Here is a 144179-nt window from a genome sequence, read left to right as displayed (position 1 = left end):
ATTTGGAACTATGCCCAAAGGGCTATAAAACTATGCATACCCTTTGATCCATCAATACCACTGATAGGTGTATATCCCAAAGACATCCGAGAAAAAGGGAAAAGGACCTATTTGTACAAAAATATTTATAGCAGCTTTTTTGTGGTAGCTAAGAACTGAAAATCAAAGGGATGCCCATCAATTAGTGAAATGGATAAACAAACTGTGGTATGTGATTGTAATGGAATACTATTGCGCTATATATAAGAAATGACGAGCAGAATGATTTCAGTAAAGCCTGGAAAGACTTACATGACCTAATGCATAACAAAGGGAACAGAACCAGGATGTTGTACACAATAACAACAATATTGTTCAATGAAGAACTGTGAATGATTAACATGTGGTTCTTTACTCTGGGGAGGTGAATGGACTGGTACAAGGGCATTCAAAAAATCTGGATCTGGGAATATATGGCTTTCATTATCCCCAAAACCCCGTCAATCCTGTGCCCTCCTCTGAGAGGGACCTTGGTTACCATTATTCTGGTACTGCCTTTCTGTATTCCTCTGAAAAGATCTATTTCTATTTTGATTTAGCCTGTAATTAGAATTAGAATTTCTTCTCCAAGTCCTACATTCTCTCAATTCATGCCCCTCCTTATGACAGTAACAACACACCTGTGTCCTTGTTCTGGTGTTCACATGGCTGACAGGAACAACACACCTTACTGCCCTTATTCTGGTGTTCACGTGGCTGACTAGGAATCACCGGTTCCAGAATGCTCTGTTTGGGGTGATCTGGACCTGTCTCACATGAGTCAAAGACATAATTTGCAAGTTCCTTAAGTCTATCAGCTGTTAAGCTCCTCCAATCTGGACATTGGGTCAGAAAATATTTGTGTACTTCTGGCAGTGAATTACAAATAAACATGTTGAGAATAATATAAGAAACTTTTGAATCAATTGGATCTAATCTGGTGTATTGCCTGGCGGTCTCACAAAGCCTATCATAAAATCTGCTTGGTCTTTCATTAGCCTCCTGAAATGTGCTCATAAATTTCATCCAGTTTTCGGGTTTTCTAGAGCATAATTCCATTCCCTTCAGAAGTGTTTCCCTAGCATCTTTTAATCTTTGGAAATCCCTGTCATTATTATAATTCCACTCTGGATCCTTTAGAGGCCATTCCTCATCGACCTTACCCTTCGCAACAAGGGCATTTCCTGCTGAGATGATATCTGTAATCTCAGTTGGGGACAGTAAAGTTTCCATAAGGCAAGTAACATCAGCCCAAGTGGGTTGATATATATTAAATATAGTCCTTAACTGTGAAACTACACCATTTGGATGTTTCTCAAAACTAGGGAAGATTGTTTTCCATGAGCTCAAGTCAGTTGCTGTAAAGGGGTGATATTTTCTAACCTGAAGTGACACTCCCTTTTTATTAAGTTCTATATCTTCCTGCAAGGGAAGTAGTTTCAGCTGATTTGATTCTAAAGACTGGCCAATATCTGTTTCTGTAACTAGGTTACCTCCAGTAGGGGGAGCTATCTTAGCGTCTCCCTCGCCACATGGTGAGGCTGGGTTACCTTCAGCAGAAGGAGCCATCTTAGTGTCTCCCTCGCCACATGGTCTACCTTTAATCTCTTTCCACATTACAACCATGATAATACCCATTATGAGAGTTATAGTCATGTGAACTATCGTGAGTATGGTATTACAAATTATTTCAACTGCAGGCATAAAATTCCTACTAATATTAAACACATTTTCAGTGGAGACAGTTACACTCATACCATTATACCAAAAAGATTTTGCTGTGTGAGTGAGGAGGAGACTGATAACACAATGAAGGAATACCGAGTAAACTAGATGTCTAAGTTTGGACAGTATGGTACCCCAACACACTCCAATGCAAAAAAATGAAAAAACCAAAGGGAAAATGACATATTCAATCATATTTTAAACTGAACTGGCTTTTTCCTTTAAAACAAGGCTTTTAGAGGCTTAAAGTCTTTAAGGGAGATTAGACAAAGGGAAAGTCCAAGGGGGGGGGTATTTGGAAAATCCACCGAATTAGCTGGCTTGTGGCCAAACTAGGGAGGGTGGGAGGGTCCTTAAGGTCCCTTCAGGGTCGCCAAACTGTGAGATTTAAAATTGGATATTAGATCATAAATCTCCCCTCTTTAACCTTTCCCTTAATTTATCTCCCAGACTAGTAAATGGAAGAAGCTTCTGGTTTTCTAGTTAGAGCTTTTATTATATGGTAGTCACAAGGTGATGTTGATTAGAAGGATAGGAAAGTAGAAACACAATACAAATCATCTTAAGTCTAAGCTTAGTCTATATTCCGTATAAAACTCACCAAAAGAGAAGGCCACCTTTTGGGAGAGAGAGACCGTGTCAAGCGAGTGCTGCTGCTAACTGCGAGCCGGGCCCAGTCGAACTCTCATCAGCCTCAGCCTGTGCAGCGCAGTCAGGAGACCAGCAGAGCAGGAAAAAAGTCCCACTTCCGTTCTCTCCTTGCCTTTTAAGCTCGCACCTCGGAAGTGGAGTGCTAGCAGGCAGTCTGACGTGCGCAGCAGGCGGACTGGAGTGCATAGCTCATGCCGTTGGTCTCCTCCCCAAAAGGGTGGTCCTTAAAAAAACTGGCGTCTTTCAGTTATCCTAACCGACTGTTAAAAAACTTTCATATTTTTTTTACCACATCAGTAATACAATGATCTGAGACAATCCCAAAGGACTAAAGTTGAAGCATACTATCTGCCTCTAGAGAAAAAACTGATATTGATTGAAGATAGGCTGAAGCATGCTATTTTTCACTTTCTTTCTTTCAATTTTTTAAATTTGTCTTCTTGTACAAAATTACTAATATGGAAATGTTTTACATAATTGCAAAAGTATAACCTATATCTGATTGCTTACTGTCTCAGGGAGGAAGGAGGGGAAAGAAGAAGGGAGTGAGGAATAGAATTTGGAACTCAAAACTTTAAATTAAAAAATTATTTAAAAAATAGTCTCAGGCAAATAGTTTTTAAAAAGCAGAATTGGCCAAATGGTAAAAGAGGTACAAAAGCCCACTGAAGAAAATAATTCCTTAAAAATTAGAATTGGGCAAGTGGAAGCTAATGACTCCGTGAGAAATCAAGAAACAATCAAAGTCAAAAGAATGAAAAAATAAAAGAAAATAGGAAATAGTTCATTGAAAAAACAACTGACCTAAAAATAGATTGAGAAGAGATAATTTAAGAATTACTGAACTGTCTGAAAGTTATGATTTTTAAAAGAGCCTAGACATCATATTTCAAGAAATTATGAAGGAAAATTGTTCCAATATCTTAGATCGACAGGTAAAATAAAAATTGAAAGAATCACCTCTTGAAATTCATCCCAAAATGAAAATTTTCAGGAATATTATATCCCAATTCCAAAACTCCCAGGCCAAGGAAAAAATGTTTCAAGTAGCCAGAAAGAAACATTTCAAAAATTGTGGAGCCAGTGAGAACCATGGAAGATCTAGTAGTTTTCATGTTAAAGAAGCAGAGGCCTTGGAATATGAAATATTGGAATATATGATATCATTCTTGGAAAATTATCCTCCAAATAATTGTTTTTGGTTTTGTTTTTTTTTTCATGGGACAATGAGGATTAAGTGATTTGCCCAAGATCAAACAGCTATTAAGTGTCAAGTGTCTGAGGCCAGATTTGAACTCAGCTCCTCCTGAATCCAGGGCCAGTGCTTTATCCACCACACCACCTAGCTGCCTCACACCCTCCAAATAATTGTCGAAGTATTCTAGAAAGCAAAGAAGCAAGGATTACAACCAAAAACAACCTACACAGAAAAACTGGGTATAATTCTTCAGCTGAAAAAAAAAATTAACATTTAATGAAATAGGAGACTTTCTAGCATTCCTGATGAAAAGACCAAAGATAAATAGTTAATTTGACACTTGAATACAACACATAAGAAAAGCATAAAAATATAAATATGGAAGAGAAATCATAAAAGACTTAATAAGTTGAAATTGTTTACATCCCTATGTGGAAAGATGATGCATGTAAACACTAAGAATTTTGTCAATATTAGGGCAGTTAGAAGGAGTCTACATAGACAGAGGGCACAGGTATAAATCGATCATGTTGGGATGATCTAAAAAAATGGAGAAGTACAAAACAGGGATGCACTGGGAGAAGGGAGAAAAAGAATGGAGGAAATTATCTCACATAAAAGAGGCATGCAAGGAAGAGCTTTTACAATGGAAGGGGAAATGAAAAGAGGAGATGGCAGGCAACATTTGAACCTCACTCTCATCCAAATTTCTTCAAAGAGAGAAGAATTTGTATGTATATATGTGTATGTATGTATATACAAACATAAACACACACAATCAGTTAATTAGATATAAAAATACCTTACCCAACGGGGAAGTAAGAGCAGAAGAAGAGAAGAGAAGAGTAAGGGATCAAAGGAAGGGCAGATTAAGGGAGGCAATGGTCCAAAGCAAAACAGATTTTAAGGAGGATCTGGGTAAAAAGAGAAAGAAGGATAAACAGAAAAATAGGATGGAGGGCAATACATCATTAGCAATCACTACAGTAAATGTGAATGGAATGAACTCACCCATAAAACAAAAGCAGATAGCAGAGTGGATTAAAAAAACCAGAATTCAACAATATATTGTTTATAAGAAACACATTTCAAAGAGAAAGACACACACAAATAAGGGGTTTGAATAGAATCTATTAAGCTTCAGTTGAAATTTTAAAAAAAGTCAGGGGTAACAATCATGAGCTTAAACAAAGCAAAAGGAAAAATAGACCTAATTAAAAGAGATAATCAGATGAGCAGCTAGGCAGCTCAGTGAATAGAGCACCAGGTCTGGAGTCAGGAGGACCTGAATTAAAATCCAGCCTCGGACACTTACTTAGCTGTGTGACCCTGGGCAAGTCACTTAACCCTCATTACCAGAAAGAAAGAAAGGAAGGAAGGAAGGAAGGAAGGAAGGAAGGAAGGAAGGAAGGAAGGAAGGAAGGAAGGAAGGAAGGAAGGAAGGAAGGAAGGAATGATGAAGAAGATAGTTTCAAAAACCTAGGAAGACTTATATGAACTGATACAAAATGAAGTGAGCAGAACCAGAACAACATTGTACATAATAACAACAATATTGTAATAGTGATCAACTACGAAAGTCTTAGTTATTCTAATCAATATATTGATCCAAGACAATTCTGAAGTACTCATGATGAAAAATGCTATCCACCTTCAGAGAGAGAACTGATGAACTCAGAGTGCAAATTGAAATATAATTTTTTTACTTTCATTTTCTTTTCTTTTTTGTAACTTGGCTAATATTTAGTGTGTTTTGCATAATTTCACATGTATAATTAATATTCTATTGCTTGCCTTCTCAATGGATGGGGAGGGATGATGGGGAGGGATGACAGGGAAGGGAGAGCATTTAGAACTCAAATTTTTTTTTTTTGGTGAGGCAATTGGGGTTAAGTGACTTGCCCAGGGTCACACAGCTAGTAAGTGTGTGTTAAGTGTCTGAGGCCGGATTTGAACTCAGGTACTCCTGACTCCAGGGCCGGTGCTCTATCCACTGCGCCACCTAGCTGCTCCAGAACTCAATTTTTTAAAAATGAATGCTAAAATAAATATTTTTAAGTGAGCATCAATTATTATTCTGAAGGAGAAAGGTAACAATAGGTGGTGGACTGTATAGTGCATATATGTGGGGGGGGGGATCATTTTTAGAACCAGGTGCTAGAACCATTTCTTTCTCTCCAGCCCAGTACCACAAACTCGCCTATGTTCCCTAATCAGTTTGCCTTGGAGATTGGCTCTACCCAAAACTACATATGACTATCCAGTGATTCAGGGCAAGTTCTTTACTTTTAATCATCTTGCACAGCATCTTCCTGTGCTTATCATCAGGGTTATTATCCCCATTTCATAGGAAAGGAAACTTAAAGGATGGAAAAAACAATTAGTTGACTGGGTAAAAGCATATCAAACTATTACTAGAAGAGCAAGATCTTCTCTGTTATCTAATGGTACATGTTCAGCATTAACATTTGCTAATCATATGTACTTATATCAACTAGCTAGATCACTCCCCTCTCCCATCTTTACATTTCATTGGCATAGATCTGCACATATTATAAGTCAGTTGATACACTTTAGGGATATTTAGGTTGGAGGTAATTAAGAAAGGAATTATTTTCTATCTTTCTTTAAATGATGATTCAATCAATACTGCCATTGCTTTTGAAAAGGACATGTCAATCTCCTGCCCTTCGACTCCATTCAACAATCCTGGTAACTACTTGGACCAAAACTCCACTTTCCTATGTTTTTTTTCCTATTAAAATGTAAGGTCTCAGAGGGCAGGACTCTGACCATTTTTATATTTGTATTCTCAGCACCTAGAACAGTGCCTACTACAGAGTATAATCATTGATAGTACTATGAATAATGTGTGGGTTCAGGGAGATAGCTTGATTCTCTAACAACCCTGAGAGCCTTTACATATATTTTTTTTTTTTTTAGTGAGGCAATTGGGGTTAAGTGACTTGCCCAGGGTCACACAGCTAGTAAGTGTTAAGTGTCGAGGCCGGATTTGAACTCAGGTACTCCTGACTCCAGGGCTGGTGCTCTATCCACTGCACCATCTAGCTGCCCTGAGAGCCTTTACATATTAAGGAAGGTCAAAACAAAAAGAAAATAAAACAAAAACATATTAAGGAAGGTGACTAAACCCTATAATTCTATAAACCTGTTTAGGTCCCTAAAGGTGGGTCTCACCAGAGGAGTGAGAGTACCATTTTAAGTCTGGAGGACTACATAGGTCAGGGGTTGGCAAACCATGGCCTGCAGACCTGTTTTTTTTAAGACTGCAAACTAAGCATGGCTTTTACATTTTTAAGTGGTTGAAAAAAATCAAAAGAAGAATAGTATTTCATGACATGTGAAAATGAAGTGAAATTGAAACTCCAATGTCCACAAATAAAAAATTTTTGGAACATAGCCACACTCATTTACATGTTGTCTATACTACTTTTGCATAACAACAGCAGAGGCGAGTATGTTTGACATACAGAGACCATTTGTGACAGTCTCCTCACTTGGTGTACTACAAATCACAATGATGCAATTATAATTCATCAGCATTTCAAGGGGCAAATGACAGACAGAGGATAAAGATTTCACTGACTGTGACAGAGAATACAATCTAGAGAAAATGAGAAAGTGGGATCAAATGAAGATATAGGGAGTTAACCTTGACAAAGAGAAGGACAACTTCTTTTTCAGAGACGAAAGGAAAGAATAAAGGAATGGGAGCTGATGTCAAAAGGTCTTGAGATAAAGATAAAGGAGAACAGTGAGATTGTACCAAATGGCATCAATTTTTTTTTTTTGTTGAGACAAGGTCTTCACCTAAGAGACAAGAGGAGGAAGAAGAAATGGTGAAAACTTAAAAGGGAAGAAAAGGTTTGGAATAACTATTGTGGGAAGTGAGGGAATCAACTAAGGAAGAATATAAAGACAGACTTACTGCAGTGAAGACCCAATGGAGTTTGGATAACATGAATCAATAAGGTACCTAGGCAGTGTGGTTGTAAGACTTCCTCCAGTTTTGTTCAGCAGTTTGTGAGTAGCAGTGGAGGAGGTGGGATGGTGGGAAGAATGTAGGACTAAGGTTTGTTGAAAGAGCAGTAATAAGGACAAGGGGGCAGAGGACAAGAAGAGGATAATGGAGAACTAAAATGGCCAACTTTGGGGCAGCTATGTGGCACAGTGCATAGAGCACAGGCCCTGGATTCAGAAGGACCTGAGTTCAAATCCAACCTCAGATACTTGACACTTACTAGCCTGTGTGACCCTGGGCAAGTCACTTAACCCCAATTGCCTCACCAAAAAATAAATAAATAAAATAAAATAAAATGGCCAACTTTGCTCATGACTGAGTCTAGAAAGGGAGAAAGTTTAAGTCAGACCAGGAGTATGGACCTGAGGAAGTAGTAAGGGGTGGATGGAATACAAATATAGTTCACTCAAACTTGGTAAACAGAATTTTTGAACTTACAAAACTGATCAGTTGAGGGCTGATTTGTTTTATAGTATCAAATCATGAAATTTTGAAAATGATGACTGAGATTCATTTTGTGTAAGGTAGTGACATCTACTGACAAAATTAAAATTTACAGCTCAGCTCCATAAGGTATACATTTTGTCGTGTGTGTGTGTGTGTGTGTGTGTGTGTGTGTGTGTGTTAGAAAGAAGGGTGGATTTAGAACCAAATCTTGGCACCAGCACTTACTGTGTAAGTTATATAACCATGGTCAAATCAACTAACCTCTTTGAGTCTCAGTTTCCTCATCTATGAAATGAAGATAATGTTTATATGCCTACTTCACATAGTTGTTTTGAGAAAAGTAAATTCATAAACAAATTCCATTATTATTAAGGCAAAAAATTTCCAAGGAGAAAATCTCCACAGCCTGGAGAATCCACTGGTAGACTGGAGATCCTCAAGTTTTCATTAAAAGGGAAAGAAGTCAAAGAGTTAAAGACTAGAGTTCTATTTAAAATTCACCAGTAATTAGCTCTTCCCTGTGAGTTAAACTTCCTTAGTTTCTTTTATAAAGAAAGGGGGATTGTATCAAATTATCTTTAGGTCCTTCTACCTCTAAAGTATTATGGTTGGGCAGCTAGGTGGAACAGTGGATAAAGCACTGGCCCTGGATTCAGGAGGACCTGAGTTCAAATCTGGCTTCAGATACTTGATACTTACTAGTTATGTGACCCTGGGAAAGTCACTTAACCTTCACTGCCCTGCAAAAAAACCAAAACCAAACCAAAACAAAAAAAGTGTTCTGATAAAGTATTATGGTTGTATCATTTTACAAATATGCTTAGGTCTTTTTTTTCTTCCCATTCCAGACTTGTGATTTGATTGGTGTAAGGCAGAGGTGTCAAAATCATGTCACACTAGCCACATGTGGCCAGTCTGAATTCCAACCCAAACTGAACTAAAATTTTTTAATTATAAAAGTATTTTATTATTTTCTAGTTACATGTAGAGATAGTTTTTAACATTTGTTTTTATAAGATTTCTAATTTCAAATTTTTCTCCCTCCCTCCCCTCCCTCCCCCCCTCCCCAAGACAGCAGGTAATCCAATATAGGTTATATATGTACAATAACATTAAACATATTTCTGCATTAGTCAGATACATTTCTATTTGAGTTTGACACCACTGATGGTGAGAATACTAAAAAAAGGACCCAATCGACAGTCATGTATTAAGCAGCTACTATGCAAGAGGCATGGGAATAAAAAAAAGCCCTGCTCTCAAGGAGCTTACATTCTAGTGGGAGAGACAAGCACATACATAAATATTTACACAGTGAATATAAAGAGAATACAATGTCCTGAGATACAAATTGGTTTGGGAAAAAGGACAGTAAGGAGCAGCTAGGTGGCGCAGTGGATAGAGCACCGGTCCTGGAGTCAGGAGGACCTGAGTTCAAATACGGCCTCAGACACTTGACACTTACTAGCTGTGTGACCCTGGGCAAGTCACTTAACCCCAATTGCCTCTCTTTAAAAAAAAATGACAGTAACAGTTGGAGGGAGTCAGGAAAGGGTTTATGTAAGTGGTGATTGAAAGAAAAGAAGATGGGACAGCTAGGTGGCACAGTGGAAAAAACACAGCCCTGGACTGGATTCAGGTGGACTTGAGTTCAAATCCCACCTCAGACTTGACATTTACTAGCTGTGTGACCCTGGGCAAGTCACTTAACCCTAATTGCCCCACAAAAAAAACAAAAAACCAAACCAAAAACAAACAAAAAAAACTCAGTCCTTTGGCCTAGAAAGCAGCATTCACCATAACATTTGCTCTTTTATTACAACATGACAGTATATGTTGGAAACATTGTGCTAGCATGTGCTATCCTCACCAATACATACACACAATACAATGCAGCATAATGCAGGTGTTTGAACAGCTGTCACATAAAAAAGTCTTACTCTTCTTTAAATCTAAGAGCACTGGTTGGCAAATAGATGGAGTTGGACTTGATGAAAGGAAAAACTTCCCCTAACAATTGGAGCTATTCCAAAAGTGGAATGGGGAGGTAATAAGTTTCCTTTCCTTAAAGTTTATCACATAAAGACTGGCTTCTTCCTATCTTTCCAATCTTCTTGCATTTATTATCCTCTATACTTTCTATGATCCAGCAACACTAACCTGCACTTTCTGCCTTTATACAAACTCTCCCCTGTGCCTGGAATGTTCTCCTCCTTGACCCCTGCCTCTTCATCTCTCTGGCTTCCTTCATGTCTCCACTCAAATCCTTACTTCTTCAGAAGACCTTTCCTGAACTCCAGAACTTCTAGTTTCTTCCCATCTCAAATTACCTTCCATCTAATCTGTATAAATCTTATATGTGCTTGTTTAGATTTTGTCTCTTCCATTAGAATGTAAACTCCTTGAAGGCAAGGACTATCTTTGCCCTTCTTTGTATCCCCAGTGCTTAGTGTCAGGCACATAGTAAGGACATATTAATGATTCTTGAATGGCAGATTTAACTGGATAGCATAGTCTTTGATATCCCTTCTGATTCAGATTCTGTGTGAATACACCAGATGGCGGCAGATTCACACAAAACATGCATCTCGGTGCTCGCTGGTTCATTTTTCTGTTTGAATTTTTAGACTAAGTTTCTCTGCATCTCTCCTGACAATTTGAAGCAGCAAGCTAGCCTGCTGGAGAGACGCAAGAGGTGGTGAGTGCCAAGCAAACCACCATCACCACCTCCACCACCACCCTCCCTCAAACATGGATGGAGAAAACCCAGGACTATAAGCCCAAAAACCCTGGGAACAGTTGCAACCCTTCAGACCATTAGCCCTACACCTAGCCTGAAACCCTGCAGTCATCTTTGAGGGCAAGAGTCATGTAGAGAAGGAACCCACCTTCCTTGCCACAACCAACACCTATTGGCGGATAAGCCCATGAGCCTTGAAAGGAATTTAGGGGACTCTACAAGAAGCTTCCTCTTAAGTTGATATCAAATCATTAATGACCATTCTCTAACAAGTCCAAATCTTTCCAATTACATGATTGTGGAGTCCCCATCTCTCCATCTTTCTGTGAATATCATGAAAGACTGCCTGATGAAATTTAGGTAATCTATATCTACAACATTCTCATGATCTAGTAATGCAATCAAAGAAGGGAATCAGGTTTGTCTAGCATGACTTGCTCTTCTTGAAGTCAAGCTGACTTTTGGTGATCAGCATTTCCATTTCTAGATGTTAATTAATATTTCTCTTCTGATTAAAAGTTTTTAAATTATACCTGGAACTGAAGTGAGTTCAGCTCAGTGACCTATGGTTTGTAGGGTTGTTTTTATTCCCTTTTCTGGGGAAAAAAAACCATAAGGGTTGGTTTCCTCCAGCCTTGATGTGCCTCTCCTCTCCATAATTTTTTGGTAAAAATTATTATTGAACTTGAAAAATATGAATATTTGCATATTAAAAACCCAGAAAGAGTGGCTGGTGTATGAAATTATGCATCACTAGTATACAAAACACAGCATTACCTAGATTGCCCTACTGATCTGTGTGCCCTTCTAACCTTCTAAACTTTCTTCTGTTTATATACAAAAAAAGTTTCATTGACATTTTTCTTTCCCATTTTGGACATCATTGTCTCTATTTCATCATTATGTGCCAAGCATTGGGCTAAACATTAGAGATAATAAGAAAAGCAAAAGATAGTCCTTGCTTTCAAGGAGCTCACAATCTAATGGGGGAGACAATATGGAAAAAGTTACATACAAACAACTTATATACAAGATAAATATGAAGTAATCAACAGAAGGAAGGCACTAGAATTAAGAAGCACTGGTCATTTGTCAATTTATGTTTGTATGAACTTATGCTGAATGAAGTGAGCAGAACCAAGAGAACAGTTTCCATAGTAACAGCAATATTGGAAATATAATCAACTGTGAAAGACTTAGTAATTCTAATCAACACAATGACCAATGACATTTCAAAAGGATTCATGGTGAAGCATGCCATCCAGGAGAACTAGACTCAAAATACAAAATGAAGAATATTTGCTACTATTTCTTTTTCTTGGGTTTGGGTTTTTTTGGGGGGGGTGAGGGTAATGTGGAAATTTTTTTTTGCCTGTATATATGTAATTTTCTTTTTGCATTTTTTAAAATTTTTTTTTTATTTCAGTGAGGCAATTGGGGTTAAGTGACTTGCCCAAGGTCACACAGCTGGTAAATGTTAAGTGTCTGAGGCCGGATTTGAACTCAGGTACTCCTGACTCCAGGGCCAGTGCTCTATCCACTGTGCCACCCAGCCACCCCTCTTTTTGCATTTTTAATGAGTAGGGGAGGAAGAGAATTTGGACCTGAAAATAAAATAGAAGTAAATTTTTTAATTTTTAAAAGAGGGATTCGGAGAGGTTTCCTGTAAAAGGTGGGTTATTACTTGGGATTTGAAGGAAGCTAGGGAAGCCAAGAAGCAAAAATGAGAAGGGAAAGAATTCAAACATAGCCAGAAAAGGTACCTGGAGTCTGGAGGGTGTGAGTAAAATGGTTGGGCCTATGCTTGAGGAAGGGGCAGCTAAGTGGCACGGTAGGTAGAGTGATGGGCCTGGATTCAGAAAGACATCTTCCTGAGGTCATATGTAGCCTCAAACAATTACTAGTTATGTGACCCTGGACAACTCATTTAATCCTATTTGCCTCAGTTCCTCATCTCTAAAATGAGCTGGAGAAGGAAATGGCAAACCACTCCAGTATCCTTGCCAAGAAAACCCCAAATGGAGTCCTGAAGAGTTTGACATGACTAAAAAGCAATTGAACAAAATGCTTTAGAAAAATCACTTTGAGGACTGAATGAAGGATGGACTGGAGTAGGGAAAAACTTGTGGCAGGGACACCAACCAGCAGCATATAACAATAGTCTAGGTAAGAAATGATGCACTAGGATGGTGGTAGTATTAGAGGTGAGACAAGGCTTATTTGAGAGCTATTGCAAAAGTGAAATCAATAAACTTTGGCAACAGAATGGATATGGGGGAGGGAACAGTAGTTAGGTAACACCTACATTCTGTGAGCCTGGGAGAGTGCCAGATTGGTGTTGCCCTTGACAGTTATAGCAAAATTTGGAAGTGAAGGTTTTGGGGAAAAGATAAAGATTGATTTTGATTGTGTTGAACTTAAGATGAACTTAAAATGTCTACTGGACATTCAGTACAAGATGACTGATTAGTACTTGGAGAAGAGAGACTAGATAGAGGTCAGCAAAGATAGCCAGATATGTAAATTTGGAAATCATCAGCTACAGAGAGGTGATAATTTGATTAATGGAAGTAAATGAGGTCACCAAGTGAAGTAGAAAAGAGAGCATACCTATAGATGGATGAAGATCTGGATGAAGATATTCACCTAGATGAAGATCTAGCAAAGGAGTGGTCAGATAGGTTTGAAGGAGAACCATGAAAATGTCCCAACAACCAAGAGAAAAGAGACAACCAAGAAGAGGGGGATCAATAGTGTCAGACTGCAGAGAGATCAAGAAGAATTTGGTCTGAGAAAAGGTCATTGGATATGACAATTAAGAAATCATTGAGGGAGCCAAGATGGCAGAGAGAAGCCAGGAAGTTGCCTGAGCGTTCCCATGTTTCCCTCAAAAACAACATTAAATCAAGCCTCTAAACAGATTCTGGAACTACAGAACCTACAAAAAGAAAGACACAATCCTCCTACTTGAGATAATTTAGAAGACTTAAGGAAAGATCTGTCTCACCTGGGTGAAATGGGAGGGTGGCTCAGAACTGCTCAGTTCAGCTGGAAGCTGAGCTCAGCTAAGTGGGCAGCTTGGCTTGGCACAGGTTGGCTCAGTGGGCAGCTCGACACTGCTGCAACTTGACACAGCTGAGAGTCGGGCAAGTGAGAGCAGTAAGAAGCTTGCAACAGTGAACCCTGTGACCCAGCAACAGACTTCAACTTTATAAGTTTAAAAATAGGCTACAACATGAGCAAGAAACAAAAAAGAACCCTTCCCATTGACAGCTTCTATGGTGAAAGGGAAGACCAAAACTCAAACTCAGATGAGTTGGTCAAAATGCCCACAAGTAAAGACTCAAGTGGGAAGATGATCTTGTCTTCAAACCAAAAATCTTTCTTTGAAGAACTCAAACAGGCTTGTAAAAACCAAATGAGAGAAGTAGAAGAAAAAATGGAAAAAGAAATGAGAGAAATGAGAGTTACACTGCAAAAAGAAGCACAAAAATTGACTGAGGAAAACAATTCCTTAAAAAATACAATTGGCCAAATGAGAGAAAAAAAATGGCTAAATGGGAAAATTGGCCAAATGGGAGAAAAAATTGACCAAATGGAAAAAGAGGTGCAAAAGCTTACTGAGGAAAATAATGCCTTAAAAATTAAAATTGCACAGATGGAAGCTAATGACTCCATGAGACACCAAGAATCTGTCAAGCAGAATCAAAAGACTGAAAAAATAGAAGAAAATGTGAAATACCTCATTGGAAAAACAACTGACCTGGAAAATAGATCCAGGAGAGATGATCTGAGAATTATTGGACTACCTGAATGCCATGATCAAGAAAAGAGTCTAGACACAATATTCCAGGAAATTATCAAGGAGAACTGCCCTGAAATTGTAGAATCAGAGGATAAAATCATCATTGAAAGAATCCACCAATCATCTCCTGAAAGAGACCGCAAAAGGAAAACTTCAAGGAATATTGTAGCCAAACTACAGAATTGTCAGGTGAAGGAGAAAATACTCCAAGCAGCCAGAAAGAAAGCATTTAAATATCATGGAACCACAGTCAGGATTGCACAGGAGTTAGCAGCTTCAACATTAAAGGATCACAGGGCTTGGAATATCATATTCAGGAAAGCAAAGGAGCTTGGATTACAACCCATAATCAACTACCAAGAAAAACTGATCATTCTCTTTCAGAGGAAAATATGGACATTCGATGAAATAGGGGGCTTCCAAGGCTTTCTGAGAAAAAAGACCAGAACTGAACAGAAAATTTGATCTCCAAATACAAGACTCAAGAGAAGGGAAGGTTGTTCAATGATGTTAAACTGCTTGCATCCCTATATGGGAGGATAATACTTTTAATTCTTGGAATCTGTATCTCTGTTAAGGTATTGTTATTAAATTTACTTTGAGGGGGCAGCTAGGTGGTGCAATGGATAAATCACCAACCCTGGATTGAGGACTTGAGTTCAAATACAGCCTCAGACACTTGACACTTACTAGCTGTGTGACCCTGGGTAAGTCACTTAACCCTCATTGCCACCCCCAAAAAATTTGACTTTGATGTGATGATATAAAGAAACTTAAGGGGCAGAATAAAAGAAGACTAGGGGAAGGAGAGGAATGGGGAGGTGGAATGGGAATAATTACTTCATATGAAGAGGCACAAAAAGAACCCATTACAATAGGGGAAAAGAAGGGAGGGGGAGCATTGTTTCAACCTTACTCTCATCAGATTTGCTTCACGAAGGGAATAAAATACACTCCCATTTGTGTAAAGGAACTTAGCTTACTCTTTAAGGAAACAAAAGGGGAAAGGTAAAAGGGTGCTATTGATAGAAGGGAGGGCTGAAGTAGGGTGCAAAAGGGGCAAGTAAAGGAAGGGTGACTGATAAAAGGGAGGGCAGATTGAGGGAGGCAGTAGTCAGAAGCAAAACACTGGTCAGGAGGAATGGGGTGAAAGAAGGGAGGAAAAGTACAAACAAATGAGAAAAGAGGTTAGAGGGAAATAAACAGGTAATAATCTTAACTGTGAATGTGAATGGGATGAACTTTCCCATAAAACAATTATCCAAGATAGTTCCAAAGGACTCTTGATGGAAAATACTCTCCAAATCCAGAAGAAAAAAAAAAACTGTGGAATCTAGATGCAGATTGAACCATACTATTTCTGTTGTTTTTGTTGTTGTTGTTGTTTTTCTTTTTTGAGGTTTTTCCTTTTTGCTCTGATTCTTCTCTCATAGCATGACTAATGCAGAAATTTGTTTAATGTGATTGTACATACATAACCTATATCATATTACTTGCTGTCTTGGGGAGGGGAGGGGAGGGAAGGGAGGGAGAAAAATTTGAAACTAGAAATCTTATAAAAACAAATGTTGAAAACTATCTCTAAATATAACTGGAAAATAACAAAATATTTATATGGAACACATGCACACACAAAAAAATAAGAATGAGTAGATCAAACAACAAATCATAGAAACAATCAATAATTTCATCCAACAGAAAGACAATAATGAGATCACATACCAAAACCTATGGGATGCAGCCAAAGCAGTGCTTAAGGGAAATTTTATATCTCTAAATGCTTACATGAATAAAAAAGAGAAAGAGAAGATCAATGAATTGGACATGAAACTTAAAAAGCTAGAAAAAGAACAAATTAAAAATCTCCAACTAAATACTAAATTAGAAATTCTAAAAATCAAAGGAGAAATTAATAAAATTGAAAGCAAGAAAACTATAGAATTCATCAATAAAACTAAGAGCTGGTTTTATGAAAAAACAATAAAATAGATAAACCTTTGGTTAATTTTATTTTAAAAAAAAAGAAAGAAGAAAACCAAATTACCAGTATCAAAAAATGAAAGGGGGGACAGCTAGGTGGCGCAGGATAAAACACCAGCCCTTGATTCAGGTGGACCTGAGTTCAAGTCCGGCCTCAGACATTTGACAATTACTAACTGTGTGACCCTAACTGTCATTTACCCCCATTGCCCCACAAAAAAAATTAAAGGGGTGATTTCACCACCAATGAAGTGGAAATGAAAGCAATAATTAGGAGCTATTTTGCCCAACTGTTTGCCAATAAATTTGCCAATCCAAATGAAATGGATAAATATTTACAAAAATGCAAATTGCCCAGGTTAACTGAAGAGGAAATAAAATCCTTAAGTAGGCCCATTTTAGAAAAAAGAAATTAAACAAGTCATCAGACTTGTTTGAAAGTCTGAAAGTAAGAAAAAATCTCCAGGGCCAGATGGGTTTACAAGTGAATTCTGCCAAACATTTAAAGAACAATTAATTCCAATACTATACAAACTATTTGGAAAAATAGGTGAAGAAGGAGTTCTACCAAATTTCTTTTATGACAAAAATATGGTGTTGATACCTAAACCAGGCAGAGCCAAAACAGAGAAAGAAAATTACAGACCAATTTCTCTAATGAATATCAATGCAAAAATCTTAAATAAAATATTAGCAAGGAAATTCCAGCAAGTGATCACCAGGATAATACAACTGGTCATAACCAGGTGGGATTTATATGAGGAATGCAAGGCTGGTTCAACATTAGAAAAACTATTAATATAATCAACCACATCAATAACAAAGGAACAATGGAATCTAGGTACATATTGAAACATACTATCTCTATTTTTTTGTTATACTTTTTTGAGGTTTTTTCTTTTTGCTCTGATTCTTCTTGCACAGCATGACTAATGCAGAAACGTGTTTAATGTGATTGTACATATATAACCTATATTGGATTACTTGCTGTCTTGGGGAGGGGGGAGGGAGAGAAGGGAGAAAAAATTGAAACTAGAAATTTTATAAAAACAAATGTTGCAAACTATCTCTACATGTAAATGGAAAAGAATAAAATACTTTTATGGAAAAAAAGAAAAAATAATAACAAAATTCATCTGGAAAAACAAAAAATCAAGAATATCAAGGGAACTAATGAAAAAAAAATGCACAGGAAGGTGGGCTAGCCATACCAAATCTGAAGCTATACTATAAAGTGGCAGTCATCAAAACTATTCGGTACTGGCTAAGAAATAGAGTGGTGGATCAATGGAATAGGTTAGGCACAGGAGACACAAAAGCAAATGACTATAGTAATCTAATGTTTGATAAACCCAAAGACTCCAGCTTCTGGGATAGGAACTCAGTATTTGACCAAAAGTGCTGGGAAAACTGAAAGATAGTATGGCAGAAACTAGGCATAGACCAACATCTTACACCTTATACAAAAATAAGGTCAAAATGGGTTCAAGATTTAGACATAAAGGGTGATACCATAGATAAATTAGGAGAGGAAGGAATAGTTTACATCTCAGATCTATGAAGAGGAAAACAATTTATGTCCACACAAGAGATAGAGAATATTATGAAATGCAAGATGAAAGACTGATTACATTAAATTTAAAAGTTTTTGTACAAACAGAAGCAATGCAGTCAAAATTAGAAGGGAGGCAGAAAACTGGGAAACAATTTTTACAGCCAGCATTTCTGAAAAAGGCCTCATTTCTAAAATATATAGGAAACTAAATTATATTTATAAGAATACAAGTCATTCCCCAGTTGAGAAATGGTCAAAGGATATGAACAGGCAGTTTTCTGATGAAGAAGTCAAAGTTATCATTTGCCATTTGAAAAAATGCTCTAAATCACTATTGATCAGAGAAATGCAAATTAAAATATCTCTGAGGTACCACCTGACACCTATCACATTGGCTAATATGACAAAAAAAAAGGAAAATAATAAATGTTGGAGAAGCTGTGGAAAAATTGGAACACTAATGCATTGTTGGTGGAGCTGTGAATTGATCCAACCATTCTGGAGAGCAGTTTGGAACTATGTCCAAAGGACTATGGGACTGTTAATACACTTTGACCCAGTGGTACCACTGCCAGGTCTGTATCCCAAAGAGACCATAGAAAAGGGAAAAGGATCCACATGTACAAAAATATTTATAGCAGCTCTCTTTGTGGTAGCAAAGAATTGGAAATTGAGGGAATGCCCATCAATAGGGGAATGGCTAAATAAGTTGTGGTATATGAATGTAATGGAATACTATTGTGGTGGAAGAAACAATGAGCAGGAGGAGTTCCAGGAAACCTGGAAGGTCTTACTTGAACTGATGCTGACTGAGAGGAGCAGAGACATGAGAACATTGTACACAGTAACAGCAACATTTTGTGATGAACAATGGGGATAGACTTGGATCTTCTCAGCAATGCAACAATCCAAAACAGTTTCAATGAACTCATGATAGAAAATGTTCTCAACATCCTGAAAAAAGAACTGTGAATTATTAATTCAGATTGAATCATATTGTTTTTACTTTTGGACTGCTTTTTCCCTTCTTTTTTGAGGTTTTTCCCTATATTGGACTGCTTTCCATCTTGGGGAGGAGGGAGGGAAAGGAGGGTGGAAGAAAAAAATTTGGAACTAAAAATCCTGTGAAAACAAATGTTGAAAACTATCCTTATAAGTAACTGGAAAATAATAAAATACTTTTAAAAATTATTGGGGGGCAGCTAGGTGGCACAGTAGACAGAGCACTGGCCCTGGAGTCAGGAGGACCTGAGTTCAAATCTGACCTCAGACACTTGACACTTAACTAGCTGTGTGACCCTGGGCAAGTCACTTAACCCCAATTGCCTCACCAAAAAAGAGAAAGAAAGAAAGAAAAGAAAAGAAAAAGAAAAATAAATCATTGGTAACTTTGGAGAGAATAATTAATTTCAGTTCAATAATGAAGCTAGAAGCCAAGTTGTAGAAAGTTAAGAATGTAGGAGGAAAGGAAGTGGAGGCACCTGCTATAGATGACCTTTTCAAGGAGTTTAGCCACAAAAGGCAAAAAACAATATGGGACAATAGTGGGGATGGAAGGATCAAGGGGAGGGAGGATTTTTTTTTGTTAAGATGAGGGAGATATGAACATGTTTGTAGGCAGTAGGAAAATAGCCAACAGACAGGGAAAGATTGTAGGGAAGTAAGAGAGTGGGTTGATAGGGCAATCTGCTGGAGAAGATGGGATGGGATGATTTGCATAAGTAGAGGGCATTACTTTGGGAAGGAGAAAGGCCATTTCTTCATGTGAGACAGGAGTAAAGGAAAATACAGTAATAGAAAAGGATACAGGAGGGAAAGGAAAAGATTTAGAAAGCAAGTTTGTTGCCTATAGATCAGGCAGTCCAGAAAGCTCAGTGGAAGGGGTGTGGTGGGCACTTTGGGGTGGGTGAATTGAAAGGGACGGAAATATGAAATTGAGTAGAGAGAACTTAGATTTAGATAGATTTTCAAATTCAATAACATCAAAACTCAATAAAGTCAGTTGTGATGTTTAAAATCTAAATTAAAATTGTGGTCGCCTTAAATTAGAAGCTTCAGCACCAGTCTTTGGGCATTAAACATTTATTAAAGCATACAGGTATTCACATGGAATTCAGAAAGTTAAGAAAAGCCTACCTAGCTTAGTGTTCCAGCCTTTATAGGTCTGGAACAGAGGCGGTCCTTACACACTGCTTCAAGCTGATTGGTTGGTGTCATCCAAATCCATTGGCTTTGAAGGTGTTCTCAAGTTGAGTTCACAGTCTAGCTTCTGAAAACAATACCTTCTTAAGGGCTAGCCAGGTGTGATTACAATCCAGTTAACTTGAAGTAGGCTAATCAGCAGTCAATCACTCTCACTTGATTCAATCAGTCTAGATTAATCTCCAGGTGGGTCTTTGAGTATCTGCTAAATCCCATTATTTCATCACACAGTACATTTAAAATTATGATCTAAGAGTGAAGTCTTTTCAGAGCTTTGAGAAGTTCAAATGAGAGAACAAAAACCTAGAGGAGGAATGGTAATATTTTCCTTCCCTAAGTCAGGAAACCAGCCCAGAGACTTAATGGATGGCACTGTCTCCCAACGCTTCAGCAATAAAAGACTGCCAAAATGGGTCCATGATTTAAACATAAAAGGTAATACATAAGCAAATTAAGAGAGCATGGAATCATTTATCTGTCAAATTTATGGGTAGAGGAAGAATTTAGGACCAAAGAAGATATAGAGAGCAAAACAAAATGTAAAATAGATAATTTTGATTATATAAAATTTAAAAGTTTTTGCAAAAACAAAAGTAATGTAACCAAGATTATAAGGGAAGCAGAAAACTGGGAAAGAATTTTTGAAACAAGTATCTCTGATAAAAGCCTCATTTCTCAAGTATATAGAGAACCGAGTTTATAAAAATATAATTCATTATCCAATTGAGAAATGGTGAAAGGATATGGACAGGCAGTTTTCAGACAAAGAAATCAAAGCTATCTATAGCAATATGAAAAAATGCTCTAAAACACTATTAATCCAAGAAAAGCAAATTAAAACAACTCCGAGGGGACAACTAAGTGGTGGAGTGGATAGAGCATTGGGCCTGGATTCAGGAGGACCTGAGTTCAAATCCAGCCTCAGACACTTGATATTTACTAGCTGTGTGACCCTGGGAAAGTCACTTAACCCTCATTGCCCTGCAAAAAACAAAAAACAGAAACAAAAACAAAACCCACTCTGAGGTACCACCTCATACATATCAGAGTGGCAAATATAACAAAAAAGAAAAATTTTGGATGTTGAAGGGGATGTGGGAAAACTGGGGAAAACTGGGGAAAACTAGGAAACTCCACTTTTGGTGGAGTTGTGAAAAAGATCCAACCATTCTGGAGAGCAAATTGGAATTATGCCCAAAGGGCTATAGTACTGTGTATACTCTTTGATCCAGCAATACGACTGCTAGGTTTATATCCCAAAGACATCCCCCAAAAGAGAAAAAGACCTATTTATACAAAAATATTTATAGCAGCTCTTCTTGTGGTGGCTAAGAATTGGATGCTCATCAATTAGGGGGAATGGCTAAACAAGTTGTGGTATATGAGTGTGATGTGCTATAAAAAATGTAAAGCAAAATGATTTCAGTAAAACATGGAAAGACTTACATGACCTGATGTATAGTGAAGTGAACAGAACCGGGAGAACATTGTGCACAGTGACAGCATTAATTGTCCTATGAGCAATTGTGAGTGACTTAACTACTCTCAGCAATACAATGATCCAAGACAATCCCAAAGATCTAATGATGAAACATACTATCCACCTCCAAAGGAAGAACTGATATTGACTGAACACAGACTGAAGCATGTTATTTTTCACTTTCTTTCATTTTTTCTTTTGTTCAAGTTTTCTCTTACATAATGACTAATATGATATCGTTTTACATAACTGAATATGCATAACCCATGTCTGCTTACTGCCTCAAGGAGGAGGAAGGGGAAGGAGAGGAGGGATAAAATTTGGAACTCAAAACTATAAATAAAAATGTTTATTATATTTTAAAAATAGAAGACTGTTAAGATGGAATGATGCTGGGGCGGAGCCAAGATGGCGGAGAGGAAGCAGCAAGCTGCCTGAGATCTCCTTCTGTTCCCTCAAAACGAACATTAAATCAAGCCTCTGGACGGATTCTGAAACTACAGAACCTGCAAAGAGACAGAGAGACACAGTCCTCCAACCAGAGATAATTTAGAAGACTTCAGGAAAAGGTCGGTCTGACTCAGGCAAAAGGGAGGCCCAGCGCAGGGCAGCAACCCAGCGCCGAGGGGGTCGGGGCAAGTCAGCAGGAGCTGCGGGCCACAGCCGAACAACTGAGGCTCCCGGAACCTGGTTCAAAAATCTGGTGGCTAAGAAGGACAGTGGAAAAACCTACCTGCACCGGCCGAGAGGGCCACGAATGGCGGGATCAGACACCGGGGTCTGGCGCCTGGCTGGCCGAGCACAATCAGACAGGAAGTGCAGGGCGGGGCATCTCCACACACCATAAAGGCCTCAGAGTAAAAGCCCGGTCACACAGCACCTATACACCTGCACAAGAAGCCCAAAACAGGGACCCTGGTGCCCCCAGAGCAGACCTCAACTTAAAGAATAAATAAATAGGCTGCAATAATGAGTAAGAAGCAAAAAAGAGCCCTCTCCATTGAGAGCTTCTGTATCAATAGGGAAGAAGCCAACACAAACTCAGATGAGGACAATAGCCTCAAATTGTCTACATCTAAAGCCTCACAAGGGAAGGTGAATTGGTCCCAAGAACAAAAAGCCTTCCTGGAAGAGCTCAAAAAGGATTTTAAAAATCAATTGCAAGAGGTAGAAGAAAAAATGGGGAGAGAAATGAAAGCAAAACAAAAAAACTATGAAAAAAGAATCAGCAGCTTGGAAAAGGAAGCTGAAGAAAACAAAGCCTTAAAAAATTCATTTGGCCAAATGGAAAAAAAGCTGCATAATCTCACTGAAGAAAACAATACCTTAAAAAATTCACTTGGCCAAATGGAAAAAAAGCTGCATAATCTCACTGAAGAAAACAATACCTTAAAAAATTCACTTAGCCAAATGGAAAAAAAGGTGCATAATCTCACTGAAGAAAACAATGCCTTAAAAATTAAAGTGGGACAGTTGGAAGATAAGGAATCCATGAGACACCAAGAATCAGTCAAGCAGAATAAAAAAAATGAAAAAATAGAAGAAAATGTGAAATACCTCATTGGAAAGACAACTGATCTGGAAAACAGATCAAGGAGAGACAATTTGAGAATCATTGGACTGCCTGAAAGCCATGACCAGAAAAAGAATCTAGACACCATATTCCAGGAAATTATTAAGGAGAACTGCCCTGATATCATAGAATCAGAGGATAAAATCATCATTGAAAGAATCCACTGATCACCTCCTGAAAGAGACCCCAAAAGGAAAACTCCAAGGAATATTGTAGCCAAATTCCAGAATTATCAGGTGAAGGAGAAAATACTCCAAGCAGCCAGAAAGAAGCAATTTAAATATCATGGAGCCACAGTCAGGATTGCTCAGGACCTGGCAGCTTCAACATTAAAGGACCGCAAGGCTTGGAATATGATATTCCGGAAAGCAAAGGAGCTTGGATTGCAGCCGAGAATCTATTACCCAGCAAAAATGTGCATTTTCTTTCAGGGGAAAAGATGGACATTTAATGACATTGGGGACTTTCAATCTTTCCTGGTGAAAAGACCAGAACTGAATAGAAAATTTGATCTCAACATACAAGACTCAAGAGAAGTTTAAAAAGGTAAACAGAGGGGAAAAAAAAGTTACCCTATTAGGTTAAACTGTTTATATCTCTACACAGGAAGATAATACTCATAACTCTTAAGAACTGTAAATGTATTTGGGCAGAGAGAAGGACTTTATATAGAGGGTATAAATATAAATTGTCTTTGATGTGATGATACAAAAGAATTAAGGGGATAAAAAGGGAGTCTATGGGGAGGAGAGGAAAGGGGAGGTGGAATGGGATGAATTATATCATATGAAGAGGTGGAAAAAAACTTATTACAATAGAGGGAAAGAAAGGAGGGGGGAACATGGTTTCAACCCTATTCTCATTAGATTTGACTCAAAGAGGGAATAACATATACGTTCATTGGGATAAAGAAACTTAACTCCTTCTTTAGGGAAACAAAAAGGGAAGGGAAAGGGGGGGACTGATAGAAGGGAGGACAAAAGCAAGGGAGAAAAGGGTAAAGAAAAGAGAGGGGGGTGATAAAAAGGGAGGGCAGATTGGGGGAGGCAGGGGTAAGAAGTAAAACGTCAGTGAGGAGGAATAGGGTGAAAGAAGGGGGGGAAAATACAAAGGGGGTAAATAGAATGGAGGGGAATAGACAGTCAGTAATAATAACTGTGAATGTGAATGGGATGAACTCTGCTATAAAACGGAAGCGAATTGCAGAGTGGATTAAAAACCAGAACCCTACAATATGCTGTTTACAAGAAACACATTTGAAGCAGAGAGATACACACAGAGTAAAGGTAAAAGGCTGGAGCAGAATATATTATGCCTCAGCTAAAGTAAAAAAGGCAGGGGTAGCAATCCTTATCTCAGACAAAGTGCAGGCAAAAATAGATCTCATTAAAAGAGATAAGGAAGGAAATTACATCTTACTTAAAGGTACTATAGATAATGAAGTAATATCAATATTAAATATGTATGCGCCAAGTGGTATAGCATCCAAGTTCTTAGAGGAGAAGTTAAATGAGTTACAAGAGGAATTAGACAGTAATACTATACTAGTGGGGGATCTGAATCTCCCCCTCTCAGAGTTAGATAAATCTAGCCAAAAAATAAATAAGAAAGAAGTGAAAGAGGTGAATAGATTACTAGAAAAGTTAGACATGATAGATGTCTGGAGAAAACTGAATGGGGATAGAAAGGAATATACCTTTTTCTCAGCAGTACATGGCACATTTTCAAAAATTGACCATGTATTAGGGCACAAAAACATCATAGTCAAATGTAGAAAGGCAGAAATAGTAAATGTATCCTTCTCAGATCATGATGCAATAAAAATTACATGTAAGAAAGAGCCAGGGAAAAGTAGAATGAAAATAAATTGGAAACTAAATAATTTCATTCTAAAGAATGAATGGGCCAAACAAGAAATCATAGAAACAATCAATAACTTTATCCAAGAGAATGACAATAATGAGACAATATACCAAAATCTATGGGATGCAGCCAAAGCAGTGCTTAGGGGAAAATTTATAGCTCTAAATGCTTACATGAATAAAAAAGAGAAAGAAGAGATTAATGAATTGGGCATGCAACTTAAAAAGTTAGAAAAAGAACAAATTAGAAATCCCCAATTAGACACTAAATTAGAGATCCTGAAAATTAAAGGAGAAATTAATAAGATTGAAAGCAAAAAAACTATAGAATTAATCAATAAAACTAAGAGCTGGTTTTCTGAAAAAACCAATAAAATAGATAAAATATTGGTTAATTTGATTAAAAAAAAGAAAGAAGAAAACCAAATTACCAGTATCAAAAATGAAAAGGGTGATGTTACCACCAATGAAGTGGAAATTAAAGCAATAATTAGGAAATATTTTGCCCAACTGTATGCCAATAAATTTGACAATCTAAATGAAATGGATGAATATTTACAAAGATACAAACTGCCCAGGTTAACTGAAGAGGAAATAAAATCCTTAAATAAACCCATATTAGAAAAAGAAATTGAACAAGCTATTAATGAACTCCCTAAGAAAAAATCCCCAGGGCCAGATGGGTTTACGGGTGAATTTTACCAAACATTTAAAGAACAATTAATTCCAATATTATACAAATTATTTGGAAAAATAGGTGAAGAAGGAGTTCTACAAAATTCGTTTTATGACACAAATATGGTGGTGATACCAAAACCAGGCAAAGCAAAAACAGAGAAAGAAAATTATAGACCAATCTCCCTAATGAATATTGATGCTAAAATCTTAAATAAGATATTAGCAAGGAGATTACAGCAAGTGATCACCAGGATAATACACTATGACCAGGTGGGATTTATACCAGGAATGCAGGGCTGGTTCAACATTAGGAAAACTATTAACATAATCAACCACATCAATAAGAAAACCAACCAAAATCATATGATTATCTCAATAGATGCAGAGAAAGCTTTTGACAAAGTACAGCACCCATTCCTAATAAAAACACTAGAGAGTTTAGGAATAGGGGGAGCTTTCCTTAGAATAATAAACAGTATCTACCTAAAGCCATCAGCAAGTATTATATGCAATGGAGATAAATTAGAGGCCTTCCCAATAAGATCAGGGGTGAAACAGGGATGTCCATTATCACCCCTATTATTTAATATTGTTCTAGAAATGTTAGCTTTAGCAATCAGAGAAGAGAAGGGAATTAAAGGAATTAGAATAGGCAAGGAGGAAACAAAACTATCACTCTTTGCAGATGATATGATGGTATACTTAAGGAATCCTCAAGAATCAAGTCAAAAATTACTTGAAACAATTAACAACTTTAGCAAAGTAGCAGGATATAAAATAAATCCACATAAATCATCAGCATTTCTATACATGACCAACAAAGTCCAGCAGCAAGAGATAGAAAGAGAAATTCCATTTAAAGTAACGGTAGATAATATAAAATACTTGGGAGTCTACTTGCCAAGACAAACCCAGGAACTCTATGAACACAACTACCAAACACTCTTCACACAAATCAAATCAGATCTAAATAATTGGAAAGATATCAATTGCTCATGGATAGGCAGAGCTAATATAGTAAAAATGACAATACTGCCTAAATTAATTTACTTATTCAGTGCCATACCAATCAGACTACCTAAAAATTATTTTATAGAGCTAGAAAAAATAATAACAAAATTCATCTGGAAAAACAAAAAATCAAGAATATCCAGGGAAATAATGAAAAAAAATTCACAGGAAGGTGGGTTAGCGGTACCAAACCTGGAGCTTTACTATAAAGCGGCAGTCATCAAAACTATCTGGTACTGGCTAAAAAATAGAGTGGTAGATCAATGTAATAGGCTAGGCTCAGGAAATGTAGTAGTAAATGACACTAGTAATGTAGTGTTTGATAAACCCAAAGACTCCAGCTTCTGGAATAGGAACTCAGTATTTGACAAAAACTGCTGGGAAAACTGGAAGATAGTATGGCAAAAATTAGGCATAGACCAACATCTTACACCTTATACTAAAATAAGGTCAAAATGGATACATGATTTAGACATAAGAGGTGATACCATAGGTAAATTAGGAGAGAAAGGAATAGTGTACCTATCAGATCTTTGGAAAGGAAAACAGTTTTTGACCAAACAAGAGATAGAATATATTATAAAATGCAAAATGGATGATTTTGATTATATTAAATTAAAAAATTTTTGTACAAACAGAAGCAATGCATCCAAAATTGGAAGGGAGGCAGAAAGCTGGGAAACAATTTTTGAGGCCAGTGCTTCTGATAAAGGCCTCATCTCTAAAATATACAGGGAATTAAATCAAATTTATAAGAATCCAAGTCATTCCCCAATTGAGAAATGGTTAAAGGATATGAACAGGCAGTTTTCTGATGAAGAAACCAAAGCTATCTATTCCCATATGAAAAAATGCTCTAAATCTCTAATGATTAGAGAGATGCAAATTAAAACAACTCTGAGTTACCACCTGACACCTATCAGATTGGCTAAAATGACAAAAAAGGAAGATAATAAATGTTGGAGAGGCTGTGGGAAAATTGGAACACTAATGCATTGTTGGTGGAGCTGTGAGCTGATCCAACCATTCTGGAGAGCAATTTGGAATTATGCCCAAAGGGCAATAAAGCTGTGCATACCCTTTGACCCAGCAATCCCACTTTTAGGTCTTTTGCCCAAAGAAATCATGGAAGGGGGAAAGGGACCCACATGTACAAAAATATTTATAGCTGCTCTTTACGTGGTAGCAAGGAATTGGAAGTTGAGGGGGTGCCCATCAATTGGGGAATGGCTGGACAAGTTGTGGTATATGAATACAATGGAATACTATTGTGCTGTAAGAAATGATGAGCAGGAAGAGTTCAGAGAAACCTGGAGTGTCTTACGTGAGCTGATGATGAGTGAGATGAGCAGAACCAGAAGAACATTGTACACAGTATCATCAACATTGAGTGTTGACCTACTGTGATGGACTATATTCTTCTCACCAATGCAATGGTAGAGAAGAGTTCCAGGGAACTCATGATAGAAGAGGATCTCCAAATCCAAGAAAAAAAAAAGAAAGAAAGAACTGTGGAGTATAGATGCTGATTGAACCATATTATTTCTTTTGTTTTGGGTGCTGTTGGTTTTTTTTTCTTTCTATTTTGAGGTTTTGCATCACTGCTCTGATTCTTTCTCTTGTAACAGGATTAATGCAGAAATAGGATTAATGTTATTATGTGTATATATATTTGTGTGTGTATATATATATATATATATATATATGTATATGTATATGTATAGAGATATATAGATATAACCTATATCAGATTACCTGCTGTCTAGGGGAGGGGGGGAGGGAGGGGTGGGAGGGAGAAAAATCTGAAATTGTAAAGCATGTATAAACAAAAGTTGAGAACTATCTTTACATGTAATGGAAAAAATAAAATACCTCATACATTAAAAAAAAAAAAGATGGAATGATGCTTCTCTTCTTTCTATAGGAACCTGGAGACCAGGCAAGAGAAGTATAGGTACAATGGAAAGTCACTCACCTCTCCACTTCACAATCCCAGCAGAGGCTGGAGATCCGACAGAAAATGGGTGCTGGAAGATAGAAGATGGAACTACAGCTTTCCCTTTGGTCTGAGATTCCAGCCCTGCTTATTCCAACTTCAGTCTTCAGCTTAGGCTGGGGTCTAGAATGGAGACCCTACTAAGTGCCTGAAATCAGACACACTCAGCTAATTTGTATCTGAACTAGTTCCTTACTCAATACACAACCTATGGCCAATGACCACTCCTCACCCCGGAATGCTACCCTTAGGCTCAGGTCCCCTGCTCTTTCTGAACTGAATCTGTGACCCACAACCTGAACAAGGTTGGGGTCTCCTTGGATGGCTGTTGGACTTCTTGCCCTGGTTCACAGCCTTGGTTTTCTTTTAGCTAGAATGCTCTGCAATCCCCTGGCTAGACCCGAACTCCAGTGTCCACAGATCTTCCTGTTTGTTTCCCTATGCTGACCTGGCCTAGAAATATACCTCACTGTGATTTTTCTTTCTTGGATTTCCCAGTCAGGACTTGATCTGGTTCTTTCCTAGATCTTTGTGGAGGAGTTGTGAGCTAGAGCTAAGCTATGCTTCCTGCTACTCTGCCATCTTGGCTCTAACTCCTTAGAATAACCCTTAACCAAATAGAAGACAGAGGATCTGATCATGACTCTAGCCATTAGAGGCTCATCTGAATTTGTGGCCTGGATAAGGCATGGAGAGGGGCATACACTCTGTACCCTCTCCTTGACAGGCAATGGACACATTAGGTAAAGATAATAATAATAATAATAACAACAACAACAACTGCTGGTACTTCAAGTGCTTTAAGATTTTACTAAACTCTTGGGGGTTTTTTGTTTGGGTTATTTTTTGGGGGGGTGCAGGGAAATAGGGGTTAAGTGACTTGCCCAGGGTCACACATCTAGTAAGTGTCTGAGGCCGGATTTGAACTCAGGTATTCCTGAATCCAGGGCCGGTGCTTTATCCAATGCGCCACCTACCTGCCCCCACTAAACTCTTGATATACATTATACCATTGAGCCTCACAACACCACGGAGGGTCATAAATTAATCAACAAGTATTGTATCAGGCAGATCCAAAGACAAAAACAGTCTATGCCGTCAAAGACTTCTTACATTCTATTGAAGGAGACAACATGTACACATATAAATATATACAAAATAGATACAAGTCAATTTTGATGGACAGGGTTGGGAGGAACTAGCAGCTGGTGGGATCAGTAAGATGAGAAGGTGAAGAAGGAATGCTCTGGGCATGGGGAATGGCCAAGAAAAAACCAGAGTCAGGAGATGGAGTAACATATGAGGAACAAACAACATAAGTCCAGAGTAGCTGCTCTGCATATTACATGAAAGTGATTAATGTATAATAAGAAGTAGGCATTTAATATATGATTAACCCCATTGTACAGATGAGGAAACTGAGGCAGAGAAACTAAGGGGTTTAGTCATATAGCTAGTAAATGGAAAGGGGGAGAGAGAATTGTATCATTCAAGTCCATGTCTTTTTGACTCTAGGACCAACAGTCTATTCATTATCCCACACCAGAAGCTCATGGGGCTCCTCCCAAACCTCTGGAATTCTATTTCTATCTTTGCATCTCCTCGGCATCATTAAAGGAGAATGGGTGCAGTCCTTGCTTCTTTGATGGCATTTGATATCTTTTGTTCTTGGAAAGGTTAATGCCTAGGAGGCTTTAGCCCAGAGAGTAGATGCCATAAACATGGATGGCTGGCCATATGGAAACTTTCCAGGGGTTCACTTTGGCCTTTCTTTCCTATGTACAATTCTTAATATTCTGACTGCATTAGCATACAAACTGTAACCAAGGAGACTTGGAAAATCCCCTTCACATTAGCCAACTCTGCTCTGTTGGTTTTACCTGAAATTGACTCTCTTGTTTGGCCATTTTGATCTTTATCTCATTCCAACACATATGAGGCATGACTCTATTTAATAAATAAGAAAAACTATAGTCTGTAGAATGAACATGTTTCATACATATGTATGTTGTATTTTTAAAATATAAAATATATGTTGCATTGTTGTGATTAACAAAATATGCATGCATTTTGAAGTCTTTTTTTCCATAAAATATTTTATTACTTTCCAGTTACATTTAGAGATTGTTTTCAAAATTTGCTTTTATAAGATTTCTAGTTTCAATTTTTTCTCCCTCCCTCCCTCCCCTCCCCCTTCCCCAAGATAGCAAGTAATCTGATATAGGTTATAAATGTTAAACATATTTCTGCATTAGTCATGTTATGAGAGAAGAATCAGAGCAAAAGGAAAAGCCTCAAAAAAGAAAAACAACAACAATAGAAACAGTATGGTTCCATCTGCATCCAGATTCAACAGTTCTTTTTTTCCTGGATTTGAAGAGCATTTTCTATCATGAGTCCTTTGGAAGTATCTTGGACCATTGTTTTGCTGAGAAGAATCAAGTCTATCACAGTTGATCAACACACAATGTTGTTGATACTGTGTACAATGTTCTCCTGGTTCTGCTCATCCAGGTTTCTCTGAAATCTGCCTGCTCATCATTTCTTACACCACAATAGTATTCCATTACATTCATATACCACAACTTGTTCAGCCATTCCCCAATTGATGGGCAACCCCTCAATTTCCAATTCCTTGACACCACAAAAAGAACAGCTATAAATATTTTTGTACATGTGGGTCCTTTTCCCTTTTTTATGATCTTTTTGGGAAAAAGTCCTAATGGTGGTATTGCTGGGTCAAAGGGTATGGAAAGCTTTATAGCCCTTTGGGCATAGTTCCAAACTGCTCTCCAGAATGGTTGGATCAGTTCACAGCTCCACCAACAAATGCATTAGTGTTCCAATTTTTCCACAGCTTCTCCAACATTTGTTATTTTCCTTTTTTGTCATATTAGCCAATGTGATAGGTATCAGGTGGTACCTCAGAGTTGTTTTAATTTGCATCTCTCTAATCAATAGTGATTTAGAGCATTTTTTCATATGGCAATAATTAGCTTTGATTTCTTCATTAGAAAATTGCCTGGGGGCAGCTAGGTGGCGCAGTGGATAAAGCACTCGCCCTGGATTCAGGAGTTCCTGAGTTCAAATCTGGCCTCAGACACTTGACACTTACCAGCTGTGTGACCTTGGGCAAGTCACTTAAGCCCCATTGCCCTGCCAAAAAAAAAAAAAAAAAGAAAGAAAGAAAATTGCCTGTTCATATCCTTTGACCATTTCTCAACTGGGGAATGACTTGAATTCTTATAAATTTGGTTTAGTTCCTGATATATTTTAGAAATGAGGCCTTTATCAGATGTACTGGCTTTAAAAATTGTTTCCCAGTTTTCTGTCTCCCTTTTTTTCTTTTTTTTTTTAGACAAAACTCTTTATTTTACATATCTCTTAGCAGTCCTTCCACAAGCAACAGCCTAGGGGCCTCCACCGGCGGGTTTCACCGCAGCCTCCCGGCCTCTCGTTCGGACTCGAGCAGGGTGAGCACGTCTCCCTCCCGCACGGGGCCTTTCACGTTGCAGATAATGGATCGGCTAGTGTCGTCCATGAACTCCACACGCACCTGGGCGCACTGGCTCTGAGAACCGGTCCAGCCCAGAACTTTGGTGACCCGAGCCAGTCTGATGGGCTGTACATGGCCTGTGTCCATGATGGCGGCAGCAACAGAGGAAGAAGAGAGACAAGAGATCCTGTCTCCCTTCTAATTTTTGAAGTCTTATAAAAGTCATGGTACAAAGCCTGATGGGACAGCTAGGGGGCACAATGGGTAGAGTGTTGGGCCTGGAGTCAGGAAAACCCATCTTCCTAAGTTCAAATCTGGCCTCAGATACATACTAGCAGTATGACCCTGAACAAGTCACTTCACTCTGTTTGCCTCAGTTTCTCCTTGTAAAACGAGCTGAAGGAGAAAATGGCTAACTCTCTAATATCTTTGTTAAGATAATCTCAAATAAGGTCACAAAGAGTCAGACAGGACCTTTTCTGAACAACAAGGACTTAAGATAAAATGTGGTATCCACCTACTGACAGACAGCTAATGGACTCAGGGTGTAATCTAAAGGCTATTTTTTTCTTTAATTTTTTTTCAGATATGGTTAATGCAGGGAATTTATTTTGCTTGACTCTATAAACTGAAAAAAAAGGTTTTATTTTTCTTGACTTCTCAAGGGGAGGGAAAGAAGAAGGTAGGAGGAAGAGAAGTCAGACCTAAAAATAATTGAATTTTAAATAATCAAGTCCCAAAAATAAATAATCAAGTCATGGTAGCTTTTTTGGATCTGCCCTTTGTAACTAAACTCTAAAAAGGCCATACACCACTTTCTCTCCTCTCACTGAACCCCTTACAAATCTGCTTTATCATTCCACAGAAACAGTTCTCTACAAAGCTACTAAGGATTTCTCAGTTGCCAAATCTAATGGCTTTTTCTAAATCCTCATTCTTTCTTACCTCTACAGCCTTTGATGCTGTTGATCACTTTCTACTCCTTGGTACTCTCTTCCCTCTGGGTTTTGAGGACACCACTTTCTCCTGGTTCTCCTCTTCCCCTATCTGACCCTGTCTCTTTGTTGGATCCTCCTCCAGATCATGACTGGTAGTTGTCCCTCAGGGTTCTCTCCTGGGCCCTCTTCTCTTCTCCCTCTGCACTACTTCCCTCAGTAGCTCCCAGGGGTTTCATTGCTATCTTTGTGCTGATTATTCTCAAATCTAACTTTCCTGCCCCAATCTCTCTGCTGACATCTAATCTCCTATCTCCAACTTCCTTTCAGAAACCCCCAACTGGATGCTGAGTAGACATCTTAAACTAAACATGTCTAAAATAGAATTCATTGTTGTTCCCCCCACCCCAAAACCCTTCCTCCCCCCTATCTTCCCTATTACTATAGAGGGCAACACCAGCCTTCTAGTCCCTCAGACTCATAACCTGATTCAATTTATCCGGGATTCCTCACTCTCTGTCATCCCCCATATCTAAGCTGGTGCCAAAGCCTGACAATTTCACCTCTGTGGCATCTCTTGAACATGCCCCCTTCTCTCCTCTGATACTGCCACTCTCTGGTGCAGGCTTTTATCACCTCATGCCTGGACTATTGTAATAGCCTGCTGGTTGGTTGGCCTGACTCGGGTCTCTTCTCAGTTATTTCCATTCTCTATTTAGCCACTAAGGTTACTATCCTAAAACACAGGTCTGATCATGTCACCCCCATACTCAGTAAACTGCAGTGGCTCCCTATTGCCTACATGAGCAAATACAAAATGCTCTGTTTGGCATTCAAAGCCCTTCATAACCAAGCATCCTCTTTACAGTCTTCTTACCCCTTTATCCTTCAAACAGGTGTGCTTCATTCCAAAGACACTGGCCTCTTGGCTATTCTGTAAACAAGAAATGAAATCATTTCTCAGTTCCCATCATTTTCTCTGTCTGGCCCCAGGCTTTGAACATTCTCCCTCCTTTGCTCAAACTGCTGACCTTCCTGGCTTCCTTTAAGTCCCAACTAAAACCCCACCTTCTATAGGAGGCCTTTCCTAAAACCGCTGAATTCTACTGACTTCCCTCTTTTAATTGTTTTCCTATTTATCCTGCATATAGTTTGCTTTTGTTAAATGAATATATGGATCACCGGGATTTGATGGAGATACCTTATTATCCAAAAGTATTTTTTATGAAACCCTGGGTTAATAGGAGCAAAATGTCCTTCAAGTGAACTCCAAACCTGAACCCAGATAGCTAGCAGATAAAAGATTCTACCTAGTGACTTCTTTTCCCTCAGGATAGTAAGTCCCTATCTTATGGTAACATCTGGGCATCCTCATCCTTGCCAAACTCATTTTTGGAATCCTGTAGTCTTATCATGATGCTTCTGTATTTTCTCCATACTTATTATAACTGAAATTGTTAAACTGCTTTTTGCTTCTGGGTTGATTTCTGTATCATACTATTGAAACTGGCAATGCCCTGTAATCAATGGACTAAAATCATATATACCCTTAGAAATGGGGAGTCCCCCAAGCTTTGCTCTTAGGAGGGGAGTCTCCACATGATCATGTTGTGTTATCTTTCTTCTTGGGATAAAATATTAAATTGATATTATGTTTATTTCTGTCTGTCTCTGATCTGTTTTGTAGGAGGACAGATATGGATGGATATCATATTCTCTGATCTAGTTAGTAGGAGATATTATAAGATATAATTTCTCTGATCTGTTTTATTAATTTTGTAGGAGAGATTAAACATTATTTTTCTAATCTGTAGGAGACAGGCAGATGTTAAAACTATATTTTAATATTCAGCACTTTATATATATTTGTTTGCATGATGTGTCCCCATTAAATTGTAAGCTCCTTGAGGGCAGGGTCTTTTGCCTCTTGTATTCCCAGCTCTTCTCAAAGTATCTGTCACATAGTAGGCACATAAGTGTTTATCGATTGATTTTTTTTCTGAAACTAAGTTGTGCTTCTTGATCTATAAACATAAGTAGGAGTTTTAAACACTCAGTCAGCTTCTATACTCTGTGACCTTGGGTTACCTTCTCTTTGCCTTGGTTTTCCTAGGACCTGAGTTTGAATTTTAGGATCTGATACTTAACACCTGCATACCCTTGGGCCACTCACTTAACCCCTCTAGGTTTCAATTTTCTCATCTGTAAAGTGAGGGAGTAGGACTGCATGACCTGTTTAAGTTCTTTTATAGCTAGACATCTATGATTTATAATCCTCTGCTCTTATGAAAATGGGAATAGAGAAATATGTGCCTCTCTATAAACCTACTACTGGTACTCAGAACAGAATTTGAAATATATATGTACATATATATATATACATATATATATATACATACACACACACAAACCCACACACACACATATATATATATATATATATATGCTCACCTCCTTGCAGATGGAAAGGATGTTACTTTTTTTTCTCTCTATCCTTTAGACCTGTAATTTCAGTTTTGAGGAATTCCCAGCATAAGGAATTCCCACCCCCATCTGCCCAACACTGATCAGCATTAAGAAGTGATCTACTAGTACCTAGGGTATTTTAGACAGCCTCTTAGATTATTGGGAAAATGACTGAGCAAGTGGTAATGTGTGAATGTAGTGGAATATTATTCTACCATAGGAGGTAATGGGAGGTAATTTCATAGAATCCTGGGTAGTATGAACTAATACAGATTAAAATGAGCAGAGTCAGAAGAATTTAAACTAGTACAAGGACAACATAAAGAGAAAACAACTTTGAAACTAATGAATACAATCAAAGAACCAAGTCTCCAGGGGACCTGGAAATACTCTGAAGATGTTACCCTCCTTCAGACAGAAGAGATAGACACCAGATGGGAAAAGGAGCATACATTTTTAGACATGGCCAAGGTGTGGATTAATTTTGATTGTTACAACTTTCCACCCTCCCCTCCCCCATTTGTGTTTTTAATTGGGGAGGAAGAAAGGAAGGTTAATGGGAAGTGTAGTTAGTAATAATGTAATAGTAATGTCTTAAAGGGCCATTGTAATATTTCAAATTCACTTAAGGTAAGATCAAATAGCATGAAAAGCCAAACTGTTTTTAAAATGAAAGTATAGAATTATATACTTAAAGCAAATGGTATGAGGTAAAATTCATAATTTCATATTTTTTCATGTTTTTATTTATGTATGGAAATTCTCTTTATGGTTCTTAATGCAACATTAAAATTTTAAAACCCAAACAAGTTATAATTTAGCTTTTTTGGAAGATCTTTATTAATTGGGTACCTACTGCCTTCTAAAGCATCCCATGTTGTCATATTACTATAATGTATGTTATTTTCTTTACAACAATTGATCTGCTCTACCAAATTTGGACCGATTGTTTCTAGCTATGTAATGCTTCTTTGCACCTAATTCTTTTTTTTGCTTTTGCTTTAAATAAAAATGTTTATTTAGGGGCAGCTAGGTGGTGTAGTGGATAGAGCACCGGCCCTGGAGTCAGGAAGACCTGAGTTCAAAGCTGGTCTCAGACACTTGACACTTACTAGCTGTGCGACCCTGGGCAAGTCACTTAACCTCAATTGCCTCACCAAAAAAAAAAAAAAATTGTTTATTTTAAAAAAAGAAAAAAATTGTGATCTATCCAAGGTCTGCATGTATCAGAAGTGTGAGGTCTTCCACTAACTTCAAATTTAGTTCTATCCACTAGGCGACATTGTTTCTTTTTCCATTAATATTAAGTATATAAAACATATTTGCATTATATAAAAAACACTATAAGAAGGTATTCCCTGTGCATTTTTGCTGTCTTTTATTTTGTTAATATGTGAAATATATAAAAATACTCTAAGACATTTGCAGTGGCAAACAAATGGAAATCAAGAGGTTGCCCATCAAGTGAGGAATGGCTGAACATGTTGTGATATTTGATTGTGATGGAATATTATGCTTTAAGAAATGATGAGGGGCCACTAGGTGGTGCAGTGGATAAAGCACTGGCCCTGCATTCAGGAGGACCTGAGTTCAAATCCTGACTCTGGCACTTACTAGCTGTGTGACCCTCAGTAAGTCACTTAACCCTCATTGCCCTGCAAAAATAAAATAAAATAAAATAAAGGGGCCAACTTCCAGAGAGAGAACCAATGACTCCTGACAGCAGACTGAAGTATGCTTTTTTATACTTTCTTTTTCTTGTTTTTTTGTTGTTTTTTTTTTCTTTTGCAACATGGCTAATATGGAAATGTTTTGCATGTTATAATATATTAATATATTATGTATATTATAATATGTAATTGTGTATTATATTCTGTGTTATATATGGTATGATAATGTATAATAGCATGGTATAATTAAGATAAAATGATTTACCTTTTCAAGGTGCAAGGAGAGGCAGAAAATAGGATTTGAATTTGAATTTTGAGCACAAATTTTTTTTAAAAGAATGTTTTCTAAAAATTTTACATTTAATTAGGAAAATTTAACTAACTAAATAGAAATATATTAAAAAGAAAAAATACCATGAAAAGATATTCTCTGTGCATTTTCACTGGCTGAGCCCATGCCTAGAATGCTATCTCTTATCTCTTGTCTCCTGGCTTCCCTACCTTCTTTTAAGTCCCAGATAAAATCCCACCTCCTACAATAAACCTTTCCCAAATCTCCTTAGTACCTTCTCTCTGTTGATTATCTCCAATTTATCCTTTACATATTATGTTTTCACATTTTTTTCATGTTGCTCCCCTAAATAGACTGTAAACTCCATGAGGGCAGGGACTGTCTTGCCTTTCTATCCTCCCCCAATTTTAGAGGAGGAAACTGAAGTTCAGGGTGGCTAGCTTGTGACAAAGCTGAGTTTTGGTCAGAACCTGGGTTTCCTGATTTCCAGCCCTAGGTTCTTTTTAATGAATCACATTGCCTAATAGGAAAGAACACTTGCAATTTAGAAATAATTGAGAGAGGCAGCTAGGTGGTGCAGCGGAAAGAGCACCAGCACTGGAGTCAAGAGGACCTGAGTTCAAATCAGACCTCAGACACTTAGGACTTACTAGCGGTGTGACCCTAGGCAAGTCACTTAACCCCCATTGCCCCACAAAAATAAGCAATTAATTGAATGAATTAATAAATGTATTTATTTTTTAAATAATAAGAATAATTGAGAATATTGAATTATTCAGGATTGCTATTAATCATTTTTATTATGGTTCAGATGGAATGTAAAGGCCAGAACTGGTGCTTAGAAAAAGTTGATTAAGGATTTCAGGGTTCACAAAACACTTTTATCACTGTATTGTCAATTTTTTATTTCAGCTGCTTCAAGCCTTTCTTATCATGGGTGCAAACTTACACTGTTTTTGAAAGTGAATTTTTCAGAGAATATAAGTAATTCTTTTGTTCTCGACTCACCATTTTGCTATGGATGAGCCCTGCATGAACTGTGGGACCAGCTGCAGTAGTCAGTTCCCTTCAGTATCTTCTTTTTTCCCCTAATTGGTACAAAAGAATTAAGTGCTAAAAAATAAAAGGAAAGAAAGAAAGAAAGAAAGGGAGGGAGGGAGGGAGGGAAGGAGGGAGGGAGGGAGGGAGGGAGGGAGGGAGGGAGGGAGGAAGGAAGGAAGGAAGGAAGGAAGGAAGGAAGGAAGGAAGGAAGGAAGGAAGGAAGGAAGGAAGGAAGGAAGGAAGGAAGGAAGGAAGGAAGGAAGGAAGGAAGGAAGGAAGGAAGGAAGGAAGGAAGGAAGGAAGGAAGGAAGGAAGGAAGGAAGGAAAGAACTTCAACAGTTTTTATGATGCTCCCTTCCCTTTTCTGGCCTGAAGGATAGTTTCCCCTTGATTTGGTACAACTAGCTTTACTAACAAGGGAGGCTGCCGGTTTCCTTCCTTGCCCCAATATTGCGGCAAGCCGCTTAGCTAACACTCCCCAATTAAAAATTGGTCCCCATACTATATAAATGTGAACTATTATTGTTGTTGCAATAATCAACCTCATGGGTGTTTTGCAAGGAAATCTGCCTTTAAAGTACTATATAGGGACAGCTAGGTGGCACAGTAGATAAAGCACCGGCCCTGAATTCAGGAGTACCTGAGTCCTCCTGACACTTTAGACACTTGACACTAGCTGTGTGACCCTGGGCAAGTCATTTAACCCTCATTGCCCTATGCAGCAAATAATAATAATAATAATAATAATAATAATAATAATAATAATAATAATAATAATAATAATAAGTACTATATAAATGTAGTTTACTATTAAAAATAAAAAATAAATTTAATAAGATGAGCAGGATGCTATTAGAAAAACCTGGACTTATGTGAGCTGATGCAAAGTGAAATGTACTGTATACAAAATAACAGCCATATTGTAAAATGATCTGCTGCAAATGACTTACAAATAATTTCAGGGTCAAAAAGCTAATAGTTATGGGTATAAGGAAAGGTCCAATATTGGAAGTGGTATTAGTGCTGAGCCTTCAGTAGAGCTAGGTATCCTAAAAGGCAGAGGTGGGGAGGGAAAGCAATGAATGGGAGAAAGCCTATGGAAAGACATGTAGGTAGTGAGAGGTGGAACAGGCAGGTTATACTGGATTGAAAAGTTCATGAGAGGGGCAGCTAGGTGGCACAGTGGATAGAGCACCAGCCCTGGAGTCAGGAGTACCTGAGTTCAAATCTGGCCTCAGACACTTAATACTTACTAGCTGTGTGACCTTGGGCAAGTCACTTAACCCCAATTGCCTCACTAAAACAAAAAAAAAAGTTCATGAGAGAGTGATGGGAAATAAGTCTGAATATATAGGTCAAAGCAAGACTTTGAAGCCTTTAAATGTTGAGAGTAATGTGTATTTCATCCTAGGAGCAACAGACAGGCATTGAAGGTTTATTACTCTTCAGGACATATTTATTCCTGACTCCTGATTTTCTCCATCAGGACACAGTAGCCTCATGTCAATTCACTCTACCCCTGGTCTTCTCAAACTTAATGTACACCTTGTCCCAGTGATTCCTTCCTTTTACTCATTCATTCTTCTGAGAACCTCTATTTTAAGCAAACGCCCAGGACAGCGATGTCTTCATTTCTCTCTGAGCTCCAAGCTTCTTCCACCACCGCCCCTCCCCCAGCAGATACCTTCTCCTGAGAACTGAATGGGAGGTGAGGAAGTGGAGGCATTGAATATAAATGTTTTCTTTTTCCTGGAGTCCATTTATATAAAGATATAAACAGTATCTTGAGGGGATAAAATGAACAAATTTTTAAGACTTGGGGAGATCTGAGAATGTTTGTAGGCAGGAGGGAAGAAACTAGTAAAGAATGAATGTTTTAGTTCTCAGTATATTTTAGAAATGAGGCCTTTATCAGAAGTACTGGCTATAAAAATTGTTTCCCTGGGGGCACCTAGGTGGCATAGTGGATAAAGCACTGGCCCTGAATTCAGGAGGACCTGAGTTCAAATCCAGCCTCAGACACTTGACACTTACTAGCTGTGTGACCCTGGACAAGTCACTTAGCCCTTATTGCCCTGCAAAAACAAAAAATAAATAAATAAATAAAATTAAAATTGTTTCCCAGTTTTCTGTCTTCCTTCTAATTTTGGATTCATTGTTTCTGTTTGTACAAAAACTTTTAAATTTAATCAAAATCATCCATTTTGCATTTTATAATATTCTTTATCTCTTTTTTTCTTTTTTTTAGTGAGGCAATTGGGGTTAAGTGACTTGCCCAGGGTCACATAGCTAGTAAGTGTTAAGTGTCTGAGGCTGGATTTGAACTCAGGTACTCCTGACTCCAGGGCCGGTGATCTATCCACTGCACCACCTAGTTTACCCAATATTCTTTATCTCTTGTTTGGTTATAAAATGTTCTCCTTTCCAAAGATCTGAGAGGTAAACTATTCCCTCTCCTAATTTACCTATGGTATCACCTTTTATGTCTAAATCATGCACCCATTTTGACCTTATTTTAGTATAATGTGTGATGTTGGTCTATGCCTAGTTTCTGCCATATTCTCTTCCAGTTTTCCCAGCAGTTCTTGTCAAATACTGAGTTCCTATCCCAGAAGCTGGAATCTTTGGGTTTATCAAACAGTACATTACTAAAGTCATTTACTACTGTGTCTCCTCTGCCTAACCTATTCCACTGATCCTCCACAATATTTCTTAGCCAGTACCAGATAGTTTTGATGACTGCCGCTTTATAGTAAAGTTTCAGATTTGGTATGGCTAGCCCACCTTCCTGTGCATTTTTTTTTCATTATTTTCCTTGACATTCTTGACCTTTTATAAGAATCCAAGTCATTCCCCAATTGAGAAATGGTCAAAGGCTACGAACAGGCAGTTTTCTGATAAAGAAATCAAAGCTATCTATTGCCATATGAAAAAATGCTCTGAATCACTATTGATTAGAGAGATGCAAATTAAAACAACTCTGAGATACCACCTGATACCTATCACATTGGCTAATATGACAAAAAAGGAAAATAATAAATGTTGGAGAAGCTGTGGAAAAATTGAAACACTAATGCATTTGTTGGTGGAGCTGTGAACTGATCCAACCATTCTGGAGAGCAGTTTGGAACTATGCCCAAAGGGCTATAAAGCTTTCCATACCCTTTGACCCAGCAATACCACTATTAGGACTTTTTCCCAAAAAAGATCATAAAAAAGGGAAAAGGACCCACATGTACAAAAATATTTATAGCTGTTCTTTTTGTGGTGTCAAGGAATTGGAAATTGAGGGGTTGCCCATCAATTGGGGAATGGCTGAACAAGTTGTGGTATATGAATGTAATGGAATACTATTGTGGTGTAAGAAATGATGAGCAGGCAGATTTCAGAGAAACCTGGATGAGCAGAACCAGGAGAACATTGTACACAGTATCAACAACATTGTGTGTTGATCAACTGTGATAGACTTGATTCTTCTCAGCAGTGCAATGGTCCAAGATAGTTCCAAAGGACTCATCATAGAAAATGCTCTCCAAATCCAGAAAAAAAAAAAAAAAGAACTGTTGAATCTGGATGCAGATCAAACCATACTATCTCTATTTTTTTGTTGTTTTTCTTTTCTGAGGTTTTTCCTTTTTGCTCTGATTCTTCTTGCACAGCATGACTAATGCAGAAATATGTTTAATGTGATTGTACATATATAATCTATATAAGATTGCTTACTGTCTTGGGGAGGGGGGAGGAAGGGAGAAAAAATTGAAACTAGAAATCTTATAAAAACAAATGTTGTGGGGGCAGCTAAGTGGCGCAGTTTATAGAGCACCGGCCCTGGATTCAGGAAGACCTGAGTTCAAATCCGACTTCAGACACTTGACACTTACTAGCTGTGTGACCCTGGACAAGTCACTTAACCCTCATTGCCCCACCCCTTCAAAACATGTCTAAAAAAAAAAACATGTTTCAAACTATCTCTATATGTAACTGGAAAATAATAAAATACTTTTACGGGGAAAAAAATTGGAACACTAATGCATTTTTCGTGGAGCTGTGAACTACTCCAATCATTCTGGAGAGCAATTTGGAACTATGCCCAAAGGTCTATGGGACTGTACATACCCTTTGACCCAGTAATACCACTATTAGGCCTTTATCCCAAAAAGATCAGAAAAAAAGGGAAAAGGACCCATATGTACAAAAATATTTATAGCTGCTCTATTTGTGGTGGCAAAGAATTGGAAATTGAGGGGATGCCTATCAATTGGGGAATAGCTGAACAAGTTGTGGTATATGAATGTAATGGAATACTATTGTGCTATAAGAAAGGATGAGCAGGAGGACTTCAGAGAAACCTGGAAGGACTTACATGAACTGATGATGAGTGAGATGAGCAGAACCAGAACATTGTACATAGTAACAGCAACATTGTGTGATGATCAACTGTGATAGACTTAACTTTTCTAAGCAATACAATGGTCCAAGATAATTCCAAAGGACTCATGATGGAAAATGCTCTCCAAATCCAGAAAACAAAAGAACTACGGAATCTGGATACTGATTGAACCATACTGTTTCTACTCTTTTTGTTTTTCTTTTTTTCCTTTTTGAGATTTTTCCCTTTTGCTCTGATTGTTCTTTTACGACATGACTAATGCAGAATTTTTTTTAAATTAAAATAAAAAAATAAATATTACCCAGAGGTGGTCCTAAATTGCAAGAAAGAAAATGAACTGTCATAGAATCTTCAAATAGAAAGGGACTCTAGAGGTCAACTAATCCAATCTCCCTCTCAGTACCTGGATCCCCACAAAACACCACTTGAACATTTCTAGTACTCACTATTTTTTTTTTGGTGGGACAATGATGGTTAAGTGACTTGCCCAGGGTCACACAGCTAGTGTCAAGTATCTAAGGCCAGATTTGAACTCAGGTTCTCCTGAATCCAGGGCCAGTGCTTTATCCACTATGCCACCTAGCTGCCCCCTGGAGTTTACAATCTAATGGAGGAAAAATGAAAACAAATATGTACAAACAAGTTATATACAAGGCAAATTGAAAATAATAAACAGAATGAAGGCACAAGAATTAAGAGGGATAAGGAAAGCTTCCTGTGGAATTTGAGATTTTAGCTGAGACTTGTAGGAATCCAGAGAAGCCAGAAGGAAGAGTATTCCAGAAATGGGGGAAAACAAGTGAAAATGCCCAATATAGAGATGAAGTATTTTATTGGAGCAACAGCAAAGAAGCCAGTGCCATTTAGTGGAAGAATTACTAGGGAGTGGGGGGTGGGGGTGTAAAGTAGAAGAAGACTGGAAAAGTAGGAAGGGGCATAGTAAAGAGCTTTGAACACCCAGACAGAGGGTTTAATATTTGATCCTGGAAGTGATAGGGAAGTACTGGAATTATATTGAGTAGATGGGGAGGAGGGGAGAAGATGGGGGGAGAGGTAACATGGTCAGACTTGAACTTTAGGAAGATCACTCAGTTGAGTGAAGGATAGACTGAAATAGGAGACACTTGTGACAGACAGAACAACAAGCGGACTATTGTGATAGTACAGTCTTGAGGAGAAGAGGGCCTGCAACAAAGTGGTAGCAGTGTCAGAGGAAAGAAGGGGTCATATTTGAGAGATGTCATAAAGATAAAATTGGCATGGGGCAGCTAGGTGGCACAGTGGATAAAGTACTGACCCTGGATTCAGAAGGACCTGAGTTCAAATCCAGCCTCAGAAACTTGACACTTAACTAGCTGTGTGACCTTGGGAAAGTCACAACCCTCATTGCCCTGCCAAAAAAAAAAAAAAAGATAAAGTTGGCAGGCCTCAGCCATGGATTGGATATTAAGGTGAAAGAGAGTGAGGAGTTAAGAAATAAAACCTAAGTTTTGAGCCTAGAGGACTGAGATGTGGATGGTGCCCTCCCTAGTAACAGGAAAATTTGGAAGATGAGAGATTTGGGAGTGGGGGGAGGAAGATAATGAGTTCAGTTTTAGACATGTTCAGTTAACAATGTCTACAGAACATCCAGTTTAAGATGTCCAGTAGGAAGTTGGAGATGCAAGATTGGAAATCAGCAGAGAGATTAGGACCAGGGAAGAGGGAGGGAAGGGAGGGAGGGAGAAAAAACTTGGAACTAAAAATCCTATGGAAAAAAATGTTGAAAACTAGCCTTACGTGTAACTGGAAAATAATAAAATTCTTTTATTTTGAGAGAGAGAGAGAGAGAGACAGAGAGAGACAAAGACATTAGGACTAGAGAAGTAGATTTCAAAATCATGAGCATATAGATGACAATTGAATCCATGGGAGTTGAGATCACCAAGAGAAATAGCATAGAAAGAGAAAAGGAGGACCCAGAACAGAGCCTTATAGGACACCCAAAGTTAGCAGGCACCAGAATAAAGAAAAGGAGGCTGAGAAGGAGCAATCAGATAGATAGGAGGAGAACCAGGAGAAAGTAGTTATGAAAACCCAAAGAGAAGAGAATGATATGTGTAACGATTGGAATGACGCCACCTGCTGGATACTTACTGTAGAAGAGTTCTGCCCATGAAGCGAAGGTCTTTGAGGGCAAGACCAGGAGTCTTTTCTTTGGCGAGGAGGAAGTGACGCAGACTAGTGGGAGGAGGAAGGAAGAGACTGGCGCTCGGTCTGGCTCTCTTTCCTCTGGACTCTGGTGGAGAAGGGAGCTAGAAATGTGCTCTCCCTTTAATAGATAGGAATCTAGGCCTTTCTCTCTCTCTTTACCAAATTCTTATTCTCCTTAATAAATGCTTAAAAGTCTAACTCTTGCTAAACCTTGTAATTGATTGGCGACCACTCATTAGATATTTTAGACAGACTAGCTAGAATTTTAACCCTTAACAGATGGCTGACCACGAAGAGGAAAGCTAACCCTCAGTCTTCTTCTGATCTTCTGGTTGGGTAAGAAATTTCCCCTCCCTCTCCCTTTAACTGCTAAGTACTGGTGTACTGGCTGTGTTTTCCTTTAAATTTTTTCGAATGGACCTTTTAAACTCCCTAATTATCCTATTTTTGATTTTAGTCTGTTTAACCAGACAAATGGGAGATAAGATCATGTTAATGCTTTGTTTTTGTGGATTTTCTATTTTTCTTTTTATTTTTGTTAAAAGAGCCAGCAACTTACTCACACAAGGAAATATCTCTCCCTCTCCCAACCATGCTTTTTCAGAGAAACCTGAAGAGATTCCTGCAGCTTTTCCCAGTTCTAACACTAATTGTTGCTCTAATTTTGCATGCCTGGAGGCAAAGACCCACCCTCTAGAAGCTTTTAATCCCCTAGCACCTGGAGGCAAAGTGGGGGAAGAGGAATCCAGGCCTGAGTTCAAAATCAAGTCTGATTCAAATTGCGCTGGTCCCTCCCCCCCTCTCCAGACTCCACCCTCTACTCCTCCCATGGCCAAGCCCATTGCTTCACGGGCCTGGGAAGTCCAGAGATCTAATGCTCATGCGCAACTTTCTCTAACTACATTTGCAGCTTCAGGCTCAGCCCTTCCCCAGCCTGGCTGTGCTTCTGAGACAACTTTAGAAAACCCTTTAAATTCCAGATATGCTCGATTTGTTCATAATTTTGCTAACCTGCTTTTGTCTTTAATTAGTAATCTTATAAAGCGTTTGTATGGTGAAAAGCCAGACAGACAATATAGAGGGGTTAAAGAAGAAAAACTTAAGCTGAATAAGAATGACAATCAACATAGTTCAAGACTGTGCTTCTTTTGCCATGGAAGGGTATATATTTTACAGAAATGTAGAAGTAAGCAGCAAGGTATTGATATGAGTGTTGGGGATTTTAGATATCGGAATCAAAAGTGTTCTGAATTCATTCAGAGTATTAATATCAGTTCAGAGGTTACATAGGATTTCTATGCTATTATATATACATTTTGAAATTAATGGTATGGGTTTATTTTCATAGAGATTTTCATGCTTTTGAGATTGTGTCTTATACTTAGTTTTTAAAACAAGGAGAATATTTGTAAAAGCTTTTTATAGTCATGTGATCAAGTTTATATTTTATAAGACTCTTATTAATATTAAATTCATATTCATTTAGATTTCCCTAGTTTGAATTTCATTGTCTTTTATTATTCCACATGTATTTTCTTCTATTCATTCATCTATCTAATTTTGAGAGATGGTTTTGATTTCATAATACAATGTTAATTCTAGGAGTATTGTGCTCCCATATTCTGAGTTGTTTGTTTTTGTTATTTTTTTTTTCCTCAACTGATTATTTGATCAAACTCTTTAAAGCATTTCCCTGGCAAATTGGTTGCCATGGCAAGTGTAAATTGATTCTAGAAGTATTATTTTTGATAAGCATATTCCCCCCCCCCAAAAAAAAGAGGGGAACATTTGTAAAAGTTTTCTTTTTTCAAAAAAAAAAAAATTTCTTTGAGATTCTGTTGTGCTTTAATTTGTATTTAAGTATGTTCTGATTTTTCACAAAAGTAATTGTATACTAAGTAAAAAAAAAAAGGGTATTATTTGAAATTGTTGCATAATTATATATTATATTCTGAGTCAAGATGTATTCACATTTTTTGCAATCATTTATTATCCTCAATTTTTAAATCCATATGAGACTTGGATTATGGGAACTTATCATTTAAGACATTAATTGCCTTTATTCTGAGTTATTAGATGCCAGTTGGCCAAGATGCCATCCAATCACAAGAGGAATACATGCAAGAGCAGACACTGAACTGTCACATGAGGGGAGACATGCATGAAGTCAAGGTATGGCCGAGGGAACGGCTTTTGACAAATGTTGAGGTTGGATTCTCTTGGTTTAATATTTTATTTTATTTTTCCCCACAATATTGTACAGATGGCTGGAAGTATTGATCCCACCCATCTCACTTCTACACCTGGCTTCTATGCTCCCTCCTATATGCCTGATGCCATGGACATCTCAATCCCATGCATCTGATTAAGTCTGACTCAGTTTCTTCCAATATGTTCGGTGGCATGGACATATATTCCATCCACCTATTTTAAGCCTGGCATACTGTATGGGCAGTACATATTGCTCAAGTGTGGGAATGCTCATATCCCATCATTTCTCTGTTCTTTTATGGTAACCCCCATAATTATCTCAGGTGTCATGATAAATAACAGTGTTGAATTTGGCCTTGACACCTGTTACCAATTATATTAGATTTTCTAATTTCTCATAATGGCATGAGGATAATTAGGCAGATGATGCAAAAAGTGATGAAACAAAGATAAAAATTATTTTTAAAAATTAATATCGCAGCAATTGTCTTCTCAATTACCCTCCATAAGGGGGGACTATAGTAAGATTATAATTTTAAAGAATGTTTCAATTTTTGTTTTATTATATGTTTCATGTGTAACAACTAAGATTCTGTATTCCCTTAGACATGTTTTTGAGAACTTTCATTGTTTGATTTGATTATTGACAAAGCTGTTTTAAAGTTGTGTTAAGCTCAATTTTGTAGGAAATTTTCCTGGCTGATTACCAGCATCCACACATCAACCCCTGAAAAGACTTCCATTCCACGACTACACCTAGAGGACATCTGAGAAAAGACTTTCAGAGACTTTAAATGAACAGTTTTGATTTGTTGTTTTTATTGTTTTTTCTCTTTCTGTTATAATATACACCATCTGTAACATGTATTCTCTGCAGAGGCCCTCCCTTTGCAAGACTAATGTCAAAGCGTCGGTTCATGAGGACAAAAAAAAAAAATCGCCCCTCTGGACAAAACTTTCCTCTCTTCCTTTTCTATATTGTTTCTATATTGTTGTTCACATATTATTAGTTAGCAATAGTTATTATATTGTTTTTACTGTTCCGTCAAGGAAACATTTTGTTTCTTGAGGAACAACAGGGGGGACTGTAACGATTGGAATGACGCCACCTGCTGGATACTTACTGTAGAAGCGAAGGTCTTTGAGGGCAAGACCAGGAGTCTTTTCTTTGGCGAGGAGGAAGTGACGCAGACTAGTGGGAGGAGGAAGGAAGAGACTGGCGCTCGGTCTGGCTCTCTTTCCTCTGGACTCTGGTGGAGAAGGGAGCTAGAAATGTGCTCTCCCTTTAATAGATAGGAATCTAGGCCTTTCTCTCTCTCTTTACCAAATTCTTATTCTCCTTAATAAATGCTTAAAAGTCTAACTCTTGCTAAACCTTGTAATTGATTGGCGACCACTCATTAGATATTTTAGACAGACTAGCTAGAATTTTAACCCTTAACATATGGATCTGGCCTAACTCAAGTTTTCTCCTAGAAAAGCTAAACTGAAAGAAGGACACACCTAAGAAGTAGGGAGAGATAAATGGGACAAAGATAGCTGCCAAGTCAGGACCACCACCCTTCATTCAAGCCTCTTCCACCTCACCTGGAGATAAACCCATTGGGTGTGGCTGCTACCTGAGCTGCTCCAGGGGACAGAGATACCACCACCCCTGATTCAAGCCTTTCCCATCCCTTTTGCCTGTTCTGAAAATACATGGGCAAAACAGATAGGTTCTAGATTTCATTCCATTCCCTAATATTGAACTCCTGGGGGATCTGTGGGTTCTTTGCCATATGAAATCGACCTACAAGCAGCTGGTGATTTTCCTACAGGAGTGTCTGAAAGTAGTCTGCCTCCATCTCCAAAGGAATAAATTGAATGGGGGCAGGTAGGTGGCACAGTGGATAGAGCACAGGCCCTGGATTCAGGAGGACCTGAGTTCAAATCCGGCCTCAGACACTTGATACTTACTAGCTATGTGACCCTGGGCAAGTCACTTAACCCCAATTGCCTCACCAAAAAAAATTTTAAAAAAAGAAAAGAAAGGAAAAAAAAAGGAATGAATTGAATAGAAGTCACTCTTCAGAGCCCAAAATGTTGGGATTTGGTAGTGTGAAAAAAAAGTCTAGTGTTGGAAATTCTACTGGTGGTTTTCTTGCTGAGTCTGGAGCAAAATGGAATTGAGCAGTAAAAATTCCTCTACCCAGTCCCACCCTCCCCAGACCTTGCTGCTAGGTAGTACAATAGATAGAAAAGCTGACCTAGAGTCAAGAAGACCCATTATCCTAAGTTCAAACCTGGCCTCAGACACTTCTTAGTTGTGTGACCCTGGGAAAGTCATTAAGTCTGTTTGCCTCAGTTCCTCATCTGTAAAATGAGCTGGAGAAGGCAGTGACAAACCATTCCAATATCTTTGCCAAGAAAACCTCAAACTGGTCATGAAGAGCCAGCTGAAATGACTGAACAACAACAATAGGCCTCTCCTCACATATCCTAAAATATACCTAATTAAATGAGGTTTGGTTATCACGGTGGTGCCATTGTCCTAGTTTCTGGTCACAAAGAGTACCTATATGTAAGATTCTCTTCATTGATAACGGTTGACAAGAAAGAAAGAGCCCCAGGTGAATGTAACTATACTGAAAACTAATGGAATTTAAGTCTCTGAGGCCCTGGGATTTCTTTTTCCCCCTAAACATCAACTCTCTTGACAAGACCCTGTGATTTGGTTAATGTTTAAGAGGCCCTGGTGGAATGTAATGAGACCAGTGCAAATAGATCAGTGAGCAGATCATTTCATGGAAGGGAAGGAGTAGAAGGAAAATTTGCAGGTTTCACTTCTGTGTCCTCAAGAAACCTTGTCCAGCCCTAATGTTGGGACTACAGAACTACTATCCAGTCTCTCTCTCTCTCTCTCTCTCTCTCTCTCTCTCTCTCTCTCTCTCTCCATTAACTATAATAATAACCTGAAACCTGGAAGTGGGGAAGGAACCACGGAAGTAGATTGCAGATCTAGAAGTAGAAGTAGATTATGCTTCTATGAATCCTATGGTGGGTAATCCTGCGCTGGTTATGAAACAGCATGTCACAATAGAAGGGATACTGACTGTGGAAGGAGAAGTCTTTGATCTAAATCATACCTCTGCCATTTACTACCTGTGCCAAGTGAAACAACTCATTTGACCTTGCTGGGCTTCAGGTCTTTACTCTATAAAATGAGGAGGCTGGAGAATACCATCTTCCAGCTCTAGCTCCTTGATCCCATTGATGGAGGAGAATTGAATGCACACCAAGGGCATCAATATGCCTCCTGTAGAAATAGGAGTGTACAAAGAGGAAGAGATGGTTTTCCTTCTCTTGGTATGTGGCTAGTTGTGGAGGAACTCTTCAGGCTTCTTAGAAGTGACAGTAACAGGGACATTCCCCATCTAACACCTTCATTTAATTTCTTCCTCCAGCTCTCCATTCATGAGACAGATGACCCCAATGACAAGCGCTTCCTCTTGGTGATGAAAGGAGCCCCTGAGAGGATCCTGGAGAAGTGCAGCACCATCATGATCAATGGCCAGGGACAGCCTCTTGATGAAAGCACAGCAGAGGCCTTCCAAACTGCATACATGGAGCTGGGAGGCTTAGGGGAGAGAGTGCTGGGTGAGTTGGCCTGGGGTGGTGACAGAGAAGGGCCACTAGCCAGTACTACATAAAGGATTTAAGTTGAGAAAATGGATGACAAGTTTATTAAAAACAGTGGAAGGTAATACCAAGGGAAAGAAATGAATAGATGGAGGATATGCTTTGTTCATTTGTTTGTTTGTTTGGTTTTTTGGGGGGGCAATGGGGGTTAAGTGTGACTTGCCCAGGGTCACACAGCTAGTAAGTGTCAAGTGTCTGAGGCTGGATTTGAACTCAGGTATTCCTGAATCCAAGGCTGGTTCTTTATCCACTGCGCCACCCAGCTGCCCCCTTGGAGTATATGTTTTTAAAGGAAAATTGGAATTTGTGTGAGCAAAAGAAAAACATTTTTAATGCTTATTATACACTCATAAATGTGCTTCCAAGATCTATGATTTTATTAATGGTTCCCAATTCTCTAATGCAGAGACCATCAATGAACTCATGGATCCTTCACTGAATGTTCTATGCTCTCTCTCTTTTCTTTTTTTTTTTTGGCAGGGCAATGAGGGTTAAGTGACTTGCCCAGGATCACACAGCTAGTAAGTATCAAGTGTCTGTGGGGCCAAATTTGAACTCAGGTCCTCCTGAATCCAGGGCCAGTGCTCTATCCACTGCGCCACCTAGCTACCCCCCTTCTATGCTTTTTAAAAAAGCTTTTTAAATAATAGCTGGTAACTATTTTCTTAGCATGAGCAATTCCCAGGAGAGAAACATTTTTTATAAAAAATTTTAATACCTTGCAACCCATGGCCCTGCCCTCGAGTTAAAGGATCCAGTCAGAAAAGCTGAGGGTCCTAGGACGTATACCAGGAAGGTTCAATCTTGCAGCATAATGAGATTTCCCAATGATGAACCTGGGTAGGGAAAACATGATAAATAGTTTTGAAGAAACTCAAAAGAATTGTAGACGGTGGGAAAGGAGGAGATTTTTAAACACCAGATCTATTTAACCCAAGGATGACTTTTAGTAGCTTTCCTATGTGAAGTTTCAAGTTCAGGTCTCCGTTTCTTTGTGAGTAAAAGTGAGGAGGTCGGGACTAGTTGTAATGTAAGGTCTCTTTCAGCTTGAAAACCTGATTCTTTGACCTAATTTCCAATTTGATTCCGGAACAGCTTTGACAGTATCTTAGAGCTAGATAGCTACTCCTTGTCATAAGCAGAGGGCTCTATCCTGTCCCTGTCTTCCTCCTGTTCTGATTGATGCCACCCTTTCTTGTTCCCCATGTGTGTCTATTCCAGGTTTCTGTCATCTCTACCTGCCAGAAGATGAGTTTCCAGATACCTATCCCTTTGACATAGAGACCATGAACTTTCCCACCTCTGACCTCTGCTTTGTGGGACTGATATCAATGATTGATCCCCCTCAATCCACTGTCCCTGATGCAGTCATGAAAGGTCACAGTGCTGGCATCAAGGTAGAATTCATTTTTCCTACCTCTTCATAGGTAGTCCTTCATAGGTACAAAAGTTCCTTTAAGGAAGTTCCTTTTTACAATACATTTCTCTCAATCCTGTGTATTTTCCTTTTCCCTTTTACATCTGAGAGGCATCATGAAAGAATGGATTGGGAGCTAGCCTCTCAAAGCCAGAAGGCCCTGGGTTCAAGTCCCTAAGACATGACAGATGTCATTTGGCACAGTGGAGACAGCCCTAGGATGGAATTACTTACATGTATAGAACAAAGTTTCTTAAATTGTGGGTCTCATCCCTCTGTGGGGTTGCTACATATAAGCATCCTAACCAGTATATATAAATGTAAAATAGTCACATCTTTTAGTATTTTCTTTTTTTATGTTTTTTTGTCTTTAGTATTTTCTTAATTCTACTTTTCTTTGTGATCCTTGAAACTAAAATATTATATATATTTTTAAAACCTGGAGCTTTCCCACAAATCCTTTTTCCTGGAAGGGAAGATAGAAATCACACCAAAGAATAAATGTTCCCTCCCATTAAGGAGGGAAAGAATTAAGGGACATTGGGGTAAGCAGATATATAGAAAATATACTAACATTGATCTTTTCCAGGGAGAGTAAAGATATCCAACACAAAGGTCTCCCAGAGGACAATTCTGTTATCAACATTGATTATAGCCAAGAACAGTAATGCTCACTTACCCCTCTGCTTTTGCTGCACCTGCTCATTAGATATATTTCTTCCCAATTCAGGTTATCATGGTGACAGGTGATCATCCAATCACAGCAAAAGCTATTGCCAGAAGTGTGGGCATCATTTCAGCCAATAGCAAAACAGTAGAAGACATAGCAAAACATCTTAACATTCCTGTGCAGCGGTTTTACAAAAGGTAACTGTAAAGGTGGGCCTGCTGGGGCAACTAGGTGGCACAGTGGATAGAGCACCAGCCCTGGAGTCAGGAGTACCTGAGTTCAAATCCGGCCTCAGACACTTAACACGTACTAGCTGTGTGACCCTGGGCAAGTCACTTAACCCCAATTGCCTCACTTTAAAAAAAAAAAAAAAGGTGGGCCTGCTTCTGATGTTTCCAAAGAGCTGCAGTTTGGGGTCTTTGGCCCACAGCCTCTTAGGCTGCTGTTGCTGCTGCTACTGCTGCTGCTGCTGCTGTGTGTGTGTGTGTGTGTGTGTGTGTGTGTGTGTGTGTGTGTGTGTAAAATGCACACATACCCACACAATTGCCTTTCCTCTAAAGAGTTCAAGAAAGCCACGCCAAAAAATGGTAACTTTGATCCACATTAGAACTGAAAAGGTGAGGTCTGGAAGAGATGTTAGGGACATATCTTGTCTAAGTTAACCTGGAGTCCACGAATCTTTATTTTATTTTATTTTTTTTCTGGTGAGGTAATTGGGGTTAAGTGACTTGCCCAGGGTCACACAGCTTAGTAAGTGTCAAATGTCTGAGGCCGGATTTGAACTCAGGTACTCCTGACTCCAGGGCCGGTGCCCTATCTACTGTGCCACCTAGCTGCCCCAGAGTCCATGAATTTTTAAAAACATATTTTTATAGCTAATTTTTAATTATTTCTTTCATCTACTTTATTTTGTTTTATGCATTTAAAACCATTATTCTGAGGAAAAAATTCATGTGCCTTACCTGTATGCCAAAGAGGGCAATGACAAAAAAGAAGTGAAGAATACTTATGTAATCCATGCAGCCACCACCACCCTGATTTTATTGATAAGGAAACTAGAAAGTAACCCCAAGTTCCCATGGGAAGTAATTAGCAGAACCCCATTATTCTGGCTCAGCATCCCCTTTCCACTGTGACCATCTTGCCTGATGCCCAAAGGGAACATCTAGGAAAACAGAAGTTTAAATGAGATCCTTTCTAACCCATTTCCATGTGAATTTGTGGTATACTTTATAAAAATCTAATATTTGTCAAATATTTGTTAAATCACTGTTTATCTGTGTGAAGTCCCCAAACAAAAGTTTTAGAGCCTTCTGCCCCAATTTTGATGACAAAACAGAAATCTCTTCACATAGTTGCCAAATCAATTTCCCAAGGACACCTTAATGACCCATGGCAGTAGCTATATAAAATCTTCAATGGCCTATTGGATAAAATAGAAGGCTCAGTCTAATATTTAAAATCCTGCACAATCTGTCTCCCACTTCTCTTCCCAGACTTACTTTACACTGCACCCATTGGTCCATGGTACACTGCAGTCACCCTAGCCTGTCAGCTGGTCCTGAGCTCATCTCTCTGCCTTTGGATAGGTTGTCTCCCATACCTAAAATGTCCTCCCTTCTCACCTATGCTTCTTAGAATTCCTAACTTTGTTCAAGATTCAGCTCAGGTGCCCACTCTGGGAATCCTTTTCTGGTCTCCCTAGTTGCTTGTGCTCTCTCACATCCCCCTGAAGTGACTGGATTTATTCATGTACATCTTTATTGTCTCCCCTAGTAGAAGGTAAACTCTTTGAGGTCAGGGTCTATTTTGCCTTTGGATGCCCAGTGCCAAGCATTCAGCCTTACATGCAGTAGGCACATAATAAACATATATTTGTTGAATTGAATACAAAACAATACCCATAGAAGGGAGAAGCAAGCAAAATGCTAGATGGTTCAAAAAAGGAAATAGTTGTTACCAGTTGGGAGAAGCAGGGAAGGCTTCATTGAGGAGACAAGGTTTTTCATTGAGGAGTTAGGTTTTTTTGTTTTTTGGTGAGGCAATTGGGGTTAAGTGACTTGCCCAGAGTCACACAGCTAGTAAGTGTCAAGTGTCTGAGGCTGGATTTGAACTCAGGTGCTCCTGAATCCAGGGTCGGTGCTCTATCCACTGCGCCACCTAGCTGCCCCATGAGTTAGGTTTTAAAGGACAAGCAGGAATTCAACAGAGGATGGTGCTGAGGGAGGGCATTCTAGACACAGGGAGCAGCCAGTCATTGCTTCTCACTAACAACCTTTTGGGGGTCCCCTCTCTCTGTAAGAGAGGAGTATTCATTCCACTTATTTCAATCTGAGTCCCCTGCTGACCTGTTTCCCCATCTTGAATGGACAGATGGCAAGGCCTATGACTGAGCTAGGCTTCTCTCTTCTGCAACAGTGTTGGGAACATTAGTGAAGGAGTAAAAGGTTAGTCATCTTCAGAATATTGTTACCTATTGGGCTCCCTTGATCAAGGATCAGCATTAGAGCTGTCTCTTTTCCTTACTGGTTTTGCTTTGGCCCTTCTAGGGAGGCAAAGGCAGCTGTGGTAAATGGAATGGAGCTGAAGGAGATGAACCCAGAGCAGCTGGATGAGCTCCTGATCCACCATACTGAAATTATCTTTGCAAGGACATCTCCCCAGCAGAAGCTGATGATTGTGGAGGGCTGTCAGAGACAGGTGAGTGATTGGGGAGCTCAGTACTCTACCTGATATATACTAGGTGCTTAATAAATGTTGATTGACTGACCAACTGTCAGGCACCCAGGTGAGTCCAAGTCACATACCTTCAGACTGCCATTGAGCTTAAAGGGAAGCTTTATCATAACAGAACACTTTCCCAAAAGACATTTATGGTTTCTTCACAAGGCTGAGTAAAGAAGGCTAAATCTTTCAAGAAAACTTCATTCAATTCTACAAGTATTTATTAAGCATTTACTTTGTTCTAGGCACTGTGCTGGGTATTGGAAATACAGTGACAAAACGACCACTTAAGGAGTTTATATTCTGCTGACATTTAAGCTTTCAGTTAATAAAAAAAATCATTCTCTTTCCCCCAACCCACCCCCACCCCTATTGGAGGGAAAAAGAGAAAAGAAGGGAAAAAAACCTTCAAAACCTTCATAAATTTGTATCATCAAACAAAGCAGATATGCTTCAGTGACCATGTCAAAAAATGTCTCATTCTGGCTCTTGATTCCATCACTTCTCTATCAGGAGGTGGGTAGCATGCTTCATTATCAGTCCACAGAAATAGTGATTGATCATTGTGTTAATGACATGTTCCAATGTTTGTCTTTACAATGTTATTATCATATATATCATAACGATTCTATTTTCTTCACTCTGTATCAGCTCAAATCTATTCCAGGATTCTCTGAAATGGTTCTTTTACTTTTTATTATTTTTCAGTTACATGTAGAGATAGTTTGCAACATTTGTTTTTATAAGATTTCTAGTTTCAATTTTTTCTCCCTTCTCTCCCTCCCCCCTCCCCAAAACAGCAAGCAATCTGATATAGGTTATATATGTACAATCACTTTGGGGGGATTGGGGTTTTGGGGGGCAATTGGGGGTGGGGCAATGAGGGTTAAGTGACTTGCCCAAGGTCACGCAGCTAGTACTTGTCAAGTCTGAGGTCAGATTTAAACTCAGGTCCTCCTGAATCCAGGGCCCGTGTTTTATCCACTGAGCCACCTAGCTGCCCCCCTGTACAATTACATAAAACATATTTCTGCATTAGTCATGCTGTGCAAGAAGAATTAGAGCAAAAAGGAAAAACCTCAAAAAAGAAAAACAAAAAATTGAAATAGTATGGTTCACTCTGGATCTAAATTCCATAGTTCTTTTTTTTTTTTCTGGATGATCATCACACAATGTTGTTGTTATTGTGTACAATGTTCTACCAGTTCTGCTCCTCTTACTCAGCATCAGTTCATGTAAGTCCTTCCAGGTTTCTCTGAAAACTGTCTGGTCGTCATTTATTACAGCATAATAGTATTCCATTACATTTATATACCACAACTTGTTCAGCCGTTTCCCAATTGATAGGCATCCCCTCAATTTCCAACTCCTTGCCAACACAAAAAGAGCAGCTATAAATATTTTTGTACATGTGGGTCCTTTTCCCTTTTTTATGATCTCTTTGGGAAAAAGACCTAGTAGTGGTATTGCTGGGTCAAAGGGTATGTACAGTCTCATAGCCCTTTGGGTATAGTTCCAAACTGCTCTCCAGAATGGTTGGATCAATTCACAGCTTCACCAACAGTGCATTAGTGTTCCAATTTTTCCACAGCTTCTCCAACATTTATTATTTTTCCTTTTTTGTCATATTTACCAATCTGATAGGTGTGAGGTAGTACCTCAGAGTTGTTTTAATTTGCATCTCTCTATTCAATAATGATTTAGAGCATTTTTTTTTTCATTTTGATTTCTTCATCAGAAAACTGCCTGTTCATATCCTTTGACCATTTCTCAATTGGGGAATGACTTGGATTCTTATAAATTTGATTGAGTTCCTGATATATTTTAGAAATGAGGCCTTTGTCAGAAATACTAGTATAAAAATTGTTTCCCAGCTCTCTGCCTCCCTTCTAATTTTGGATGCATTGCTTCTGTTTGGGTTCTTTTATTTCTTATAATACAATAGGGAACCATGATCTTTTTTTCTTAATAATTAATAATAATTTTATTTTTTTCCTGTTACATGGAAAGAATTTTCAACATTAGTTTTTATAAGATTTTGAGTTCCAAATTTTTCTCCCTCCCTCCTTTACCTCCCCTTCCCTAAGATGGCAAGCAATCTGATATAGGTTATATATGTATGATCACATTACACTTACTTCCACATTAGTCATATTGTGAAAGAAGAATCATAACCTCAAGAAGGAAAAAAAAAACAAGGAAAAATAAAAATAGTATGGTTAAATCTGCATTAAGATTCTAAAGTTCAGGGGCAGCTAGATGGCGCAGTGGTTAAAGCACCGGCCCTGGATTCAGGAGTACCTGAGTTCAAATCCGACCTCAGACACTTAACACTAACTAGCTGTGTGACCCTGGGCAAGTCACTTAACCCCCATTGTCCCGCAAAAAAAAAAAAAGAAAAAAAAAAGAAAAGAAAAGAAAAAAAAAGATTCTACAGTTCTTTTTCTGGATGTGGAGAACATTTCCCATCACAAGTCCTTTGGAAATGTTTTAGACCATTGTATAGCTGAGAAAAGCAAAGTCTATTACAACTCATCATCCATCACCCAATGTTACTGTTATGGTATACAATGTTCTCCTGATTCTGCTCACTTCACTTATCATTAGTCCACTTAAATCTTTTCAGATTTTTCTGAAATGTGACTGCTCATCATTTCTTATTCCATTACATTCATATACCACAACTTGTTCAGCCATTCCCCAATTGATGGGCATCCCCTCCATTTCCAGGTCTTTGCCAGCACAAAGAGAGCTGCTAGAAATATTTTTAAACATGTGATGATTTCTTTGGAATACAGACCTAGTACTGATATTACTGGGTCAAAGGGCATTCATAGCCCCATAGCCTTTTGGGTATAGTTCCAAACTGGGGAGCCATGAATTTTACCTTCCATTATCCACCATTACCTTCATATACCATGACCTTGGCTTGAACAATTTTTCTTCCGTTGCAGTTTGAAGAAGATGGCGGCCCATCTGAATTATTGTCTAATTGAGTGAATTAATTTAACTTGACTTAGCTGTGGAAGACAACTGAGGGAAGAATGTGATCCTGTCATCAATATTTTATCAGTAGACCTAGAGATACCTATCTCTGTCCTCTCCCATTTTATTATTCAACTCCATTCATTTAAAAAGGTCTTGCTTGAGGACTTAGTCTTGTTCTTTATGCCACAAGACAATATTACCCTTTTTCACCCCAAAGGGACTCATTCAGAACATGACATCTTCCTAACTTCTGGAGCAGATGGAGGCTCTTATTTTGATCAGTACTCCAAACTTGCCGACTGATTGAAATTTTTGGATATAGAGTTTTGAATCTCAGTGTGTTCTTTCTAGGATGCTGTTGTTGCAATGACAGGGGATGGTGTTAATGATTCCCCAGCCCTGAAGAAGGCTGATATTGGGATTGCTATGGGTTGTGCAGGAACTGATGCAGCAAAAAATGCAGCAGACATAGTCTTACTAGATGACAACTTTGCCTCTATAGTGACAGGTATAGAGGAAGGTAAGTAATGTCCCTTCCATGCAAAGGACATCTTAGACATGCCCTTAGAAAGAGTTGATTTAACCTGGTGGTTTGCTGGTTATTTCTCTGATGAGAACATTCTCCTCACAAGTCGCCTAATCTTTGACAATCTGAAGAAAACCATTGCATTCACCCTGACCAAAAACATTGCAGAGCTTATCCCTTTCCTGATCTTCATTATTGCTGGCATCCCTCTGCCCATTGGTACCATTGCCATCTTGTTCATTGACTTGGGCACTGATATTGTAAATTGGTTTGTGGGGTACCAGGGAATAAAATAAATATAGCATCAGGTGCCATAAACTTTTGGGACCATTCCCCACCCCACCCCCTGCTTCTGGGTTTCCTTTCTTAACAGATTTATATAACTTTGATTTAATAAGGGGTACAGTTTGTGGAGCCCCAGGCCAGTGTGTGCCCGAGGCATAAAAACCTCTAATAACAATTAATTCTTTACAGAATCAATGAGTGAATGAAAACATCAACAAGCATTTGTTCAGTGATTACTATCCACCAGACAGTGTACTAAATCCTGGGTGGAACAAAAAAGATGATGAATGAAAAAGCACTTATTCTAGATATACCGGAGGCTACCCTGACCCCTAGGCTCTTACATTCGAATGGTGAGAGATAATACTCTAAGGAACTCATGATTCCTGACACAGGAAGAACACTTTGGTCCCTTCCTTCTTCTAGGTACTAGGCTACTAAAAGATGGCACACAGCATCCAGGAGCAATGATAGTTGATCTGATCATAATTGTAGAGCTAGAGGCAGGTTTCAGGGAGTAGAAAAGGGTACTGTCATGGAAACCAATTTTGGAAATGGCCACCTCCAAGGTCTGGTCTCTAATGATGAAATATGTTTCTGTCTTCCCAGTGGAGAAGTGATGAAGAATTGGGAGGAGAATGCCAGATGGCCAGTGCATTGTTTTGTTTTTTTTTTCATTTAATTGTTTCTCTTTACAAATGTGGGCTAAAGGAACAAGACACAGTTTCTGGGAAGTGACTTATGAGAAAATAAGAATAAATTTTTTGCCCTGAGCTATGTAAATGAAGACTACATTAAATAGCACCAGATGGGGCTAGGTGGCACAGTGGATAAAGCACTGGCCCTGGATTCAGGAGGACCTGAGTTCAAATCCAGCCTCAGACACTTGACACTTACTAGCTACATGACCCTGGGCAAGTCACTTAGCCCTCATTGCCCTGCAAAAGAGAGAGAGAGAGAGAGAGAGAGAGAGAGAGAGAGAGAGAGAGAGAGAGAGAGAGAGAGAGGAGAGAGATTAAGGTGGGATATGTGGAGTAACTAGTAAAAATGTCCAGAGTTGGGATATGGAGTGTCTTGTATGAGTCTCAGCAAGGAAGTGTGTGTGTTTGTGTGTGTGTGTGTGTGTGTGTGTGTGTGTGTGGTGGGGTGGGTAATGGGGGGAATTATGAAAAGAAAATGCCAAATGGCCAGTGTATTGGTTTTCTCCATTTGACTATTTTCTTGACAAAGGTGAGCTGAAGAAATGGGACACAGTTTCTTGGAAATGACTTATGAGAAAAAAAAGATCCAAACAGGATTTTTATATTTGATCCTGAATATGACAGGGAACCACTGAAGTTTATTGAACACAGTCTGAGTAGGTTTACATGTTCAGATCTGTACTTCAGGAAAATTGCTTTGGCAGCTGAGTGGAGAATGGAATGAAAGAATGAGATTTGTGGCAGAGAGACTCATTAGTAGGCTATTAAAATATCCCAGGCATGAGATGATGAGGGCCTATAACCAGGATAGTGGCAGCATCAAAGCAAAGAGAAAAAGATGTCACAAGGATGAAATCAATAAGTCTTGGCAGCAGATTGGTTTGGGGGGGAGTGGGGGGGAAGCTGGCAGTGAGGAGTCCAGGATGATTTGTATAGCTTGGGAGCCTGAAGAACTAGGAATTTGGTGATGCAATTCCTACAATAGCAGGGAAATGGGGCAGCTAGATGGCACAGTGGATAGAGCACTGGCCCTGGATTCAGGAGGACCTGAGTTCAAATCTGGCTTCAGACACAACACTTACTAGCTGTGTGACCCTGGGCAAGTCACTTAACCCCAATTGGCTCACACCAAAAAAAAAAAAAAACCCAAAACAAACAAACAAAAAAAAACAATAACAGGGAAGCTAGGAGGAGGGGAGGAATAACCAAATAGATTCAAAATATGTTCCTGTTTATATTCCTTCTTCCTTTTTTTTTTTTTTTAGTGAGGAAATTGGGGTTAAGTGACTTGCCCAGGGTCACACAGCTAGTAAGTGTTAAGTGTCTGAGGCCAGATTTGAACTCAGGTACTCCTGACTCCAGGGCCGGTGCTCTATCCACTGTGCCACCTAGCTGCCCTCCTGTTTATATTCTTACAGAAATAAAGTCATCTTGTTAGGGATTGAATCTCAAATTATCATAGCAGTGATCCTTTCCAGTGGATTTGGAAGTGTTCCAGTCTTGAATTTCACCACACTTGGGTGAGTCATATGTCCTACTATGAGAAAGGAAAGCACTGGACTCCATTATATGGAGAGACTAGGCTGGGCTAGGATGAGGATGTCTAGGTCAGAAATGGAGACTAAGAACTGGAGACCCAAGTATTCCCTCCTGGAAAATTGCTCATCTCTGATCAAGAAATTGAGATAAGTGGCAACAGATTCAAATCCACATTCCCTTTGGCAATATTTGAAGAAAAAAGCTCACTTTAGTCCTCATCTTTGAGTATTCCTTGCTTTCTATTGTCCCTTCTGTTAAGGGCTAAAATTCTAGCTAGTCTGTCTAAAATATCTAATGAGTGGTCACCAATAAATTATAAGCTTTAGCAAGAGTTACACTTTTAAGCGTTTATTAAGGAGAATAAGAATTTGATAAAGAGAGAGAGAAAGGCCTAGATTCCTATCTATTAAAGGGAGAGAGCATTTCTAGCTCCCCTCTCCACCAGCGTCCTCAGGAAAGAGAGTCAGACCAAGCGCTACTCTCTTCCTTCTTCCTCCCACTACCCAATGTCACTTCCTGATGCCAAAGAAAAGACTCCTGGTCTTGCCCTCAAAGACCTTCACTTCATGGGTGGAATTCTTCTACAGTAAGTCTCCAGCAGGTGGCGTCATTCCAATCGTTACACTTCAAAGAAAAAAGCCTTCCCTGCTTTGGATTCACTTCAAATTGTTGCAGTTACCAAGAAGGGCAGTGAAGTTAATAACCCCACCACAGTTTACCTGAGAAGCTGGTTCTTGTCTTTTGATACACTCTGACTCTTGGCTTTGGCTCCATTTCATTTCCAGGGTTCAGTATTGGTTTGTGGCAGTACCATATGGCATTGTCATCTGGCTATATGATGAGTTACAAAAACTCCTCATCAGGCACTATCCAGGAAGTAAGTAACCTTAAAGGAGGAGGATTTGGGTCCAGATTTGGGAGACCTTGCTGGGGTTTATTGAGCATTTGCCTTTTTACATCTTCCACAGGATTCATATTTCTTCACTCTCTTTCTCCCCCTACAGGCTGGTGGAATAAGAACATGTATTATTGAAATTATTATTGGTTCCTAAGACTCTTAATTTCTCCCTATTGATGTTTAGCATTCTCTCCTAGGACATCTCCTGTGCATTATGGGCATCATCAAATCCACACACTAGAAAAAATTTGTATGAAAGATTCTCAGTTAATATACTGTAAAAAATAAGGTTTGGAACACCCCACCAGCAGTTGATGGAAATGTGTATCAGTCACAATTTGGCCAGTAGTATTTATGCTTTTTACATGAAGCAAATAGGAGAAAAAGATGGCTGCCCAGATGCTTCTATAAAGGAAAAAAAATCATGCATGTTAAGGAGAAAGCATTGTTTATATTAGTTATAGGAGATAGAAAAGTGGTCTGTCCTTGTTAGTATAGCTAGTTGCACTAAAACAAAGAGAAACGACTCATCTGGCTAGATAAGGGAGGGGAGCATTCTAGAGGCTGTTAAAGTTTAATTTACTTTCAAAACAGTTAAATTTGCACCTATTCCATGAAATCCCTGAAGCAATTTGGATAAGAATATCACAATGCAGGTAATGAATGCTCAGTCCTGAGGAAGATGGAAGAATTTAAAGGATTATCTTTTCAATTTGAACCTTGAAATCTTCAACCTTTCCTAAATTCTGGAGTTGTGAATTAAATTCCATTTGAACTATAATAAGAAAGATAAATACTAATCCTGAATAATCTGCTATTTTCTTAAAGTTTTCACTTCCAAATTTTATCCCTCCTTCATTTCCTCTCCTCTCCCCTCCCCAAGGCGGTAAAGCAATCAGATATACATTAATTTAAAAAAAAATTTCTCCTTCACTCATCACTACCTAAAATGGTAAGGAATTTGATAAGTTTTCTATGTGCAATCATGTAAAACATTCTGTATTCATCATGTTGTAAAAGAAGTGGGCCAAAAGAAAACCACAAAAAAAAACTGAAAATATATGTTTTGATATGCTTTTTTAGCATCAGTTCTTTCTCTGGATGTAGTTAGCATTTTCCATCATAAGTCCTTTGGAGTTGTCTTGGATCATTGTATTGCTTAGAAAAGCTAAGTTGTTCAAAGTTTATCATTGAACAATGTTGCTAAAACTGTGTACAGTGTTCTCCTGGTTCTACTCTGTTCTACTTCATATCAGTGCATGTAAGTCTTTCCAGGTTTTTCTGAAATCTGCCTGCTTTTGATCTTCTTACAGCATAATAGTATTCCATTGCATTCATATACCATGACTTGTGATTTATTCAGCCATTCCCCAATTGATGGGCATCCCTTCAATTTGCAATTCTTTGCCACCACAAAAAGAGCTGCTATAAATATTTCTGTATGTGTAGGTTTTTCTCCCTCCCCCCCCTTTATTAATCTCTTAGGGATAAAGACCTAGTAGTGGTATTACTGGATCAAAAGGTATGCCCAAGAGCTAACTATTCTAAACTATTGTTAAATTGTAGCAATGTAATTCATTAGAAAGTGCCCAAGGCTGGGAATTAGGAATTAAGAAACCCAGGCCAAGTCTGTGCTTTGTCAGATGCCAGAGATCTTTCCTCAAAGATGATTGCAAATGGGCACAGCAACATGAAATTTAGACACTTGCTCCTTGGAAGGGAAGCTATGCCAAATCTGAATAACTTACTAAAAAGCAGACACATTACCTTCCTGACAAAGGTCCATAATAGTCAAAGCTATGATTTTTCCAGTAGTAATGGCTGTGAGAGTTGGTCAGTAAGGAAAGCTGAGCTATGCAGAGTCGATGCTCTTGAATTGTGGTGCTGAAGAAGACTTGGTAAGAACACTGCTGCAATTTTTAAAAAGTTGAGAGTCTGTTGGACACAAGGAGATTAAATCAGTCAATATTTAAAGAAATTAATTCAGATTATTTCCTGGAAGGTCAAATACTGAAGCTGGCCACATAATGAGAAGACAGGGCACATTGAAAAGGGGACAGCAAAGGATGAGATGGATAGAGAGTATCAACAAAACGATGAACATGAGACCCTGGCACTGGCTCTGGATTCAGGAGGACCTAAGTTCAAATCCAGCCTCAGACACTTGATACTTACTAGCTGTGTGACCCTGGGCAAGTCACTTAACCTTCATTGCCCCGACCAAATAATGATGATGATGATGATGATGAACATGAGTTTGGACAGACTTCTAAAGACAGTTAAGGATAGAAGGGACTGCCATGCTATGGTCCATGGGGTCAGTCAGACATGACTGACTGAACAAGAAGAAGAAACTGGAGATCTTAAATAAATCACTTAGCCACTCTGAGCTTCAGTTTTTTCCTTTTGAAAACTAGGAGTAACAGTGGAGGAGATTGAAGAAAAGATGATCTCCATGGTTCTTAAAGTGATATTTATAGGAGGGGGGGGCAGCTAGGTGGCGCAGTGGATAGAGCACCGGCCCTGGAGTGAGGAGTACCTGAATTCAAATCCAGCCTCAGACACTTGACACTTACTAGCTGTGTGACCCTAGGCAAGTCACTCAACCCCAATTGCCTCATTAAAAAAAGAAGTTAGAAGTGATGTTTATAACAATTCAATTCAATAAAAGTGAAGTGCCTAATAAATACAATGACTTGTTAAGTCTTTTTTTTTTAAGTCATGTCCAAATCTCTGACTCAATTCAGTGTTTTATTAGCAAAGCTATTGGAGTGGTTTGTAATTTCCTTCTCCAGCTCATTTTACAGATGAGGATCTCAGATAACCAGGGTTAAGTGACTCACTCAAGGTCACACAGCTAGTGTCTGATGCCAGATTTGAACGCAGGAGGATGAGTCTTTCTGATTCCAGGCTTAGCACTCTAACTACTGTGCCACCTATTTCACAAAGAATCGTGCTAGGGAAGTTAAAGTGACTAGAATAGATGCAAAGTCTAAGTACAGATTAAAAAGTAAAAATTTTATGGGGTATATAGGGAGAAGGGAATATCAGGAGACTGAGAAACTATGATGATAATCATAGCTACTGTTATTCTATAATACTTGCCCTTTCTAATTCATAGGGTTGGAGATGAGGAGAAAATAGAAAAATTCCTTCAAAAGTTAAAAACACTCTAAAATGTATATTATGGCTATTTCTGTTACTCTATATTTTCCTTTCTGACCCTCCTGCTTCAATTTGATTCTTGGTTCCTGATATGGCCCACCACGTTGCCACATCAATTTTTATAAAGTGATTTTTAGTATTCATTGTGGGGATTCTGACAATTTTTGGTCTTTATTAACACCTGAAAAATATTTCTTCAGAAGGAGTTCCCTTTTCTCCCAAGTCTCCATGAATCATACATACTTCCCAGTAGCTGAAATTAACTAAAGACAAAAGGTTTTCACAAAGAAAAACTACCAAACATCTGTTTAAAAAACAATCAATAGAATTTCTTTGGTTTAAAAAAATTTTATTTTGCAGGGCAATGAGGGTTAAGTGACTTGTCCAGGGTCATACAGCTAAGTACCTGGTTTTTTTGGGGGGGTTGGTTTTATTTGTTTTTTAGTGAGGCAATTGGGGTTAAGTGACTTGCCCAGGGTCACACAGCTAGTAAGTGTTAAGTGTCTGAGGTCGGATTTGAACTCAGGTACTCCTGACTCCAGGGCCGGTGCTCTATCCACTGCACCACCTAGCCGCCCCCAGCTAGTACTTGTTAATGTGTCTGAGGCTGGATTTGAACTCAGGTCCTCCTGACTCCAGGGCTGGTACTTTATCTATTGCACCACTTAACTCCCCCAGCCATCACCAGTGGGAGATGGTCTTCCCCCAATAAGGGAACTTTCCACAGTCAGATGATCACCCCCATCAGTCCTCTATAAAAGTGCCTGCCTGTCTCCTGCTCAAGGAGATTGGTATCTCAGAGCCACGCTCTGTGCCATGCCTTTCTCCCCAGAAGGTTTCCCTTCCCCAGCCCCTAAATAAACTATTGTTTTATTCTAATTGGATTTGTGTGCAAGAGGGCGTAATACTTTAAAGAGGAATTCCTAAGGACCTGTACCCCAAACCCCTATACCCTACCTCTACCCCTATCTATCTCAAACTCCTACTCTATTTCCCCCATAACACTTTAATTAACAACAATCCTTTCCAAGTGGCTTGCCAGATGTCATTTCTCAGAGCCAGGACAGATCATTCTAATTGTACATGTGCTGTTGTTGTTGTTCAGTCATTTCAGTCGTGTGGGACTCTTTGTGACCCCATTTAGGTTTTCTTGGCAAAGATAACAAGTGGTTTACCATTTTCTTCTCCAGCTCACTTTTTTTTTGGTGAGGCAATTGGGGTTAAGTGACTTGCCCAGGGTCACACAGCTAGTAAGTGTCAAGTGTCTGAAGCTGGATTTGAATTCAGGTTCTCCTGACTCCAGGGCCAGTGCTCTATCCACTGCAACACTTAGCTGCCTCTTCCAGTTTATTTTACAGATGTCTTCCTGACTGCAGGCCTAGCACTCTATCCACGGTGCCACCTTGTGGCCCAATTATGTATTACCAGTGCATAATGTTTGCTTCTGTTGCTACTGAAGGTAGATAAAGGGCTTATATAGCAAGAGTAACACAAGGGATGTGGTTGGTATAGACTGTCACAAGCCAAGCTTCCAGTAGTGTGCATGGGGGTTCTATATGACTGTCAATCAATCAACAAGCATTTATTTATCACTTACAATGTTTCAGGCATGTCCTAAATGCTGGAGATATAAAAAAAAAGATAAAAACAGTCCTGATCTTCAAGGAGCTGACATTCTAATAGGGAAGACAATATGTTCATGAATAGGTCCATCTGAGAGGACTAACTTACTCAGAGTTAATTAGTGGCTGCAGAACAAACATGGGATAGGAGATAGAAAATTGCCTTGGAATCTGGTGGACCTGGGTCAAAGTCCTGCCTTTGATACATACTTCCAAGTAACTCTAGGAAATTATGTCATTGTTGTTGTCTGTCCTTCATTCTGAAAGAGGACCATGATATTGGGAGGTGATGTCATGACTTGCAGTGAATTGGATTTAAGTGAGGAAGAGCTGTCACCAACCTCACTCTCTCCTCCAGAGCCATCTAGATCTAGGGGGAAAATATATATCAGGACAACTAGAGATGGCCCTAGGAGGTTAAAGAAATTGGGATAAAATTACTTGCTTGGGGTCACACAGCTAGTAAATGTCTGAGGTAAGATTTGAACTTGGGTCCTCCCAACTTCAGGGCCAGTGCTCTAACCACTGCCACATAGCCACCCTTCTAGATTATAAGCTACAGCTGGAGAGCTGGTCTTTACTGATATATTCACAGATTTGAACCAAAAAAAGATGGTGACGGTAGGTGACATTTGGAGGCTTAAGGGGGACAGGAATGGAGTCCTGTTATAGGTACAAGCATACCTACTCTACCTAGAGCAGTACTGTAGAAGCAAAACTCATCCAGAGTGTGAGTCCCTCTGTGGGCCATGAACCTTTCTCTTCCACAGATTTGTTCACATGTTCCTGGACCCAGGTACATATGTGTTCCAGGACAATGGACTCCCTGAAAACGTTCTCATCATGTTGGTGAAAGAGGAAGGTGTGGCCTGTGGTGCATTCCCCATCCAGCCCTCTCCCCATATCAACTAGCCAGAGATGGGATACTTACACATCAACCACTGAACTTAGCTCCTGACTGGGAAAAAATTACAGGTATGTGCGCCCTTGAAGAGGATGGGTCAGGCAGACCACAGCCAAGTTTCTGGTTCTTTGAGACTGGGTTTACCTATCTCCTTCAAACTGAAAGTGCAGTGGCCCTTCATGGGCCCACTACTGGTCAACACAGGGGTTTTAACCTGTTTCTTTTCCAGCCTGGGACGGTTTGCCCTCTGTTATACAGCCTGGTGATCACCTGTCCCCAGGGTCTCAGCCAGACTTAGTGGAGACACCCAACTGGCAATAGCTCTCCTGCAGCTCAGAACTTCCAAACTCAAACAATCCATCAGCCTCAACCTCATCATCAGGGATTACAGATATATACCACCAAGCCTGACTCATAGGCAGTTTGACAGGGGAAGCTTTTCCCATCTAGAACCACCCTCCTATCAATCATCAAGCACTTATTAAAGGCCTACTCTGCTAGGTACTGGGGATACAGAGATCAGAATGTAATAGTCATTGACCTTTGACTTATATTCTATAGGGATGAGAAAAGGACAGCAAAGGGGTGGAGTGATGCATAGCTACAAGTCCAGTCAGCTGGTCTTTATCCCTATCTCTGCTTCAGGTTCTCTGTATTCCCATTCTACCTACAGAGGGAGCCAGAGGATCACAGTTTAGAAATGGAAATGACCTTAGATACCTATGAGGACACACCTGTGAATGAAGATATATTAATGGCTTCTTTTTTTTCTTTTTCTTTAGCACTCTTCTTGAGTGCTTGAGAATTTTAGATGTTTTTGATATATGTTTTTTGTCATCTTCTTTTTGATCCCTATGGTAAAGGGTGCCCCCTTCCTTATTCCAGGAGCTTCCCAGAATGAATTGGATCAGTGTGGTGCATTGAAAAGAGGGATGGGGGACAGCTAGGTGGTACAGTGGATAGAGCACCGGCCCTGGAGTCAGCAGTACCTGAGTTCAAATCCAGCCTCAGACACTTAACACTTACTAGCTGTGTGACCCTGGGCAAGTCACTTAACCCCAATTGCCTCACTAAAGAAAAAAAAGAAAAGAAAAGAGGGATGGATTAGGAGCCAGAAGACTGATTCTAGTTCTATCCCCTCCATTACAAAAACAATGTATTCTCGGTCAATTTACCTACACTCATCAGTCCTCAATTTATTTTTTTTTAAATTTGGGATATAATTCATTCCTATCCACACTGTATTGAATTTTAAAAGCAACATGTCTTCCAGGAACCTTACCAATCACACAGCAATTACAAGTTTGATGTCAGATGTTTCATTAAATATGAACATCTTATACAACCTAACAAGATCAGTTGATTAAGAATCTACAATGCAGTAAGATACACTCATGAAAATTTAGCACTTTGGACCGATGCACGCAGAAGGTGAATATAGGCAAACAAGTTATATACATTTATTAACTATAGTGCCAAGATGCAGTAATATTGCTTTTCTCCATTATAGTAAATAACTTTCAATAACAGTTGTAGATATTCCACACACATCTAAATATGCAAGGGTAATTTTAGCTGATCTGCTGCATACACACTAGTCCAAGTAGTTTGACAATGAACTTTCTGTGACATTCCATAAAAATAAATTGTTAACCCCATGCAAGTAGCAGGAAGCACTAATAGTCCTTTGTTCAAGATATTAAATAAACTGACATTAGTGAAAGCAGCTTTGACCCTTTGCTACATTCTCCTTTACAAAATTACATGCTCAAAGGCAGAGCCAAGTTGGTGGAGGAAAGGCAGTGACTTGCCTGAGCTCTCCCCAAGATCCCTCCAAATACCTTCAAATAATGCAATAAGATAATTCCTAGAGCAGCAGAACCCATAAAAGGATGGGGTGAGATAATTTTCCAGCCAAAGACAACTTAGAAGGTCAGCAGAAAATGTCTGTTGTACCTGGGTGAGGGTGGAGTGCAGCCTAGCACAGGCTATGCCAGCACAAACCCAACCCCAGTGCAGACCCAGCCCCAAGGAACCAGGAGAAGGTCTCAGGACCCTCAGAATCCGTGGCAACTCAGTCTACAGATGGTAAGAGGGTAGAACAGTTGGCCCAAAGGAGATTACAGGGGTCTCTTTGCCAGCACTGAGGCAGGACTCTGTTGTTTTTCCCATACTCAGATCCAGGTCACAGTCTTGGGTGGTGGTCTCAGGTAGGGGAGGAGCACAAGCACACAAGAGCTTGCAGCCATAGTGGAGCAGACTTCATAGCTCCAGGGCAGAAAAGCAGGCCTGTGATTGCTTGCAGACCAGAGCAGAGTCCAGGAGGGTAGTAAACATACCTCTCCTTAAATCATACCACCTTGGAAGAACTAAGAACTTCCAAATTCCTAGAAGTATCTCAGAGAACAGCCACTCAAACGCCCTGAAGCTTGGGACAGTGCACCTTCCACCCTGGAAGCAGTTCCCTACTTCAACAAAGAGTTAAAAGTCAAGAAATAGGCTGGGAAAATGAACAAAGAGAAAAAAATGCTGACCCTAGAAAGTTGCTATGGTGACAAGGAAGATCAAAAAAAAAAACTCTCAGAAGAAGATAACAAAGTCAAAGCTCCTACATCCAAAGATTGCAAGAAAAATATGAATTGGTCTTAGGCCATAGAAGCTCTCAAAAAGGACTTTGAAAATAAAGCAAGAGGGGGCAGCTAGGTGGGTGGCCCTGGATTCAGGAAGACCTGAAATCCGGCCTCAGTCACTTGACACTTACTAGCTGTATGATCTTGAGCAAGTCACTTAACCCTCATTGCCCCAGCAAACAAAAAAATAATATAAAGTAAGAGTGGTAGAGGAAAAAATGGAAAGAGAAATGAGAGTGATGCAAGAAAATCATGAAAAAAAGTCAACAGGGGCAGCTAGGTGGCACAGTGGATAAAGCACTGTGTACATGGGAAGATGATTCTTATAACTCATAAGAACTTTCTCATCATTAGGGCAGGTGGATGGAGTATATTTAGACAGAAGGCACAGGTGTGAATTGAATATGAAGGGATGATATCTTTAAAAAATAAAATTAAGGAGTGAGGGGAATGCACTGGGAGAAAGGGAAAGAGAGGGGGTGGAATGGGGTAAAGTATCTCACATAAAAGAATCAAGAAAAAAGGGGGGGCAGCTAGGTGGCACAGTGGATAAAGCACCAGCCCTGGAGTCAGGAAGACCTGAGTTCAAATCCAGCCTCAGACACTTAACACTTACTAGCTGTGTGACCCTGGGCAAGTCACTTAACCCTCACTGTCCTGCAAAAAAATAAAATAAAATAAAAAAGAAACAAGAAAAAGCTTACACAGTGGAGGGGGAGATGTGGGAGATCCTGGGGAGTGAGTGAACCTTACTCTAATCAGAACTGGCTCAATTGGGTATAGTAATCTATCTTACCCTGCAGGAAAGTAGGAGGAGAAGGGAATAAGGAGGGGGGGGGGGTGATAGAAGGGAAGGTAGATAGGGGGAGGGGGAAGTCAAAAGCAAAACACTTTTGAGGAGGGACAAGGTAAAAGAAGATAGAAAATAGAGTAAATGTTATGGGGAGGGAATAGGATGGCAGGAAATACAGTTAGTAATAGTAACTGAGAAAAAAACTGAAGCAAGTTCATCTGATAAAGGCCTCATTTCTCAAACTGATAGAGAACTGAGTCAAATTTGGTAAAATAAGAGCTATTCCCCAAATGACAGATGATCAAAAGATATGAAGTTTTCAAATGAAATAATCAAAGCTACCTATAGCCATATGAAAAAATGCTCTAACTCACTATTTTTTCTTTTTCTTTTCTTTTCTTTCTTTCTTTCTTTTTCTTTTTTTTTTTTTTGCAGGGCAATAAGGGCTAAGTGACTTGCCCAGGGTCACACAGCTAGTAAGTGTCAAGTGTATGGGGCCAGATTTGAACTCAGATACTCCTGAATCCAGAGCTGGTGCTTTATCCACTGTGCCACCTAGCTGTCCTCTTCTAACTCATTATTGATTGGAGAGATGCAGGTCAAAACAATTCTGGGGTACCTCATACCTATTGGATTGGATAATAAGACAGCAGAGGATAATGGCAAATGTTGTAGGGGATATGGGCAGAGTGAGACATTAAAGCACTATTGGTGAACTTGTAAACTGATTCAAACATTCTGTAGAGCAATTTGGAACCATGGTCAAAGGGCTATAAAACTATGTATACTCTCTGACCTAATAATACTATTACTAGGTCAGTATCCAAAAAAGAGATAAAAAACAAAAAAGTTGCATTAGTAATTGAGGAGATGCCCATCAATTGGGGAATGGCTGAACAATTTGTGGGATGAGATTATGATGGAACACTCTTATGCTGTAAGAAATGATGAGCAGGTTGCTATCAGAAAAACCTGGAAAGACATGAGCTGATGCAAAGTGAAATGTATAGTATACAAAGTAACAGCAATGTTGTAAAATGATCATTGTGAATGACTTAGCTATTTTCAGCAATGCAATGATCCAAGACAACTCTGAAGTACTTATGAAAAATGTAATCCATCTCTAGAGAAAGAACCAATGGTGTCTGAATACAGATTGAAGCATTATTTTTTTAGTTCCTTTTTCTTAAGGTTTTTTTTTTTTCCTTTTTCTTTCACAACCTGACTAATGTGTAAATGTTTTGCATGACTACACATGGATATCTTATATTGAATTGTTTTGAGTTCTTAAGGGGGGTGGGGAGGGAGGGAGGAAGAGAATTTGGAACACAAAGTTTTAAAAATCGACGTTAAAAATAATTTTCAGGGGGCAGCTAGGTGGCACAGTGGATAAAACACCGGCCCTGGATTCAGGAGGACTTGAGTTCAAATCCGGCCTCAGACACTTGACACTTACTAGCTGTGTGACCCTGGGCAAGTCACTTAACCCTCATTGCCCTTAAAAACAACCCAATAATTTTTACATGTAATTTTTTTTTTTTTTGCAGAGCAATAAGGGCTAAGTGACTTGTCCAGGGTCACACAGCTAGTAAGTGTCAAGTGTCTGAGGCCAGATTTGAACTCAGGTCCTCCTGACTCCAGGGCCGGTGTTGTATCCACTGTACCACCTAGCTGCCCCCTACATGTAATTTTTGAGGAAAAAATTCTCAATTCTAAAAAAAAAAAAATGACACGCTTGTAACCTGGTTGGAGGCATTTTTATAATTAAGTATTTTAATGAAACAGTTACTTTTCCACTTGAAACACAGCAAATAAGACTATAGACAACCCAAAAGGTGCAAGGGAGTGCAAAATGAATTTTAATGCTCCAAAGTTCTAGGATGGTGTAGGTTTTTTTTTTCTTTTTCATCTTTAAAATTTTTTTGGTAGGGCAATGAGGGTTAAGTGACTTGCCCAAGGTCACACAGCTAGTAAGTGTCAAGTGTCTGAGGCTGGATTGGAACTCAGGTCCTCCTGAATCCAGGGCCTGTGTTTTATTCACTGCGCCACCTTGCTGCCCCCAACGATGTAGTTTTTAGCTGCATCAGAAGAAACTTATTGTGGTGCACCTGTTTAATGCAAGAGTCACTGTTTTGAGAATCTCTAAATCAGAGCAAATCTATAAGAAATGCCATCCCTCTGTTCTCAGGAACTTTTTGGAAGGCAAACATTTAAAAGAAATCATTCAATTTATCCATAAAATCCATAGGGTTTCTCTGTATGACTATATATAAAACACATAAGTAATATCAAGAAAGTTGGTGGTTTATTTAGTTGGAGTCTATGCATTGATTCCAAAATAAGCTAGAAGGTTTTTTTGCCCCACATTTACCCTGTTTTGTTGCAACCATTGATGGTAAATGGAATTTTTAAAAATAGATGTGACATTTGACACGCCTCCTTAAAGATACACATTTAAAGAGAAACCTCCCTAAAAAAAATTAGCAGTTTCCATGAACAAAGACTGTTTCATTAAACACTTAAAGGTTACCACTGGAATTGAAATTCCCATTTAAAAAAAAAAGTCACTACAGCAATTCAAATGTCCATTTTACTGGCAACTTAGAATGCAAGATGTATTTCTAAACCTAAAACCTAAAAAAACAAGGTATCGTAGATGAAATAGGTTTTTCCCTTCATTTTATTTTATTTACTTTTGATTTTGCAGGGCAATGAGGGTTAAGTGACTTGCCCAGGGTCATACAGCTAGTAACTGTCAAGTGTCTGAGGATTTGAACTTAGGTCCTTCTGAATCCAGGGCTGGTGCTTTATCCACTGCTTCACCTAGCTGCCCCTATTTTATCTATCTATCTATCTATCTATCTATCTATCTATCTATCTATCTATCTATCTTTCTATCTATCTATCACCTATCTATCTATCTATCTATCATCTATCTATCATCTATCTATCTATCTATCTATTTAACTTTTTTGTGGTTTTTATTCTTTCCATTTACACTGTCATAGAATTCATTTTCTTGGCTCTGCTTATTTCACCTTGCATCATTCCATTTTTTTTTCTTTGCAACAAACATTTATTTTATTTTTAAGTTACATGTAAGGGTAGTTTTCAACATTCATTTTCATAAGATTTAGAGTTCCAAATTTTTCTCTCTCCCTCCCTTTCCTGCCCCCTCCACAAGACATCAACCAGGTTATATATGTACAATCCACAAGTGCTCTTTTTATCAGTTCTTTCTCTGCAAGTGGATAGTATGCTTCATCATTAGTCCCTTGGGATTGTCTGAGAGTAGTTAAGTCATTCACAATTGCTCATTGAACAATACTGCTATCACTATGCACAATATCCGCCCAGTTCTTCTCACTTCACTATGCATCAGTTCATATGAGTCTTTCTAGGTTTTTCTGGGATCATCCTGTTTGTTATTTCCTATAGCACAATACCATTCCACTACAATCATATACCACAGCTTCTTCAGTCATTCTTCAGTTGATGGACATTCCCTTGATTCCCAATTCTTAGCTACCACAAAAATTTGCTATAAATATTTTTTGTACAATTTTCCCCCTTTTCTCTTTTTCATGATTACTATCATTAACTCTTTCCCTCCTATTTTAGTATTTTACATGTAAAGATAGTTTTCAACATTCATTTTTGTAAGATTTTGCATTCCAAATTTTTCTCCTTCCCTCCTTTCCCTCCCCTCTCCTGAAGCCAGCAAGCAATCTGGTGTATACTATACATTACAATCACATTAAGCATATTCCCACACTAGTCATGTTGTGCAAGAAGAATCAGAACAAAAGGGAAAAACTACAAGAAAGAAGAAACAAATAACCCCCCCAAAAAAAAACAAAAGTGAAAATGGTATGCTTCAATCTGCATTCAGACTCCATAGTTACTTTTCTGGATGTGGAAAGCATTTTCCATCATGAGTATTTTGGAATTGTCTTGGATCATTGTATTGCTGAGAAAAGCTAAATCCATCATAGTTGATCATTGTACAATGTTGCTGTTATTGTGTACAATGTCTTCCTGGCTCTGCTCATTTCACTCAGCATCAATTCATGTAAGTCTTTCCAGGTTTTTCTGAAATCTGCCTGCTCATCATTTCTTACAGCACAATAGTATGAAATAGAAGCTTTCCAAAGTTGTATTGTACATGCTTTGAGAGTTGAACATGTATTGTGTAACGATTGGAATGATGCCACCTGCTGGAGACTTACTGTAGAAGAGTTCTGCCCATGAAGCGAAGGTCTTTGAGGGCAAGACCAGGAGTCTTTTCTTTGGAAAAGGAAGTGACGCGGGCTAGTGGGAGGAGGAAAGGAAGAGACTGAGGCTCTTTCCTGAGGACGCTGGTGGAGAGGGGAGCTAGAAATGCGCTCTCCCTTTAATAGATAGGAATCTAGGCCTTTTTCTCTCTCTTTACCAAACTCTTATTCTCCTTAATAAATGCTTAAAAGTCTAACTCTTGCTAAAGCTTATAATTTATTGGCGACCACTCATTAGATATTTTAGACAGTTTAGCTAGAATTTTAGCCCTTAACAGATGGCAAGCCAGCCAGGAGGAAAGCTAAACCTCAGTCTTCTGATCTTCTGGTTGGGTAAGAAATTTCCCCTACCCTCTCCCTTTAACTGCTAAGTACTGGCATACTGGCTGTGTTTTCCCTTTAAATTTTTTCAAATGGACCTTTTAAACTCCCTAATTACCCTATTTTTGATTTTAGTCTGTTTAACCAGACAAATGGGAGATAAGATCATGTTAATGCTTTGTTTTTCTGGATTTCTATTTTATTTTTATTAGAAGAGCCAGCAACTTACTCACACAAGGAAATATCTCCCACTCTCCCAACCATGCTTTTTCAGAGAAACCTGAAGAGATTCCTGCAGCTTTTCCCAGTTCTAACACTAATTGTTGCTCTAATTTTGCATGCCTGGAGGCAACAACCCACCCTCTTGAAGCTTTTAATCCCCTAGAGCCTAGAGGCAAAGTGGGGGAAGAGGAATCCAGGCCAGAGTTCAAAATCAAGTCTGATTCAAATTGTGCTGGTCCCTCCCCTCCTCTCCAGACCCCACCCTCTACTCCTCCCATGGCCAAGCCCATTGCTTCCCCTGCCTGGGAAGTCCAGAGATCTAATGCGCATGCTCAACTTTCTCTAACTACATTTGCAGCTTCAGGCTCAGCCCTTCCCCAACCTGGCTGTGCTTCTGAGACAACCTTAGAAAACCCTTTAAATTCCAGATATGCTCGTTTTGTTCATAATTTTGCTAACCTGCTTTTGTCTTTCATTAGTAATCTTATAAAGCATTTGTATGGTGAAAAGACTGACAGACAATATAGAGGGGTTAAAGAAGAAAAATTTAAGCTGAATAAGAATGATAATCATCAACATAGTTCAAGACTCTGCTTCTTTTGCCATGGAAGGGTATATATTGTACAGAAATGTAGAAGTAAGAAGCAAGGTATTGATATGAGTATTGGGGATTTTAGATATCGGAATCAAAAGTGTTCTGAATTCACTCAGAGTAATAGTATCAGTTTAGAAGTTACATAGGATTTCTATGCTATCACATATACATTTTGAAATTAATGGTATGGGTTTATTTTCATAGAGATTTTCATGATTTTGAGATTGTGTTATATACTTAGTTTTTAAAACAAGAAGAATATTTGTAAAAGCTTTTTATAGTCATGTGATCAAGTTTATATTTTATAATACTCTTATTAATATTAAGTTCATATTCATTTAGATTTCCCTAGTTTGAATTTCATTGTCTTTTATTATTCCACGTGTATTTTCTTCTATTCATTCATCTATCTAATTTTGAAACATGGTTTTGATTTCATAATACAATGTTACATTCTAGGAGTATTGTGCTCCCATATTCTGAGTTGTTTGTTTTTGTTATTTTTCTCAACTGATTATTTGATCAAACTCTTTAAAGCATTTCCTTGGCAAATTGGTTGCCATGGCAAGTGTAAATTGATTCTAGAAGTATTATTTTGATAAGCATATTCCAAAAAAAAAAAAAAGAGGGGAACATTTGTAAAAGTTTTCTTTTTCAAAAAAAAAGTTTTCTTTGAGATTCTGTTGTGCTTTAACTTGTATTTAAATATGTTCTGATTTTTCACAAAAGTGATTGTATACTAAGTAAAAAAAAGGGGTATTATTTGAAATTGTTGCATAATTATATATTGTGTTCTGAGTCAAGATGTATTCACATTTTTTGCAATCATTTATTATCCTCAATTTTTAAATCCATATGAGACTTGGATTATGGGAATTTATCATTTAAGACACTAATTGCCTTTATTCTGAGTTATCAGATGCCAGTTGGCCAAGATGCCATCCAATCACAAGAGGAATACATGCAAGAGCAGACACTGAACTGTCACATGAGGGGAGACATGCATGAAGTCAAGGTATGGCTGAGAGAACGGCTTTTGACAAATGTTGAGGTTGGATTCTCTTGGTTTAATATTTTATTCTCTTTTCCCCCACAATATTATACAGATGGCTGGAAGTATTCATCCCACCCATCTCATTCTACACCTGACTTCTGTGCTCCCTCCTATATGCTTGATGCCATGGACATATATTCCATCCACCTATTTTAAGCCTGGCATACTGTATGGGCAGTACATATTGCTCAAGTGTGGGAATGCTCACATCCCATCATTTCTCTGTTCTTTTATGGTAACCCCCATAATTATCTCAGGTGTCATGATAAATATAGTGTTAAATTTGGCCTTGACACCTGTTACCAATTATATTAGATTTTTTAATTTCTCATAATGGCATGAGGATAATTAGGCAGATGATGCAAAAAGTGATGAAACAAAGATAAAAATTATTTTTAATAATTAATATCGCAGCAATTGTCTTCTCAATTACCCTCCATAAGGGGGGACTGTAGTAATATTATAATTTTAAAGAATGTTTCAATTTTTGTTTTATTATATGTTTCATGTGTAACAACTAAGATTCTGAATTCCCTTAGACATGTTTTTGAGAACTTTCATTGTTTGATTTGATTATTGACAAAGCTATTTTAAAGTTGTGTTAAGCTCAATTTTGTAGGAAAATTTTCCTGGCTGATTACCAGCATCCACACATCAACCCTGAAAAGACTTCCATTCCACGACTACACCTAGAGGACATCTGAGAAAAGACTTTCAGAGACTTTAAATAACAGTTTTGTTTTGTTTTTGTTGTTTTTTTTTTCTCTTTTCTCTTTCTGTTATAATATACACCATCTGTAACATGTACTCTCTGCAGAGGTCCTCCCTTTGCAAGACCAATGTCAAAGCGTCGGTTCATGAGGACAAAAAAATCGCCCCTCTGGACAAAACTTTCCTCTTTTCCTTTTCTATATTGTTATTGACATATTGTTAGTTAGCATAGGGTATTATATTCTGTTATTTTTGACTGTTTCATCAAGGAAACGTACCATTTCTTGAGGAAACAAAGCGGGGAACTGTAACGATTGGAATGATGCCACCTGCTGGAGACTTACTGTAGAAGAGTTCTGCCCATGAAGCGAAGGTCTTTGAGGGCAAGACCAGGAGTCTTTTCTTTGGAAAAGGAAGTGACGCGGGCTAGTGGGAGGAGGAAAGGAAGAGACTGAGGCTCTTTCCTGAGGACACTGGTGGAGAGTGGAGCTAGAAATGTGCTCTCCCTTTAATAGATAGGAATCTAGACCTTTTTCTCTCTCTTTACCAAACTCTTATTCTCCTTAATAAATGCTTAAAAGTCTAACTCTTGCTAAAGCTTATTATTTATTGGCGACCACTCATTAGATATTTTAGACAGTTTAGCTAGAATTTTAGCCCTTAACAATTGTTACATATTACATATGCATGTAGTACAAGAGACAACTTACTAAAAACCCCTGAGGTGATAGGTAAGGTAATTCTATTTTGGTGAACTGTAATTAGATGAATTGATCAATTTCAGTTGATAACATCCCTTTTTTCCTGGGTGAGGATTTTTTAAATTCTAGTATAGAAGCTTGGTACTAGGTCTTACATTGAAAATTTCTTTCCAAATGTCTCCCGAGAGGCATATACCATCTACAAGAATCCATCTTCATCCTTCTTACTTTCATATACTTTGGAAACAGGTGATCTGGTACAAGAAATTTGTTTTTATCCAGTACAAGAAGTTGTTTCTTGCCTTTGTATGTTGTTTTTCTTAAAAAGCAATTTTATTTAAAGAGGGTTTTTTTGGTTTTTTTGGTGAGGCAATTGGGGTTAAGTGACTTGCCCAGGGTCACACAGCTAGTAAGTGTCAAGTATCTGAGACCGGATTTGAACTCAGGTCCTCTTGACTCCAGAGCCAGTGCTCTATCCACTCCACCACCTTATTTAAAGTTTTGAGTTCTAAATTTTATCCCTCCTTCCCTCCCTTCCATACCCCCTCCTTGAGGTGGCAAGCAATCAGATATGGGTTATACATGTGCAATTATTTAAGACATTACCACATTATTTATTTTGTATAAGAAAACTTGAAAAAATGAAAGAAAGTGAAAAATAGCATACTTCAGTTTGTGTTCAATCAATATCAGTTCTTTCTTTGGAGGTGGATAGTATGCTTTATCATTACTCCTTTGGGATTGTCTTGGATTATTGTATTACTGAAAAAAGTTGTCATTCAAAATTCTTCATCAAACAATATTGTTATTACTGTACACAAAGTTCTCCTGGTTCTATTCACTTCACTATATATCAGTTCATATAAGTCTCTCCATGTCTTTCTGAAATCATCCTGTTTGTCATTTCTTATAGTAGATAATATTCCATCATAGTGATATATCACAGTTTATTAACCAATCCCCAATTGATTGGTATTCCCTTAATTTCCTATTCTTAGCCACACAAAAAAGAGCTAATACAAAATATATTTGTATAAATAGGTCTTTTTCTCTTTTTGGGGATGTCTTTGGATATAAACCTAGCAGTGGTATTCCTGGATCAAAGGGTATGCAGTTAGTTTTGTAGTCCTTTAGGGCATAGTTTCTAAACTGCTCTCCAGAATGGTTGAAATTAGTTCACCACTCCACCAACAGTGGATTAGTGTCCCAGTTTTCCCACATCCCCTCCAACAGACAACATTTTCCTTTTTTGTTATATTTGCCACTCTTATGGGTATAAGGTGATACCTCAGAGTTGTTTTAATTTGCATTTCTCTGATCAATAGTGATTAGAGCATTTTTTCATATAACTATAGATAACTTTTATTTCTTCATCTGAAAACTACCTGTTCATATCCTTTAACTATTTATCAATTGGGAATGACTTGTATTTTTATAAATTTGACCCAGTTCTCTATATATTTGAGAAATTAGGCCTTTATCAGAGATACTTGTTTCAAAAATTCTTTCTCAGTTTTCAGCTTTCCTTATAATCTTGGTTATACTAGGTTTGTGCAAAAGCTTTTTAATTTTATATAATCAAAAGTATCTATTTTACATTTTATATTTCCCTACATATCTTCTTTTGTTGTAAATTATTTCCTTATCTATAAATCTGAGCAATAAACTATTCCATGCTCTCTTAATTTGCTTGTGGTATCACCCTTTATATGTAAATCATGTACCCATTTTGACCTTATTTTTGTATATGGTGTGAGATATTGGTTTATAGCAAGTTTCTGCCAAAGTTATAAGTTACAAGTTACAAGTATCTTCTTCCCACATAGGGATGTAAATATTTTAACCTTATTGAATAACATGTTTGGTTTTTTTCCCCTGTCTTACCTAAAGATTGAATTTTCCGTTCAGTTCTGGACTTTTCATCAGGAAAGTTTTAAGGTCCTCTATTTTATTGAATAACTATCTTTTTCCCGGAAAGATTATGCTTAATTTTGCTGGGTAGTACATTCTTGGTTGTAATCCAAGTTCCTTTGCCCTCTAGAATATCATAATCAAATCCCTTCAATCCTTTGATGTTGAAGCTGCCAGGTCCTGTGTAATCCTGATTGTTGCTCCTTGATATTTATTTTTGTTTCTGTTTTTGATTTTTGGGTGGGTTTTTCTGGGTGGGGCAATCAGGGTTAAGTGACTTGCCCAGGACCACACAGCTAGTAAATGTCAAGTGTCTGAGGCCAAATTTGAACTCAGGTCCTCCTGAATCCAGGGCCAGTGCTTTATCCACTGTGCCACCTAGCTGCCCACTCCTTGACATTTAAATTGTTTCTTTCAGGCTGTTTGAAGTATTTTCTCCTTTACCTGATAATTCTGGAATTTGTCTACAATATTCCTTGGAGTTTTCCTTTTGGGGTCTCTTTCAGGAGGTGATTGGTAGATTCTTTCAATATATATTTTTTTCCTCTGGTTCTAAGACATTGAGGCAGTTCTCCTTCGTAATGTCATGAAATATGCTGTCAAGGGTCTTTTTTTGATCATGGCTCTCAGGTAGTCCAATAATTCTTAAATTGTCCCTCCTGGATCTATTTTCCTAGTCTGTTGTTTTTCTGAAGAGACATTTTATGTTTTCTTCTACTTTTACATTCTTTTCATTCTGCTTTAGTGCTTCCTGATGTCTCACTGAGCCATTAGCTTCCATCTGCCCATTCTGATTCTTAAGGAATACTTTCTCCAGTCAGCTTTTTGCAACCTCCTTTTCCATTTGTCCAACATTATTTTTTAAGGAGTTATTTTCTTTTACCAAGCTATTGACTCTCTCTTGAATAGCTCTCATTTCTTTTCCCTATTTTTCTTTTGCCTCTCTTATTTGATTTATAAAATCTTTTTTTGAGCTCTTCCAAGGGGACTTTTTGATCTTGAGACCAATTCCTCTTCCTCTTTGAAGCTTTAAATGTAGGCATTTTGACATTGTTGTCGTCTTCTGAGTTTATGTTTTGGTCTTCCCTGTCACCAGAGTAATTTTCTAGGGTAAGGGTTCTTTTCTATTTCTTATTCATATTTTAGCCTATTTTGTGCCTTTTAAAATTGAACTCTGTTCCTGGGGTATAAGGCTCACTGTCTGGAGCTTCTTTTGCTTGGGGCCAGGAGCCCAGTCACTGACTTTCTGTTCTGAGGCTTCAGTAGCTTGCAGCTTGCTCACTGCCCTGGGATGGCCCAGCCTAGCTGAAATGTTGTGTAGTGGATATGCTGGCTGGCAAATTGCCTTCTGCATTAAAGCTGAGGGCCTCACAACTGGCCTTCTCTGCCACTAGCTTGCTGAGCTAGGATCTCAGGTACTCAACTACTGATCTGTACTGTGGCTAAAAGCTTTTTTGCTGGCTTTCCCAGACACCCTCTGCACTGAGCTGTGCTCCCCTTTTACCCAGGTAAGATAGACCTTTCCTAAAGTCCTTCTAGGTTATCTTAAGCCAGAATATCATTTCATTCAATATTTTTGTAGGTTCTGTAGCTCCGGAATCCATTGGAGGTTTAATTTAGTGTTGTTTCCTGAGGGAAATTTGGAGAGCTCAAGTAACTTCCTGGCTTCTCTCTGCCATCTTGACTTGCCCCCAAATAGCCATCCATCTTCTCTTGAAGCTAAAAACCAGAAGCACTGAAAGCAATTACAGAGCCCAAAGAGACTGAAGAGACTCCAGAGAAGGAAGCTCCCCTCTCTCCTTCTCACAAGCTGCCTCCCCTTTACCTATGGATCTCAGTCACACTACTATAAACCTATCTTTGTGTAATTGTTATCTTACATTGCTTAATTTAGTTCTATTATTGAGATTCATATAAACCTTGAATTTAACTCTCTACTTCAAGACAAAGCACACAGATGGATAAAGCACTGGCCCTGGATTTAGGAGGACCTGAATTAAAATCTGACTTCAGACACTTGACACTTACTGTATGACCTTGGGCAAGTCACTTAACCCTCATTACCCCACCCCACCCCCAAAAAGACAAAGCATAGAGATGAATGATTAGTATAGGATGCTGAGTGAATTAAATATCCCATGGAAACAAGAAGAGAGGAGTTTACTATGTAAAGAAATTAAATAAAGCATTTTGCAAGGAAGACTTAAAACCTCCAGGGATTTTCCAAAGAATAATATCAATTTTCTAAAAGAAAAAGATAGCTTCTATTCTGAGATCTCCTGTGCTCTGCATGAGTAGCAGCTTCTCTTTCTCCCCTCTCTCCGTCTCTGTCCCCTCCTCCCCTCCTACTTCTCTGTCTGTCTCTTTCTTTCCTGGGCATCTTCTACTTCCACTGCAACCTTCATCCCCATATTGTCCCATAGGAAACTTGGACTCTGCCCTTGGAATCACCCTGGTTTCTGATATGTGATCTTTTGCCTGTCCTGGATCAAGTTGGCCTTCATCTTACATTCCTCGTCATTCCAGGCTATGCCATTGTACTCCTTGAATTTTTAGCATCTCCTTTTTATTGCTTTCTGCCATTAGAATATAAGTTCCTTGATAGGAAGGCCTGTCATTTACTTTTTATTTGTGCCCTCACATAATGGAGCACTTAATAAATTTGTGCCCTCAAATAATCAGCACTTAATAAAATTTTCAATTTATCCTAAGATTAGTATTCCCTTTAAAAAACCTTTAGTTAGTCATTGTGAAAAGCATTTTCTGTGTCCTATTATCTCTCTTTTTTGTTTGTTTGGGTTTTTTTCCTCCTATTATCTCTTACTGGACTTAGAGTCAGTAAGTCCTGAGTTTGAATCCTACCTTAGACAGTTATAAGCTGTGTGACCCTGGGCAGGTAACTTAATTTCTCAGTTTCCTCATCTCCTCAAATGGAGTTAATAAAAGCACCTCCCTCATATGCTAGTTGTGAGGATCAAATGAGATAATATATGTAAAATACTTTGTAAATCTAAAGGTACAAATACTAACTATAGTTGTTTTCTTTCTTTTTCTTTTTTTTTGGTGAGGCAATTGGGGTTAAGTGACTTGCCTAGGGTCACACAGCTAGTAAGTGTTAAGTGTCTGAGGCCATATTTGAACTCAGGTCCTCCTGACTCCAGGGACAGTGCTCTATCCACTGTGCCACCTAGTTGCCCCTTATAGTTGTTTTCTAATAGCACTGGTTAGGACAAGTAGCAGGACAGGTCATTTTCACAGATGTGTACTTCTCCATAGTGGGCTTCTTTCAGCAAAATGGCCCCATATAGATACCATTAAAAAATTTTGTGTGGGGGGGGGTGGGGGCAATGAGGGTTAAGTGACTTGCCCAGGGTCACACAGGATACCATTCTTAATAAACAAAGTTCTTTTAGTAACAGTGTGTGAAATCATATCCAGGTGAATTCTTTTCACAATTTTCCTTCAGGCTTAGAGAAGCCCTCACTCAGTGGAAAGGTAGAAATGATGTAACCATTGCCTGAGGAGGGAAGTGAGACACAGGTATGGGGAATAATTGTCAAAGGTGGATTGGTGAGGCATTAATATACTTAGTTGAACTCTGAAGGGCAGATGAATCACAAATTGATCCACATGTGGAGGAGAATAAAAATCTTTCTCCATTCTTAGCCCAATTACTCTCTCCCTTAGTGCCAACCCCCCACTTCCCTCTAGTTTGGTGTGTACCTTGTAATCCTCTTTGGGTAATGCAAAATCTATAATACATAATGCATAAAGCATTTAAACTGTTGTCTGTCCTCTCGTTCTAAATCAGTGTTCTAAAAAGTGTGGCTTCCAGGAATACGCTATCCAAGCAGAGACCTCTTTCCCCTCTGCTCTACCTTTGTGAGATGGAGATTCTGAGGGGTAAAGAAGAAAAAAAGAAAACAAATAAGCAATTACAATCCTAAGTGAGAAAAAGAATGAAATCTTAATGTTCCTCTTCTGATTAATTTCTCCTTTAAGTGCTTGGAGTATTTAGAGACTGTACTACACACTTTGAATTGCTCCTTTGTATTGTATTGTATTGTGTATGTCGGTATTGTCTCTCCATTTAGATTGTAAACTCTTTGAAGGCAAGAATTGTGCCTCATATTTCTTCTATAAACCACTCAGAATCAAGAATGGTCCTGGAGAAAAGGAAGGGGGACCAGAATACTTGGCTGAGTGACTGAAAACCTTTCAAGAACAGCTTACACTCTGTTGACCTACGCCAAGTATTGCATGCATGATTAATGTGGTACAATGGGGGGAAATTATGGATTCTGAGACCAAGGACCTATTCAAAATCTAGATCTGTCACTGTCTACCTATATATGACCACAGCAAGTCACTTAGCCTTCCCAGGACATAGTTCTTTAAAAGCTTTAAAATGAAGAACTTAGACTAAAAATTCCCTAAGGTCCTTCCAGTAGCAAAACTACAAGTCTGTGTTTAAGTATTTGCCAACTACATATTCCTGAATATGGCCCCAGGACAAGGCTTGAAGTGACCCCTAGATCACTTCTCCAATAGGCTTCTGTTTAAAGACTTAAACAAGGAATCACTCAAATCATTGAGTCACAAGTTAGGAGATGCATTTATTCCAACAGGTGGCACCATAGAGAGAGCACTGTCCTTGGAGTGAAGAAGACCACAGTACAAATTCTGCCTCAGACACTTACTAGTTGTGTGACCTTGGGCAAATCACTTAACTTCTGTCTATCTCAGTTTCTTCAACTGTAAAATGACAATAGTAATAATGACTATCTCACAGGATTGTGTTAAAGATCAAATGAGATATTTGTCATGTGTTTATCCCATAGTAGGTGCTTAATAAATACTTATTCCCTTCCCTTCTTCAGACAGACATCACAACTCTAGAGCCGTTGCCCAAAATTCCCCCTTGGGAAAGTCCCAAAAGGAAATCCATTCCATAGTTTTACAAGGTAGAGAACACACTGGCCACTTGCTATGTTGCTTGAATTATAGTATCACAAACACTTGGTGTTCATAGGGAAATTTAGATAGTGTATCATCTCCCTTATATGGCTGGGTACTGTGGAATACCCAGCAGGTCAGGTAGGAAGACTTGTAACAACAAAGGAATGTATAGGAGAGAAAGTACTATTTGTTTCCCCTGGGACATCAATACATATACCCCTCTGGGAAACCTGAGATCAGGCACCTAGAAGATGGCACATCAACATTACAGTGATGAATTTGGGTCCCTGGACAAGTTTGGGGCAAAGGTCAACCAAGGGGACCCAAGGGGAGCTGTGGTAGCTGAAGGAAGCTATAAGATAACAGTGGGAACCATTTTGTCCAGTAAAACAACTTTTTTTTTCCCAAAATGAATGACCCTGGGCAAGTCACTTAACCCTCATTGCCCCACTTTAAAAAAAAAAAAAGGAAAAAAAAGAAAAGAAAGTTATCCAATTGGAGAAAGAGGTCCAAAATCTTAAGGAAAAAAAAATAATCCTTTGAAAACTAGAGTTGGGCAAGAGGAATCAAATGACATTATGAGACATCAAGAAATAATAAAGAGGGAAAAATAAAAGAGAATCTGAAGCATCTCATTAGAAAAAGAACTGATCTGGAGAACAGATCAAGGAGAGACAATATAAGAATTGTCAGGCTACATGAAAGTTATTATTTAAAAAAAAGAATCTAGATACAATATCATAAAATATTACTAAGGAAAATTGCCCTGGAATTCTAGAACAAATGGGTAAAGTAGAAATAGAAAAGAAATCTACCATTCACCACATGAAAGAGATCCTAGGAGGAAAACTTGTAGGAATGTCATAGCCAAATTTCAAAACTTCCAGATCAAGGAGAAAATATTGCAAGCAACAAGAAAAAAAAAAAAAACCAACAATTTAAATACTTCAGAAATACAGCCAGGATTTCAGAAGACCTAGAAGCTTCTATTCTAAAAGACCATAGACCTTGGAATATCATATTTCAAAGAGCAAAAGGGGTTGCATCCAAGAATAGTTTACCCAGTAAAGTTAATAATCCTGAATGGGAAAAAATGGACATTTGATGAACTGAAAGACTTTCAGGTATTTGTAACAAAAAGACCAGAACTCAATGGAAAATTCAATATAAAAAATCTAGAAGAAATATAAGGAAATTATAAGGCACTCATTAAGATAAAACTGTTTACACACACACATTTTATAAATATATAAGTAAACAATTTGACCCTACTGTTTACTTGTTTTATATATAATATGTATATAACTGTGTATATATAACTTATATATCTTGTTATATAATATAGAAATATATTAAATATAATATGATTATTTTATATAACTTATTATACATAACTATATATAATATATATAAAAAGGTAAACAGTTTGACTTTAATGACCTTAATAAGTATATATGTATGTATATGTGTGTGTGTGTGTGTGTATATATATACACAATAAGCAAACAATTTGATCTTAATGAATGCTTGATATATGAAAATGTTATCTGTATGTTATATATGCAATAAACATGTGCATGTGTATATAAATGTTATATATATTAAAATGAAAAAATATATGAAAATGCTATCAATATTCTTAAAACTGTCATAATTACTAAGGTATTTTGAAACAAAGGTTGGGACTGAGTTGTATATGATGAGGTGATTCTAAAAAACAAAATTGGATAAGAAATGGTAAAAGGGAGCAATTATATTTTTTAAATGGAGAATGAAAGGAAGATCTAATACAGAAGAAGCAGATGGAGATGGAGGGCTGATAACCCTGAAACCTCACTCTCATCAGGGTTGAAGTGGAAACAATGTGTACATCTGGAGGGGTGTATACATCTTCTGAACATGTAGGGAGGTGAGAAAATTGATGGAGAGGGTGTGGGAAGGACTTTTAGAAGGGTGTATGGACTGGGTTTTGGGAGGGTGGGAGAAAGGATCAGATGACTTTGGGAGGGGTGTATGGATTGAGATTGGGGGTGGGGAGAGGACATGGGGGGACTCTTGAAGGGGTGAGTGAAGAGGGGGTGGGAGGGTGGGAGAAGATAAGGTGACAAGGATAGGGTAAAAAGACTGAGAAAATAGTGAGTAAAGATAAGATGGAGGGAAATTCACAAATAATAATTATAACTCTGTGAAAGGAATGTTTATAGGTGCTCTCTTTGTGGTGGCAAAGAACTGGAAATTACAGGGATCCCCAATAGTTGGGGGATGGCTGAACAAGGTGTGACATGGTTTTGATAGAATACTATTGTGCTAAAAGAAGTGATGAGCCCAATGATCTTAGAAGGGCATGAAAAGACTTGCACAAAATGATGAAGAGTGAAGTAAGCAGAACCAGGAGAACATTATGTACAGTAACAGCAATATTGAGTTTTTTGTTTTTTTAATAAAAGTATTTTATTATTTTCCAGTTACATGTAGTGATAGTTTTCAACATTTGTTTATATAAGATTTCCAATTTCAAATTTTTCTCCCTCCCTCCCCTCTCTCCCCCCTCCCCAAGACAGCAGGTAATCTGATATAGGTTATATATGTGTGTGTGTGTGTGTGTGTGTGTGTATAATAACATTAAACATTTCTGCATTAGTCATGTTATAGGAGAAGAATCAGAGCAAAAAGGAAAAAACTCAAAAAAGAAAAACAGCACCAAAAACAAAAGAAATAGTATGGTTCATTCAGCATCCATATTCCACAGTTCTTTTTTTTCTTCTGGATTTGGAGAGTCTTTTCTATCTTGAGTCCTTTGGAACTTTCTTGTACCGTTGTATTGGTGAGAAGAATCTAGTCTATCACAGTTGATCAACACATAATGTTGATGATACTGTGTATAATGTTCTTCTGGTTCTGCTTGTCTCACTCATAATCAGTTCATGCAAGTCCTTCCAGGTGTAAGGAAGCGAAGGTCTTTGAGGGCAAGACCAGGAGTCTTTTCTTTGGCATCCGGAAGTGGCGCGGGCTAGTGGGAGGAGGAAGGAAGAGACTGGTGCTCGCTCTCACTCTCTGGCCTTTGGACTCTGGTGGAGAGTGGAGCTAGAAATGTGCTCTCCCTTTAATAGATAGGAATCTAGGCCTTTCTCTCTACCAAATTCTTATTCTCCTTAATAAATGCTTAAAAGTCTAACTCTTTTTTTTTTCTTTTTTCTTTTTTTTTTTTTTAGTGAGGCAATTGGGGTTAAGTGACTTGCCCAGGGTCACACAGCTAGTAAGTGTTAAGTGTCTGAGGCCAGATTTGAACTCAGGTACTCCTGACTCCAGGGCCGGTGCTCTATCCACTGCGCCACCTACCTGCCCCTTAAAAGTCTAACTCTTGCTAAAGCTTATAATTTATTGGCGACCACTCATTAGATATTTTAGACAGTTTAGCTAGAATTTTAGCCCTTAACAGATGGCGAGCCAGCCAGGAGGAAAGCTAAACCTCAGTCTTCTGATCTTCTGGTTGGGTAAGAAATTTCCCCTACCCTCTCCCTTTAACTGCTAAGTACTGGCATACTGGCTGTGTTTTCCCTTTAAATTTTTTCAAATGGACCTTTTAAACTCCCTAATTACCCTATTTTTGATTTTAGTCTGTTTAACCAGACAAATGGGAGATAAGATCATGTTAATGCTTTGTTTTTCTGGATTTTCTATTTTTATTTTTATTAGAAGAGCCAGCAACATACTCACACAAGGAAATATCTCCCACTCTCCCAACCATGCTTTTTCAGAGAAACCTGAAGAGATTCCTGCAGCTTTTCCCAGTTCTAACACTAATTGTTGCTCTAATTTTGCATGCCTGGAGGCAACAACCCACCCTCTTGAAGCTTTTAATCCCCTAGAGCCTAGAGGCAAAGTGGGGGAAGAGGAATCCAGGCCAGAGTTCAAAATCAAGTCTGATTCAAATTGTGCTGGTCCCTCCCCTCCTCTCCAGACCCCACCCTCTACTCCTCCCATGGCCAAACCCATTGCTTCCCCAGCCCAGGAAATCCAGAGATCTAATGCACATGCTCAACTTTCTCTAACTACATTTGCAGCTTCAGGCTCAGCCCTTCCCCAGCCTGGCTGTGCTTCTGAGACAACCTTAGAAAGCCCTTTAAATTCCACATATGCCCGTTTTTTTCATAATTTTGCTAACCTGCTTTTGTCTTTAATTAGTAATCTTATAAAGCATTTGTATGGTGAAAAGACTGACAGACAATATAGAGGGGTTAAAGAAGAAAAACTTAAGCTGAATAAGAATGACAATCATAGGGGGCAGCTAGGTGGCGCAGTGGATAAAGCATTGGCCTTGGATTCAGAAGGACCTGAGTTCAAATCCAGCCTCAGACACTTGACACTTAACTAGCTGTGTGACCTTGGGCAAGTCACTTAACCCTCATTGCCCTGCAAAAACAAAAACAAAAAAAAAGAATGACAATTATCAACATAGTTCAAGACTCCGCTTCTTTTGCCATAGAAGGGTATATATTTTACAGAAATGTAGAAGTAAGCAGCAAGGTATTGATATGAGTATTGGGGATTTTAGATATCGGAATCAAAAGTGTTCTGAATTCACTCAGAGTAATAGTATCAGTTCAGAGGTTACATAGGATTTCTATGCTATTACATATACATTTTGAAATTAATGGTATGGGTTTATTTTCATAGAGATTTTCATGCTTTTGAGATTGTGTCTTATACTTAGTTTTTAAAACGAGACTATTTGTAAAAGCTTTTTATAGTTATGTGATCAAGTTTATATTTTATAATACTCTTATTAATATTAAGTTCATATTCATTTAGATTTCCCTAGTTTGAATTTCATTGTCTTTTATAGTTCCATGTGTATTTTTTTCTATTCATTTGTCTATCTAATTTTGAAACATTGCAAGATGGTTTTGATTTCATAATACAATGTTAATTCTAGGAGTATTGTGCTCCCATACTCTGAGTTGTTTGTTTTTGTTTTTGTTTTCTCTCAACTGATTATTTGATCAAACTCTTTAAAGCATTTCCCTGGCAAATTGGTTGCCATGGCAAGTGTAAATTGATTCTAAAATATTATTTTTGATAAGCATATTCCAAAAAAAAAAAAAGAGGGGAACATTTGTAAAAGTTTTCTTTTTTAAAAAAGTTTTCTTTGAGATTCTGTTGTGCTTTAACTTGTATTTAAATATGTTCTGATTTTTCACAAAAGTAATAGTATACTAAGTAAAAAAAGGGGGTATTATTTGAAATTGTTGCATAATTATATATTACATTCTGAGTCAAGATGTATTCACATTTTTTGCAATTATTTATTATCCTCAATTTTTAAATCCATATGAGACTTGGATTATGGGAACTTATCATTTAAGACATTAATTGCCTTTATTCTGAGTTATCAGATGCCAGTTGGCCAAGATGCCATCCAATCACAAAATGAGGAATACATGTAAGAGCAGACACTGAACTGTCACATGAGGGGAGACATGCATGAAGTCAAGGTATGGCCAAGGGAATGGCTTTTGACAAACGTTGAGGTAGGATTCTCTTGATTTAATATTTTCTTTTTCCCTACAATATTGTACAGATGGCTGGAAGTATTCATCCCACCCATCTCATTCTACACCTGGCTTCTATGCCCCCTCCTATATGCCTGATGCCATGGACATCTGAATCCCATGGATCTGATTAAGTCTGACTCAGTTTCCTCCAATATATTCGGTGGCATGGACATCCACCTATTTTAAGCCTGGCATACTGCATGGGCAGTACATATTGCTCAAGTGTGGGAATGCTCATATCCCATCATTTCTCTGTTCTTTTATGGTAACCCCCATAATTATCTCAGGTGTCATGATAAATAATAGTGTTGAATTTGGCCTTGACACCTGTTACCAATTATATTAGATTTTTTAATTTCTCATAATGGCATGAGGATAATTAGGCAGATGATGCAAAAGAGTGATGAAACAAAGATAAAAATTATTTTTAATAATTAATATCGCAGCAATTGTCTTCTCAATTACCCTCCATAAGGGGGGACTATAGTAATATTATAATTTTAAAGAATGTTTCAATTTTTGTTTTATTATATGTTTCATGTGTAACAACCCTTAGACATGTTTTTGAGAACTTTCATTGTTTGATTTGATTATTGACAAAGCTATTTTAAAGTTGTGTTAAGCTCAATTTTGTAGGAAATTTTCCTGGCTGATTACCAGCATCCACACATCAACCCCTGAAAAGACTTCCATTCCACGACTACACCTAGAGGACATCTGAGAAAAGACTTTCAGAGACTTTAAATGAACAGTTTTGTTTTGTTGTTGTTGTTGTTTTTTCTCTTTTCTCTTTCTGTTATAATATACACCATCTGTAACATGTACTCTCTGCAGAGGTCCTCCCTTTGCAAGACTAATGTCAAAGCGTTGGTTCATAAGGACAAAAAAATTGCCCCTCTGGACAAAACTTTCCTCTCTTCCTTTTCTATATTGTTATTAACATATTGTTAGTTAGCATAGGTTATTATATTGTTATTTTTGACTGTTTCATCAAAGAAACATACCATTTCTTGAGGAAACAAAGCGGGGAACTGTAACGATTGGAATGATGCCACCTGCTGGAGACTTACTGTAGAAGAGTTCTGCCCATGAAGCGAAGGTCTTTGAGGGCAAGACCAGGAGTCTTTTCTATGGCATCAGGAAATGACGCGGGCTAGTGGGAGGAGGAAGGAAGAGACTGGCGCTCGCTCTCACTCTCTGGCCTTTGGACTCTGGTGGAGAGTGGAGCTAGAAATGTGCTCTCCCTTTAATAGATAGGAATCTAGGCCTTTCTCTCTCTTTACCAAATTCTTATTCTCCTTAATAAATGCTTAAAAGTCAAACTCTTGCTAAAGCTTATAATTTATTGGCGACCACTCATTAGATATTTTAGACAGTTTAGCTAGAATTTTAGCCCTTAACATAGGTTTCTCTGAACTCCTGCTCCAGCACAATAGAATTCCATTACATTCATATACCACAACTAGTTCAGCCATTCCCAAATGATGAGCAACCCCTCAATTTCCAATTCCTTGTCACCACAAAAAGAGCACCTATAAATATTTTTATACATGTGGGTCCTTTTCCCTTTTTTATGATCTCTTTGGGAAAAAGACCCCAAAGTGGTATTGCTGGGTCAAAGGGTATGCACAGCTTTATAGCCCTTTGGACATAATTCCAAATTGCCCTCCAGAATAGTTGGATCAGTTCACAGCTCCATCAACAATGCCTTAGTGTTCCAATTTTTCCACTGCTTCTCCAACATTTATTATTTTCCTTTTTTGTCATATTAGCCAACCTGATAGGTGTCAGGTGGCACCTCAGAGTTGTTTTAATTTGAATCTCTCTAATCAATAGTGATTTAGAGCATTTTTTCATATGGGAATAGATAGCTTTGATTTCTTCATCAGAAAACTGCCTGTTCATATCCTTTGACCATTTCTCAATTGGGGAATGACTTGGATTCTTGTCTTAAGAACAATTTCGAGCAACTGTCATTTTGTTTGTTTGTTTTTCTTTTTTTGGGCAATGAGGGTTAAGTGACTTGCCCAAGGTCACACAGCTAGTAAGTGTCAAGTGTCTGAAGCTGGATTTGAACTCAGGTACTCCTGAATCCAGGGCCAGTGCTCTATCCACTGCGCCACCTAGCTGCCCCGCAACTGTCATTTTAACTATTATAAACGCACAAATTAAAAATAAAGGCCATAATTAAAAAGACACTATCTGCAGCCAGATAAAAAAAAACTGACAAATAGGAGTACATATAGAATAATTTTACATGTACCTATATAACTTATATATACCTATTTGTGTCTAATGGTAGCCATCTCTGGGGTAGGAGGGGAGAGGGAAGAAAAAAAGAAATTTACATGATAAATTTGTTGTATATTTGGAAGGAAAAGCAAATTGTACATGGTAGATTTGCAGTTTCATGTGTAATCATGTTTCTATTGTACTGTTATAGAAATGCTTATTCCATGAATTGAATTTTTTTTTTTATTTTAAAAAACAAAGTCTGTGTGTTCTCTTTCCATTTACCCTCCTCCTTGTCAGTCCTGCTTTCTTCTGACAACCACAAGAATATCACCTTTATGCTCATGGTAATTGCCTGTCTTCTGACCCAGGGGAAATAGCAGATGCTTCATCATTTGATTAACATCACTTTAGAAGGAAAACATCTTCCTAGCAGGTGGCTCTTAGTTGAATGTGTGTGCACATAAATATCTGAGTATGCATTCCTTTAGCCAACAAACTTTATATTTAAAGTGAAGATACCAACACAACAAAGTATGACTGTGTATGCCAGTAGAGAATTTAATTCCACTTTCTTTGCACCTAGAAGAGCTTACTCTCATGGTAGAAGCAGAGAAGGGGAGAAAGAGAGAGAGAGAGAGAGAGAGAGAGAGAGAGAGAGAGAGAGAGAGAGAGAGAGAGAGAGAGTGATTGTTCATTAAAATATAAGCAAAAGGGGCAGCTAGATGGCGCAGTGGTTAAAGCACTGGCCCTGGATTCAGGAGTACCTGAGTTCAAATCCGGCCTCAGACACTTGACACTTACTAGCTGTGTGACTCTGGGCAAGTCACTTAACCCCCATTGCCTAAAAAAAAAAAATATATATATATATAAAAGCAAAAGAATGCTGTCAATTAGAACTGCCTGTTTCTCCAGGGACTTACTGGCCCTTGAATCTGCAAGTGAATGAAGCAAAAGATAGAGCATCTCACAGAAACCAAGCGCCAACATCATTCCCTTAGGTCTTCTGTTTAAGAAAGCATTGTTGAATGAATGAATGCTTCCAAGTATGTAAGCCAAGTCTTTCCATGTAACTTCCTAGATTTTTTTTTTTTTTGGCGGGGCAATGAGGGTTAAGTGACTTGCCCAGGATCACACAGCTAGTAAGCTTCAAGTGTCTGAGGCTGGATTTGAACTCAGATATTCCTGAATCCAGGACTGGTGCTTTATCCACTGTGCCACCTAGCTACCCTCATCAGGTCTTCTATACATAGTGTTTCATATTAAGGTTCGAGAATAGTAGGCTTTATTCTTGTTCTTATTTGTTTATGTGAGGATGTGAGAATTAAAGATCCCTTTTTAAGGAGAGAGAGCTTTTCCCTTCCTCCTTCAGTCTTGTCATTCCCCAGCAGCCCTGGATTCTGCATCCCTAGCCCAAGGGATCCACCTACCTCTGAAATTATTCCCCGCCCCACTAGAGGAGCTGCCTTCAGAGGTGAGAGTGGGAGGGATCCAGGTGTTGATTTAAAAGGAGGGCATGGGCACATTTCTCTACAGGGAGCAGTACACTGAACCTGTCAACATGTCAGCCAACAATTGACTTTGGATTTGCCCCCCAGACCAAACAACTTTCCTGTTGGGACCTGAGAACTCCTGTGACCAGATCGCCTGGCTCCTAAGTTCTTTGACTCGCTGCTCAATTCTTTGAAGTCTTCATTGCTCCCTCAGTCCAGGACCCCACCGCATCACCCTAGTTTGGATCCTCGCCATTGGCATTCATGGACAAGGTGTGTGTTGTGTTGCACCCTATCTCAAAAACCTACCCCACAGTCTTGGGTTGGTCAGGGAGAAAGGGATTAGGCTGATGTGGCAAACTGGTGTCCACACAGCTACCTACACCACCTAAAGGACACTTTACCTTTACCTGGAAATAGCAAACAAGACCCAAGGGCTGGGAAAGACGGGGAAACGAGGGGTGGGGGAATGCCACAAAGTGGAGAAATCAAGGAATAAAGGGACTGAAATTTATTCATTAGAATCTCTCTGTCCTCAGGTTTTATTAGTTTCTTCAGAGGAGAAAAGGAGTATACCCATATCAATTCCCCCAACCCCAACCAACTATAAAAATTTTACAAAAAAACCTTCAGGTTCAGTATGAATATCTGAGCCCTGATTTATTGTGAGGAGAGAGAAAAGAATAAATTTACTTTGGGGAACTTGGTGTGGGGAAGAGCTGAAGGAGAAGGGTGGAATCATAGTCCTGGGGAGCTGCCTTCTGTTTTAACTTCTCCAGTTCATGTTACTGAGAACTATGTCCCTTCTCTCCAGAAAAAGGAATTACTCCCTTGGGCTTCATAGTGAAGTCTTGGCTTCGAGACTGGGGTAGTTTTTTTTTTTTTAGTCAAAGGAAAGTATCTGAGGGATCTAAGGCTCCTTGATCAAATGAGATGATATTTGTAAAGGGTTTTTGCAAAGTGCTTGATATATATTATTAATAAATGCTTGTTCTCTTCCCTTCATTGGAAGGTCTGCTCTAGAGGTAAGAGACAATATTCCTTCTGGTCTATCCTTTGATTGGATCATCCTGCCAAAACTTTTGGGAACCTACCCAATCATCCATTTAAAAGAAGTTTAGCTTAGCCTAGCTGTTTATCACTCCCTCTCCTTTAGGCTGTGAATATGAGAGAAGGGGAAGTAAGAAGAGATTTTTGCAGACCTGTCTGGACACATTCCTTTTTCCCACTTCCCCAGTTTTGATGACCTTGACCTCAAAGACCGCAGTTCCACAAAAGACTGGATTTTCAACTGACACTCAATCTTTGCTTCCATTTCAGAAAAAATCAGGAATTTACTCTATTGAGGTCAATGGAACAAAAGACATTGAATCAATAGACACTGAAACATCAGACAAGGGTGATGGCAAAGGAAAGAGAAAGGAACAACTAAAACATCACAAGAAGAACTGCCAGGAAGAACTCAAGAAAGACATTGATCTGGTCAGTTATACTAAGCTGGTTGGGAGCACCCTAGTTAGATTTTTGCTTTTTTTTTTTTATAGCACTTTTGCTCTGCCAAGGGATCACATGGTCTAGAGATGGAATTGACCCTAGCAATCATCCAGTCCAATATCATCATTTTGTAGATGAGGAAACTGAGGCATAGAGACTTTGACTCAAGTAGTAATTAGTAGAGTTAATATTCAAATCCTTATCATCCAGACTAAATAAAAGCCGTTGTTATTCCGTTAATTCTATAATGTTGTCCACAGGACCCAAAGCCTCCTTAAGTCTTCCCTTTTTAGATACCAGCAGGAGAAAAACCCAATGTCTGAGGGTTTTTTAAAAATGCACATGAGAAATTTTGAAAACTAAATTTTTTTTTAATATACTTGGGCAGTTAGATGGGGCAGTGAGATATAGTGCTGGCCCTGGAGGCAGAAAAACCTGAGTTCACATCTGGCTTCAGACACTCATGAACTCTGTGACCCTGGTAAGCATGTCACAACCTGTGTTTGCCTCAGTTTCCTAATCACTAAAATAAAGATAATAGCACCAACCTTCCAGGGTTGTTGTGAGGATCAAATGAGATGATAATTATACAGTATTTTAGCAAATTGCCTGGCACAAAATAAATGTTAGCTATTATTAAACTTGTTCCATGTTAAACGTAGGCTGATACAATCTTTCCTTGGAGGCCATCTTTACTAGATGGTTCCTGTACTCTGCATGAAGGCCCTGTAATGTAGCACTCAAAGATTTAGTTATCCTAATCAGAAAAATCATTAAAAGATAGTTTTGGCTTAATGGAAGAGGGAAGAAAATGAATGAGTTTTAGCTCTTATATTGGCCCTAATTGGGCAAGGAGTTTTTGTTTACTCTGATTTTATTTGTTTTTGTTTTGGCAGGGCAATGAGGGTTAAGTGACTTGCCCAGGGTCACACAGCTAGTAACTGTCAAGTGTCTGAGGATTTGAACTCAGGTCCTCCTGAATCCAGGGCTGGTGCTTTATCCACTGCACCACCTAGCTGCCCCTTATTCTGATTTTACATGGAAAAACTTACAGAGGGTGAAACAAGGAAGGGTATATCTTTTCCTACTGGGGGAAGGACATACTGCTATCTAGGGCAAGAATTCCCAGAATGGTAATAACTCTAATTTTGTAGATGAGATATATTGATAAACCTAAACTTTTAGTTACCTGCAGCAATGAGAGGGTAAGTGACTTGTGTGTGATCTAATTACACAACTAGGAGGTGTCCAAAATAGGACCTGAACCCAGGTCATCCTTGACTTCAAGGCCCCTTCCTGTTCAGGCTATGGCCTGAATCTAGCTTTGCACCATTATTCCAATGGATGGTGAGAAATACAGTCACTTAATTTAAGCTGCTTCTCATTCACATGGTACTCTCTCTCTTTTTTTTCTTCTTGAATTTTAGTATGACCACAAACTCAGCACAAAGGAATTAGAAGAAAAGTATGGAACCAACATCATCCAGGTAAGTCACTGTGAGCATGATGCAAAAAGATCAGGGACTTGTTCCTCTGTCTCATAGGGAGTGAGGAAAGGTGGGAAGCATCTTTAGTTTCAGCAATTCATCATAGCTACTTAGAGTAAAGCTAGTGTCCCAGGTATCTTTATTTGTCAAGGAAGGTTACCTGGTTCTCCCTGATATCCCTTGACTAGAACACGGACTTATTCAACACCTTAAGGGATCCACCGTAATGTCTCTAGTAAAGAACTAAACTTTATCACAGTTGCTTAAACATGGCTTATTCTTGTCCTTGTACTTGAGGGGGTTTTTGAGAGGAAAGTGGAAGAAGTAGCACCACATACCATACAGTATCATGGAACGGGAGACTTGGAACCCTTTCAGCAGATTGGTCCCTAAGCTCTGGACCAAGCAAATTTCTTGCCTTCTGGACCTGACAATGTGAGAGTGTTTATGCCATGTATAAATAAAAGCTGAGAAAAACCAGGTCCATACTGATGGGCAAATAAACCCCCTTCCAAGTATTTTTTTCCACACACAAAAATGATACTGTTATCTATTGTGGATCTCAATGAAGATAGAACTTCATAACATTTAATTTAATTTAAGGTGATTTAGGGCGTTTTTTGTTTGTTTTCTTTTTAGTAGCACCTTATGCATTCTTTTCATTTATTTATTCATTTATTTATTCACTTATCTATTTATTTATTTATTCATTCATCTATTTATTTTTTATTCATCTATTTATCTATCATTCATCTATCTATCTTTTTGTAGGGCAATGAGGGTTAAGTGACTTGCCCAGGGTCACACAGCTAGTAAGTGTCAAGTGTCTGAGACTGGATTTGAACTCAGGTCCTCCTGAATCCAGGGCCGGTGCTTTATCCACTCCACCACCTAGCTGCCCCCACACCATATGCATTCTTGCTCTTGAGCAAGCATTCCAGTAAGATAATATTGAGTTGGTTACTCACTCAACAGACACTTATTAAATATTTGGGTATAGAAGGAGATTTACAGGTGAATAAAATACAATTCCTCCCCTCAGAGTGTTTACATCCTAGCAAGGGAGAGGAAATGAGTACCATATACACAAATAAATATAATACAAGGCAGATGTACTGAGTATAAATGTAGTACAATCAAAATTGCTTGGATAGGCCATAAAAGAAACACATTTCCTAGAGTTCTGTATTATTAAGGATAATGTTTGGATTCACTCCTACAAAAATGACACTCCAACACCAAGTGAAGAAAATTAAATTTAATGAGTATTATAGTACAGGAAAAGAGATATTAGTTTTGCAACAGCAATAAAGTAAGCAGCTTAACAATGTAACTATTAAAGCAAAAGTGACCACTATGTAGAGATTTAAAGAGAAATACATCACCAAATCGGGGAAGCACCAACTCCTGGATCCAATTGGTGGGGGTCCCAGTACAGCCTCCCAGAGTCCCAATTGGGAACATCCCGGGCAGAGCATCCTCTCCATGGGTGAGACTCCAAAGAGCTGGGGGCTTACTTTGACTTATATAGCACCTTAAACAAATGTGGCTTGAAGCCACCAATAGCAGCTTGTATAATGAGCTAATTTTATGATTGACACCAAGTGAGTTTGCGCAGGATCACTGCCAGAGAAGTTGGAATAAACTTTTAGTTTCTCAGGACATACTCCTGAGGGGGAGCCAACCCCCGCAGGACTACCCTTGGAATTGTTTATAGTCCCTAGAAATGGCTAGTTCCTGGGAACCTTAGGCAGTTAATCAGTGAGATATGCCTAGAAGGGACCTGGCCAGGATCCCAGCAGAGTATCTTCCTTCATGTTCCCACTCTCAGTCACAAGAGGGGCAATTTCCCACATGAAGCTATAGCTAGAGTTAGCAGAAAAAATCTGGGAGTTCGTAGAGGGGGCAAACACAGGTTTGTGAGCTAGGCCTATACCTGGATAATCTTCTAATATTCATTTACCTTTCAAGTTCACATCAGGCCAGGGTGACAAGGCAGTGCTTCACAGGATAGGTGAAAGGTGAATGAGGTCTTAAAGGATGGAGAGGATTTTATAGCTGAAGTTATATACTATCTAGGGTGGATATGGAGAAAAGGAGTGGCTTAGCATCTACTATTATTCAGAGGTTTTAGAATAAGATTTTTTTCTTAGTAAGAACTATTTTGATTTAAGCCCTGGTTATCATTGAAAGGTCATAGATATAGAGTTAGAAAAAAAACCTCAGAGGCCTTTTAGCCAACCTGCTAATTTTATAAAAGAAGACTAAGGACCAGGGAGATTGTAATTTGCCCAAAGTTACATAGATCATATCATAGTCAAGATTTGAATCCAGGTCCTCTGACTCAAGGCTATAGCCATCTTGTTTTGGTCTCTTCTCTGTAAATCCTCACTCTTCACCCAAGAAAAGCTATTTCCTCTTCTTTATATAGGCATGAAGGATAGCTCTATGGGAAATCTAAATTGATCTTTTCCTTGCTCTGAAAAAAAAAATAGAAAATCAAAGGAAAAAGCTATACAACATCTAAGAGCTTCAGAAAGCCAGAAAGCTCCTGCAAACACAGGGATCCCTCCATCACCATCCATCACCCCTCCCCTCAAAAGCAAAACAAAACAAAACAACTCCCTATATTCACAAGGCTAAGAACGTCTAATAATTTTTTTAACCTATTTTTTCCCGGCTCTGTCCTTGCAGGGTCTCAGTAGCAAAAGAGCCGCAGAGATCTTGGCTCAGGATGGCCCCAATGTCCTTAGTCCACCCAAAGAAACTCCAGAAATCATCAAATTCCTCAAACAAATGGTGGGTGGATTCTCCAGCCTCTTGTGGGCTGGAGCTATCCTGTGTTTTATAGCATATGGCATCGAACTTTCAAAGGACAACAATGCTTCCATGGACAATGTAAGTACCTCAAAGGCTTCCTGAAGTGGTTTTTGTCATAGGCTTCTCTTTGACAGAAGGGCAACCAAAGGCTAAGGGCTCTCATAGCCAGAGTCTTGGACTAAGAGTCAGGGAAACAGGGAATCCAGTCCTGATTCTGTCATGGGGGCAACTTGCTAGACTTCTCAGCCTAGTTTCTACATCTATCAGGTAGGAGGTAGGGGTGGAGATGTAGGGATGGCTGCTGTTTCTATGTCACAGAGATGAAAGAGGGAAGCATCATGAGTTCCTAAGGAACAAAGATCCTGTGTCATTATGCAGCATCCTTGGGCTCCAACCTCATCCTCTCAAGGCCTGCTTCCTCCTCTCTTAGTTTACTAAGCGAAGCATTTAGGGAAGCCCTTAGGACATTCATAGGGCCTGGCAACCAAAATGTATGAACTGATTCCCTATTACCCTCTGTACAAATACTTAGATGCTCATAGATTCTCACCCTAAGAGGCACTGAGTTGTTTCGTTTTGAATACAGCTTCTCTGAGCAAGGCCTATTTTCCTGTCCTTGAAGCTCTATTTAGGTGTTGTGTTGATTGTGGTGGTTATCCTCACTGGGATGTTTGCTTATTACCAAGAGGCAAAAAGCACCAACATCATTGCCAGCTTCATTAAAATGATTCCTCGGGTAAGTAGCTCAAAACTCTCTTGACCTTTGTCATGGCAAACACCTCTTGTTGCTATTTCTATTTGTTTTGGGGGGTTGTTTTTTTGTTTTTAGTGAGGCAATTGGGGTTGAGTGACTTGCCCAGTGTCACACAGCTAGTAAGTTGTTGCTACTTCTAAATTTTCACGTTTCTACCTGATTTATTGTTCATTCATTCATAAAGTGCTGCCTAAGAAGTTCAAACAGTGACCTTAAAGGAGCTGTCTCCTAGGACAGGGAGTGACCATATCGACCTGGGAGGATGAGTCTATATTCATTCTGCCCCTTTTATCTCTCCAACTCTTTGCCTGCATATATTAATGTTGCCACCAGAAGGCTGGTAGAATGGCTTACCCTAAAGCACTTTTCATTGCATAGAATGGTATTCCTAGGGCAGGTTTTCTGTATTATGCTTGAAATGGACTGTTTTCTTCCAGGATAGCCAAAGGAACTGCCAACTTTAATTGTCTGAAGGGAAAAGGAGGGGGTCTCCCTTCTTTACATAAAGAAGGGAAGAATCCAGCTCATCACTGGTACAATTATTACTTATGTCACACAAAGAGAGCATTGGTCAGGGATACGGTACTGGCCTTGGAATCAGGAAGACTTGACTACCTCAGATGCTTCCTAGCTGACTGATCTTAGGGCAGTCACTTAACTTTCTCTGGACTTCTGTGTTCTCAGCTGTATAATGAGGGCACTGGATTTGTTGAGCCATAAGATTCTTTTCAGTTCTAAATCTAAGATCCTAGATTTTGACTTAAATCTTCACTGTTCAAACTAATATTCTTCCTAGGCTCTATAGCCAGCATCAATTTCTTCAGGCAGCTGTTCTCTCTCTTTGCCAAACTTACAATTCACCCCAATTTTCCTCTATCATTGTTTTCTGGTCCTCCTATGCATTATAACATTTAGAGGTTGTCAGGGATTAAAAGAAATATTTATTACTCTACTTATAGACAGATGACATAGTGGATAGAGTTTTGGAATTGGAGTCAAGAAGACCTCAATTCAAATCCTGCCCCAAAACCTAGATGGTGACCCTGGACAAGTCACTTAACCTCTCTTAGTCTCAGTTTTCTTATCCGCAAAATGGGGACAATGATAGCATCTACCTCTTAGGGTTGTTGTGAGGATCAATTGAGATAACATGGGTAAAGCACTTTGAAGATCTTAAAACATTATTTAAATGCTACTTATTGGTCATATTACAGCTATAGCTACAAGTTCCTCTGATAGTGAAAATACAAACCAAGGGTAGATGAAGAAAATGCAATATTAAGATCCAAAGTTTCTTTTTCATTTTCATTTCCCAGAAAGCTTTTGTAATCAGAGATGGAGAAAAGAGGGAGATCTCTGCAGAGGAACTGGTTGTAGGAGATATTGTAGAGATTAAAAGTGGAGACCAGATTCCTGCTGATATCAGGATCCTGGACTCACAGGGATGTAAGGTAAGCATCAATATAGTGTTCCCTCTAAGGATGATTGGATCTGGTCCCAGTCTCTGTAACCTACAGCCCCACCCAATACTCCTTGATTAAAATAAATGGATGAGACAGCCAAAGTGCCTAATTCTAGACCTTTGTCAAATCTGTCTTTATGGAATTACTTTGTATTATTTAGTATAAACTTTGTGTTTACTTTGTATATACATGTTGTTTCTTGTATCCTCCCCCCACCTAGTAGAAAAGAAAGTTCTTCAATGTAGAAATTTCATTTTGTTTTTTTAGAATTCCAGTACTTTGCACCATATCTTGCATATAGTAGGTAGTTAATGAATGTTTGTTAAGTTGAATTTATTCACAGGTAGATAATTCATCTCTTACTGGGGAATCAGAGCCACAGTCTCGTTCTTGTGCTCTTACCCATGAGAATCCCTTGGAAACAAAGAACATTGCTTTTTACTCTACAACCTGCCTGGAAGGTAAGTCTGGTGGAATATGTGGAACAAACATTCCATTAAAAATACAGGTCCTTCTGCTCAGTCTCTATTTTTTAGTCTCCTTCCCACTATATCATACAAGATTTTTTTCTAAAGGAAAACCATATTTGTACCAAATATGCCAACACTTGATCTGATATCATGCTGTTCTTCAGATTAAGACAATAGTAAGCTGTCATGTCATGGCAGAAGATGAAGACAGAAACCCAAGCAGTCTGTGTCCCTTATAGGCAAGATCTCTTGGAATATCATCCATATTCTTTCCTTCCAGGAACAGCAACTGGCATGGTCATTAACACAGGTGACCGTACCATCATTGGAAGAATTGCCTTACTGGCTTCATCTGTTGGGCATGAGAAGACACCAATTGCCATTGAAATTGAGCACTTTGTCCATATTGTAGCAGGAGTAGCTGTTTCTATTGGTATTGTGTTCTTCATCATTTCAATATGCATGAAATACCGGGTCCTAGATGCTGTCATCTTCCTCATTGGCATCATTTTGGCTAACGTCCCAGAGGGTCTGGTGGCTGCTGTCACTGTAAGTCCATGATATCATCCACATTCTCTGACTTGAACCTTATCTTCTTAACATTATAGAATATGCAAGGTCCTACATGAGCTCATATATTTTAATGTTTTAGAGTAGAATACTTTCCCCACTGAGAGGAAATACTTGAATGTCTTAAATAGGTTGGGTGTTGGAGGAACATATAGGATTACTTTGGATAGTTTCAACATTAGAATCCAAGATCATAAGGTACAAATCTCCATTTTCAGGAGAACTGTAAGCAACCTTATGTATATGTTTATCTGCTCTTGTCTTGTTTGGAAGTAAGTTAGAGATCCAAAGAGTTCACTTCACATTATAAAGCAGTCTCTATGTTGATCTCTTATCTGAACCCCCTCAAATGTGTTTAAGAGGGTACATAATAGCTCCTTACAGACCCATAGTATGAGGACTATGAGGTGAGTGCTTTAGGAAATGTGCTTTGGCAAAAGTCTTTTCAGACAGATCCCTTATAATCTTCCTAGAGAGGGACATAGTTGCCCAAGTTGACCCATGAGGAAATGGTGATATTCATCCATATGGTGAAGATTTAATGACCTTTCCTTTGCAACTCAGTCATTGTGGATCACTTTATTCAAGAGGAAAGAACCAGAAGTAGGATTTTTGTTTCTTTAAAAACAAAAGCCTCTTGACATCATTCCACCAATAAAATACCAAAATTTTCTCTATAAACACCATGACTGCTTATTTAGCCCCAAATTCATCTAGCCACAAATATTGAGTATGGTTATCCATAAAAGATAGGCCAAAGTGCTGTGTCTACAGAAGTGGTTAAGCAAAAGGTCTTCTTTTATCATTCTGATTCAGTGGGATTCATATTTCTTTTCATTTTTAGGTGAGTCTATCACTGACAGCAAAACGAATGGCCAAGAAGAACTGTCTGGTGAAGAACCTGGAAGCAGTGGAAACTCTGGGCTCCACCTCCATCATCTGCTCTGACAAGACTGGAACCTTAACACAAAACAGAATGACTGTGGCCCATCTGTGGTTTGACAACCAGATCTATGAGGCTGATACAAGTGAAGATCAGAAAGGTGAGGTGCTGGAAGCAATCTCAAGGTGGGAATGAACATGGAAAATTGATGCCAACTCTCATAGAGTGAGCAGGCTGTATCAGATCTGTTTGGACCCTCTGGATATAAAAACTGACTTTCCTCTCCCCCAGCATACTTCTATATGCTACATCATTCTTTCTCTTGCTTTCCAGCCCAGATCTTTGACCAAAGTTCTGCAACCTGGGCCTCCTTGTCCAAGATTGTAACACTCTGCAGCCGAGCTGAGTTCAGTCCAGGACAGGAAAGTGTCCCCATCATGAAGGTAGGGCTTCTGCTCATCTAGGTATGACATCAAAGCCAATCTCCAGGTCATCTTGCTGTCTTCCATCCCCTTCTGCTCTGAGGACACTTAGTATACATAAGAGCAAGCTCGGCTGTGTCATCTAGCCAAGGAACAAAAGAGTACCTTGGCTTTATTCTACTTTGCTTTATAATGTGAAGTGAACTTTGCTTTGTAAAGTCATAGGAAAAACTGGAGGATGCCTCAAAATACTGACTTTGAGCAAGGCTGCAGCTCATTGTGGTTCCTACTGAATTCAACACCATGTGGAAACAAATTTTATGATCTTGCTCTTAATGTTGAAACTATGTAGATTAATCCTATTAGTTTCTCTAAGACCAAACTCATCTAAGCCATTGAGTTGAGCATTTATTATATGTCAGACACTAGGGCAACCAGACATTTTGGAGCTCACATTCTACTGGGAGAAAAACTACATGCACAAAGATAAGTATGAAAAGTGAGTGAGAAACACTAGCTACTGGAGAAATAGAGAAAAGCCTCTTGTTATGAGTCACCTTTGGGCTGAAAATTTCCGGGAGAAAAGAGAAGCAAAAGGCAGAGTTGAGGAGAAAATGGGTCTCAGGCATGAGTGAGAGAAGACCTGTCTAAGAGTGAGAACATGGGAGATAGAATGCTGCTTAAAGGGAGCAGTAAGGAGTCTAATTAGGCTACAGTAACTGATAAGGGTAGGAATGTGTAATTAGCCAGAGAAGATAGGAAACTTAGAGATCCAGATTATGAAGGGCTTTAACTGTCAAATAGGAGAGTTTGTATTTGATCCTAGAATGCAACAGGGAGCTAATGAAGCTTCTTGAGCAGGGGCACAAATGTGGCTGTATATAACATATTTCCCTCTTTGCTTTCTACTCACTTCTTAAACTTTTCTCCTAAACTCTTTCTCTTTATCTCTGAATTCCTGTAGGTTATCTAAACTCCACTCAACACCCCACCTGCCACCCAGTTCCTCATTCCCATCCCCCCATCTCTAAATTTTATCCTCACTTAAGCCTTTCCAAGGTACCCTCTGGAATGCCTGTTCATTAGATAACAAACTTCCCTTCTTAAATCTATTCCTCTCTCATTCCTTCCATCTATTAGCTCTTACAGTAACCTTTCTTCCCCTGATGACATAGACTCCCTGGCCACTCTTTCCAGTACTGACTGCACCTTCACTCATTCTCCTTGACTCTCTTGTCAGGACAGGAAGCTGAATTATTCCTTGCTCTCCATTGCCACTTTCAGGTTCTCTCCCTTCCTCCTTCTCCCAGTTGCATGTCTTCCTTCCTATTCATATCTGCAACCCAATCAAAATCCTGGTAGCTATTGTCTGTAGACCCTCAGGTCAATCTTCTTTCTTCCTCAAGGAGTTTGATGCCTGATTTATGATTTTTCTTTCTTCCCCAACTCTTGCCCTCTTACTAAGGGACTTCAAAAAATGTATTGATCCTCCCTCAAATACTCTAATTACTCAGGTCTTCAACCTTCTCTCTTCCCCTGAGCTACTCCTCCACCTCACCTCAATTACACACAAAGAAGGTTATACCTTAGATCTTGCCACAAAGGTATCATCTTCTTCAATGTTCGAGAATTCTGAAATCCCCTTATCCAACCACAGTCTATTGGCTTTTCACCTTTTTTCTATCTTCCCTTATATAACTCTACTCTTCATCTTCACTGTGACCTCTGATCCCTTGACCCCTCAATTCTCTCCCAGACCATCTCCCCTGAACTAGTCACTATTTCCTCTTCTCTGTATCTTAACTTGTTGGTGAACAAATTTAACTCTACACTGTCCACTTCTCTTGAATCACTAACACCTTTATTATATAACCTATTATGCCCAACCAAGCCTCAGCCTTGGATCACTCTCACCATTTCTCACTTTTGTGCCTATACACATGCTGTTGAATAAGGGTGAAGAAAAACACACAGCCATACTGACTGGATCCATTACAAAATTTATGTTACATAGCCTTTCCCCATTAATTCCCTCTTCTACCCTCATCCTCATCTTCCATCACTCAGATGCCTTCCACTACTTTCTTCTACTTCACCCATTTCATAGGATGAAGTGGCCTTACTCCTTACCAAGACTAATTTCTCTACCTTTCCAACTGATCCTATTCCTTTCCATTTCCTCCCACCAACATGCTGACCTGTTTGCTATCCCCAGTTTTTCACTTCTTTTCATTCTCTCCCTCTCAACTGGTTCTTCTCCTACCACCAACAAAGATGCCCATCTCCCCCATTTTGAAAAATCCATCATTTGATCCTTCCATCCCTGATAGCTATCTATTGTTTGATTTCTCTTATGCCCTTTGTATATAAACTCCTTGAAAAGGATGTCTACAATTAATTGGTGCCTCCATATTCTCTTCTCTCACTCTTTTCTTACCTGCTTACAATGAGCTTCCAACATTATCATTCTGCCAAAATTGCTCTCTCAAAAAAACAAACAAAATTGCTCCTTCCAAAGTTACTAATGATCTCTTAGTTGCCACATCAAATAGCCTTCTCTCTCTCTCTCTCTCTCTTTGGTGAGGCAATTGGGGTTAAGTGACTTGCCCAGGGTCACACAGCTAGCAAGTGTCAAGTGTCTGAGGCCAGATTTGAACCCAGGTCCTCCTGATTCCAGGGCCGGTGCTCTATCCACTGCGCCACCTAGCTGCCCCAAATAGCCTTTTCTCAATCCTCATCTTTCACCACTTTGAAGCATTGACATCTTTCTCAAGATTTTCCTTCTACCTATCTGACTACTCCTTCTCTTTGTCCTTTGAATCCTCCTTCAGCTCATGCCCTCTAACTGTCCGTGTCCCTTTGGCTCTATCCTGGGACCTCTTCTCTTTTTCCTCTACATTACTTCATTTGGTGATTTCATGAGCTCCCATGGATCTAATTACCATCTTGATACTGATCATTCTCAAATCTATCTTTCCTGCTCACATCTTTCTGCTGATCTCAAATCTCCCATGTCCATCTTCCTTTCAGACATCTTGAACTGGATGTATGTATGTTCAATAGATCTTTCCCCTTAAATTAAATCCTACCTTCCCTTTTACTGTAAAGAGCAACACCATCTTCCTTCCTAGTTCCTTAGTCTCCCAACCCAGGGGTCATCCTAGACTCCTCACTGTCTCTCATCTACTATATCTGATCTGTTGCCAAAGCCTGTCAATTTCACCTTTGCAATATCTCTCAAATATGCTGCCCCCATATTCTGACACTGCAACTACTCAGTGCGGGCCCTAATCACCCCATCACCTTACTGCTGGATTACTGCAGTAGCCTGCTAGCGGGCCTGCCTGACTGCCTCAAGTCTCTCTCAACTCCAGTCCACCCTCCACTCAGCCACTAAAGTGATTTTCCTAAAACACAGGTCTGATCCTGTCACACCCCTACTCAATAAAGTCCGGTGGCGGGGGCAGCTAGATGGCGCAGTGGTTAAGCACCGGCCCTGGATTCAGGAGTACCTGAGTTCAAATCCGGCCTCAGACACTTGACACTTACTAGCTGTGTGACCGTGGGCAAGTCACTTTACCTCCGTTGCCTGCAAAAAATAAAAAATAAAAATAAAGTCCGGTGGCTCCCTATTGCTTCCAAAAGCCAATACAAAATGTTCTGTTTGGCATTCAAAGGCCTTTAAAACCTAACCTCCTACTTTAGTAGTCATCTTACATTTTACTCTCTCACAGTTGGACACACTGTACCTTGAGCCCAACAAAGTAGTGTTACTTTGGTCCTCTATGAGCATGAAGGACAACAAAAACTCACTCCCTAACTCATACTCTTCAATTGAGTGACATTGACATCCTGGATATTTTGTGAAAAAGATAATCTATTCTCGGTTCTGGGCATTTTCTCTGGCTCTCCCCCATGCTTGGAATGCTCTCCCCGCTCTGCTTCAGCTATTGATCTCCCTAACTTCCCATATTTGGGGTTTTGGGGGGGGGATTGTTATTTTTTTGTTTTTGTTTTTGTGGAGCAATGAGGGTTAAGTGACTTGACCAGGGTCACACAACTAGTAGGCGTCAAATGTCTGAGTCTGGATTTGAACTCAGGTCCTTCTGAATCCAGGGCTGGTGCTTTATCCACTGTGCCATCTAGCTGCCCCACCTAACGTCCTTTAAATTCCAGTTAAAATTCCACCTTCTGCAGAAAACAATCCATACGCCCTCTTACTTCCAGTTCCTTTCCTATTTTAATTACTTCCTATTTATCCTGTATATAGTTTGCATTTTTTTTCTCCCCTATTAGATCATAAGCTCCTTGATGGCAGGGACTGTCTTTTGTCTCTTTTTGTATCCCCAGCACTTAGCGTGAGGCCCAGAACATCGTAGGTGTTTAATAAATGTTTTTTAAACTGAATTTGTTGAATTGAGTCTTTTTTTTAATCGAGTCTTAAAAAGGTATAATACAGGGAAAGTTTCTTTGTTATATCATTCATAAATATTTGAGACCTTTAATTGAATGGAATGCCCCAAGCAATTCTAACAGTGTCAATTTGAGAGGAGGCATTACTCTGCCTTAGTAGATGGAGTTGCCTTCACCAATATAATTCACAAGTGAAGTCACAAAATAAAAATATCAACTTAGAAACATCAATCGTAGGACTATTCTTCTCGTTCAAGGTATAGTTGTTGGAACTGTGAACACCTATGTGTTTCAATGTATCTTGGTTTCTCTTATTCCTGTTTTCTTTTGTTGTATATCCCTTTTCTGCCCCTATTTTTCCAAGGCTTATTCACTGGGTCTTTGTTCTTCTTTCTCCCTCACTTATTTCATTCATTCCCTTAGCTCCAATTCTCAACTCTGTGCTGATGCCATCGAAATCCTGATATCCCAGCTTATCAGAACTAAGCTCTAGTCTTATCTCTATCATCAAATAAATGGTTACTAGACATTGCCACCTGGCTATACACTAGGACCACCTATCCTGAAAATAACATGTCTAAAAGCAAACTCAATTTCTTCATTTTCTCAGAGTTTTAAGAACCTTAGGGATCACTTAGTTAAATCTGTTCATCTCATGAAAATGGAAATTGAGCTCAGAAAGGTTAAATTTGCCCATAGACTCAGAACTAGTCACTGGCAAGAGACAAGAAAAAATTCAGGATTTCTGATGCATCATTTTGTTGTCTTTCCGTATTTGTAAAAGATATGACAAACCTTAAATCTCTATATAAATTCTAGCTCCTGTTATTATTGCTATACCATTTTGCTCCCCCAAAACCCCCAAGTCAGTGTCCTCTCCCAGTTTCCCTATCAATGCCTCATTCTGTCTGTCACCCAAGCCCAAAGTTTGGAGTTTACTTTAACTCTCTCCTTCATTTCCTATATTCACAGAGAGACTATCAATGCCTTTCTTCCCTTTAAAGTGTCACTCACTTCTGGGGCGGCTAGGTGGTGCAGTGGATAGAGCACCGGTCCTGGAGTCAGGAGGACCTGAGTTCAAATCCAGCCTCAGACACTTAACACTTACTAGCTGTGTGACCCTGAACAAGTCATTTAACCCCAATTGCCTCACTAAAAAAAAAAAAAAAAAAACAAAGAAAAACAAATAAAGTGTCACTCACTTCTAACCTCTTGGGTTCTGCTCCCATCCCCATGGAAGAGGCAGATTGTGATTATAATTTGGTCTCTTTTATTCTTTTCTTCAAAAAACATTTCCAGAAAATGGTGATGGGAGATGCCTCAGAAGCTGCCCTCTTGAAGTTCTCAGAAGTCATCATGGGTGATGTGATAGAAAGAAGAAAAAGAAACAGAAAAGTGGTTGAAATTCCTTTTAACTCCTTGAACAAATTCCAGGTTGGTTTTCCATCATGACCAGGCATTTTATTTCTTAGCAAAGTGGTATTCTCACCTGCAATTATGAAAAATCTCCACAGGTCTAGAAACTTGTCTACTTTGGGCTGTTGTTTTCCCAGAAGCACAGTAGGGAAAGGGGGATGCATATAGGGAAGATAGAATGTAGGTGTCCCTGATAAAATCCATTCATGTCTACTGTCTTAGTTTCTGGTGCCAAGGGACCTAGGGTCTCGGTTTTTGTTTCCTGGTGACTCTCAGAGGCACTGAGGGAGTTGTCTGTCCTCCATTTTTGAAGAGAACCAACAACATCACAGGTATTACCTTGGCTTGACTTATGCATGAACTTGATTTAAATGAGACAGAGTTGCACAAAGTCGTCAGCCTCATTCTCTCTTTCTGAGTGAAATCCAGTAAAAAGAAGACAAAAATCAAGACTACTGCTGATGGCGAGTTCATTCCTAAAGGAATTTCCTCATTCCAAAAATCAGTAAAAGTAGTTAAGCCTCCACCACATTATGTGGAGACAAATAAATGCCCTTTCTGACAGTAGGTGGGCAACCCAGGAAGGTTCTAGATTTCATTCCATTTTATACAGTTGAGGTTCCAGGATCCTGTGGGATCTTTTTGTCAAAACCTCAGAAAATCAGTCTGGCAGCAATTGGTGCTTTCACTTGAGGTGTGTCCAAAGGCTGACTGCCTCTATCTCCTTCATGGAGACATGAATGAATTGGGATGGGAATGAAAATCACTCTTAAGATCATTCTACAAAGCCTCCTGTGAAACCAGAAATAGGGCTGTCCACACACATAGCTCCAAGCTAATTGGCTGATAGCTCTGGTTGACAGGACCCATGAGCAAACATAACTTCCTGATGCCGAACTAACCTTTGAAACCCCAGAAAAGGTCACTTCCAGACAGTAAAGTCACATGGTTTCTTTTCAGGCCAGAGCTCACTATATCCCTCCCAGCAGGGGGTGTCATTCCAATTCTCACACTGGGCTTCAGGTCTTTCATCTATAAAATGAGGAGCCTGGATCATATGGTCTCTAAGGTCCCTTCCAGTTCTAACTCCTTGATCCCATCAATGGAGGATGCTTGAATGCCCACCAAAGGCATCAATATGCCTCCTGTTTCTACTGCAAAGGAGGTCGGGATGATTACAAAGAGGAAGAGATTATTTTCCTTCTCTTGGTATGTGGCTAGTTGTGGAGGATCTATTCAGGCCTCTTAGAAGTGACAGTAACAGGGACATTCCCCATCTAACACCTTCATTTAATTTCTCCCTCCAGCTCTCCATCCATGAGACAGATGACCCCAATGACAAGCGCTTCCTCTTAGTGATGAAAGGAGCCCCTGAGACCATCCTGGAGAAATGTAGCACCATCATGATTGATGGCCAGGAGCAACCCCTTGATGAAAGCACAGCAGAGGCCTTCCAAACTGCATACATGGAGCTGGGAAGCTTAGGGGAGAGAGTGCTGGGTGAGTTGGCCTGGGGTGGTGACAGAGAAGGGGCCACTAGCCACTACAACGTAAAGTATTTGAGTTGAGAAAATGTACAATTCTATTAAGAGAAGTAGCATGTGATACTAAAGGGAGGAAATTAATAGATAGGGTGTTTCTTTTTAAAATTATTTTATTCTTAATTTATGGAATAAAACAAGTATCTCCATAACACAGTAAAATTAAAAAGATGATTATACATGAAAATGCAAATGTACTATATATAACTTGTTATTCCCTTTAAATATACAACAAAGTTATCATGTAAATATTTTTTTCTTACCTCTATACCACCCACCCTGCCCTAGAGATGGCCACCATTAAACCTCAATAGGTATATATATGTAAAATTATTCTATACATACTTCTACTTATCAGTTCTTTTGCTGGATACAGGTAGTATCTTTCTTCATAGTCCTTTATAGTTAATTTAAGTGTTTATAAATAGTCAAAATACTTATTCACCAAAAGTCCTTCTTAAAATAATATTGCTGTTACTATATACAATGTTCCCTTGGTTCTGCTCACTTTACTCTTCATTATTTAAAGCACATTCTTCCATGTTTTCCTAAGATCATTGAGCTCATCATTTCTTATAGCACAATGGTAACTCAATCATAATTCATATATCACAACTTGTTCCACCATTCCACAACTGATGGGCATCCCTGCAATTTCTAGTTCTTTGCCACCACAAAGAGAGCTGCTATAAACATTTTAGAACATTTAGATTCTTTTTTTTTTCTCTGATCATCTTTGTAAATTTGTGGATCATTTAAAATAACTCCAGAGGGCAGCTAGGTGGCGCAGTGGATAAAACACCCAGCCCTGGATTCAGAAGGACCTGAGTTCAAATCCTCAGACACTTGACAATTACTAGCTGTGTGACCCTGGGCAAGTCATTTAACTCTCATTGTCCTGCAAAAATTAAACAAATTTAAAATTTAAAACTTGAAAAAATAAAATAACTCTAGATAGTATAAAATACCTGAGAGTACACTTGCCAAAACAAACTCAGGAACTATATAAACAAAATTATTTTTAAAAAACTTTTTATATAAATAAAATAAGTTTTAAATAACTGGAGATATATCAATTGTTCATGGATAGGCAGGGCCAATATAGTGAAAATGATAATTTTACCCAAATTAATTTATATATTAAACAGTATCTGAATTAGAAAACCAAAAAATACTTTACTGAATTAGAAAAATAATAACAAAATTAATTTGGAAGAAGAAAAAAGGAAATAATGAAAATAATGAAAAAATGTAAAGTAAGGAAGTAAGCAGTACCAGTTCTTAAACTGTATTATAAGGCAGTAATTATCAAAACTATCTGGTACTGGCTAAGAAATAGAAATGTAGATCAATGGAATAGAGTAGATATACAATTTAAAGCAGCAAATAAACATAACAACCTTGTATTTGACAAGTATAAAGACAAGATTTGGGGATAAGAATTCATTATTTGGTAAAAATTGTTGGGAAAACTAGAAAGCACTATGTCAGAAACAGGGCATAGACCAGTATCTTATAACATATATCAAGATAATGTCAAAATGGATACATGACATATTTATAAAGAGAGGTATTAAAAGAAAATTAGAAGAACATGGAACATATTACTTATTAAATTGATGGATGAGTGAACAATTTATGGATAAACAAGAGATAGAGAGCAAAGTTAGATGTAAAATGATGATTTTAATCACATTAAATTAAAAAGGTACTGTACAAATAAAACAAATGTAGGCAAGATCAGAAGGGAAGCAGAAAACTATAGAGGAAATTTTATGGACATTTTCTTTTCTTTTCTTTTTGGGGGGGCGGCAGGGCAATGAGGACACTAAATCATTGTTGGTGGAATTGTGAACTGATGCAACCATTTTGGAGAGCAATCTGGAATTATGCCCAAGGAGTATATGTTTTTAAAGTACATTGGACTTTGTGTTTGGGAATGAAAAGCATGTTTGAAGATAAAATAGATCCTTAAAAATGTTTCAAGGATGTATGATTTTATTAATGGTCCTCCATTCTCTAATGCAGAAACCATCAATGAAATCCTGGATCCTTGAAAGAATGTTCTCTTCTTTTTTAAAAAAGGTTGAGATTTTTATTAGTGTGGGGGAATTACCAGCATAGAAACTTCCCTGGTTTTTTTCTTGGCAAAATTTTCTTATTATGTCATCTCTTTTAAACAATAGATCTGTTTAACTCAACTAGAATGACTTTGGGGAGCTTTCCTACCAAATCTCTCATGTGTCAGCTTTAGTTTCCTTATGTATAAGAGTGGGGAATTCAGACTAGTTGACCTGTAATGTCTTTCAGCTTAAAAAATCTACGATTCCATGATATAATTTTTCACCTGGCTGATTTTTACAATGTCCTAGAGCTAGATAGACACTTTTTGTGATAAGCAGAGGATTCTATCTTGTCCCTAATGAAATTCCTTTCCCACAAATGTCTATTGTACCTTTCCCAAGGAAGGTTCAGGGAAAGGGACCTAAGTTTCCATTCAAAAAAAAGAACTTTGATGCTTTGATGTGTCTGTGTGGTACAGAAGCACAGTGTCTCTCTTATTTCCTATCTTCCTCCTGCTATCATTGATGGCTTCCCTTCTTGTTCCCCATGTGTTTCTATTCCAGGTTTCTGTCATCTCTACCTGCCAGAAGATGAGTTTCCAGATACCTATTCCTTTGACGTAGAGACCATGAACTTTCCCACCTCTGACCTCTGCTTTGTGGGACTGATATCAATGATTGATCCCCCTCGATCCACTGTCCCTGATGCAGTCATGAAATGCCGCAGTGCTGGCATCAAGGTAGAGTTCTTTTTTCCTGCCTCTTGAAATCCTTCATAGCTTCAAAAGATCCTTTTAAGGAAGTTCATTTTACAATCAAGTCCTTGCTACCAATTCCATGTATTTTCCTTTTCCCTTTTATATTTGAGAGGCAACCTGCCAGAAGGGATAGAGAGCTGGCCTCAAAGCCAGGAAGACCTGAGTTCCAGTCCCTCAGACATGACAGACTCAGGTCTTCCCCTGACACATGCAGGCTAAATGACCAAGGACAGGACCCTGACAAGCTCTCAGCGATCTGTGCAACTCTCTGAGACTCTTAAGTTGCCCAAAAGGTGCCAATCTGCAATGGTGGAGACATTTCCTCATCGCTGAAATTACTTGTACAGCCTCAACCCCTCTTCCTTTTATGTTTCCAATGTTAGGTTTTTATGGGTTTTTTGGAATTCTGGAGGGAAGTTTCTTCTCAGCACAGTTACTGTTTACTCTAACACCCTAATACTTGAATCTGGTGCAGTGGAGAAGCCAAAGCAATGGCTGAATAGAGTACTTGTATAGTTTGCAAAGAGCTATTTACATATATTATCTTATTGAATTCCATTATGTTTTTCCATGAACCAGGACAGGCAATGAAAAGGCAAAAAAAGTGTTTTTTTTAAAAATCAATGGTTGGGGGAAGCTAGGTGGCACAGTGGATAGAATACTGACACTGGAGTCAGGAGGATCTGAATTCAAATCCAGACCCAGACACTTGACACTTACTAGTTATGTGACCTCAAGCAAGTCACTTAACCCTGATTCACACACACACACACACACAGAAATCAATGGTTGTTTTGGGCAGTATGGCATAAGACTCTCTTCCCAACTCTTTCCTTTACTATATCTGTAATTTTGGGCAAATCACTTAACCTCCCTGAGCTTCTGTTTCCTCATCTAAAAAAAAGAAAATAGAGTACTTTGTAAACCTTGAAGTTCTATATAAATGCAAACTATTGTTACTGTTGTTGTTATCATTTAGTAATAGAAACAATGGCCTTTGAAGAATTGATAGTGGCCTGTATAAAGTTAAGGTAGTATCTTTTAGCAAACTCCATTCCTCCTTTCAAACTCCATTTATCTTTGTGATTCCCTTAAACTAAAATATGTAATTCCACGTGTTATACTATTTTTAAAAAATCTGAGGCTGACCCACAAATCCCTTTTTCCTATAATGTCAAGTAATAAGAACTATACCAAAGAATAAAGATTCCTTCAATGAGGGAGGGAGAAAAAAATCAAGAAATATTGGGAAGAAGATATGTGGAAAATTTATAGGTGCTGGACTTTTCCAGGGGGAGGAAAGGTACATATCATAACTAAAAGTCTCCCAAAGAGCAATCAACACTGATTATACTGTACTAGTTCTTGCCCCAGCGAAGAGAGTCATGCTCTCTTGTTCCTCTGCTTTCCTAGGCCTGCTTTTCATTGGTTATGTCTGTTTCTCGCCATTTTAGGTTATCATGGTGACAGGTGATCATCCAATCACTGCCAAAGCTATTGCCAGAAATGTGGGCATCATTTCAGTCAATAGTGAGACTGTGGAAGACATAGCAAAACGTCTTAACATTCCTGTAGAACAGGTTAACAAAAGGTAAGAGAAGTGGTAATAAAACTGTGAAGGTGGACCTACCCAATGCCTTGTTTCCAAAGGGCAGGAGTATTAGGGACTCATACTCTTTGGTCCACAGCCTCTTAGTCTGCCGCTGCCGCATCATTTCTTTACATAGACATAGACTTATAGACATAGACTTAGACATCATAGACCGACATAGATAGTCACATACAAATACACACACACACACAGAGTACACATACATGTATAACATATACATAGACATGGACATATAACATACCCATACACAAACACACACATGCATAAACACATATACATATATAAATGCATACACACATATTTAATACAATACACATATACCTATACATGTACATATACACAGTTACATACATATACATACGCACACACATACACATACACAATTACCTTTCCACTAAAGAGTTCAGGAAAGCCACCCAAAATGGTGTTCTTGATCCAATATTAGTTGCACATGGCATTGAAAAAGTTAGAACTGTAAGAGACCCTAGAGAAAGATCATTCAGTCTTGTTTTTTTTTTAACCTAGGGTCCATGAATTTTTTTTTTAAGTATTTTTATAGCCAAATGTCAATGTACTTGGTTTTCTTTAGGATCTTATGCAATTTGTTCTGTGCATTTAAAATCATTATTCTGAGAAGAGATTCATAGGTTTTACCAGATTGCTAAAGAGGTTAATGACAAAACAAGGGTAAAGAATCCCTTGTATAATGCACATACCTGTATTTTATTGGTAAGGTAAATGCCTAGGTGGGAAAGAATGAACTAACGGTCAGGAAGGAAGGAATTAGCAGAACTAGGATTCAAACAAACTCCTTTCTGACTCATTCCAACATGAATTTGTGCTATACTTTATAATATTAAAAATATATCTGATATTTGTCAAATATTTGTTCAGTCAGTGGTTGGCTGTGTGCAGTCCCCAAACAAAAGTTTCAGAGCCTTCTCTCCTCTTTTTTTTGGCGGGGCAATGAGGGTTAAGTGACTTTCACAGGGTCACACAGCTTTTAAGTGTCAAGTGTCAGAAGTCGCATTTGAACTCAGGTCTTCCCGAATCCAGGGCCAGTGCTTTATCCACTGTACCATCTAGGTACCCCTGCCCCTCTTTTTGATGACAAAATAGAAATCTCTTCACACAGTTGCCAAACTAATCTCCCAAAGACACAGAAATGACATATGCCAGTGGCAACTTTAAAATCTTCAATGGCCTCTAGGATAAAATAGATACTGCTCAGATTAATATTTAAAGTCATGCACAATCTGTTTCCCACTTCTCTTCCCAGACTTATTTCACACTGCTCCCCTTGGTTCATGGTACATTGCAGTCACACTAGCCTGTCAGCTGGTCCTGAGCTCATCTCTCTGCCTTTGGATAGGTTGTCTCCCATACCTAAAATGTCCTCCCTTCTCACCTATGCTTCTTAGAATTCCTAACTTTGTTCAAGATTCAGCTCAGGTGCCTCCTGGGAATCCTTTTCTGGTCTCCCTAGTTGCTTGTGCTCTCTCACATCCCCCTGAAGTGACTGGATGTATTCACGTACATCCTCATTGTCTCCCCCAGTAGAAGGTAAACTCTTTGAGGTCAGGGTCTATTTTGCCTTTGGATGCCCAGTGCCAAGCATTCAGCCTTACATGCAGTAGGCACATAATAAACATGTATTTGTTGAATTGAATACAAAACAATACCCATAGAAGGGAGAAGCAAGCAAAATGTAGATGGTTCAAAAAACGAAATAGTTGTTACCAGCTGGGAGAAGCAGGGAAGGCTTCATTGAGGAGACAAAATAGTGAGTTAGGTTTTAAAGGACAAGAAGGAATTCAACAGAGGATGATGCTGAGGGAGGGCATTCCAGACACAGGGAGCAGCCAACCATTGCTTCTCACTAACAACCTTTTTGGGGTCCTCTGTAAGGGAGGAGTATTCATTCCAATTGCTCTAATCTGAGTCACCCTGTTTCCCCATCTTGAATGGACAGATGGCAAGACCTATGACTGAGCTAGGCTTCTCTCTTTTTCAACAATGTTGGGAGCATTAGTGAAGGAGTGAAGGGCTAGTCATCTTCAGAATATTGTTACTTATTGTGCTTCCTTGATCAAGGATCAGCATTAGAGCTGTCTCTTTTCCTTGCTGGTTTTTCTTTGGCCCTTCTAGGGAGGCAAAGGCAGCTGTGGTAAATGGAATGGAGCTGAAGGAGATGAGCCCAGAACAGCTGGATGAGCTCCTGATCCACCATACTGAAATTGTCTTTGCAAGGACATCTCCCCAGCAGAAGCTGATGATTGTGGAGGGCTGTCAGAGACAGGTGAGTGATTGGGAAGCTCAGTACTCTACCTGACATATACTAGGTGCTAATAAATGTTGATTGACTGACCAACTGTCAGGTACCCAGGTGAGTCCAAGTCACATGCCTTCAGACTGCCATTGAGCCTGAGGGGAAGCTTTATCATAACAGAAAGTTCTTTCCCAGAACACAGCTATGATTTCTTCAGAAATCTCAGGAAAAGAAATGGCTATAGGGGCAGCTAGGTGGCACAGTGGATAAAGCACTGGCCCTGGATTCAGGAGGACTTGAGTTCAACCCGGCCTCAGACACTTGAGACACTTGACACTTACTAGCTGTGTGACCCTGGGCTAGTCAATTAACCCCCATAACCGCACCAAAGAAGAAAGAGAGAGATAGAGAAAGAAAAGAAAGAAAGAAAGAAAGAAAGAAAGAAAGAAAGAAAGAAAGAAAGAAAGAAAGAAAGAAAGAAAGAAAGAAAGAAAGAAAGAAAGAAAGAAAGAAAGAAAGAAAGAAAGAAATGGCTAATTCTTTCAAGGACATTCAATTCAATTGCACAAGCATTCATTAAGCATTTATTATGTTCTAGACACTGTACCAGGTATTGGAAACACAATTTCAAAAGAACCCCTTAATAAATGTATATACTGCTTATGTATAAGTTTTTTCAGCTTGCAAACAATCATTTCTCTCCTCCACACCCCTATATTGAGGGGGGGAGACAAAAGAGAAAAATAAACCTCTATAAATATGTATCATCAAACAAAGCAGATTCCCTCACTGGTCATGTCCAAAAATATTTCATTCTGTCTCTTGACTCCATCACCTCTCTGTCAGGAGCTCGAACAAGTTTTCATCTGTTACAGTTTGAAGAAGATGGTGGCCCATCTAATTGTCATTCTCTATTTATGATTTCTCTGTTGAGTGAATTAGTTTAGCTGACCCTAGTTTTGGAGACAGCCAAGGGAAGAATGTGATCCTGTCGTTACTATTTCATCAGTAGACCTAGAGATACCCATCTCTGTCCTCTGGTGTTTTATCATTCACCTCCATTCATTTAAAAAGGTCTTGCTTGAGGATTTCTTATTCTTGTTCTTTATGCCACAAGGCAATATAACCCTTTTCCCCCAAAGGGACTATTGCAAACATGCCATCTTCCTAACTTCTGGAGCAGATGGAGCATTTATTTTGATCAATACTCCAAACTTGGCTACTCCTTAAAATTTCTGGATTTAAAGTTTTGAATCTCAGTGTGTTCTTTCTAGGATGCTGTTGTTGCAGTGACAGGAGATGGTGTTAATGATTCCCCAGCCCTGAAGAAGGCTGATATTGGGATTGCTATGGGTTGTGTAGGCACTGATGCAGCAAAAAATGCAGCAGACATGGTCTTACTAGATGACAACTTTGCCTCTATAGTGACAGGTATAGAGGAAGGTAAGTAATGTCCCTTCCATACAAAGGACATCTTAGACATGCCCTTAGAGAGAGTTGATTTAACCTGGTGGTTTGCTGTTTATTTCTCTGATGAGAACATTCTCCTCACAGGTCGCCTAATCTTTGACAATCTGAAGAAAATCATTGCATTCACCCTGACCAAAAACATTGCAGAGCTTATTCCTTTCCTGATCTTCATTATTGCTGGCATCCCTCTGCCCATTGGTACCATTGCCATCTTGTTCATTGACTTGGGCACTGATATTGTAAGTAGATTTCTGAGGAAATAGGGAATCAAATAAATATAGCATCAGGTGCCATAAACTTTGGGGACCATTTTATTTTCCTTCTGCTTTTCCTTTCCCCTGTAAAGACTTTATTAACTAGTTAAGAGATTGATAATAAAAATCAACACTTTTCCTAAATTGAGTTTTCCAAACCATTCCATTTTCCTTACCCTCTAAAAATGTGTACAATGCCTGTTTGTTGGGATCCTTATCCCTAAACTCTGAACTATGACAAAGGATCACAGGTGAAGCTACCAGTAAAATAGTCGGCCCAATGTTTAAAGACCCAGACAGGTTTAAGAGGTCTAAGAAACAGAGTAGGATATAGCCCCCTAACTAATTCAAGGCTCTATTAATTCAATAAAGGATAGGTAAAGTGTTTTCCAAGATTTATTAAAACTCCTAAGATTAAAATATTGCCTTTACATGTAGCATTTTAACTAAATCTTCCCCACTTCAAGGAGGCTACTTGCTAAAGGAAGTATAATGAAGATTAGTAGGTGGAGTTAATGCATAGAAAATGGGGGAAATGGTATTCACATTTTCAGAAATCTTCAGGTCTAGTGACAAAATGTCTGCGCAGCTAGGATCAACCAAATTAATTCGTCGGATCAAAGATCTAGAGCTATGAAATTAAAGGTCATCTAGTTCAACCTCTTTATTTTATAGATAAGAAAACTGGGGCCCAGTGATTTGTGTAAAGTCACACCAAGTAGCTAATAAAAGGTAGAGGTGGTATTTGGACCAACTCAGTTTCTCTAAATCCACAACAGACAATTCATATCTAGAAAATAACTGAAGAATAACCAACTACAGGTAGTAATATGCTGAGCTGCTCACACATTTTCGTACGGCTAGAGATCTTTTTCTTTTGAAACTAATGGCAAATGGCTCTTGTTGCTTGAAGACTTGAAAATTTCTGGGCAAGCTGCTTCCAGAGTGTTGGGATTCACTTTCTTTCTCTATTCTCTTTGGTAGCTAAATATTAACTAGCTGTGTTCTAGCTATAGGGCAGTGGTAAGTGATTGGGTTTCACCATCTTTCTTCTCCATAGATTCCTTCCATTGCCTTAGCCTATGAAAAAGCTGAGACTGACATCATGAGCAGGAAGCCACGCCACAAGAAGAAGGACAGACTGGTGAATCATCAGCTGGCTTTGTACTCCTACCTCCAAATTGGTATGCTGAGGTCTTACTTGTCACTTTGGTACCAAAGGTCTTTCCTAAGGTTGTTTCCTAAAACATTCAGAAAGTATCTCTGTTTTTCCCTGGATGGATGGGGCAGAGTTGGAAAGAGAAAACCCTGAACTCATCTGTTCCTACATCTTCTTTCTCCTGTAGGAATCTTGCAGTCTGTGGGAGGCTTCTTTGCCTACTTCACTGTCTATGCAGTCCAGGGATTCAAACCTGCCCAGCTCATTTACTTACGGCCATTATGGGAAAATGATAGTATTAATGACCTTGAAGACAGCTATGGACAAGAATGGGTAAGGGAGGTCAAAGTTTTACCACAATTTATTGCCCGTTTGGCCTGATTGGTGCTGAAATGCCATGCTCTAGACTGCCTACCTTATTAGAATCAGTGAGTGAGTGAGAATACCAACAAGCATTTATTCAGTGATTACTGTGCTCTGGGCAATGTACTGAGTACATGGAGTACAAATGCAATAAATAAAAAAGCATTTTCATATAGACATACTAAACTTTTCCCCTACCCTCAAGGATCTTACATTCTAATTGTGGGAGACAATATTCTAAGGGATTTTTTCATGGAGGAGCTTTCAGTCATGGTAGCAAATTTTGGAAATGAAAAGATTAAAACCTCCAATGCATGGGCTCTGATGATGAAATAAGTTTCTGTCGTCTCAGCTGAGAGGTGGTAAACAGTAGGAGGGGAATACCAAATGGTCAATGTACTGGTTTTCTCCATTTAACTGTTTTGCTTTATTACAAAGGAGGAAAATGGGGGAAAAAAAAACCAAAGTGAACTTATCCACATTGTCCTGAGCTATGTAGTAAACTGCATGAGCTATAAAGATTTCATTGAATAGTACTAGATCTCAGGTTAAATCCAGTGGACAATGTTGGTTACTATCTCACTAGCTATTTTTGGAGTTTTGTTGGCATAGTAGGTAGTTAAAGCTTTGGGCTTGGAGTCAGGAAGATCTGAATTAAAATTCTGCCTGAAATTTACTAGCTGGGTTACCATGGGAAAGTCAACCTCTGTGACCCTTAGTTTCCTTATTCATAAAATGGGAATAATAATAGTGCCTTCTTGACAGGGTTTTTGAGAGAACCCAATGGCATAACATTTAAAATGCTCCATAAGTGCTAGTTATTATTAAATTGGATATATGTTTTTTTCTTTTGTTAGAACAAAATTTATTAGCTAATTTTTTTAAACATCAATTTGAGGAGAGTCTCATTGAGGGAAGGAAGCTTCGATTCTGAATGGAAATTGATTGCTCTTTGGGTGTTCAATTCCTTATGGGAAAGAGATGAGATCATCTCACTCAGCCTAGATTCCTAGAATTATCTGTAGTTAAAGGTGGTCAGAGGCCAGAACATAAGAGCAGAATTGTGCCTACTGGAGATGTAGCTGATTTTCTCTCTCTCTCTCTCTCTCTCTCTCTCTCTCTCTCTCTCTCTCTCTCTTTAGTGAGGCAATTGGGGTTAAGTGACTTGCCTAGGGTCACACAGCTAGTAAGTGTTAAGTGTCTGAGGCCAGACTTGAACTCAGGTCCTCCTGTCTCCAGGGACAGTGCTCTATCCACTGCACCACCTAGCTGCCCTTGTAGCTGATTTTCAGAAGGGAAATGGCAATTTAAAATGTCATTTTAATAGCTGCTCTGACCTTTATCAGGACTTGTCCTTGTTTTTGGGAATGATTTGCTAGAGCTGACACACATCAGCTTTGTAACAGAAACAAAAGAACAACTAGGCTGCAAGTACAACACGTGGGGATAAGTAGAATCAATTACATCATCTTTTCTTTCCTAGTCAATTGTTACCTTTTCTGGAAAACTGGTAACTGTTTCCATACCTATCCCTCTTCCTGATCATTTGCAGACAAAATATCAGCGGAAGTACTTGGAATGGAATGGATACACTGCCTACTTTGTTGCAGTCATGGTCCAGCAAATTGCAGATGTGATCATCAGAAAAACACGGATAAACTCAATTTTCCAGCAAGGTCTCTTCAGGTATCAACTCTACTGTTCAGAGGCTTGGCATGCAAAGAGGGTGGAATTCTGTTGGCTCATCAAAGGGACTAATGTGAGGATACCTACCACGGGAAAAGATTGTTTAACATGGCTCTGGATCATATTAGTCTGATGGGCTTCAGTCAGTCAGTAAACATGTATTAAGTGCCCTATATGTGCTGGCACTGTGCTAAGTTTTGGGCCTCCCAAAAGGCTTTCTGCTTTCAAGTGAGGCAAGATGCAAACAATTGTACACAAACAAAATATATACAAAATCAATTGGAGATAAATGACAGAGGGAAGGTACTAACATTAAGGGGAATTGGGAAAGGCTTCCTGTAGCAGGTGGGATTTTAGCTGGGACTTGAAGGAAGCCTGGAGGTTAGCAGTGGGGAAAGAGAGGCTTGAGGGACATCCAGTGATGGGAGATGGAATATTTTGTGTGAAGCTCATCAAGAAGGCTAATGTCAATGGATCTCAAAGTAGTACGTGGTGGGGTGTAAGGTGTAAGAATACTGAAGAAGTGTTGGGGACAGGGGAAATGGAAAGGTGAGTTATGAAGGGCTTTGAATAACAACCAGGATTTTATGAACATACACACATACTTATATATACACATATAAAATATTCATTTTATTTACTTATTTTATCCTGGATGTGATGAGGAGCTACTGGAGTTTAGGGAGAGGGTGAGGGATGGAGCTTTAAGAAGAACTTGTGGCAGAGAGACCCACTAGTGGGCTGTTAAAATAGTCCAGGCATGAGATGATGAGGGCGTATGCCAGGGTGGTGGCCACATCACAGAAGAGAAGGAAGTACATACCTAAGATGTCCCAAGGATGAAATGAACAAACCTTGGCAGCTGATTGGATTGGGGTCATAGTGAGGAGTCCAGCATGATTTGTATAGCTTGGGAGCCTGAGGAACTAGGAATTTCAGAATGCAATTCCTACAATAACAGGGAAGCTAGGAAGAGGGGAGGAATAACCAAATAGATTTGGGGGCAGCCAGGTGGCACAGTGGATAAAATATCAGCCCTGGATACAGGAGGATCTGAGTTCAAATCTGACCTCAGACACTTGACACTTACTGGCTGTGTGACCCTGGGCAAGTCACTTAACCCTCATTGCCCCACAAAAAAAATAACCAAATAGTTTCAAAATCTGATCATGTAAATTTCATACAGAAATAAAGCCATCTGGGTTGGAATTGCATCTCAAATTATCATAGCAGTGATCCTCTCCAGTGGATTTGGAAGCATTCCAGTCCTGAATTTCACCACACTTCGGTGAGTTGTCCACTATGCCATCTACTATGGGAAGGGAAAGCACTGGACTTCATTCTGAGAAGAGGCTTAAGTTAGGAGACCAGGCCGGGCTAATGAGGATGTCTGGGTCAGAAATGAGGTACTAACAATTGGAGACCAAGTACTCTCTTCTGGAAAATTGTTTACACTTGGTCAAGGAATTGAGATAAGTGGCAATGGATTAAAAAATCACGTTGTCTTTGGAAAGATTCAAAGGAACGAGTATTCCTTGCTTTGTATTGTCCCTTCAAAGAAAAGAACTGGTTTTGGCCAATTTTCCTGCTTGGTATCCACTTGAAATTATTGCAGTCGCCAAGAAGGGCAGTGAAGTTAATTACCCCAACAGAGTTTACCTGAGTAGTTGGATCTTGTTTTCTGATACACTCTGACTCTTTGCTTTGGCTCCATTTCATTTCCAGGGTTCAGTATTGGTTTGTGGCAGTACCGTATGGCATTGTCCTCTGGCTATATGATGAGTTCCGAAAACTCCTCATCAGGCGCTTTCCAGGAAGTAAGTAACCTCAAAGGAAGAGGATTTGGTTCCAGATTTGGGAGACCTTGCTGGGGTTTATTGAGCATTTGACTTTTTACATCTTCTACAGGATGCATATTTCTTATTGACTCTTTCTCCCCCTACAGGATGGTGGGATAAGACCATGTATTACTGAAATTGTTATTGGTTCCCAAGACTCTTAAGGTCTGCCTAGTGATGTTCATCATTCTGCAGTCACCTCTGCTAAGGAAGTCTGTGCAATATGGGTATCTTCACAACCTACACACCGCAAGAAATTTGTATGAAAGATTCTCAGATAATATAGTATAAAAAATGAGATTTGGCTTTTTGTATATGTTGTTTTTCTTCTGCACCTTACCCTCTGTCCCTCTTGTTTGTTTAAAATGTATAAACTTTAAAGGAGGTGGAAAGGAAAAAGAAGCTATTGAATCTTTTTGTTTTGTTTTGTTTTGTTTTTTGCAGGGCAATGGGGGTTAAGTGACTTGCCCAGGGTCACACAGCCAGTAAGTGGCAAGTGTCTGAGGTTGGCTTTGAACTCAGGTATTCCTGAATCCAGGGGCGGTACTTTATCCACTGTGCCACCTAGCTGCCTCCAGCTATTGAATCTTTACATGTTTCCACAATGTCTAATATAATTGTAAAACATGCATCTGTACTGGGTTTGAGACTGTTGAGTTTTATGAGTACAACCTGGGCACAATCATTTATAGAACAAATCCCAGTGGAATGGCCTAAAGAGGACACATTTTCTTTTTTGTTTGTTTGGTTTTGTTTTTGTTTTTTTAGTGAGGCAATTGGGGTTAAGTGACTTGCCCAGGGTCACACAGCTAGTAAGTGTTAAGTGTCTGAGGCCGGATTTGAACTCAAGTACTTCTGACTCCAGGGCCGGTGCTCTATCCACTGCGCCACCTAGCTGCCCCGACACATTTTCAAGTAAATGGCATTTTATTAAAAAAAGCAGTGGCTTAGACTCCCTGAGAAGGTGCTTTATTTCACCTAAGAAGGTATTTGCAAGCAACTAACTAAATTTCTTTGTACTCTAGGAGTAATGGAGGGAATAAGATATCAATAAGTTGTATTTGGGTAATTCATCATTTCATTCTGACTTACTGTTAGTTGAAATGCCAAAACTCAAAGTAAGATATGTTTGGGTTAGAGTACAATCAGAACAGTCCAACTGCCTCCAAACTGGGCTAGAAAATTTTCTAAGAATGGAATTTCTGGGGGAGGATGGGTGGTACAGTAGATAAAACACTGGTCCTTGATTCAGGAGGGCCTGAGTTCAAATCCAGCCTCAGACACTAGACACTTACTAGCTATGTGACCCTGGGTGAGTCATTTAACCTTCACTGACCTGAAAAAGCAAAAACAAAACAAAAAAAAAAGATTAAGAAGAATAAAATTTCTAGGATACCATTCCAAAATAGACTAGGAAAAGCATTTCCCACCACCACTTCCATGATTTCCAGTTACAAATAATGAGTCTAACTCAAATATAATAGAGCCTAAGAAGAACTCTTTTAAAAAAAATTTTTCCATAAAGCAACCTACCATTTTAGCTTTCTCCCATTACCATCATTTGCTGCATTTTTGTTCTCTTGGATTAATTCCTCAGGAAATCAAAGTTAGGGTATTTGCCAGAGGATGGCATAGTATAGTGCAATCCCAAGGCTTCTATCTAGATGTAGGATAACACAGAATGTAAATCCAAAACTGTAGAAACGGGGGGAGAAATATGGTTTAGAGAAGACTGGGGTGCTGAAAAACACCTTCCTAAGCAAGAAGAAAAGTCAACAGGTTAGGAGCAAGGTCCTCAACAAAGCAAATACCCACAATGCCAGATAAGCCAGCTTTTAAAATATGTACCTGTGTTGAAAATGGCAGCAGCTGGTGGGGCAGGAACTTTTGACTCACAATATTTACAAATCTGAAGGAAGGATTCATCTTTGGCAATTCTGTCATTGGTCTGTTCATTGATATCCTGGGCTCTGATGAGAACATGCAGTAAAATGTGGGGGCTGGGTGAGATAACCTTTAAAGGCCCCTTTCAGCTCTCAAGTCTATGAGACTCAACTTTGTACTGTTTTAAATCTAGATATGAAAAGGTTTCCATTTCCAATGAGACTAAAGAAGAGCCTGAGAAATAGAGGTAGTAAAGACCCCACAGGGAGGGTCTTTAATAGCCCTCCTCCTCCCAGCTGAAGTCTGTCCCTGTGTTAAATTGCACTGCTCTGATCCAATCTCAGCTAAAGCAGTAGAGACAGTTGACCTCAACTGCTCTTGAATTCCTTGACACAAGCTCCATTTTCCTCTACAGCCTTGCCCTTCTGTAACCTTGGTCTTTTCATCCTTTCCTCTACTTCAAACTAGTTCTCTGGAAGACCCCTTATCTGCTCCTAATCTTCTCACCTCTGTCTGTCTTTCTGTAACCCCTTTTTAGGGCATTTTATTTCTTGGTATTTAGGTCCCAAGATCAAGCTTTAATGTGTATTGAGGCAAAGCCTAGGGTGACCTTAAAGGGACAGAAGATCTCCCTCATCAGGAATTCTGGTTCTTTCCAGAATGAGACTCCCCCCTCCCCTTTCTTTTGTTAATGCCCTAGGGAATTGGTCCTACTTCAGTCCTAGTCAGGTGTTTTTCACAGTATCCAGAGCTGGATCCTTTTGAAGATAAAGTCTTTTAAAATTTTCCCAAGGTCTATGATTATTTAGAAATACCCTAATACATATGACAATTATCATATTCTTGTACTTGCATATCAGCTGTATTCATCTGAGTACCTCAGAGACTAATCCAATGCAACTGCAGAATTAAACCTGGATTCTACATGCTCTCTCTGTAGATGTTTTCCTTTTCCCCTTCTAACACATGTGCTCTCACTAACACTCTATGAAGATAGTGCAGGGATAGATTGCAGGATACCCAGCAGATACCATGGGAAGCAAATATCTCAGGAATGGGAGATGGTAGGCGATATCCTCAAACCCCAACCTGGTCATTAATGCTTACTAAATCTCTATTTGTACAAAGTTGCTTTAGGGAAACTTCAGGGAGTGTGTTCATCCTGATTGCCCCTGGACATAGTGGCTAAAACTTGTTGGAGTGCCTAGACATTCCAGCATTTACATTAGCCAGAAACATGGTGGAATAGCTGTGTTCAGCGTTTCAATTGTAAACATATTAGTGGCAACAATGAATAATTACTTAATTTGGTATAAAATCCTGTTCTCTATTAATTCTATTCCTTCAGGGTAGCTAGGTGGCACAGTGGATAGAGCACCAGCCCTGGAGTCAGGAGGACCTGAGTTCAAATCTGGCCTCAGACACTTGACACTAACTAGTTGTGTGACCCTGGGCAAGTCACGTAACCCCATTTGCCTCACTGAAAAAAAAAATTCTATTCCTTCCTTTAACAAAAATTTATAAAAAGTATAGCAATACTCTAGGCACTGTCCAGAATATGTAAGTACATATGTGTATGTGTGTATGTATGTATGTATGCATGTATGTATGTGCAAGTATATGTATGTGTATATATTATTTTTGTTGTTGTTGAGTCATTTTTCAGTCATGGCTAGCTCTTCAAGAGCCCATTTGGAATTTCTTGGCAAGGATACTGAAGTAGTTTGCCATTTCCTTTTCCAACTCATTTTATAGATGAGGAAACTGAGGCAAACTAGGTTAAGTGACTTGCCCAGGGTCACATGGTTAGGATCTGAGGTTCATAAAGGACAAAAGTGATGTTATCAGCCAACCCTTGGAATCATGATAACCTGTTTTCAGGACCCCTACTAACTTATTATACTGGCTTTATGACCCAGTGCAAGTTGCTTACTCTTTCTTGACCACTCACCCCACCATCCCCCCAAGCCCCAGAAATTCCCTAAGAATATAGATTCCACAACAGCTGCCAATCTGAGTGTTAAGAGGGATTTTCCTCACCTAAAGTTTTTTAATTAAATAATAGATCTAGACTTCTACCCTTGACAAACCCACCCCCACCCCCTTGATGCATCTTTGACTGAAAGCACACAGCCAAAAAGAGGATGTGATGGGTAAAACTAAATGTGCAGTCACCTTATTGTCCCCAATGTGGGGAAAGCTAGCTAGGATTTACTTATAAATTAGAAGCTTTAGCACCAGTTTAGGCATTAAGCATTTATTAAAGTATTTTAGAGGTTAGCAAAGAGAGAACATGTGTCTCTGAAAGAATAGGAAAGCCTAGCTAAGATCTACTGGAGAGAGAGGAGAAAAAGCTGCCTCCACCTAGCAGACCCACGCTACCAAGAGGAAGATCCTGTCTCTCCGCAAGCAGAAGCTCCCTGTGGGTCAGGAAGAAGAGGCAGTTCTCACACACTGATCCAAGCTAATTGGCTGGTAGCATTCAAGTCCTTTGATTGACATGGTCCACAAACAGAATGTGCTGAGGTCAGAGTTCAGATCCTCTGGTGGGAACAAGGTTTTGTGAGGTAACTTCCGGATATCGGGTTGACCAATCCATGATCTCTTGGGGGTGGGGTAGGGCTGCTAATAATATTCTCACAAGGGATACCCAAAGACTGGGGACTTTATGGAGGCAAAAAAACAGTTAATATGAAGATAGTGGGTTGCAAGTTCAATGTGCACTAACTGCCCCCCAAACAGTTAAAGTGATCCTATCCTTCATTAAGCAAGACAAAGAATGCAGATCATAGTCCTGCTATTCTCTGCCTTGGTCAGACCACATGCAGAGCTACATTAGAAATTGCAGAGAGGCAGATTTCCCCTCAATATAAGAAGAAAAAATGTCCTGACAACTAGATACATTGAAAAATAACATGGAATACCTAAAGATGTAGTTTGCAACTCATTGAAGGCTTACTTGATGATCACTTGTTGAGGATATTGTAAAGAAGATTCAGTTACAGCTGAACTAGATGAGATCACCTTTGGCTCTCAAATTCTATGATCCTGTAAATCTAATGGGATAGCAAAGCTACCTAAAATCTGGGCCAGGCCAGCAACAAATTTCTTTTTTCTCTACTAGAGCTTCAGGTGTTTCAGAGAGAAAAGTACCAAGATAGTATGATCATAAAAATAGGCATGGCTGTTACACTTTTTGCTCTATTAAGGAGTACTTTCTTATCCCAACTAAACTTCTCCTCCCAACTCTCCATGAATCATACACACTTTCCAGTGGTTACAGTCACCCTAAAACATAAGGTTTTCACAGAAGAAAACTGCCAAACACTTATTTTTTAAATCTATCAATAGAACTGTGCCAATAAACTACACTCAGATCAGAAGACTACTGAATCAGGTCTTCAGGAGAGGATGGGAATAAAGGCAGATTGTCTTTAGAATAGATGACCCTCCGAAGCACAATTCTAGTTTGGCTTTTTAAAAAAGCTTATCTGAACACAGCAAATCTGCATTCCTTCCCTTCCCCTATAATTTACCTAGATTCTCCACCGTATAGCAACATGCCATTTACCTCATTACTACAGCTAGCTTTTCCCCACATACAAATCGCATGGCTAATAGTTTGCTTGAAGAAATGGAGCCCATCCAATTCAAATTTATAGCTAAATAACTTTGGGGCAAAAAGGAGAGGCAGAAACAAGGAGTACAGAAAGGCAATCTGCATTTCTTAGGTCATGATTAAGTCAGAATGCATTTATTAAATTCCTATTATGTGCCAGGCTCTGTGCTAAGTGCTTGCTATACAAAAAAAAAAAAAGGCAAGAGACAGTCCCTGCCCTCAAGGAACTTACAATCTAGTAGGGACACATCATGCAAACAAATACATATAAAACAAGCTTTTTACAGAATAGGAATATAATTAAAAGAGGGAAGGCAGCAGAATTAAGAGCGATTGGAAAAGGCTTCTTGTAGAAGGTGGGGTTTTAGTTGGGACTTAAAGGAAGCCAGGAAGGTCAGCAGTTTGAGCAGAGGAGGGAGAATATTCAAAGCCTGGGGGACAGACAGAAAATAATGGGAGCTGAGAAATGGAATGTCTTTTTCACAGAATAGCCAGGAGGCCAGTGTCTTTGGAATGAAACATACCTGTTTGAGGGGTAAAAAGGTAAGAAGACTGGAAAGAGAGTGATTAGTTATGAAGGGCTTTGAATGCCAAACAGCATTTTGCATTTGTTCCTTCAGGTAATAGGGAGCCACTGGAGTTTATTGAGTATGAGGGTGTCATAGTCAGACCTGTATTTTAAGAAAATAACTTTAGAGGCTGAATAGAGAATGGATATAAGTGAGAAGAGACTTGAGTCAAGTAGAGCCATTAGCAGGCTTTTATAATAGTCCAGGCATGAGGTGATAAAGGCCTTCGCCAGAGAGTGGCAGTGTCAGAGGAGAGAAGGGGGCATGTTCAAGAGATGCTACAGAGGTGAAATTGTCAGGCCTTGACACCAGCTTAGATATGGCGGGGAAGGGGGGGGCAGATAGTGAGGAATCCAGGATGAATTGAATCAGGTTGTGAATCTGAGGGACTGGAAGGGTGGTGTTGCCCTCTATGGTAATAGGGAAGATAGGGGGGAGGAAGGGTTTGGAGGGGGGGGAACAACAATGAATTCTATTTTGGACATGTTTAGTTTAAGATGTCTACTCAGCATCCAGTTGGAGGTTGGAGATAGGACATTAGACGTCGGCAGAGAGATTGGGGCAGGAAAGATAGATTTGAGAACCATCAGCACAAAGATAGTAATTAAATCCCTGGGAGCTACTGAGATCACCAAGGCAAGTAGTGCTGAGGGAGAAGAGAAGAGGGCCCAGGAGAAAACCCTGAGGGACAACTACAGGTAAAAGCAATGATCAGGAGGAGGATCTAGGAAAGAAGACAGAGAAGGAGCAGTCAGATAGGAAGGAGAAAAAGCAGGAGAAGGTGGTGTGCTGCAAACCTAGAGAGAAGAGAGTACAAAGGAGGAGAAAGTGATCATCAGCATCAAAGGCTGCAGAGGTCAAAGAGAATGAGGACTGAGAAATGGTCATTGGATTTGGCAACTGAGATCCTTAGTAACTTTGTAGAGAACAGTTTCTGTGGAATGATAAGGTCTGAAGATAGATTTGTAAGGGGCTCAGAAGACAGTGAGAAGGGAGAAAGTGGACACACCTATGATATACGCCCTTTTTGGAGTTTAGCTACAAAGGGCAGATCCAGAAAAGCTGCCACGACTTGATTTTTTAAAATTCAATTTTATTTTACTTTCAGTTCTGAATTCTCTTCCTCCTACCTTCCTCTCTCCCACCCATTGAGAAGGCAAGAAAAACATACCTAAGTATGTAAAGTCAATCAAAATAAATTCCCTGCATTTACTATGCCCCAAAAATTAAAGAAAAGAAAGAAAATAGCCATCAAATTGTACTCTGAGTCCATCAGCTCTCTCTCTCTGAAGGTAGATAGCATGTTTTATAAATCATTGTTGTTGTTTTTGTTGAATCTTTTAAGTCATGTCTAACTCTTTGTGACTCCATTTTGGGCTTTCCTGGCAAAGGTATTGGAGTAGTTTGCCATTTCCTTCTCCAGCTCACTTCACAAATGAGGAAACTGAGGCAAACAGTATAAAGTGTCTTGCTCAGGGTCACACAGCTAGTAAGCATCTAAGGCCAGTTTTGAACTCAGTAAGATGAGTCTTCCTGACTCCAGGCTCAACACTCCACCCACTGCGCCCCCTAGCTGTACCATCAGGCCTTGTACCATGACTTTTTAAAAAAAGTATTTTATTATTTTCCAGTTACATGTAAAGATAGTTTTCAACATTTGTTTTTGTAGGATTTTTAGTTCCAAATTTTTCTTCCACACTCCCTTTCCTCCCCCCTCCCCAAGATGAAAAGCAATCTGATATAGGTTGCATATGTACCATCTTATTAAACATATTTCTGCATTAGTGATATTGTAAAAGAAGAATCGAAGAATCAGAACATGCCATGACTTTTATAAGACTTCAGAATGAATGCATATTTTGTTAATCACAACAATGTAACATATATATATATATATATATATATATATATATATATATATATATATATATATATGGGGGGGCAGACAATGAGGGTTAAGTGACTTGCCCAGGGTCATACAACTAGTAAGTGTCATGGTCCTCCCAAATCCAGGGCCAGCACTTTATGCACTGCACCACCTAGCTGCCCCTATATTTTATATTTTAAAAATACAACATACATATGTGTGAAATGTATTCATTCTACAGATTCTAATTTTTCTTATTATACTGAGTCATGCCTCATATATGTTGGTGGAATGAGATGAAGAGCAAAATGGCCATACAAGAGAGTCAGTTTCAGCAGAATTGCCCAATGTGGAGGGGATTCCAAATCTCCTCGCTAGTAGAACAAACCCAGTCAGTATATTAAGAAGTATACTTAGAAAAGAAAGGCCAAAGATAGAAATGGAATTCCAGAGGTTGGGAGGAGCCCCATGAGCTTCTGGTATGGGATAATGAAATGACTTCTGGTCCTGGAGTCAAAAAGACCTGGACTTGAATGATACAATTCTCTCTCCCCCCTTCCATTTACTAGCTTTATCACTAAACCCCTTGGCTTCTCTGCCTCAGTTTCCTCATATGTACAATGGAGTTAATTATATATAAAATGCCTACTTTTTTGTGGGGGTGAGGCAATTGGGGTTAAGTGACTTGCCCAGGGTCACACAGCTAGTAAGTTGTCAAGTGTCTGAGGCCGGATTTGAACTCAGGTCCTCTTGACTCCAGGTCCGGTGCTTTATCCACTGCGCCACCAAGCTGCCCCAAAAGATGCTTTTCTAAAGTGGTTAAAATTTCCCAGGCTGCGTAAGTGGAATTGTGAAAGTCCATTGCAAATTTCCACATCATATTCCTGGGGGGAAAGTAGAAAACCAGAAGGAGACCTCGTACCATCCTGTATCCTCAGGAACAAAACCTTGAATTTTAGCCTGTTCAGTCTCCTCCTTCGTATAGGAAAGGGAGATACTTTGGGGCACAGTACAGTACAAGGGGGCTAGGCCTAGGGTGGGCAGGTGAATGGACCTGGCAGCCAATTTAGCAGCAAGGTTTACCCTGTGATTCCCTTGTGCTATGGAGGAGTTGATAGCATGGTGCCCTTAGCAGTACATAACAGAGACCTGGTTGGGCAAGTTTATGGCCTCAAGTAGGTCCAGAATCTTCTTTCCATGTTTCACAGGAGAATTCTTTGAGGTCAATAGTCCTCTTTTCTTCCAAATGGAAAACATGAAATGAATAACTATTTTTATTTTATCTATCTATCCATTCATTCATTCATCTATCATCTATCTATCTATCTATCCATCCATCCATCCATCTATCTATTTATTTATTTTTGGTTCTATCTTTAACCTAAATAACTCCTCCTAGTTACCATCCCCCTTCTCATCAAAATGTATTTGCAATGGGGAGAAATTTCAGTTTCTTCTAAACCAAAAAGGACGATACCCAGTTAATTTAGCTTTATCATAAATACTACATAAGCATTAGCAGGCAGATGGCAAACATGAGTATTAATGTACCTAGTTGTTTGGCATAGCAAGTGACCACCCATTTAGACTGAAAACAGTAAGATCTTACATACTTGCATTGTGCTCATATCTACTACTGACTACTTGCTCTGATCATAGAAATCTGCTATAAAAAAAAGCAGGGACATGATTACAAACAGTCAGGATAAAACATACTTAGCTCTGTTTAATTTCAGGTAAGAGTCACAGTAACCAAATAGATTCAGGAATAGCCAGGTGGGAAACATTTCCTGTTCAGCAGGTACACAATGGGGAAACATGAGCCAGAAGGATCCTACCTCATGTGAGTCCAAGATTATCCTTTCAGCTTTTTCCCAGATACCTCCACCTATAGCAGCATTCCCTCTGAGTAACTTGTGGAATTCTCTCAGGTGGTAGGTAGATTACTGACTTAATGATCCATCAGACAACTATACCTGATTTCAGAACTCAAAAACAATACCAATTACAGTCCCAAAATATTTTATCTTAAATAGCACATTTCTACTCTCATGCAGTTGCAGGACACACACACACATGTAAGAGGTTTCACATAATATATTTCACTTGATTTTTCGTTTCCTTCTTCTCAAGTTTAACCTTATCTTGGTGTAAAGATCAATCATTAGAAATTACTGCTATATAATAAGCAACCTTATAACTTCTCAGTAAGACCATTCCTTGTCTCAGAATTTCACAACCCATAACAAGTTCTTTTCTGGCAAGTTTACAAATTAAGGGGAGTCTAGAGGGTCTCTTTTTTTGGTGTGTCTTTTTCCATACAAAAATTTACCACCTTTCCCCTTATCTCCAAAATTCTTCCAGTGCTTTCCTCTTTGTCTTAGAGAAGAAAAGGGGCAGCTAGGTGGCGCAGTGGATACAGCACTGGCCCTGGATTCAGGAGGACCAGGGTTCAAATCCAGCCTCAGACACTTGACACACTTACTAGCTGTGTGACCCTGGCCAAGTCACTTAACCCCAGTTGCCTCACCAAAAAAAAAGAGAGAGAGAGAGAAGAAAGAAAACAATTAATATAGTCTATAACAAAAATGGGTAGGAGTCTCATAATTTACAGTTGTTTCTAATTTTAACACACATACAACAATTTAAAAGTGACTTTAAAATTGACTAGTACTTTAGTTTGCAAATCTAACTCAATTACTTTTTGGTTCTTTCCTGATTGCAAGTAAGTACTTAAAGTGATAGTATGCTCTTTTTTTCCCCTCAAAAGTTTCCAAACTTTATTTTCAGATTCTCTGTTCACACTGTCAGTACAAACAGGGTACAACTTATTCCTATTTGCTTTTACTAATCATATAAAATTCTCTGGACTTATTCTCTCTCACCCACCCCCTGATACTGCTACAGTCAGCATCAGGGAGTGAGGGAGAAAAAGACTATCTGTTTGTTTCCCTTTTTAAAAACATATCTATGTAACTCCAAATAGCTTAGTTAACAGTATAAGTTAGTACTTCAGAACACGGGGTTAGCATACCAACAGCTTCCCAACCCATTCATTCCTTTAGTAGCTTAAAACAATATTAGGAAACAAACCCAATTAATTACTAGTCAGGTGTTCTTAGTTTAGTTGCATGTGCTTTTGCTCTATACTTTACACAGACCAAGTTGGGGTTTGAAATGTGCGAGCTTTTCCCCTCTTTTCAGCAGCCCTAACAAGCAGAGAACCTTGAGGTTCAGTGCTGACAGGGAGTGGCATGTTTCACAGGAGTTAAATAATTAAATCAAAGCCAAAAGCTGTTCTTAGGGAACTATGGTTCAATAATTAGAGACTTTTAAAAAATCTTTTTCTTTGCAACCTTTACACATTACAAATAATTCCTGGTTTTAAACTATTCCACTACAAAAGATTTCAAAAGTGGCAGTATATAACAGATTTCAACCATCACTTGTTGATAGCAGATTTCTCCCCTCTCCCATAGCAGAAACCACCATGAGGACAGAGAGGGGTTCAGCCCTACAGCAGAAACTGCCACATTGAAAGAGAGGGTCTTTGGGACATGTGGTGTCCTCCATTTTGATTCCAGCCCCCTGTAACCATTTTGGAAATTTTTTAAAAATACATCATACCCGCCCATCTTGTGGTTTTGCAGCAGTTAACCTTGTAGGATTGAAAGGGTTAATTTCACAACATAAAGACATGCAGCAGTCAGAGTCTGATCAACTAGAAGCAACAACTTACTGTTCAGACACACAAGTACAGTGATTGGTAGACACATAAATGCACATAAGACACACAAAGAAACCAACACCTATGAGATGTTGCTTCTTCCTATCTAGCCCACTCTGGGGTGTGGTAGGAGCTGAAAAAGAAACCCGTTTACCTCATGCAAATAACAGTTATTTGGTGTTACAATAGAAAATCATTTCTTTTCATCTAAATCCATTTTTTCCCCAATTTTTAAGGCTATACCCTAGGGTTGTGTGGGGGAGGGGTCACACAGAATGCTCTCTCCTTTTCCCTTATCATGGTGAGTTAGGCTAGACCGAACTGAGAAAGATGACTGCGCTTGCATCCAAGTGGGTGCCAACAAAAACCAGAGGAGTATTTCTCTAAGTCAGGATGTCTCTCAACTGCAGAGAAACGAGAATCCAGGGGGCTCACCCAACACAACTGAGGCTCCTGACAGAGGAGAGAAGCACAGTGTACACCCCACCAGGGGAATCCAAGAGCCAAATGAGCAGCCCCCTTTTTACCTGTCTGAAGACTTTTTCAGGATTTTGGCACCAAAATGTTGGGAGGACTTGTGACCTAGATTGTGGGGCTAGCTCACCCCAAAAATCGGAGGCTCATCACGAATCTTGTAAAATAAAAAGAGATTTATTAGGAGAGAGGAATATATGGCCAGGGAACAGATCACTATGGTGACTGTCCCACTGGAGTAAGAGAAGACCTGGTCTTTTGTATCTTCATAAAACAAAGAAAGGGGAGGGAAGGGCAAGACAACTGTGAAGGGATCTTTGAATAACGGGGTATCAGTAGGATATGCAGCATCCATCCATATCCCACAGACCTTGATATTGCTTATCAGCATACCAGGGTCATCGTTTCCTTCCATTATCAATCTAGGCAAGAAAATATTATTCTGAGAAGATATCCATGTGTTTCAACAGATTGCCTAATGGGTCCTTGACACAACAAAGATTATGAACTTCTTATTTAGAGTCAACATGGCTTCATCAAAAATGCCAAGCTAACCTAACTTCCTTTACTGATAGCAAGTCAACTTGTAGATCAGAGATTTTTTTTTTTGAGGGGAGGAGTTGGGGGAGGGGGAGCAGGTAATCAGGGTTAAATGATTCGCCCAGAGTCACACAGCAAATAAGTGTCTAAGGCTGGATTTTAACTCAGGTCCTTCTGATTCCAGGGCCAGTGCTGTATCCACTGTGCCACTTAGCTGCCCCTACATCAGGGAATTTTAATGAAGTATTTGACTGTAATCCTCATACTCTCCTGGTACAAAAGATGTAAAGGTGTAGGCTACTAAATGATAGTAAGTCGAGTCAATTCAGAACTGGTTAAATGACGAGAACTAAAAGGTATTCATAAATTGTTGTTGAGTAATATTTTCATTTGTGTCCAACTCTTCATGATCCCATTTGGAGTTTTCTTGGCAATGATACTAGAGTGGTTTTCCATTTCTTTCTCTAGCTCATTTTACAGATGAGGAAACTGAAGCAAACAGGGTAAAGTGATTTGTTCAGGGTCACAGTAAGTGTCTGAGACCCAATTTGAACTCGTGAAGATGAGACTTCCTGATTCCAGCCCCAGTGCTCTACCCATTGTACCACCTAGCTGCCCCTGTATTCATATATGGTCTGTGCCAAGTTGGAAGTAATTTTCTAGTGGAGTGCCCCAAGAATCTCTCCTTGGCTTTGTGTCATGTAATATTTCTATCACAGACTTGGATAAAAGCACAATTGCCTTACTGATCAAATTTATAGATGACATAAAGATGGTGGAGAAAGAAGAGGCAGAGCCAGGATTCAAAAAGATCTCAAAAAGATTGGATGAATGATTTTATCTAATAAAGTGAAACTGAATAGGGCTAAGAATAAAGAATTAGGACAGGGGTTAGTGGTTAGCATGGTAGGCTTGGAGTCAGGAAGGCCTTGGCTTAAATTCTGAGACTTACTAGGTGTGACCCTGGACACTCTCCATGCTCCACAGGCAACTCCCTAGGACTTATCTTCTAAGTCACAGATCTGCTATGATATTTGTTAGTTTTATGGGCCTTACGCAACTCCCTAAGACTTATCTACAAGCCAGAGACCATTGCCATAAAAGGTGGTAGAGGGAGTTCCCCAAGTTGAGAAAAACAGATTCTTCCCATATTCATACAAAATGCAATATTATAGGATCATAGATTTAGAAATGAGCTTGGTGGGTCACTTAGTACAAATCCTCATTTTACAGATGATGAAACTGAAGCACAGAGAAATGAGGTAATCTGCACATACAACTGGAGTAGACAGGATTTGAAATCAGGTCTTCTGATTCCACATCACAGCTAGGACTAGAATTTTTTTGTACCTGGGTAAAATACTACCAATTATGCCTGGGGTCAAGTGGCTTGAAGCCCATTCTCATTTGTTGTGGGGAGAGAGAAGGGAAGAGGAGACAGATTTCAGAGCCCTGACCATTTCTGGGGAGGCAGCTGTGACAGAGGATGAGGAAGAGGAAGAGTAGGGCAAGGCAATGGGGAAGCTCACTCCAGGGCTATTTGGTAGCTCTCTATTTTAAGTACTTATTCTTGCTAACTAAGCTGCTGAAGGATTGCTAATGATGTCAATGTCCTATAAATTTGGCATCCTGGGCCAAAGGTTTGGTCACTCTGCCCTAGTTATTGCTATGATCCAACTCTATCAGCCTTTTTCATCATACCATGCTGCCTGCACTTGGATTAAAGCAAACAGCTATATAAGGACAGGATGGGGTAGCTGAAGCTAGATAACCATTCCTTTGAAAAAGATCTGGGAGTTTTAGGGAATTGCAAAATGTCATCAGGATGATGGGGCAGGCAAAAACTTCATGTAATCTTGGCCTGGATTAAGAGTCACAGATTTCAGAGGGAGGGAAGGAATAATCCTGCCTTACTCTGTTTAAGGTGAGATCATATCTCGAGTATTGAGTTTTTTCCTGGTTGCCTTATTTTAGAAAGGTTTTGTTATTATTATTTTTTTTTTGCGGGGCAATGGGGGTTAAGTGACTTGCCCAGGGTCACACAGCTAGTAAGTGTCAAGTGTCTGGGGCCAGATTTGAACTCAGGTACTCCTGAATCCAGGGCTGGTGCTTTATCCACTGTGCCATCTAGTGCCCTTTTTAGAAAGGTTTTGTCAGGCTGGAGAGCATTTCTAGGAGGGCTATCAAGAAGGAACTCTACACCAAGCTATTTGAGGTTTGGTTGAGGCACTTGGGATATTTAGCCTGAAGTAGAAATGTGACTGGGATGGGGCAGCTAGGTGACATAGTAGATAGAATATTGGAGATTTAGAATCTGGCAGTTCAGCTCCTTTCTGACCCTGGGTAAGCCATGGAACTTCCATGTGAATCAGTTTCTTCATCTGTAAAATGGTGAACCACATCACTTCTTGTGCCAAGATGGCCAAGTGAGGAAGGAGCCCTCTAGAGCTCTCCCACATTTCCCCTCCAAAACAATATAAAAGTGCTTCTGAATCGTTCCAGGAGCAGGGAAGCAGCCTACCAGCCTGGCAGGAAAGGTCTGTCTTACCTGGGTTGGAAGGTAGTAAGGTCCAGGAGTAGAAGCAGCAGCAGCTTCTGGACTCACAGCAGGGGCCTGAAGCAGGGCTCTGAGTCTGGGGCAATCTACCAGTGTGAAGGGTTAATTATGCAATCAGGAAGATCTTCTCTGTTCATGAGAATATAGACTTGCTGGGACCCTTTAGTTTTTTTAATCAATCAGGATGATTGATAGGTTTGTTTTCTTCCTCAAAAGGCCTGCTTGCTTGGAACAAAACAGAACCTTTGCAGAAGTTTGGAAACAGATAAAAGTATTCTGGTCAAAGCAGGATGTTCTTCCTATCTCACAGGCTTGGCCAGCCTTTGAGAAAGGAAGATAACATCTCTGCTGGTCAAGCAACCAACCGACTTAATGTCTTCTTTGTTTAAAACTGTATATAAGTCTTCACTGGGAAAGTGGTCTTTGGAATCTCACCCTTGGAGAGGATGCTCTGCCTGGGACCTTTCCCAGTCAGGACTCTGGAAGCTGTGAACTGGGATTCCCCAGCCAGAAATCCAGATGTTGGTGCTTCCCTGAATTTGTGATGTATGTCTTTTATTACTGTAGTTGTGATTGGAATTGTTATTGTTTCTTTGTTTCTCTATTTTTATGCCTCTGAAACTTATTGTCCTTGTCTAACTCACTTTCCTATAATTAATAAAGTTCTTGTGACTCTAGAAATGTGAGTGTGCTTATACCTTGCAAATCTTGAAACCTTTACAGTACAAAGTGATGCTCCACCCACCTACAAACCAGCAGCTCTCTGGGTAGGTGAGCAGTCTGGGCAACATAGCAGCAACCCTCACCAGGCACCCCACAGCTAGAAGAGACCACCAGGGAAGCTTTGACTCCACTGCTGACCAATAGTGAAGCCCTGCTCGAGACTGGTCAACAGAAAGTTCCTGCCCCTTAGACCTCCCAGCAGAGAGACTGTTTCTAGGGCAAACCAGCAGCAGGGGACTCCAACCCTTAGCAGATCACAACAAAATTACCCTTCCAGGGCCTGTTAGCAGAGTGACTGTTTACCATAGCAACCCAGCAGTGCATGTGCGTGCGCACACGCACACACACACACACACACACACACACACACACACACACACACACACACACACACACTTGGGCAGATTGGAAACAAAATTACTCCTCCAGGGCCAGCCACCAGAAAGTCTTTGTTAACTTTAGCAACGTAGCAATATGATACCACCCATGGAGAATGCCAGCCCACATCCAGGGGAGGCCAAAAGGGAGGACTAACCAACCCCCCAAAACCTGTCAGAGAAAGCAAAGGGCTAAGCCCTAAAGCCCAGTGAAAGCCACCAATAAGACCCAGAACCTCTGCACAAAAATCTGGGACAGTTTAGGAATAGAACACAACTTGAATAAAAATACCAAGGCACAAAAATGAACAAAACAACAACAACAAAAGTGTGACTATTTTTTTTTTGGTGGGGCAATGAGGGTTAAGTGACTTGCCCAGGGTCACACAGCTAGTTAGAATCATGTATCTGA

General features: G+C 39.1%; 2 protein-coding genes across 2 annotated transcripts; one reads left to right on the top strand and one right to left on the bottom strand.

The window, feature by feature from the left end:
• Window positions 1-32396: 32396 nt before the first annotated feature.
• On the bottom strand, window positions 32397-32606 carry LOC122751957 (40S ribosomal protein S28-like). The gene has a single exon (XM_043999209.1). It carries the CDS (start codon window positions 32604-32606, stop codon window positions 32397-32399), a length of 210 nt encoding a protein of 69 aa, XP_043855144.1.
• A 55122-nt stretch (window positions 32607-87728) lies between these two features.
• Window positions 87729-127566, top strand: LOC122747817 (potassium-transporting ATPase alpha chain 2-like). Its single transcript, XM_043993640.1, has 23 exons — window positions 87729-87737; window positions 97546-97707; window positions 99147-99206; window positions 101901-102104; window positions 102649-102762; window positions 104097-104231; window positions 104587-104704; window positions 104994-105262; window positions 106128-106326; window positions 106500-106609; window positions 112301-112435; window positions 113725-113917; window positions 116586-116761; window positions 118234-118370; window positions 120540-120690; window positions 121935-122103; window positions 122215-122369; window positions 123445-123568; window positions 123731-123876; window positions 125459-125592; window positions 126779-126880; window positions 127318-127409; window positions 127538-127566. Exons 1-23 carry the CDS (start codon window positions 87729-87731, stop codon window positions 127564-127566), a joined length of 3123 nt encoding a protein of 1040 aa, XP_043849575.1.
• Window positions 127567-144179: the final 16613 nt, after the last annotated feature.

Source organism: Dromiciops gliroides, chromosome 3 (genome assembly GCF_019393635.1).
Source record: "Dromiciops gliroides isolate mDroGli1 chromosome 3, mDroGli1.pri, whole genome shotgun sequence".
NCBI classification, from domain to species: Eukaryota; Metazoa; Chordata; class Mammalia; order Microbiotheria; family Microbiotheriidae; genus Dromiciops; species Dromiciops gliroides.
The sequence above is the reverse complement of the archived record's forward strand: the minus strand, read 5'-3'. Positions and strand labels throughout refer to the sequence as shown.

Coding starts and splice junctions, on each gene's coding strand:
- LOC122747817 (XM_043993640.1), top strand. Junction 99,207..101,900: donor ATGGAACCAACATCATCCAG/GTAAGTCACTGT, acceptor CTGTCCTTGCAG/GGTCTCAGTAGCAAAAGAGC. Junction 122,370..123,444: donor TTGACTTGGGCACTGATATT/GTAAGTAGATTT, acceptor TCTTCTCCATAG/ATTCCTTCCATTGCCTTAGC.
- LOC122751957 (XM_043999209.1), bottom strand. CDS start 32,606: ATGGACACAGGCCATGTACAGCCCATCAGACTGGCTCGGGTCACCAAA.